The sequence below is a fragment of the Tachypleus tridentatus genome, chromosome 13 (genome assembly GCF_004210375.1).
Source record: "Tachypleus tridentatus isolate NWPU-2018 chromosome 13, ASM421037v1, whole genome shotgun sequence".
Taxonomy (NCBI): domain Eukaryota; kingdom Metazoa; phylum Arthropoda; class Merostomata; order Xiphosura; family Limulidae; genus Tachypleus; species Tachypleus tridentatus.
The window spans coordinates 203,902,914-204,014,439 of record NC_134837.1 but is presented as its reverse complement, the minus strand read 5'-3'; the positions used below and the strand labels follow the sequence as shown (position 1 = coordinate 204,014,439).

Here is a 111,526-nt window from a genome sequence, read left to right as displayed (position 1 = left end):
AAACAACACATTGTAACAATTGTAAGTAATGTAGTTTTGACACTTATATTTAATTACGTGTTCGTTACTAGGTGTATTTTGTAAGTTCTGATATATTTATGTAACTTTGATCAAAATTATTGTTGTTTGAATTGAACAACATATTATGTGATATTGTTGATAATACATAAAATAACAAAACACGTTAACCCAAAATGGCTTTTTGTTTTCTTTTTCTGAGAACAACACTCACCGACAGAAAGTGATAGAGTTTTGTTAAATAGTTTCAAATCAGATCGTTTATAAAAAAATGTTTGACACTTTTGTTTGTTTAATACAAAGCTATAGAAAGGACTGTCTGTACTCTGCTTATCACGGAAATCGAAACTCAGTTTCTAGCAGTATAAGTCTACAAAGCTATAGAAAGGACTGTCTGTACTCTGCTTATCACGGGAATCGAAACTCAGTTTCTAGCAGTATAAGTCTACAAACACACCACTATACAACTGGAAGGGTCACATTTTTGTCAAAAATCTTAACTTTTACTTGGAAAACCAAAACTAAGACTTCGGTTGTAAGACTTGACAGTTCAGTTTAACGACATGTGTCGATTATAATCATTTGTTTTGTTTTTGTTTTGAATTTCGGGCAAAGTTACACATGGGTTATCTGCGCTAGCTGTCCCTAATTTATCACTGTAAGACTAGAGGAAAGGCAACTAGTCATCACCACCCATCGCCAACTCTTAAGCTACTCTTTTACCAACGAATAGTGAGATTGACCGTCACATTATAACGTCCCCACGGCTGAAAGGGCGAGCATGTTTGGCGTGAAGGTTATAATGAACGAATAAAAGTCTTTCATTAAGCCTAAAAAGTTCCAAAGACTGCATCTTTAACTTTCTGTATTTTGTAATGAATTATGGGTATGTTACACCGCTACATATATAATTGTAAAGCTTTACTGTTGTGCAGTGGCGGGAGACATATCCCCTTTGAAAATATCTTTTTCCTTGTAGTTGTGTGGAATTTGACACATATTTTTACATCAGTAGTATATATTGTATCAACAAGAAAGGTACAGGGTAGTGAGTTCATATTCTATGGAAGAGGAACCTAAATCCAGACTGATATTTCGTAATTTATATATTATAATGAATTATGGTAATTATGAACGTATTTCTATTAAGTTCCTTAGCTGAGTTTACAAGAGTTTTAATTTTTGTTTTAACTTGATAATGTTATTCTAGTTTGTAACACTATATTAATTTCAGTACATACTTTCAGATGTTTATTATTTTAATTTGTAACACTATATTAATGTCAGCACACGCTGTCAGATGTTTATTATTCTAGTTTGTAACACTATATTAATGTTAGTACATACTGTTGCAACAGTTACTACTAAACTATCGATATTTATAAAATTTGTTTCAACAATTAACAATAAACTACTGATATTTCTAAATTTGTTGCGACAGTTGTTAATAAACTGTCGGTATTTGTTTTAATGCGTGGTGTAATTTTCTATTCATTACTTGTTATTTATCATACCGTATGTCGACTTTGCTTATTTTAAAAAGGATTTTATCACAGTCTTAAAGTCGTATGTAGAGGATGTTAACATTCAAGTGAAATGGATATAATCAGTTGTAGGGAGAAATAAATACACTATACTATGTGAAGAAAGGACAGAAAAAAACAATTATCTAGAATGTGTAAAAGCTGATGACTTCTGAATTGAAAGATGCTCTTCCTTTATAGATTGTATTATATTTTAAACCTAATTTTATTTATAAATGTTATATGGTCATCAAGGACGATATTATATCAGCAACAGTATGTATAGATGTATATATTAGGCCATCCCATAAGTAATGTCAGAAAATTTAACACAGAAAGTCTATAATCATTTCTGTCTTTGTAGAAGGCTTTAATACTAAAATATGTAGTAGGACGTGTATAAAAATGTTCAGACAAATAAAACAAACTAACCCAAATCCACTTTTTCATATAATTAATCAAGTAAACTCTTATAAAGATATATGTGTCTGAAGAGCACATTAGGTACAGAATGTTTTATGTTTTTAAAAAAGGCAAAAATGCAGCAGAAACTACATGAAACGTTCAAGGTGTTTATGGTGCGGAGTCTCTCAATGAAAGAAAATGTCGAAGGTGGTTTTAGAAGTTCAAATCAGGTCACTACAGCTTAAGTGATGCGTCACGTTTAGGTCGTCATGTTGAGTTTAATGATGACTTGCTGCTGGCTGCACTTGATGAAGATTGTGCTGTAACGGTTAAAGAAATAGCACAGAAACTTAATTCAACAGTTCACCGTCATCTGCAACAGCTTGGAAAGGTGTCAACACTTAGAAAATGAGTCCCCTATGACTTAAAAGAAGCCAACTTTAGAGCAAGAGTGGAAATTTGCACATCTTTGAAGTCTTGTGAACGTAACTCACCTTTTTTGGACAGATTAGTAACTGGAAATGAAAAATGGATATATTACAAAAATGTTAAGCGTCGCAGACGATGGTCAATGCAGGTAAACTGGCTAAAGCACAGGCCAAAATGGACTTCCACCCAAAGTCTTGTTAAGTGTTTGGTGGAGTATTGTTGGTGTGATCCACTTTGAGCTGCTGCCACTTAACGTAACGATTATATCAGACTTTTATTGCCAACAGTTAGAACGCTTGACTTTCGCACTGAAAGAAAAGAGGCCTGCTTTGATCAATCGTAAAGGTGTTGTGTTACACCAGGATAAAGCACGGTTCCATACAGCAAGGATCACATCTGTAAAGATTGAAGAGTTAGACTGGGAAAACTTCCACATTCTCCAGACCTTACCCCATCGGACTATCGTCTATTCCGAAGTTTTCAGAACTATCTTGATGGAAAAAGAGCTTGGAACAGATGAAGATGTCAAAACTATCCTCTTTACATTCTTTTCCTCCAAACCACAAGAATTTTATAAAAGTGACATTCAGAAGATTGTGAATCGTTGACTGGAAGTAAATAATTATAATGGAACATACATTATTGATTAAATAACATTAAAAGTATTTAAAATCCTTTCTTTTTCTCTGAACTTAAAATCGGACAGTACAAAAGGGAAGACCTAATACATCGTTTGTACTCATAAGACGGCTGTTGTGGATATTAAAACTTTAATTACAATATATATTGTCTGGGAAGAGCCTCAACGAAGATGTAATTACTTGGTTGTTAGTGAAGTCGTATAGTTGTTTAATATACCAGTCAGTTTGTTGTAATACTGTATCACACAGTGTTCTGAAGTTTGTTGTAATACTGTATTATACAGTATTACAACAAACATCAGAACACTGTATAATACAGTATTACAACAAACATCAGAACACTGTGTGATACAGTATTACAACAAACATCAGAACACTGTATAATACAGTATTACAACAAACATCAGAACACTGTGTGATACAGTATTACAACAAACATCAGAGGAGGGAACAACACAGTATTAGTCAATAATTACTAAACAAAGAGAAAGGAGCAACAAATTATTAGGTAATAATTACCAAACAAAGAGAAGGGAACAACACAGTATTAGTTAATAATTACTAAACAATGAGGAAGCAACAACTCAGTTATAGTTAATAATTACTAAATTAAGGGGAAGGGACAACACAGTATTAGTTAATAGTAACAAAAGTTGAAGACAATTAAAAATAAAATCAAAGTGTTTTCTTATAATCTTGTATGACATGTTTCTGTACAAGTTTATGTGAAATATGTTTTCTTAGAAGTTTGTATCTCTCTTCTTTCATTATAGGTTTACATGATTTGTAATTTCTTATAAGTTTGTACATCTTTCACATGGAGTATAATTACAGTACTGCTTTTATTGTGGATCCTGGATCATGATTTACAAAAATTCTGAAAAGATTTTAGCATGAAGAAAATCATGATAAAAAAACCTGGACTAGCTCTATTCACTACATTAATATAACACGAAGATTCAAGAAATCAATTTGATACAGATGCATCAGAACTTTAAGTATAGAGATCTACTGAAGTTGAAGTTGTGATAACAAGATAAAACCACACTTGTCAGCATCAGTCTTCAAAATATGAGTTTTATTTCATATGTAATGCAGCTTAACAACAAACAACTACATTGGATGCAATAATCTACAGTTTAGAAGATAGTTGAGACATATGATAACAAACGACTAAACTTATGCAGGAAGTTATTACTAAATGTAAAAGAAAACACTAAATTCTGCAAGCATTTGAGTGTATTTTGTGAATATTTTAATATGTACAATGTGTACAAAGTAAGTTATGTTCTTCTGTGTGTGTGAGAAGATTTAGGCTTAATATTTTACTATCAAACTATTGCATTAATAAACTCATACAATTCTATTTGGATTATATTTCTCTAAGTTTGGTTTCCAACTGAGTTGAACTCCCCTCTAAGAAAAAATTTAGTACTGGTTGGTGACTGTATTGATTACATTAAATTATTGCTTGCTGGAATATATATCAACCATTTCAAAATAACATCACGGAAAATATTTTTAAATTTACCAAACATTCCACACTTTGGTCACATGATTAAAAAAACTACAAAATTCATCCATGCAATTAAAAAATAACAATGAAAACTGATGTTCTGGTTTCTGAAGAAATCACGATAAAATCACTTGTTTCTGAAAGAAACACAAAATTCAAGAAACACCACAATTTGGTTCAAAGTCATACATCCAAGGCATATTTTTTAGGCACATACCCAAAGCATTAATTGGAAACACATCGAACCATGACAAAAGGGATGATCCATGTACACAGACAACGTTTATCCTTTAACTGATTGGAATTTATCATAGATGAAATTTTAAAGAAACTAATTATTGCATTGTTTCCTACAAATTCATAATATCACCTTCAGAGTTTATATCGGGCATATATACTGTTACCTGCAGTCTCCCCTACCCAAATATAGGAACACTTTTATAGAAATTGTGTGATGACAAAGAATACATGATGTAATATAGACATGCTTAAGTTACAGAAAATACAAATTTAAATGAATTCTTAAAGGTGAAACATTTGTGTTTTCACACAAGTTTTCTTAGAAGTAAAAAAAAAATCCTTCATCTATCATGAAAGAGCCTACACAACTTATTAATGGGGTTAATATGTGGATTAAGAAACACTATTATTGAAACTTCAGCAGTACTGCACAGTATTTTATGAAAAACACACTGAATGTTTGCTAGTTTTTCGTGAAGTTAACTTAATGTTAAATCTTCTCAGTTAAATGATGGTCATAAAATGGCTTTCTAAACAACAGGAATGAGAAACAGAATTATGAGTTTATTCTTAAATTATAAACAGAATTATGAGTTCATTCTTAAAGTAATCAACATTTGGACTAGACTATGGAAAGCAAATGTTTCTGATAATTATGTATGCTATAATACAGTTCATGGCACTAAGTCAATAAGCAAGTGTTAGGTAGAACTCTAATCATAAGTTAGTAACTCAGGCTGGTAGATAATACATACACTACTGTTTGTTAAAAGTACAGTTATAAACTGCTGACTATTTCATATAAATTACTCACACCACGTAGCTAATACTTTACCAACAACAACTTGTCAACAATTAGAACCACTTATGAGCAGCAACTGACCACCAAAATATTAAATGGTTGATTTTATTTAAATTTATAGAGCTCAACCAACAGCAGTAGCATCAACAAATCATTTTACTAAAAGCACTTTCTTCCTTCAAAAATACCAAAGAAAATATATCCAACATATCAAAACTGGATCATTATTACCACAGAGAAACTGAGACAAAACAGTTCATAACAGTTACTCAACAGATTATAACCAAGACTTGTTCCAATGGCAAAAAGGAAATAAAGTAACTCCACAAATAATTTAAAAATAAAACAAGAAGTTATTTTGAAGTAACAATCAAATGTATGGGAAACAACAACAAAAATATGTGAATGTGAAAATCAAATGTTGATCAGGTGACAATTGGAATAAAACATCTAACTTTATTTATAATCTCTACATTGATCAACATCATGAGGAAATGTTTCTCTTTTACTTGAGAGATAAACTTTATATTCTAGTCTATGATATATCAGTGAAATATCATTACTTCTTAAACTACAATCAAGATAATATGAAACTTTAAAATGAAGTCTAACTTTGTTCTCTCTCTCAAAACTCGCACCATGGATACACATTTGATGTAAAGTATCAGTAATACTAGAGAAAAATTTAAAATTAGACGAATTCAACATTTTGAAGAAAGTTTTAAAAGGAAAAACTCCCATCATGTTATATTTCAAGTTTGAGTTCAACATTCACAACTTTATTCTTTTACTTAATACAAATTTCACCTCATTCAACTCATCACAAAACATGAACTTGAAGTTTTAATACATCAAGAACATGAGGCTTTTGATATAATACTTGTAAAAAAAATATATTTCTATTATTTGCTTTCCCTTTTTACCCCTTCTTACATCCTTCACTTCATCAAATCTTCTGTCTTCTTGAATGTAATCATCTTGACTTGATGAGTTATTAACATGTGGCAGCTAAATAACATCTGTAAAACAAAACTGAAACCTAAATAATCAAATCCAATGTAGATGTTGTAAAAATCTCAACCATGTGTAATATATAATTACCCAAAAACCTTGTTTCTTTAACATGATTGTTACATTAAAATTAACACCAAACTGACAGAGCTACTACATACAGTACAGTTAATATCAAACTGTCGGAGCTACTACATACAGTACAGTTAACATCAAACTTTTGTAGTTAGTACATACATTACAGTTAATATGAAACTCAAGTTAACATAGTTTGAATTACTGTAGTGTTATAAAAATATTACAGTTAAGCTTCTACACAGCTGGTACTGATAGTATTAAGTGCATTAAAACATGGTTTGAGTTACTGTAATTTTATAAGAATACACAGTTAAGCTTCTACAGAGCTGGTACTGACAGTATTGAGAGCATTAAATCATGGTTTGAGTGACTGTAATATTACAAGAATATTACAGTTAAACTGCTACAGAGCTGGTACTGACAGTATTGAGAGCATTAAAACATGGTTTGAGTGACTGTAATATTACAAGAATATTACAGTTAAAGAGCTGGTACTGACAGTATTGAGAGCATTAAAACATGGTTTGAGTGACTGTAATATTACAAGAATATTACAGTTAAACTGCTACAGAGCTGGTACTGACAGTATTGAGAGCATTAAAACATGGTTTGAATTACTGTAATATTACAAGAATATTACAGTTAAACTGCTACAGAGCTGGTACTGACAGTATTGAGAGCATTAAAACATGGTTTGAATTACTGTAATATTACAAGAATATTACAGTTAAACTGCTACAGAGCTGGTACTGACAGTATTGAGAGCATTAAAACATGGTTTGAATTACTGTAATATTACAAGAATATTACAGTTAAACTGCTACAGAGCTGGTACTGACAGTATTGAGAGCATTAAAACATGGTTTGAATTACTGTAATTTTCACTTTTCACTTTTACACTTCTTCAGTACTTCCAGTTTAGTACTAACTATACTTACTCTGACAATACTTAGATTTCTCAGGATTTCTCATTCAGATTCCTGAAACATTGATGTTAACATTAGGTTTTCAAGTACACAATGTAATAAAGATTATAATAAATATCATTTTACGAGAACAAAACACATAATATTGGTAAAAACATAGAGAAAATCACACATTTTCTTACTGCAAAGTTCAATTAGGTAACCAACTGCTTGTTTGTATTTCTGTCCTAACTGATGAAAATTTATTCAATCTGATGAGTGTTTGTCATATGAAAACTACACAATGCAATCCTTTTCTATTTTCTCACTGTGGGAATCAAACCACATATTTTATCTTTATAAGTCCTCTGATAACATAAATATTATGAAACTGAGAATGAAGATTTAAATGTGATAAAACTAAAATCAGCTCACACTGAATAATGGTTTTATCTTAAACAAACAATATTACTCTGGTAATTTTTATGATTTATTCAGTTTTGCAATGTTCATGAAAATACTGTTCATCATTTATTCTTAAACACATATATTTTAAACCATGAAGTAACTTAACATAATAAAACATCATAATCAGAAATTATCTGGTGTTAACTCAACCTAACTTTATAATTCAAAAATAGTTTTTATCTTCATCCAAACAGTTAATATTTGTTATTGATTTTCAAAAAGCAATGGACACTTTGAAATAATATCCATATATTTAACTCAGTACCAAATTTGAAAGCATTCCCAGATGTTAAATTCAGTATAAAATTTGATATATGTTTACCTTAGTACCAGAATCTGAAAAAAATTTCTACATTTTTTATATAGTACGAAATTTTAAAAAATTCCCATATGTTTTTGGTTTTAATTTAATAAGTTTTGAGACCCACTACTTATACAGGTATGTATAAAGTAAGTATGAGCTACAGGGGTAAATATTGTTGAAAATAAACAACTGAAGGAAACAACACCTACTTAAACTGAGCACTCACACCTATTAAGAAAAAAATAGCTCCAGGAAACAGCACCTACTTAAACCGAGCGCTCACACCTGTTAAGAATAAACAACTCCAGGAAACAGCACCTACTTAAACTGAGGACTCAAACCTTTCTTGTGATGTCTTCCTCTTGTACCTTTCCATTAGAAGAAACAAACATTTGTTCTATTTCCTTAAGTAACCTCATACGATGTTCGTTCTATTTGTAAAAGGAAAAAAAATACACAATACGTTTTAACACACACACACACATATTATCCAACAGATCAGAATTAAGAATCTGTTTTTTCACATTAATCTATTTTTCTTATTATCAGAAGATCTCATGCATTACTTTAGTATTTTTCTACTTTAATTACATATGTAACAGTTTTATCAAAGATAATTTCATCATGTTGAAATATTAAATAAATTATGTGGAACTGGAACATAAGAATGGTAAAAAGAAAAACAAGTTTAAACTACTTAGTAAATTAACATTAACAATGAACATTAAAACAACTGAAGTTTAAACTACTTAGTAAGTAAATGTTAACACTGAACATTAAGACAAAACTTGTAGAACAGACCTCAGTTTTCATCTTTTCCATCAACTGTCGTTTCTCTGCTTTCAGTTTATCAACTTGCTCAGCAGCTTGAGCATTTTTAATTCCGGACACCTCAAGCCAAGCAAGATGTGCGTCTTTCTCACTGATTGCAGCCGATAAAGCTTCATGTCTTGGATGAAAAAACATATTATTATTACTGAAATCAAAGTTAGGTAAGAAACAACACAATGTTGCTGATGAAATCAAAGTTTTCTAATAAAAAACACACTGTTAGTGATGTAATCAAAGTCTTCTAATAAACAACACATTGTTACTGATGAAATCAAAGTTTTGTAGCAAACAACACATCATTACTGATGAAATCAAAGTTTTGTAGCAAACAACACATCATTTCTGATGAAATCAAAGTTTTGGAACAAATAACATACTATTACTGATGAAGTTAAAGTTTTGTAAGAAACAACACATTGTTACTGATGAAATCAAAGTTTTGGAACAAATAACATACTGTTACTGATGAAATCAAAGTTTTGGAACAAATAATATACTGTTACTAATGAAATCAAAGTTTTGTAATAAACAACATATTGTTACTGATGAAATCAAAGTTTTGTAATAAACAACATATTGTTACTGATGAAATCAAAGTTTTGTAAGAAACAAAACATTATTATTGCTGAGATGAAAAACTAGAAACCATTACCGATCATAATATCATCAAAAAAATGTACTGTTTTGCTCTAAGTGAAAAAAATCAAGTAACTATTTGGAGATAAAGAGCCATTTACACCGTGCATAAAATCCAAAACATTTTCAAGTTGCCTAATTATTGTGAAAGAAACAGCTTTAGCTAAAGTTATTTCAAAATAAATAGAAGAATGTTCTTAATGAAATAACAAAATAGAGATTTTATAACTTTGTAAAGAAATAAAGACACTTATGAGAACAATAAAGACATAACTGAATTACTTATAGATTAACCCTTTTCGACGCAGTTCGCGACCTCAGTTGACATGAAGGCTCAGCGAGGCAGACAACCTTCCTTTATTCCTGTTATTCTTATGTATTGAATTTAACATATATAGTGGGTACAATCACTGAATATTTCAGGGACTTTTGTTCAGTTATAGCCGAGATATCATACTTTTAGTACTCATACCGTAATTAGTTGAAGCATCAAACATATATATTCAGCACCATACCAAACATTACGAGTTGTTATTCAGTGCCGAAAGGGTTAAGTTGTATGATAAAATGTTATTTTTATATTTTAATACATATTAACCACCATATGTGGAGAAACACAGATTTCTTCAGTTAAAGTATGGATAATTTACCACCTTTACAATTAGAAAATGAAAATGCTAAACTACATTAAGTCCTTAAGTTAAAGAAACAAATATTACAACAGCTGAAAAATACAAAATAGTAATGAATGAAAAAAACTCATTCACATACCAGATAACAATGTGTTCAAAAAAGTAATAATCTTAAATACAATAAATCCAGTATATATATATATTGATTGTTTGGAAATTTCGCACAAAGCTACTCGAGGGCTATCTGTGCTAGCCGTCCCTAATTTAGCAGTGTAAGACTAGAGGGAAGGCAGCTAGTCATCACCACCCACCGCCAACTCTTGGGCTACTCTTTACCAACGAATAGTGGGATTGACCTTCACATTATACACCCCCATGGCTGGGAGGGCGAGCATGTTTAGCGCGATGCGGGCACGAACCCGCGACCCTCGGATTACGAGTCACACGCCTTACGCGCTAGGCCATGCCGGGCTGTATATATATATTGAAGAAGCATACAAAGATAATTTTTTAAACTGTATTCCCTTTTAGTAGGAAAGATGAGTAAGAAAATTAATCCTTTTAACCAAGGGGCATGAGTTAACTTAGCTTTCACGTATTCTGTTTTCTGATGGGAAGAATGTGTTATCTCATCTGTTATTTGACAATTTCTGAAATAGGAAGATAGTTTTATCTCATCTATCGTTTGACAGTTTCCAAAATGAAAAGACCATTTTATCTCATCTGTTATTTGATGGTTTCTGAAATGAGAAAACCATTTTATCTCACCTGAGCAATATTTTCGTATTTTATAGCTACTCTATTCTGTGTACTGAAAGTTTTGGTAATATGGTTATCTACTGATGGTGTAACTTACAGTTTTTTTACCGTTGAAATGTAATAGACATCATCAGCTACATCAATTTTAGCAAGTGATTTATTATTATCATCAGATTTTGAACTTGATGTCAAGTCAGAGTTTTAATATTTTCACATCACTAAACTATCAATGCCACCACCAGTACATAACCAAAACATCTGATAAACAACATAAAATAGCTATAAAATAAGAAATAACAGACCTCCCTATGTCAGAAATGGACAAACAACATCAGGATGAGTTAACTTATCTTCCCAGGAGAAACATAACATGCAGAAGCTGATTAATTATACTAAATTTTAGTGACAGTTTAACCACAGAGTATATCCCTTGTTAAGAGACTAAGAATGATGGAGCATGTAATATATGTGATACTAACAACTGACAATAGCTTCAACAGTTTTTAAAATAAACTATAATAATAAAGCAAATGGCAAATTTAAAAAAAGTACCATTTAAAACAGTTGATTTCTCTCATATTATTATATATTACACAGCAGCTGCTCCAAACTTACTTCATTTCAAACATTTCTTCCAGATGTTGTTTTCTTTCCGATGTCAATTTCTGTAATTTTGCTTCTTTATCCTTAAGAGTAACCTTAAAGTTTGGGCAGTTCGTGCACCGTGCATTGTGAGCATATTGTAGTGCTTTTACTTCGGCAACCAAATCACTGATCTGAAAAACATTGAATTAACAATAATAACAGTAATACTGTCTAGTTTACTTTAATACTATATGTAATGATGTTACCACCAGTAACACTGTCTAGTTTACTTTAATACTGTATGTAATGATGTTACCACCAGTAACACTGTCTAGTTTACTTTAATACTATATGTAATGATGTTACCACCAGTAACACTGTCTAGTTTACTTTAATACTGTACATTATGATGTTCCCACCAGTAACACTGTCTAGTTTACTTTAATACTGTATATTATGATGTTCCCACCAGTAACACTGTCTAGTTTACTTTAATACTGTATATTATGATGTTCCCACCAGTAACACTGTCTAGCTTACTTTAATACTGTATATTATGATGTTCCCACCAGTAACACTGTCTAGTTTACTTTAATACCGTATATTATGATGTTCCCACCAGTAACACTGTCTAGTTTACTTTAATACTGTATATTATGATGTTCCCACCAGTAACACTGTCTAGTTTACTTTAATACTGTATATTATGATGTTACCACCAGTAACACTGTCTAGTTTACTTTAATACTGTATATTATGATGTTCCCACCAGTAACACTGTCTAGTTTACTTTAATACTGTATATTATGATGTTCCAACCAGTAACACTGTCTAGTTTACTTTAATACTGTATATTATGATGTTCCCACCAGTAACACTGTCTAGTTTACTTTAATACTGTATATTATGATATTCCCACCAGTAACACTGTCTAGCTTACTTTAATACTGTATATTATGATGTTCCCACCAGTAACACTGTCTAGTTTACTTTAATACTATATGTAATGATGTTACCACCAGTAACACTGTCTAGTTTACTTTAATACTGTATATTATGATGTTCCCACCAGTAACACTGTCTAGTTTACTTTAATACTGTATATTATGATGTTCCCACCAGTAACATTGTCTAGTTTACTTTGATACTGTATACTATGATGTTCCCACCAGTAACACTGTCTAGTTTACTTTAATACTGTATATTATGATGTTCCCACCAGTAACACTGTCTAGTTTACTTTAATACTGTATATTATGATGTTCCCACCAGTAACACTGTCTAGTTTACTTTATTACTGTATATTATGATGTTCCAACCAGTAACACTGTCTAGTTTACTTTAATACTGTATATTATGATGTTCCCACCAGTAACACTGTCTAGTTTACTTTAATACTGTATATTATGATGTTCCCACCAGTAACACTGTCTAGTTTACTTTAATACTGTATATTATGATGTTACCACCAGTAACACTGTCTAGTTTACTTTAATACTGTATATTATGATGTTCCCACCAGTAACACTGTCTAGTTTACTTTGATACTGTATACTATGATGTTCCCACCAGTAACACTGTCTAGTTTACTTTAATACTGTATATTATGATGTTCCCACCAGTAACACTGTCTAGTTTACTTTAATACTGTATATTATGATGTTCCCACCAGTAACACTGTCTAGTTTACTTTAATACTGTATATTATGATGTTCCCACCAGTAACACTGTCTAGTTTACTTTAATACTGTATATTATGATGTTCCCACCAGTAACACTGTCTAGCTTACTTTAATACTGTATATTATGATGTTCCCACCAGTAACACTGTCTAGTTTACTTTAATACTGTATATTATGATGTTCCCACCAGTAACACTGTCTAGTTTACTTTAATACTGTATATTATGATGTTCCAACCAGTAACACTGTCTAGTTTACTTTAATACTGTATATTATGATGTTCCCACCAGTAACACTGTCTAGTTTACTTTAATACTGTATATTATGATGTTCCCACCAGTAACACTGTCTAGTTTACTTTAATACTGTATATTATGATGTTCCCACCAGTAACACTGTCTAGTTTACTTTAATACTGTATATTATGATGTTCCCACCAGTAACACTGTCTAGTTTACTTTAATTCAATTTTTCAGTCATATGAAGAATGAAATGGAACACTTTGTGTAAATTAATTTGAAATATACTTTCAACTACTGTACTTTTCAGAAACAAAACAGCATATATAAAAAACAACATGTTAGTCTCTTATGACAAACAAGAAGCAGAGCCCAAGAGGAATTATTCAACTTTTGATATACCCTACTGTTGGTACCACCATATTTTGGTGCCTATTACTTTACTGCCATGAGATTCTAATAAAGTAGTAAATGACAGCAAGTGTATGTTACTGATAGCATATAATCATGCTCTCCAGACAAAATATTTGCTAGAGAAATGAATTACATTATTCTCAACAGTTACAGTGAATTAATAAACTACCACAATAAACTTTATTACAACTAAAACTGAGGAATGAAGTAATGAAATAAGTTGCTCAGAATAAAGGTTATAAAAAATATTATTCACCATGTTTGCACAGGTACAAGTATTTTTAAATCATTTATTGGTGCCTAAATGAAATGGAATAAAATGTGATGGCAATCGGCAGTAGAATACCACAGAAACCCTACTCTTGATCTGTCTGTAATGAGAAATTAACTAAAATTTTACTTACCCTACTTTCAGCCTGTTTGTAAAGAGATTCCTTCTTGGCAAGTGTGACTTCCCTATCAGCAGTTATACGAACACTCTCTCGTAAAGCTTCCTCAAGTTCTTCAATTCTCTCTTTACTTTGATCCTTTTACACCAAAAACAGGGAGGAAGGAAGGCATGGAATGGGGGTGAAATGGGAGTATAATTGGGGAATGGATATAAATAAAACAAAAAACAGCAAATAATAAAGTGCTGGCTAAAATAAAATTAAAATGAAACCTTTTCTTATCAGTCTGAAAAAACAAAAAAAAAGAAGTCTGCATACATTCAATAATATTTAGCACCATAAAAATAGAATAAAAAAACAAATAACTAAGACACACTACCAATGGGTTGATTTTTGAGACTGGGAACAAAATTTAAATGATACTGAAAGACTGTGATAAGGACTAACTAGAACTATAATAAATGAAGGTTTAAAAGAAACTGGAAAAGAAGCTAGCAGCACCTGAAGATTGCTGTTCATGAAAGACAAAAATTTAAATAAACTTTATTACAATGAAGACATGTAGAAATAATTAATAAAAAATTTAAATCATTGTTTATGTCTAAGCACACATTTGTCATTTACCATGTAACTTTTCTAACTAGCATATTAGCAGGTATTCTTGTCAGTCTCAGTACATAACCAAGGAAATGGGGTTTTTAACTTTGAGAAATGAACCATCACGTTTTTGACAATTGCAGTTAATGTTTTAGGACCAATAGCTAACTCTAAAAGCAATTTCTATTAAATTAATACTCAGTAAAATAAAACTTATTTTACAATCAGAAATACTTGGAAGTAAACAAGTTAAGAAACACTACTAATTTACACACTAATTACAAAACCATTTTTCAATACCTCATTTTAAGCCTAACAGTGTTCCTTTTCTACAGCTGAGTAAGATTACATAACACTACATTCATTAGGACTTAAACTCAGAATAACAGTTATTTTATACACCAAACATAAGTTGAGGTTAAGTTTTGTTACTGGCTCAATAACTAAGTGGTAGAGAACTGAACCAGTTAGTTAAAAATTGTCAATGAAATACAGTGCTGAATCTAATATGCCTGTAAAAACACGTGTTTTGTTCATCTACATGAAAGTAAACTGTTTTCTACCATGATTTACTGCTACAGTTTCACTGTGGTTCATTTAATTAAAAACTGTGTTTGGAATATTCTACAAGTGAGAATAAAGAAAGAGTTCACCTGGGCTTTAGCATATTCCTTACTGTGCTCAGTTTCACGGTGTCGGGCCTCTTCCAACATCTGAGCACTTTTGGTTTTCTCTGCCTGCTGGCTTCGTTTAAGGTTGTTTAGCTTGGAATCTTTCTCTTTTAGAGAACTAAACAGACAATAAACATAACACAACACTAAGTATGTTACTCATAGTAGATATCAAAACACACATAACGCAACACTAAGTATGTTACTTATAGTAGATATCAAAACACACATAACACAACACTAAGTATGTTACTCATAGTAGATATCAAAACTCACATAACACAACACTAAGTATGTTACTTATGGTAGATATCAAAACACACATAATACAACATTAAGTACACTACTCAGTCACAACATTAAGTACACTTCTATTAGTGTAACATAGAATTAGTGTGATGGGTTTACTGTAACACATCAATATTATGATTGGTTTACTGTGATACATCATCAGTATGATAGGCTTACTCTAACATCAACATCATTGTTATAATGGGTTTACAACAACAAACCTTTAATAAAATGAGTTTACTGTAACACATAATTATTATGATGGGTTTACTGTAACATTACTGTTATATTGAGTTTACAATATCAAACCATTACCATAATGGGTTTACTGTAACATTACTGTTATATTGAGTTTACAATATCAAACCATTACCACAATGGATTTCTGTAACACACAATTATTATAATAGGTTTACTGTAACATTACTATTGTAATGGGTTTACAATAAGAAACCATCACTATAATGGGTTTATTGTAATACATAATTATTATTATTTACAACCTTATTTAAATTTGTGGCATAACACATATATATTAATATGGAATATGTTATAGATAAACCTGGACCTAAGAAATAAGTTAATATAGTTGATGTACAGCAAAACAATTTTACTATACAACACTGAGATTTTACTTTAAATACTGAAGGGTTTGTAATGATAAACACAAAACTTCATTCACTTATTTACCATGAAAATATTTACTTTACAATTACCATCCTGGCCAACTTTAGTTTTACTGGTTACTTACACTTATATCAAACTGTCCTGGTTTTAGAACTATGTAAATACCTGATATTTTATTGTCTTTTACAATTTCACAATCTTAAGATTCTAATAAACACAACCTACTATAGATTTACCTCTTTAAACCTTATATGTGTATATATACTGAAGTGGAAGAGTAAATAATTACTTATTGTTTACAGTTTTACCATGCTATGATTATAATAAATACAACCTACTACAGACTTAGGCCTGGCATGGCCAAGCACGTAAGGCGTGCAACTCGTAATCCGAGGGTTGTGGGTTTGAGCCCGCGTCGCACCAAACATGCTCACCCTCCCAGCCGTGGGGGCATTATAATGTGATGGTCAATCCCACTATTCGTTGGTAAAAGAGTAGCCCAAGAGTTGGCAGTGGGTGGTGATGACTAGCTGCCTTACCTCTAGTCTTACACTACTAAATTAGGGACAGCTCGGTGGAGTGGGCTAACAACCTACTCACTTAAATACCTGTTGAAGAATCCGCAAGCAATTGCGGCCCTATGTTCCTTGATGGAATCTAATGGGGATAACTAACTAACTACAGACTTACTTCTGTAAATCTTGTATTTGCTGATTTAGAGAATGTTTCTCCTCCTCAATGTTTGACATTATTTGTAACAGTCTTTCCAGTTCTACAGATGAGTGTTTAGCTTCTTCTTTGGTTTTTTCAAGTTCTTGTTTGTTTTCCATTCTGATTTTTTCCAATTCAGAAGTCTTCTGACGTAGTTCATCTATTTCTTTGGTCAAAGCTTCATTCTGGCTCATGTGGTTTTAAAATTTAAATATTATTTTATGTTAAATCTATATAAGTATGTTATTACCACAATGCACATAGCTACTGTACAACCACAATATATATATAACTCTTGTATGACCATAATATATACAACTACTGTATGACCACAATGTATATAACTACTGTATGACCACAATGTATATGAGTATTTTATGACTACAATTTAAGAAAGCTATGAGGTTTACAGGTTAGTAGGAGAGTGCACGTTTTGGTTACACTGAGTTTATCATGACCAGTTATTTCTTCAAATTTTTGTCAAAAAAATATTAGGTTGAGGAATAATTCGTGAGCTTTTTTAAATAATTTCATTCAAGCATTACATGCAAGACTATACAATACTTCAATGCATGAACACATTACACCCAAAACATTTATTATGATACTTTATTTCATGTAATACCTAGGTATATAGTATGCATTGTTTTGAACGAAATTGCAAGAAATTAAATGCGAAAAGCAGATGGTGTCGAAAATGCTTGATTTTGTCCACTTGACATTCCATTTAATGAGCTGAAAATGAAAGCAAAAATTAAAGACATGAAAATCAAACACACCATCTATTAGAGCAAAAATTTATCTACCAAATGACATGAAATATTTTGCGAAAGCGTTTCATTTATAAATATATTTTTTTAACTTGAAAAAACGCTCACGAATTACTCCTCAACCCAATATAAACAAACAGGTGTATATATCCTAATTTTCTCTTTCTATATATTGAAATACATCCTACAATCTTTGTGTCAAATGTTCTCTATTTCAATAAATTTGAGATATGTACTCAGTTTATAAAATAATTGTTGTTGTTTTAGTTCAAAACTATTAATTATCTACACTTCACACAATCAGCCTCTGAATTATTCATTAAGATAAAAATGTTTTAAACTGAATGCATTCATTACCCAAGTAACTATAAGTTATAACAGTTGAAATGAAATATTATGAAATTTATTCAGTTATGTTGTAAATTATTTAACAATTACTGCTTATTCTTATAAAACAGCTTCTTTTAACATACTTAAATTGAGATATTTTTGGGTAGAAAAATGCTTTTAGATTGTAGTGTAAATAAAGTTACTCTATTTAAAAACCAATAAATTTCTTATAAGTCCAGGTCTCATAACATGAAGTCCAGGTCTGATAACATGATAAATAAATAAATAAATGAACAAACATTAAATGATGCTGAAGTATTACACTAACAATTTGAATAAACCTGGATGATAATTCAGAGATAGACAACTAACAGTCGTTATGTAGTCTCATTATTTCAAACTTTCACCTTTTTTCTTTCTACCTCCATATGTCCTAATTTCTCCGTTTGTTCGTTCAGTTTCTTCTGTAAATCTTCAACATTTTTTTGCTCTTCCTGCAGTTGCTTTTGTAATGATATATTATCAGTATACTGCTGTAAGTCCTCTTCTTTGGAAATATCTTTCTGAGTTCGTAAGGCCTGAAGCTCAGTCTAAATGATAAAATACTGGAATATATATTTATAAACAAATGAATAGTTACTTATACCTATAAAGAATGACTGGAATTAGGTGAAGGGGTATAAAGATTAGAACTAAGTTAATTTGGAAATCTTTTGTTCCATTGTCTCCACTTCACTAGGGACATCACATAAATGTGTTTCTGTCAGTTTAAGTAAAAACTGTTGCTGAACTTATTAAAAAAGTGAGTTACGTGTACATATTTCATCTTAGAAACAATGAAAATGTTGCTATATATGACATATTATGTATGCTATGAAACAAAAAATCATATAAAGAATATTGGTTTAGTGTAGAAACGATTATTGTTTGCTCAACAAAAACGTCTTCAGCGTAATGAGATATGAAGAAAGGAATTGTTTAAACACTTTGAATGATACAATTGGTAATTGTATAAAACTTTGTAGAATGGATGGCAACTGCCTGTTGTGGAAACACAAGTGTAGAGGATGACGTTTTGAAAGTCTTCTGCCTTTTGTCTTCAGGTCAGTGTGTGTGTGTAGGTGTTGTCAGTCTTTTATAGTGTCCTGCTGGATTGTGAAGAGCATGTTATGATTGGTTGGATTATCACTGTTTCTGATTAGAGGAGAGATTTCCTGTAGATTCAACAATGGCAGCCACAGGTTACTCACCTCTAATGTGTATATTTAGAAGAATAATGATACTAAATGCCAGTTTGTGTTTTTGCTGTACAACACAGAGAATAAACAATGAACATATTGGTCTTAGTAAGTGATAATCAGAACAATATTTACTTGGATTAACTAAGTGTGAAGGGTAAAATGAGAAACTCTAAACTTCTAAGATTTCTATTTTACCACCAAATTCTTCAATATAAGGAGATTATGTTTTGCGAATAATTTTCTTTCAGATTACTTTCAAATATCATATTTGTTTAAAAAACCTGTGAAGTAGATATAATGTCAAGCCATTATTCTTGTGTTTCAATGTTACATAATAAATAACTATGAAAAATGGTGAAGTATTCTGAATAATTTACTCTAAATATAAAACGTAGAAGTAAATGTTTATTAATTGTAACAATATTTTGTCAGATCTAAACTTAATTTTTTGAAAATGGAAAGAATAAAAGTTGGAAATAAATTTGAAACAAAAACAAGAAAACAGAATTCAAACTGATAATAATCACAAACCATAACTGAAAACATTGCAAGTAAAACTCATCAACTTATTTTCCATAAAAAACTGTGGGCACCAAAACTTTAAAATATCAGATATGACTGTCATTCCTGAACCATGCTGCAGTGCAATATCAAAAATGAAAGAGAAAAAAAAATCCATGAACCACAGATCAAAAGAACCAAAGAAAAAACATAATTGAATATCAAAAACTAAAAACCTAGAAAACAAATTCAGGCCTTGTAAAATCAACCAATACTGAAACCATGATCTCCAAATGACCGAGCATTTCCCACTAACCTCCCTATTTTCTAGCTCTTGTACCAGTCGTTCTAACTGATTCTGAAATCTTTCTCTTTCAACTGTACTTTCTTCATGAGATATTACTAGTTCTTTCTTTATCTTTTCACACTCCTCTTGCAATTTCTTATATTCTGTTTTTAGTTTCTCCATTTCTTTATTTTCAAGTTTTGTTGACTGGTCCTTCTGATCTTGTCGAGCAGTTTGATTTGCTTCTAAATGCTCTTGAAGCTTAGTTATTTTTTTTCTATATTTTTTTATTTCTTCATTTGCTTTATTTGCTTCAGTTTTTTTTGTTTCAAGTTCTTTCTGCACAGAATGGAGCTCCAAATCTTTCTGCACCATCTGGGATTTATTTTCTTCTTGTATTTTAACCAACTGTTGTTGGTATTTTTGGATGTCTTCATTAGCTCTTTGAACCTCGGCCTTATGATTTTCAACTTCTAGCTTCATTCTCTCCATTTCTCTGTCAGCTTGTTGTTTTAAAACACTCTGGTTTCCAGCCTCTTCTTGCATTTTTGTAACTTGCATAAGATATCTTTCAGCTTCTTCCTTAGCTTTCCTTACTTCACTTTTATGTTTTTCGACATCCTGTTTTAAGATTTCTATCTGTTTCTCAGCTTCTCTTTTTCCTGCAGTCTGTTGTTTTACTTCCTCTTCAATCTTTGACATATGTTTCTGATAATCTTGAATTTCTTCATGAGCTCTTTGAATTTCAGACTTATAGTTTTCCTGCTCTCTTTGGAGTTTTTCTACTTCTTTTTGAGTTTGATGTTTATATATCTGGCTCTCTTCTTGAACTTTTGCCAGATGTTTCTTGTATCTTCGAACCTCCTCATTTAATTTTTCAATTTCTGCTTTACGACTATTCACTTCTTCTTGAAGCCTCTCTTCCATGTTTGTTTGGCTTTCAGACAGAAGCTCTTTTAATTTTTCATTTTCTTCTTTTGTGTTCTGGAGGTCTTCATTGGACTTTTGTGTCTGCTGTTGGAATGTAGTTATTGCCTGAAGAGCCATGTTTAATTTCTCTTGAAGCTCTTTGTTGACTGCTTCAAGTTTCTCAAACTTCTCTGATTTCCCTTGAAATTCACACTGTGACCTTTGTAGCTCTACTTTTGACTTTTCTAGAGCAGCCTGATTCTTTATTTCCTCCTCTCGATACTTTTGAAGTTCATTTTCATACATTAGAACCTTTTCATTTATTTTATTCATTTGTTGTAACTGTTCCAGAGACTTTTCAAGGTTGCTTTCAATCAAATTTTTTTCTTCCTGTAAGTGTTGTAATGTATTTTTATCACTTCTCTGGATTTCTGACAGTTTATCGATATATTTCCTGGCTTCTTCTACTTCCTGTCTTAGCCGATAAACCTCTTTCTGGAGAAGATTATTTTGAGAAACAGACTGTTGAAATTCTGTTTCATATTTTTGCACAAGTTGTTTGAGCTTTTCACTTTCACTGGTCGTTTCTTGCAGGTCTTCATGTGACTTCTGGTGGGTGGTATGAAGTCTTTCTAGCTGTGCCTGAGTACGATCTAAAGCTGTACGAAGATCTTGAAAGTCCTTCTGAAGTGAGTTTTTTTCCTTTTGTGTTTTCTCAAAATCTCCATGAAGTAAATTCAACTTTTCATGAAGATTTTTGTTTTCTGTTTCCAATCTTTCTTTCTCCTGTTTTAACTCTTGTTCTTTTGAAATATGCTTATCAAAATCTTTTGTCACTGTATTAAAATTTGTACGAAGACTCACTATGTTTTCTTCTAAGTGTTGGTTTAAAGCCTTTAAATTTTTAATTTCATTTTTATGTTCACTTTCATGAGATACATAATTCTTAATTTTCTCCTGAGCAGAACTTAATGCAACTTCTTTGTTTTCTAAGTCACTTCTAACTTTATTCAGTTCCACTTCAAGCTGTTCAACTCTTTTATGAAGTTTTTCATTATCATTAAGAATTGTTTCCATTTCTTGTTTCTTCCTGCCTTCCTCGCCAGTGACTTTCGCTATTTGATCCTTAAGAGAGTCTAGTTCTGTCTTTAATTTGCTTTTAGCTTCAAGTGTTTGATCTAATTCAGTACGAATTTCTTCTAAATTTGTTATAAACATTTCCTTTTCAGATGCAAGTTTTTTGAGCTCATGTTTCTGATTCTCATCAAGAGCCATATATTCATGGAGCTGTCCCTCTAACGACACAAGTGCTTTGTGCTTTCTCTCCACATCTTCTTCTAATGTTTCTAAATCAGTGTGAAGTTCATCCAAGTTTATTTTAAGACTTTCATTTTCTGATACTATTCTTTCTAACTCTTCTCTCTGTACATCATTGCTTAAAGCAAATTTATATAGTTTTTCTTGTAGTAACCCTAATTCTCTGTGTTTTTCATCTCTTTCCTTCTGTGTTTCTTTCAGTTCTAAAATCAGTTCATCTTGATCTAGTTTCAATTTTTTATTTTCATCTACAAGTTTCTGGATTTCTTTTGTTTGTTCTTCATTTGTTGACACATAACTATCTAGTTTCTCTTGAACTGTTATGAGTTCTTGTTGTTTTTTCTCCTTTTCTTTCATTACATTTTCTAAGTTACTGTGTACTTTATCCAAGTTTACTTTAAGACTTTCATTTTCTGATACTATTTGTTCAATTTGTTCTCTCTGTTCATCTTTGCTTAAAACAAATTTATTTAATTTTTCTTGTAGTGACCCTAATTCTCTGTGTTTTTCATCTCTTTCCCTTTTTGTTTTTTCCAATTTTAAGATCAACTCATCTTGATCTAATTTCAATTTTTTATTATCATCTACAAGTTTCTGGATTTCTTTTGTTTGTTTTTCACTTGTTGACACATAACTATCAAATTTCTCTTGAACTGTTATGAGTTCTCCTTGTTTTTCTCCATTTCCTTCATTACATTTTCTAAGTTACTGTGCAATTCATCCAAGTTTACTTTAAGACTTTCATTTTCTGACACTATTTGTTCAATTTGTTCTCTCTGTTCATCTTTGCTTAAAGCAAATTTATCCAGTTTTTCTTGTAGTGACTTTAATTCTCTGTGTTTTTCATCCTTTTCCTTTTTTGTTTTTTCCAATTTTAAAATCAGTTCATCTTGATCTAATTTCAATTTTTTATTATCATCTACAAGTTTCTGGATTTCTTTTGTTTGTTTTTCACTTGTTGACACATAACTATCAAATTTCTCTTGAACTGTTATGAGTTCTCCTTGTTTTTTCTCCATTTCCTTCATTACATTTTCTAAGTTACTGTGCAATTCATCCAAGTTTACTTTAAGACTTTCATTTTCTGACACTATTTGTTCAATTTGTTCTCTCTGTTCATCTTTGCTTAAAGCAAATTTATCCAGTTTTTCTTGTAGTGACTTTAATTCTCTGTGTTTTTCATCCTTTTCCTTTTTTGTTTTTTCCAATTTTAAAATCAGTTCATCTTGATCTAATTTCAATTTTTTATTATCATCTACAAGTTTCTGGATTTCTTTTGTTTGTTTTTCACTTGTTGACACATAACTATCAAATTTCTCTTGAACTGTTATGAGTTCTCCTTGTTTTTTCTCCATTTCCTTCATTACATTTTCTAAGTTACTGTGCAATTCATCCAAGTTTACTTTAAGACTTTCATTTTCTGACACTATTTGTTCAATTTGTTCTCTCTGTTCATCTTTGCTTAAAACAAATTTATCCAGTTTTTCTTGTAGTGACCCTAATTCTCTGTGTTTTTCATCCTTTTCCTTTTTTGTTTTTTCCAATTTTAAAATCAGTTCATCTTGATCTAATTTCAATTTTTTATTTTCATCTACAAGTTTCTGGATTTCTTTTGTTTGTTCTTCATTTGTTGACACATAACTATCTAGTTTCTCTTGAACTGTTATGAGTTCTTGTTGTTTTTTCTCCTTTTCTTTCATTACATTTTCTAAGTTACTGTGTAATTTATCCAAGTTTACTTTAAGACTTTCATTTTCTGATACTATTTGTTCAATTTGTTCTCTCTGTTCATCTTTGCTTAAAACAAATTTATTTAGTTTTTCTTGTAGTGACCCTAATTCTCTGTGTTTTTCATCACTTTCCTTCTGTGTGTTTTTCAGTTTTAAAATCAGTTCATCTTGATCTACTTTCAATTTTTTATTTTCATCTACAAGTTTCTGGATTTCTTTTGTTTGTTCTTCATTTGTTGACACATAACTATCTAGTTTCTCTTGAACTGTTATGAGTTCTTGTTGTTTTTTCTCCTTTTCTTTCATTACATTTTCAAAGTTACTGTGTAATTTATCCAAGTTTACTTTAAGACTTTCATTTTCTGATACTATTTGTTGAATTTGTTCTCTCTGTTCATCTTTGCTTAAAGCAAATTTATCTAGTTTTTCTTGTAGTGACTCTAATTCTCTGTTTTTCATCTCTTTCCTTCTGTGTGTTTTTCAGTTTTAAGATCAGTTCATCTTGATCTACTTTCAATTTTTTATTTTCATCTACAAGTTTCTGGATTTCTTTTGTTTGTTCTTCATTTGTTGACACATAACTATCTAGTTTCTCTTGAACTGTTATGAGTTCTTGTTGTTTTTTCTCCTTTTCTTTCATTACATTTTCAAAGTTACTGTGTAATTTATCCAAGTTTACTTTAAGACTTTCATTTTCTGATACTATTTGTTGAATTTGTTCTCTCTGTTCATCTTTGCTTAAAGCAAATTTATCTAGTTTTTCTTGTAGTGACTCTAATTCTCTCTGTTTTTCATCTCTTTCCTTCTGTGTGTTTTTCAGTTTTAAGATCAGCTCATCTTGATCTACTTTCACTTTTTTATTTTCATCTACAAGTTTCTGGATTTCTTTTGTTTGTTTTTCACTTGTTGACACATAACTATCAAATTTCTCTTGAACTGTTATGAGTTCTCTTTGTTTTTTCTCCTTTTCTTTCATTACATTTTCAAAGTTACTGTGTAATTTATCCAAGTTTACTTTAAGACTTTTATTTTCTGATACTATTTGTTCAATTTGTTCTCTCTGTTCATCTTTGCTTAAAGCAAATTTATCTAGTTTTTCTTGTAGTGACTCTAATTCTCTCTGTTTTTCATCTCTTTCCTTCTGTGTGTTTTTCAGTTTTAAGATCAGTTCATCTTGATCTACTTTCACTTTTGTATTTTCATCTACAAGTTTCTGGATTTCTTTTGTTTGTTTTTCACTTGTTGACACATAACTATCAAATTTCTCTTGAACTGTTATGAGTTCTCTTTGTTTTTTCTCCATTTCTTTCATTATATTTTCTAAGTTACTGTGCAATTCATCCAAGTTTACTTTAAGACTTTCATTTTCTGACACTATTTGCTCAATTTGTTCTCTCTGTTCATCTTTGCTTAAAGCAAATTTATTTAGTTTTTCTTGTAGTGACCCTAATTCTCTGTGTTTTTCTTCTCTTTCCTTTTGTGTTTTTTCCAGTTTTAAAAGTAGTTCATCTTGATCTAGTTTCAATTTTTTATTTTCATATACAAGTTTTTGGATTTCCTTTGTTTGTTCTTCATTTGTTGACAAGTAACTATTAAGTTGTTCTTCAATTGTTATGAGTTCTCTTTGTTTCTTATCTCTTTCTCTTGTTACTTTTTCCACAACAACATGCAGTTCATCTAAAGCTATTTTCAGTCTTTGGTTTTCAGACACAACTTTCTCAGTTTCTTTTTTCTGGTCATTTTTACTCAAGCTACAGGTGTCAAGCTTTTCTTGAATTGATTCAAACTCCCTTTGTTTTCTGTCTCTTTCTCTTTGCAATTTTTCAATTTCAAAATTAATATCATCTAAATTGATTTTAAGTTTTTTATTTTCTTTGCTTATTCTGTCCACTTCCTGCTTCTGTTCTTTGTCCCTTGTAATGTAGTTGCTTAGCAATTCTTTAACAGATTCAAGCTCTCTATGTTTTTTGTCATTTTCTCTTTCTTTTTTCTCCAGTTCTATGTACAGTTCATCTAAATTCACTTTTAACTTTTGATTTTCAGTCATGACCTTTTCAATTTCTTCCTTCTGATCATCTCTGTTTAGAGCATAATTGTCAAGTCTTTCTTGAAATGAATCCAATTCTCTTTGTTTCCTGTCTCTCTCTCTTCGTAATTTTTCCATTTCAGTTTGAATATCATCAAAATTCATTTTAAGTCTTTTGTTTTCAACATTAATTCTATCAATTTCAAGTTGTTGCTGTTTGTCTTTGGAAATATAATTGTTTAGTTTTTCTTGAATAGATTCGACTTCCAGTTGTTTTCTGTCTCGGTCTTGCTGTACTTTCTCCAGTTCTGTCTGTAGTTTGTCAGCCTTGTCTGTAAGATGTTCATTATTTTCATCAATTTTTCAATTTCTTGCTTGAAGTTAGTGTCTCGTGCGATGTACTTATCAAATCTTGTCTGTAGTAGCTCAAGATCAACATGTATTCTGTCTCTATCCTTTCTCGCTCTTTCAACTTCTTTTTGTCCATGATCAACACTCTCTTGGAGTGTATCATTTTCTGTTGCTAATCTTTCAATTTGAAGTTTGAATTTTTTTTCACGTGATGCTTGCAATTCAAGTTTTTCTTGAGACATTTCAATTTCTGATCTAAGTCTGTCTCGTTCTCTTCTTATTCTTTCTAATTCTATTTCAAGTTGTTCAACACTTTCTTTCAATTTTTGATTATCTGATAGTAATTTCTCTTGTTTTTTGTTTTCATCATAAGATTTATGAACTTTTTCTTGAACAGTGGAAAGTTCTTTCTGCAACCTCTCAATTTCTTTTTCATATTTTTGTTTTTGATTTTCCAGTTCCCACATATCGGTCTCCCTGTCTTGATTCTGTTGTTTCAGTTTCTCTAATTCATAACTTAGTCTATCATAGTCTTGATGTTGTTTGCTTTTTTCCATTTCTAATTTTTCCTCATGCATTTTGTCAATTTCATCTTGCAAGTGTTGGATTTCTAAGACAAGTTTATTTTTTTCCTCATAAACACGATCCAAGTCCATCAAAGCATTATCATACTTATTTTTAAACTTTTCTATTTCAGCATAACTGGCATCCAATTCAGATTGATATTTTTCATGAGCAGCTTGATATTTTGTAAGCTGTGTTTGATATCTTTCCATTTCATTTTCCATATTCTCTTTCAGTGATTCTAGTCGATCTTTCTCACTCTGAGATCTTCGAAGATCAGTTTGGAACCTGTCTAACTTTTCATACATTTTATCTAAATCATTTTGTAATCTGGATACTTCCTCTTCATGTGAGTTTAGAGATTTTCCTGCCTGAGATTTTGTCTTCTCGAGTTCTATGGACATACGATCAACATCGGTTTGCAAGCTTTCCCTTTCGTATTGCACCTTCCGAAGGTCAGCCTGAGATTTGTCATACCTATCTTGCAAGACCTCGAGGTCGAGTTGACAACGGTCAAGTTTAGTTTTCAGTTTTTCCTCTAATTCTTTAACTCTGTTGAGCTGAGAACTTGCAATGCTGTACTGTTCTTGAAGTGCTTCAAATTCTTCTTGCAATTGTTTGTGGTCATCTTTGGTTCTTGTCGCAGTCATTTGTGTCTTTTCTAGCTCTAAAGTTAGTCTTTCTACTTCAGCTTGTGCTTGTTCTAGGCTTGATTCTAGCTTGTATACTTCACACTGACTTTTATCTAACTTTTCTTGGAGCTTGTGATTCTCTGCACGACAGAGATCTCGACTAGTTTGTACCCTTTCTAACTGTTCTTTAAGATCATCATGTTTTTCTCTCAACGTTTTTAAGTCATTATCAAAACCTTCAAATGCTGATTTATTTCTGTCCAATTGATCTTTTGCTCTTTCAAATCTCTCTCGAACAACCTCATACTCAGCTTGAAGGTTTTCCTTGTCTTTCTGAGTTTTACTTAACTGGGCTTGAAGAAGATCAGACTTGTTTTGTAATTCTTCTACTTCTCTGTGGCACGAGTCTTTTTTCATGTTGCAAACGTTGATAATGAGCTTGAGCTTTTTCGTACTTCTCTCGAATCTTCTCAACTTCCCGTTCAGTTAGATCCTTTTCTTTCAGAAGCTTTTCTACTTGATTTTCCATCTGTCGCATTTCTAAGTTCATGCTATCCAGCTCACTCTGGTTGTTTTCCCTCTCTGATTTAAGCATTTTTTACTTCACTGTTGACTTTATCCAGTTCTTCTTGGAACTTATCAGACTCTATCAATGACTTATCTAAAGCAGTCTGAGTTTTCTCATGAAGTTCCTCCAGCTTACTAAGAGCTGTTTGAACCCTTTCTAGTTCCATTCTGATTTTGTCAGATTCTGTCAAGGCACTGTCTCTCTCAGCCTGAGCACGAGCAATACAGCCTTGAATTCTGTCATATTCTTCCTGAATACTCTCTCTTTCTGACTGAGCATTTTCTAGCTTGGCTTTTAGTCTGTAAATCTCTCCCTGAGATCGTTCAATTCTCTCTTGAAGCTGTTCAACCTCCCCCCTTGATCTATCTTGCTCAGCTTGGTTCATTCGAAGCTCAGCTTGAGCCCTCCTCAGCTCACTTTGAACTTTATCTAATTTTTCTTGTAGCATTTCCACCTCATTCGACTGATGTCGTTGAGATTTTAGACCAAATGTTTCTTGTGATCTGTTTAATTCAGCCTTTAATCTATCAAGCTGTTCACGCAAATGTTCATTCTCCAAAGCCAAGCGTGAACTTTCACCTTTTCCCCTCTCCCAACTAGACTGAGTCCGATTCATTTCAAACTGAAGCTTATCAAGTTCAGCCCTAGCCTGCCCAAGTTCTGACTGAGAATTTTCAAGTCTAACTTCAAGCCTGTCTTTCTCAGAAGCTGTTTTTTCTAACCTCACCTGTAATTTCTCCATCTCACTCTCTAATCCATGCATCTTCATCTTGTACTCAGCTATCTCTCGCTCGTGAAGCTCCCTTTCTTCATTTATTTCTTGTTCTGCTCTGTCTCTTTGGTCCCGAAGTTGGTTGATTTGTTTCTCCTTATCACTGATGGCTTCTTCCAAGCTGGAAACTGCTCCTTCAGATGAGGAGTGATGAGCCTGCATAGCTGTTAATCTAGCCCTTGCCATGTCGACTTGGTTATCCTTTTCTCTCAGCAAGTCCTCAAGGTTTTCAATCTAGAAAAAACAAAACAAATGAATATATAATAAAATATTTCACTTGAAACATTGAAGATTTTAATGTTCTTTCTGTTTATTAACAATTGTCAAAGAAACATGATACACTATATTACAATTATTTTTTAATGTTAAAGTAGTGACACTAAGGAATTGTCCAAAACATTACATGGCTTACTAATTTCTCTTTTACAAAACTATAGGATGATTTTAAATCAAACCTGCAAGAAAATAAAATGTTTTTTTTTTTTATAAAAGGTAAAAGACAATAAATAATTTAAAGAAACTTAGAAAAAACAAAATATTGTAAATGAAACTTATTTTTCATTAGCAGTGAATTATTTTGGTGTATCTGAAATATTTGCTAAATTTTCCAATTACATACAAATACCACAAGAAAACTTTATTAAAATTATTTGAATTTATCTGAAGTTCCACCTTTCTTTGTAAAACATTGATTTTCCTATCTTTGATCTCCATGTGATCTCTGAGCTCCTGAATTTCATGTGATAACTTGTTTTTCTCCTGAGTGCTTGAGCTGGTCTGTTGGGTTTTCTTTTCTATTATTTGGTTTTTCTCTTCTAGCTTCATCCTGAGCTCTTCCACCTATAAAACGATAGAAAATACCATAAAGGTTGACTCTTTTACTCATACACTAACATTATATTTATTTAGGAATCTCACAATTTGATGAAACTAATAATATCGTTATGAATTACAGTCAGATAAACTGTTTCTAATATTAAAACAAAACTGTAGCCCAATTTCTGATTCATTTTGCTACCCGTCACTGTGTTATACCAATTTTAGAGAACTTCAACCATTGTTTGTAACCTTGGATAGACTGGACATTCTGATTATATGTATACTATTAAACTTGTGATCATGTAACTTAAACAACGACATCCTGATACAAAGAGTGGTTTAGCAAAAAAGATAGCTATAATCTTTTTAGTATAACATAAACATTGACTATAACCTAAAAATACAGAGAGGGGTATAACACTAACCTTGGTTATAATATAAAAATACAGAGTGGTATAACACAAACATTAGCTATAACCTAAAAATACGAAGTGGTATAACACAAACACTAGCTATAACCTAAAATTACATAAAGTGGTATAACACAAACCTTGGCTACAACCTAAAAATACAGAGAGTGGTAGGACACAAACCTTGGCTATAATCTAAGAATACAGAGAGTGGTATAACACAAACCTTGGCTACAACCTAAAAATACAGAGAGTGGTAGGACACAAACCTTGGCTATAATCTAAGAATACAGAGAGTGGTATAACACAAACCTTTACTAGAACTAAAAGATAAAGTGAGTGATCAAGTATAGAAATCTTTAATAATGAATGAGAACTGTACTTGCCAATACAGTTGAATATAAAAATACAGTAATATTATAAACAATTTTCACTTTGATACTGTTGTTTTTATCTTACATCAGACTGAAGCATATTGTAATGTTCTTCTTTGGCACATAGGGATTCTTTGAGCACAGCAATGTGTCGCTGGTAGTCCTGGTGCTGTTCTTCCAATGTTCTCATTTTGGCTCCCATCCCCAGGATTTCTTGTTCTCTACGGTTCAGCTCTATTCTCAGTTCTTCTACCTGCAGGAACTCACATTTACTCACATACAAAATAACAGCTACTCTAAAAAATTAACAATTCTTCACCAAATGAAACACAACATAGAAATGATGTTATAATTTTTAGACTACAAGAACCATGTATGACCAATACACTCAACAATTGGAAATGTGCTGCTGATTTCATAACATATCAATGATATAACATACACTTAGTAGTGTCTTCATGATATAACTTATAGTTATTAGTGCATTAATGATATAACACATAGTTAGTAGTGAATCAATGATATAACTTATAGTTACTAGAGTATTAATGAAAAAATTTGTACTTACTAGAGTCTTTAATGATAGAATTTATAGTTACTAATGTTTTCAATGATACAATTGATAGTTACTAATGTCTCAATGAAATAACATATAATTACTAGTATTCAATGTTATAACTTATAGTTACTAATGCTTTCAGTGATATAACTTACAGTTACTTGTGTCTTCAATGATATAACTTATAGTTACTAGTGTGTACAGTTACATAACTTATAGTTCCTAGGATATTAATGATATAACTTATAGTTACTAGTGTCCTCAGTGATATAACTTATCCTTACTGGTGTCTTCAGAAACACAATTTATAGTCACCAGCATCTTCGTGATATAACTCATAGTTACCACTTTCTTCATCATGCAACTTATAGTTACTAGTGTATTTATGGTGTAACTTATTATTACTAGTGTATTAATGATATAACTTATAATTAGTAGTGCATTAATGGCATAACTTATAGTTAGTAGTGTATTAATGATATAACTAATAGTAAATAGTGCATTAATGATATAACTTACTAGTGTATTAATTATATAACTTATAGTTACTAGAGTATTGATGGTATAACTTATAGTTACCATTGCATCTATGATATAACATATTTACTAGTGTCTTCAGTTATATACCTTAGAGTTACTAGTGTCTTCATGATATAACTTATAGTTAATAATGTCTTCAATGATAGAACTTAACTTATCAGTGTCTTTAGTGACACAAATTACATTCACTTGTGTCTTCAGTGACACAACTATAGTTACCAGTATCTTCAGTTATATACCTGAATTATATATTTATAGTTACTAGTTTATAAATGATATAACTTATAGTTACTAGTGTCTTAATGAAATAACTTATGGTTACTAGTGTATTCATGATATAATTTAAAGTTACTAGCTTTTTCAGTTATGTACTTTATAGTTACTAATGTCTTCATGATACAACTTATACTTGCTAATGACTTCAGTGATATAACTTATAGTTACATAGTATATAACTTTTAGTTACTAATGTCTTCAATGATATAATTTATACTTACTGGTGTTTTCTGTGACACAACTTACAGTTATTTGTGTCGAGAGTGACACAATTTATAGTTACTACTGTCTTCAGTTATATAACTTATAGTTACTAGCATCTTCATAATATAACATATACAGTCATATGAAAAAGTTGGGACACCCTATGAAAGCCTGTGTATTTTTGTAACATTTTTGGATATATAGATATTTAATCTCAATTTCAACAATACTGAGAGATTATAGGAATATAACTAAACAATTAAAACTGAAGAAAAGACTTTTCAAGATCTTCTGTAAATGTAATTCTATAAAAATGCATATTATAACTGAGGAAAAATTTAGGGCACTCTACCCCCGAATAGCTAGTGTTACCTCCTTTGGTTGAAATAACTGCAGCGAGATGCTCCTTGTAGCCATCTACCAGTCTCTGACATCAGTCTGAAGAAAGTTTGCCCCACTCCTCAATGGAGAATTCTTTCAGCTGTGAGATGTTTGAGGGATTTCTTGCATGTACAGCCTGTTTCAAGTCACCCCACAGCATCTCAATGGAATTAAGATCTGGGCTTTGACTCAGCCATTTCAGGACTCTCCATTTCTTAGTTTTCAGCCAGTCCTTGGTGGATTTACTGGTATATTTTGGGTCATTGTTGTGTTGCAGGGTCCAGTTCTGCTTCAGCTTTAATTTTCGTACAGATGGTCTCACATGATCCTCAAGCACTCTCTGATACACAGTAGAATTCATGGTGGATTCTATGATTGTGAGCTATCCAGGTTTTGTTGCAGCAAAACAGCCCCAAACCATGACACTTCTACCTCCATACTTCACAGTTGGTATGATGTTCTTTTCCTGGAATGCTGTATTTGGTTTACGCCAAACATGTCCTCTGTTCTGGTGTCCAAATAATTCAATGTTGGACTCATCTGTCCATAGAACATTATTCCAGAAGTCCTGGACTTTGTCTACATTCTCTCTGGCAAACTTCAGTCTGGCCTTGATGTTTCTCTTAGAGAACAAAGGTTTCATCCTTGCACACCTCCCATGCAAGTTAAACTTGTGCAGTCTCTTTCTGATTGTAGAGGCATGCACTTTCACATCAACAGTAGCCAGAGTCTGCTGTAGGTCCGTGATGACATGTTAGGGTGTTTGGAGACCTCTTTTAGCATCTTGTGCTTTCCAGGTGAACTTGCTTGGACAACCAGAACTGAGCATGTTGGCAGTTGTTTTGAAAGCCCTCCACTTGTTGACTATTTTCCGGACAGTGGAATGGCTGTTTTCAAAATCTTTTGGGATCTTTTTTAAATCCCTTACCAGACTCATAAACTGCTACAATTTTCTTTCTGAAGAATTCAGACAGCTCTTTTGCTCTCACCATGGTGCTCACTCTCACTTCAACAGTTAGGAGCACACCAAACTAAATGTCTGAGGTTTAAATAGGGCAAGCCTCATTCAAAATGCTGAGTAACGATCTTCTAATCATGTGCATCTGGTGTGATACACCTGTGTGTGAGTTGAGCCATTTTAAGTGGGAATAAATGTGGGGGTGTCCTAACATTTTCCTGAGTTAGAATATGCATTTTTGTTGAATTGCATTTACAGAAGATCTTAAAAAGTCTTTTCTTCAGTTTTACTTGTTTAGTTATATTCCTATAATCTCTTAGTATTGTTAAAATTGAGATTAAATATCTATATATCCAAAAACGTTACAAAAATACACAGGTTTTCATAGGGTGCACTAACTTTTTCACATGACTGTAGTTACTTGTGTCTTCAATGACATAACTTATAGTTAATAATGTATTTATGATATAACTTATATTTACTAGTGTATTAATAAAGTTTTATAACTTAGAGTTACTCGTGTCGTCAATGATATAACTAATATATAGTTATATCACTTACAGTTACTAATGTTATCAATGATATAACTTATAGTTACTTGTGTCCTCAATCAATACTTACAGTTATTAGTGTCTTCAATGACACAGCTTATAGTTACTAGTGTGTTCAGTTACAGAACCTACAGTTACTAGTGTATTACTGATTTAATTTATAGTTAGTAGTGTCATCACAGTTATAACTGATACTTACTAGTGTGTTCAGTGACACAACTTATAGTCACTAATTTCTTCAGTGACACAACTTATAGCTACTTGTGTCTTCAGTGACACAGCTTATAGCCACTAGTGTCTTCAGTGACACAACTTATAGTTACTAGTGTCTTAATGATATAACTTATATTTACTAGTGTATTAATGATATAAATTGTAGTTACTACTGTATTAGTGAATTAAATTGTAGTTACTAGTGTACTAATGATATAACTTATAGTTAGTAGTGTATGAATGATGTAATTTATACTTACTAATGTCTTAAATGTTATAACTCATAGTTACTAGTCTTCAGTTATATCACTTTTAGTTACTTATGTCTTCAATGATATATCTTATTATTAGGAATGTATTCAATGATACAACTTATAGTTAGTAGTGTATTAATGATATGAATTGTAGTTACTACTGCATTAATGATGTCACTTATAGTTAGTAGTGTATTAATAATATAACATACTTACTAGCATCTTCAGTGACACAACTTATAGTTACTAGTGTTTTCAATGGTATAATTTATATTTACTAATATCTTCAGTGATATAACTTATAGTTACTAGTATCTTCAGTGACACAACTTATAGTTACTAGTATCTTCAGTTATATACTTTATAGTTACTAATGTCTTCATGATACAACTTATAGTTACTAGTGTCTTCATGATACACCTTATAGTTGCTGATGACTTCAGTGATATATCTTATAGTTACTAGTCTATAATTATATAACCTTTAGTTACTAATATCTTCAATGATATAACTTATAGTTACCAGTGTGTTCTATAATATAACATATAGTTACTAGTATCTTCAGTGACATAACTTATAGTTACTAGTGTGTTCTATGATATAACATATAGTTACTAGTGTCTTCAGTGACACAACTTATAGTTACTTGTGTCTTGAATGACATAACTTATTGTTATTAGTGTCTTGATGATATAACTTATAATCACTAATGTCTTCCATGATATAACTTACAGTTACTAATGTCTTCAGTGATATAACTTATAGTTACTAGTGTCTTCAGTGTACAAATTATAGTTACTAGTGTCCTCAGTAGCATAAGTTATAGTTACTAGTGTTTTAAGTGACACAAATTATAGTTACTACTGTCTTACATTAATATGTTTTACCAATCATAAAAGACATTACTAATGCAAAATGTTGATGTTTCATACTCTACCAAACATTATCAAAATATAGTATAAATATTTTCATAAAATACTTGATACACTGGTAATAAAAACTGTTAGATAATTTAGTTTTGATAAGATTATATTAAACTGTTTATAAAAATAACCTTGGCATCTATCTGATAATGATGAAAAATATTAAACTATATACCTGAAGTGTATAGACTAAGTAAGTGAGGCTATAATATTTTTCAGAAAGACATTAGAGGCTTTTTGGTGTTTTTACAATAGTTACTATTTTATCACTAAATTTTTTGAAAACAAAGATCTATAACTGTATTTCAGTGTCTGTGTTTACTTTATTTCATACACAGTTGCCATATATTTGATTTTATATTCTCACAAAACTTATAATTCTAATAGAGAACCTTCATTCAGCGACAAACATTTCATTTCATTCTAGCTTATAAATCATAACTTCTGTGAAATAATTCTCTTTTATTTTTTCACAGAAGAAATATTTTTATTATACTCTAACTAAGTTATCTGCCTTAATTATTGTAGGGCTTTCTTACCTTCATAACTACTATTTTTGTTTTAATAACTTGCTAGAAACTCACTTTCTCTCTTAGTTCTTTTCAGATTGACGAAGAACTTCAACATTTTCCTGGAGGCCTGTTGACTTCATACTGTCACTTGCCAGGCCAACTTTTTTCATGTTAGCTAGTTCTTGTTCAAGAACTTCAATCTCCCCTTCTAATGCAATTATTCTGGCATCCTAATTACATGTACACACTTCATTTGTAAAGTTTAAACTTACCCACTGACATCTTGGTTATATATACACACTTCATTTGTAAAGGTTAAACTTACCCACTGATGTCTTGTTTATATGCACATGCTTACATTTCTAAAGGTTAAACTTACTCACTGATATCCTAATTATACATACACATTTGCATGTGTAAAAGCTAAACTTACCTACTAACATCCTGATTATATGTACACACTTATATATGTAAACAGTAACATACCTATCAGAAGTATAAACCGAGAGTAAGTGCTCATTACTGTAGTTTTAAAATACAGAAAAGAAAGCCAATGAAAACCAAAATCTATCCAATGCAGTGCTGACAAACTGATGTTCTGTAAATTCTGCCAACAAAATAATCTGATGTTCTGTAAATTGTGATGTTTCTGCATTGTTTATTATTGTTTGGTCCATGCATTGTTGTAATAACTGATCAATTATATTTGTCTTTTAAATTAATATGTATCATGTTACAAACTACATTAGCTACAGTGTGTCACATTACTTGTTTTTTTATTTATTGTGTTAGGTTGTTTTATTAGCTAATATGTGTCACATTATTTGTTTTATTGGCTTGTGTATGTTATGTTACTTGTTTTATTAAATACTGTGTGTAATGTTACTTGTTTTATTAACTGTTATGTTTTGTTACTTGTTATATTAGTTACCATGTGTTATGTTTCTTGTTTTATTAGCTGTTATGTGTTATGCTTCTTGTTGTATTAGCTTTTATATGTTTATGTTATTTGTTTTATTAGCTGTTATGTGTTACGTTTCCTGTTTCATTAGCTGTTATGATACTTGTTTTATTAGCTGTTATGTTACTGGTTTTATTAACTGTTACGTGTTATGTTACTTATTTTACCAGGTGTTATGTCTTATGTTTCTTGTTTTATAAGCTGTTACGTGATATATTTCTTGTTTTATTAGCTGTTATGTGTTGTTTCTTGTTGTATTAGCTGTTATTTGTTATGTTACTTGTCTTATTAGCTGTTATATGTTATGTTTCTTGTTGTATTAGCAGTTATGTGTTATGGTACTTGTTTTATTAACTGTTATGTGTTTTCTTACTTGTTAGTTTAGTTGCCATATGTCATGTTACTTTTGTTATTAGCTGTTATGTGTTATTTTTCTTGTTTTATTAGCTTTATGTTTTGTTACTTGTGTTATTAGCTGTTATCTGTATGTTACTTGTTTTATTAGTTATGTTTCTTGTTTTATTAGCTGTTATGTGTTGTTTCCTGTTGTATCAGCTGCTATTTATGTTACTTGTCTTATTAGCTGTTATATGTTATGTTTCTTGTTGTATTAGCAGTTATGTGTTATGTTTCTTGTTTTTTAGCTTTATGTGTTGTTACTTGTGTTATTAGCTGTTATCTGTATGTTACTTGTTTTATAAGTTGTTTCTTGTTTTATTAGTTTTATATGTTATGTTACTTGTGTTATTAGCTGTTATGTTATTTGTTTTATCAGCTGTTATGTTTTGTGTTATCAAATGCCATGTGTTATGTTTCTTGTTGTTTTAGCTTTTATACCTTATGTTTTTGTTTTATTAGCTGTTATGTTTCCTGTTTCATTAGCTGTTGTGTTACTTGTTTTAATAGCTGTTATATCTTATGTTATTTGTTTTATTAGCTGTTACGTTTCCTGTATAATTAGCTGTTACATTTCTTATATTATTATCTGTATTATTAGCTGTTATATGTTATGTTTCTTGTTTTATTGGCTGATATGTGATATGTTTCTTGTTTTATTAGCTGTTATGTGTTATGTTACTTGTTTTATTAGCTTTTATATCTCATGTTTTCGTTTTATTAGCTGTTATATTTCCTGTTTCATTAGCTGTTGTGTTATATTTCTTGTTTTATTAGCTGATATGTGATATGTTATGTTTTATTAGTTATTATATCTTATGTTTCTTGTTTTATCAGCTGTTATGCTTTATGTTTCTTGTTTTATTAGCTGTCAGGTGTTATATTTTGTGTTATTAGCTGTTGTGTTATATTTCTTGTGTTATTAGATGTTATGTTACTTGTTGTATTAGCTGTTATACATTATGTTTCTTGTGTTATTAGCTGTTATGTTTCTTGTTTTATTAGCTGTTATGTGTTGTTTCTTGTTGTATTAGCTGTTATTTGTGATGTTACTCATCTTATTAGCTGTTATATGTTATGTTTCTTGTTGTATTAGCAGTTATGTGTTATATTACTTGTTTTATTAACTGTTACTTGTTATTTTAGTTTCCATATGTTTTCACTTTTGTTATTAGCTGTTATGTTTCTTGTTTTTTAGCTGTTACATGTTATATTTCTTGTGTTATTAGATGTTGTGTTACTTGTTGTATTAGTTGTTGTGTTGTTACTTTTGTTATTAGCTGTTATGTTATGTTACTTGTTTTATTAGCTATTATGTGTTATATTTTGTGTTATTAGCTGCTAAGTGTTATGTTTCTTGTTTTTTAGCTGTTATGCATTGTGTTTTTTGTTTCATTAGCTGTTATGTGTCATATTACTTGTTTTATTACCTGTTACATGTCATGTTACTTGTTTTTTAGCTGTTATGCATTGTGTTTTTTATTAGCTGTTAAATGTCATATTACTTGTTTTATTACCTGTTAGGTGTTATGTTACTTGTTTTATTTGCTATTATGTGCTACTTGTTTTATTCGCTATTATGTGTTACTTGTTTTATTAGCTATAATGTGTTATGTTTCTTATTGTATTAGCTGTTATGTGTTGTGTTACTTGTTTTATTAGCTATAATGTGTTATGTTTCTTATTGTATTAGCTGTTTGTGTTGTTTTACTTGTTGTATTAGTTACCATGTGTTATGTTTCTTGTTGTATTAGCTGTTATGTGTTATGTTTTGTTACTTATTGTATTATTTACCATGTGTTATGTTACTTTTTTATTAGCTGTTATGTGCTATCTTCTCCTTGATGTGGATTCCAGTACGTGGTGAGGTGTCACTGCAGTGACCTTATCTGTCACTGTAGTGCATCCCTTCGTAGGGTTCCATGGTGGGTGGGGTTAGTGGGCACTGAAATATTCGTTTTTATTATGGATACCTATCAAAAAAATAAACAAGCATGACAACATAGACAAAAATCTGACTACTGGCAAAAGACCATACATTGATGACTCTGTGCGGGCAAACTCACAACTTTAATTTATCCCGTGATTTTTAATTATACATTCTTTAACTGAAAAACCCTTAGGGCACATGTCTCCATTTTCTATTCAGAAGGGTTTGGAAAGTATTGCTGGCTCTCCTAAAGTGGTAAAAAAAGTTAGTCTGGGGCATTTTAGTGGAAACATCTTCATCACAAAATTCCAAAGTTCTCTTGAAGTCAAAGGCCATGGGGAATACCCGTTGAGGTTACTCCTCATTCTACAGGATGTTTGGAAAGTCACTGTGCAGTTTTGTTTGTTAATAAATATATAAGTGCACAGTGACTTTCCAAACATCCTATACTTTTAATTCTTCCAGAGGAGTTATAGTTAAGAGGGATTTAAAGACCATTCCTAAGTCAGAGATCTTCACAGGTTTCACCAGCTAAGGTGTTATAGTTGTGAGCCAAATTTTTACTCCCAGAGACAGGGTTATGGAGCTGATAAATGTTCTAATATTAACATTTACAACATCAAGTCCTCCTACCACAATCAAGGCAGGATATCTGAATTGTAAGGTGTGGCCTTATATTCCTAACCTTGTTAGATGTTTTCATTGTCAATGATTTGGTCATTTGAAAACATCTTGCTATGGTTCCTTGACATGTTCCCATTATGCTGGTAAAGACCATGATGGTTTTGAATGCCAACTGTAACCACATTGTGTTAATTGTAATGGTCCACATCCTTGCTTTTTTACTCCTTGCCCTGAATGGGTAGAAGACAAAGAAGTACAATGTCTAAAGACAGTTCACAATGTTATTTACCCAGAGGCTAGAAAATTACCATTCCCTATTCCATCTCAGACTTATGCTGCTGTAATATATTCCACATCTACACTAGGAGTCCAGACAGACCTTTCTGTGCCTCCTACAGAATCGTTAACAGTGCATCTTAATCTAGTGCCCTCCAAAATCAACAAAGCTAATGAATCAATATCTACTTCTATCTCTGTCCCTACCACATCTTCCAGTCATTGCCCAACTTCACCTTGTTCAAGCCCAGGTGTTTCCATGGAGTGTTCCTCTCTTGATAACCAAAAAATTAAACAAACTATTTGTTCACACCCTCAATCACTGGAACATATGCTTACAAACACTGACCTGCCTACTCGATCCAAAGCAGGGTCAATAGAGGGTAACAGACCTGCATCCAGTAAAGAAAAGAAATGCGGTCGCAAGTAGAAGGTCTCCATGCCATATTCCCCTCCAAAATAAAGACAAATGGCCACACTAATCCAATGGAACTGTCAAGGTTTTCAATCAAATGTGAATGACATCAAGAATTTTATTGACTTTTATCATCCCAAATGTCTTTCTTTACAGGAAACATTTTTAAACTAACTAATGCAGTCACAATTCGACAATCCTCCTTATACTGAAATGACAGGTCATGTGCAGGACAAGGACATGTGGTAGTAGTACTGCTGGTTGATCAACATGTGCTCACCCAGTCCTTGTCATTGAATACTCCCTTGGAGGCTGTAGCCACCCATATCTCCTCGGGTCGTACCATCACTGTTTGCTCTGTACCTTACCCCTGGAAAAAGTTACAATCAATCAGACCTTGATGCCCTCATTGAGCAACTGCCAACCCTCTTTTAATTTAATTTTGGATGATCTTAATGGGCATAATCCCCTCTGGTGTGGTTCTAGTATTGATGTGATGGGTCATGCTATAGAGCATATGCTCCTGAATCACAATATATCTCTCTTCAATACTGGCTCTTACACTTATTTCTATGCATCCAGTCAGTCATTTACTGCTATAGATCTTTCAATTTGCTCCCCTCTGCTTTTCACTTGTTCTGGAGGTTGACATCAATCCATGGGGTAGTAATCATTTTCTTATCATATTAAGGAAATTGGCTGTGGACAGTGCCACCTGACCTGTGTGCTTCAGTGGAAGTTGGACCAGACCAACTGGTCCTCTGTCACTGCTTTCTTGGAATTTAATCTTGCCATCTTATGTAAATCATCAATAGATAATTGTGTAACAGCAGTAACTAAGTGTATTGTCCAAGCAGCTGCTCAGTGCATCCCCAAAACCTCAACATCTTTCCCACGGCATAATCGCCCATGGTGGAATTCTGCTTGATATATGACACTAAAAGCTCAGAAATGTGCTTGGGATAAATTTTATGCATTTCAGCAAGCCCATGCACATGCTCAGTGAGTTAGATGTCTAAGCCAGAAGGAATCTTGGATTAAATATATCCCCAGCATTGCTTCAACCACCAGTTCAAAGGTCATATGGGACAAGATCCGGTAGGTGAGTGGACGGTATACTTCTGCCCCTCTCTCTATCTTAATATTAAATGTCCATGAAGTTCCTGATGCTCAGAGCATTGCCAATACTTTTGGTGAATGTTTCTCTCATGTATCTAGCTCTTCAAACTCAACCCCTTCCTTCTTAGCTATTAAAACACGAATTGAAGATCTGCCTCTTTCCTTTTCAACTAATCATCCATATGACTGCAACCGCCCTTTTGCAATGGTGAAACTCAAACTTACACTTCATCGGTTTGGCAATACATCAGTTGGACCTGATGATATACATTATGAGATGCTATGCCACCTTTCTCCTGCCTCTCTTACTATTCTCCTGGCTGTCTTTAACCAGATATGGCAGGAGAATGTCTTTCCTGATGCTTGGTGCCAGGCTATTGTACTTCCTATTTTTAAACCTGGGAAGGATCTAAAGGTTCCTTCCAATTACCATCCAATTGCTTTGACAAGTTGTCTAAATAAGACCTTAGGGAGAATGATTAATGCTCGTCTTGTTTGGTTTCTTGAATCAAACAGCCTTCTCTCACCTACTGAGTGTGGATTCCAAAGACAACACTCCCAAAAGAACACTTAATTCGTCTTTTTGAATCAACAACATCTTGTTTCTATATTTTTATTTTCAGAAAGCTTATGATACAACATAGGCACTTGCATCTTGCAAGACCTTCACTCATATGGATTGCATGGCAACTTGCTACTTTTTATTTAGCATTTTTTAATGAACCACTGATTTCAGGTCCGTGTTGGCTCAACATTTTTACCATAAGAATGTGGAGTCCCTCAGGGCTGTGTTCTGAGTATCACACTTCATTCTAAAGATTAATGCCATCAGTGAACAACCAATCCCTACAATTGCAAATGGTCTTTTTGATGATGACTTTCACATCTCATGTCAGTCATCAAACATGAGGTTTATTGAGCAACAGCTACAAACTGCAATCAATCATATAATTAAGTATACCACAGCAAATGGTTTTCAACTTTCTCTCTCTAAAACTGTTTGTGTACATTTCTGCCACCAGATCCAGAACTTCGTATTGATGATGCTGCACTTCCTTTCTTCCCTGAGGTAAAGTTCTTAAGTCTTTTATTTGACTGTAAATTAAACTTATTTCCCATATAAAGCAACTTCATGTCAAATGTATAAGAGCACTGAACATCCTCCATGTCCTTTCTTCCACCTCTTGGGGAGCAGATTGATACTCCATGCTTAAAACTTATTGTGCCCTTATCTGATCCAAACTTGACTATGGGTCTATGGTTTATGGTTCTGCCAGGACCTCAGCACTGAAAATGCTGGATCCTATTCACCATCAGGGGCTTCAGCTTTGCACTGGGGCCTTTTGTACTTCTCCAGTCCAAAGTTTGTATGTGAAGTCCCATGAACCCCCTCTGTATATCTGCTGTTTGCAACTGTCTCTCATGTATGCTTCCAAACTTTGATCTTTACCACAGCATCCTATTTGGGGTTGTGTTTTCCATCCTCAGTGGGCCACACTTGTCTATGATAGAAAATCTGCCATTATTCCTTTTAGCCTTCATATTCAGGCATAATCAGCAAAATTGGATATATTTTTGAATAGTATAGCAGTATCCACAGATCAGCCTCTTTCCCCATGGCTAATTACTATCCCCAGCTGTGACCTGTCTTTGAGTCATCTCAGGAAGGCAAATACTCCTGATTGGAAATATCACTTTTTATTTGCTGAACATCTTTCAAACGATCCACCCATTCCCAAATATACAAATGGTTCAAAATCAGGTGACTCTGTAGGTTCTGCTGTGGTTTGTTACAGTTAAGTTGTAGCACACAGAATCCCTTCTACAGTTTCTGTGTTCACTGCTAAATTGTATTCCATTTTTCTTGCCCTGAATCATACCAAAACTATGTAATATATGAATTGTATGATCTATACTGATTCAATCAACTGTCTACTGGCCCTACATCATTCCATGTTAGTTACTACCATATTCTTATCAATATCCAAAACAAACTGGCCCATCTCTCTATTATTTATCTCTGTCCAGTTTTTTTGTACACCAGGTCACATTGGTATTTGATGGAATGAGCTAGCTGACAGAGTGGCAAAGTACGTCTGCTCTGGCTCTATCACCACCGTACCTGTTCCATACATGGACTATGGTCTAGTTATCAAAACCCGACTTTACACTAGTTGGAAGTCGACTTGGAGTGAGCAACGAAATAATAAGCCTTTTCAAATTAAGCCTTCTTTAGCTCTTTAACCACCATGTTTCTGCAAATATCGATGGGAGGAAGTTGTTTTGGCTAGGCTACACATTGGTCACAGTTTTTTAATAAACCACTTCCTTTTATCTGGTATTGATGCACCAATGTGTGGTCAGTGTGGCACTCAGGTCCCAATCGTACATATTTTATTATCATGCCATTGTTACAACCAAGAACGACGACACCATTTTAAACATATTTTTAAGGTAAGTTTGCCCTTGACATTAGCCAATGTCATAGGTGATACTGCCCACTTCACTCATGTTTTAATATTTTTAAGAGCCATTGGTCTTTTTAATTTAATTTAAGATTTCTATTGGACTATTTATGGTTTTAGCATGATTTCTTTTACAGCTCTTTATTTTTATTTTGACCTGAACCCAGGACTGGAAAAGCCAACTTCAGGTGACTAACAGCAAGTTTGAACTTAATGCTTCAGTCTTCCTGACAGGTCTTAATTTTACATATTTTAACCTTAATTTCCATATACTCTTATAATATACTACATCTTGTTTGGCACAGATAGCCTAGTAGCTTTGTACCAATGAACATGAAATACCTACCTACCTATGCGTTATGTTTCTTGTTTTATTAGCTGTTATTAGTTATGTTACTTGTTGTAGTAGTTACCATGTGTTATGTTACTTTTTTATATTATCTACCAGCTGTAACTAACATTACTTTTCAATTATTGTATGATGTGTTTAGGTGATAAAAATGCCAAGAAGAATCTTTGAAGTGATTGGGAAGATGTAAGTTGAAAGGTAAGTAAAACAATGAGAAAACACAGAAAATAAACAGAATATGTAAATTACTGCAACAGAACAAGCAAGCCACTAAGTATTGTCAGCAATGAACAAGAATTGAGTTGAATTAACATAAGAAGTAAGAGAAATATCTTAAGAACAATGATTTGTTTTCATTCTTATGCAGAATATGTAACTGCAAATTATATTAAAAATATAAACAATCTGACAAACTAAAGATATAAAAATCATGTTAATAATGTTATATTAGTCCTTCTTATAAAACCAGAATATTCTAGAAATAATTTTTGAAGGAAAAACAACTGTTTATTTAAGATCATGCATTATAGTCCTTTTTTTCTGAGCAATTTCTACAATAAAGTACATAAAAGCACAGATCTGATTAAAGGACAGAGATTAACATATTTCCTGATGGATTACTGAAATTATTTAACTGAGAAATCCCTTTGAACTTTTACAGTTTGTATTGTGGATAACTGAAAAAAGAATTAAAAAGTAAAAGAGAGATTATTTACCTAAAATTTACATCTTTATTCCCAGAATCATGTGAACCTGTATTACTGAAGTAAAATGAATGTCTTTAAACTTACAACAATGAGTTAGAGTGAACCAAGTTTATTTAATTAGAATGTATGTCCTTACACTTAAACTGTGAGTTAGAGTGAACCAACTTTATTTACTTAGAATGTACGTCCTTACACATAAACTATGAATTAGAGTGATGGAAGTAATAAACAAAGTCATTTAGAACTATGTTAGGAAACTGAAATATTAACATACATGAACATTTCTTCATTAGTTTAGAAAGTGAACTCTGATTTAAACAGTGGTGGTGACAAACAATCTATTTTCATAAATTTTAGACATTTAGTTTTTCATGTTTTCTGTATTCTTCTGTGACTACTGATAGAGGTTGAATGCATTGGTAATAAAATGTCATCTTTAACATCTGTTCTTCTTGTCTTAATTTAGATATTTTTAGTCCCTAAAGTAATAAACATAAAACATTAAATCATTGTAGATGTTTTTAGCCACAAATTATACCTTTGTCTCTATGATGGCTTCCATTGTAGAGATACAGTTGTTTTGACTAATGTAATTCGTAGCTTCCATGGAACTTGTTTTTTGTTGGTACTCACTAAACTTTGGACTATACTTTTCTTGATCCTGTACATTATGGTGAGAATTTAAAAACTGAAGAAGTTTTTCAAAGTACATCAGTAGAAAGAAATAATTAAATAAGTTAAATGATGAAATAATTTTCAGAAAACATTACAAACTCAAGAAGAAACAGAAATTTGTTTAATTCAAATATTTATCTTTTTTTCTAATCCCAAAATTTACTCTTTGTGTTCAATTTTTAATTATTAATGTTTCATTTTATATTTTATGTTAAAACTTAAACGTAAAAAGTACAAAATAAAGTAAATAAAACTGAGTAACAATTTTCTAAAAAACGACAATAAAAGAAAAAAAAATTAAAATTAAACATAAGATTAATGAAAGAAATCCTAATTTATAAAATGAGAAAAACGTTTTTTTCTCTGTACAAATTTAATGAAAGTTTTAAAAACTTAGGTAGTTTATTAAAATTTTACTTTTCTAATAAACAAAATTATTGGATACAGATCAAATTAAACAAATTTCTGTTCATTACATGAGCATGATGTACATAATGTTCAATGTAAGGTGCTAAACATTCTCAAACTGACGGTGGCGATTAATTCCATAAGTTAACTCCTGTGTCTTCCAGCTCTCATTCTTCCTACATGTATGTGGACTAACCTACTTAACTCTTCACTTACCTTTTGTCTTCTGTGTACTTTCCTGTTATTTTTTAACATTCTATTTATCATTCATCTCTTTAAAACCAAACTATTTGTTCCTTTTTCTTGATAATAACAGTTATTTCCTCTCCTTACCTTGAACTACCAGCTCAAAAACCATATTTGTACTTAGACAGGATGTATGTAAGTAAACTATTTTTCCTTCTTACCTTGGCCCAGTGTGGCCAGGTGTGTTAAGGCATTCAACTTGTAATTTGAGGGTTGTGGGTTTGAATCCCCACCAAACCAAACATACTCTGCCCTTTTAGTCTTGGGGGTAAGATAATATTATGGTCAATCCCACTATTTGTTGGTAAAAAAGAAGCCCAAGAGTTGGTGGTGGGTGGTGATGACTAGCTGCCTTCCCTCTGGTCTTACACTGCTAAATTAGGGACTGCTAGTGCAAATAGCCCTTGTGTAGCTTTGTGTTTAAATTAAAAACAAACAAACAAACCTTCTTACCTTTCCTACCTCTCGGTCTTTGCTTTCTAGCAAATTTTGTAAGTGGCTGGATTTAGTTTGCTCTTCTGCAAGTTTTGTTTTCAGTCTCTCCATCTCTATTCTTTCTTCATCTAGCATTTTACCTGTTGAAGACATATAGATAGAATCATAATAGACTTTAATAGCTTAATCCTTAAACTTCATCTTTGAGACATCTGTGTAGTCATGGCTACAAGTATTATTTTAAATAATAATTGCTTGCTTTTCAGTAGAAATACCTATTCATCACTGGAAATTACATTATTTTTAAATATTTCTAAAATTTGTATTAAAGTAATTAAAAAGTAAATATTCCTATTTGATTTTCTAGGTTAAACCATTTTTATGCTATCTTTTTGGTTCAGCTGTATTTTCTTTTACCTGAAGTGTAGATAAATTACATCCTGTTGTATATTATGTATTATGATTTTGACTTTAAGACATGAACACCAGGATCCCCTTAGTAGTATACATATATATATATAGATACTAAGTTTGTCATTAATAATATAAAACAAATGTCAAGTAGTTAGTCTAATGAAATGTTAAACAGATAAATGAGAGAGGTCTTAGATTAGGAATTTGATAAACCACAACGTGCAAGATATTACTGAAAGTACTTGTTTCATTTGTATTTATGATTCCATTTAATATTATTTCTTTATCTAAAATTATTATTATGAATAACTTCATGCATTAGGTTTTCCTTCTTCTGGTTTCTAATTAATATTTTATGTGTTAGTTTCATTTTGTATTTGAACTTTATATTTTTACATGTCCCTTGTTAGAAAAGTCATAAACCTATGGATTTGCAATGCTAAATCATAGATTTAATGGACACAGTAGACAGTTTGAGGTGGCTCTGCTATGAGAAGAACACACACATGCACATGTTCACTTACATATTCCTGACCAGACATTACTTTATTATTAATTGATTATATTTTTTAAAATATTAAATGACTATTATTAAATCTCTAATTTTCTTTTACACTGGTAATAACCTCATTATTTGATATGTCCCAACACAACTACTGTCCAGGTTAACCACCTGCTCAACTCACAATCTTAGAGTCATGGGTTTGAATCCTCATCCCAGCAAACATGCTTGACTTTTCAGCTGTAGAAGTATTATAATGTGATGGTTAATCATATTATTCACCAGTAAAAGAGTACCCCAAGAGTTGAAGATGACCAACTGCCTTCATCTGATCTTTTGGTTAGTGCAGACAAGCCTCATGTAGCTTTGTATGAAGTTCATATCATACCAAACAAACCACGATTGTTACACTTCATACCAAACAAACCACGATTGTTACACTTCATACCAAACAAACCACGATTGTTACACTTTTTTATTTCATCGTTATTTATACCCCTCTTAATGTTTCCCTGTTTGTAACAGTACTTTAAGAAAGTAGAATGTTATACAGAGAATGAAGTTGCACACAGAACAATCCTGTTCCAAATGTTAGTTGATGACAGTAGATTAGTCACACAAGCTGAGAAAATCTTAAACAAGATCACTTAAAGAGCTAATTCATGAAATGATGAAATACAAATCAACCGTTTCTCAAAACATCAGGTGTTTAATGATAAATACATTTTCTTACCTTAACCTTATGTTTATGTACCTTACTTACCAACACCTTTGTTTTGTAACATTTCCATAAGTTTCTTTATACTCTCATCTCGTGCCTGAAGTGTTTGTTTCTGTGTTTCTATTCTCATTTCAAGCTCCTGTTTAAACACAACAAAGAGTATAAGTACAACTTCATTAAATTAAAATAAAATTTTAAAATCTACACAAGTTATACATCTACAACCACAACCTATTGCAGATTAAAATTTCATTCATTAAGAGCACTGAGCCAAAATGTAACAGAAATATTTATTGTTATCAGCTGAACTGTGGGTAGAAACAAACTTTGTTTACTGACATCGTTCTTCTGTAACTTAATAATTCAAACAAACTTCAATCATGTAGATAAAGAGGAATATGAACTAATCCAGCAAAATTAACATCTGAATCAGAGACATCTTTGGAGACATTGTGTTAACAGCAACTAAATTCTTATTACCTACAGTTTGGGAAAAAATTATTTAAAGTTAGATTTATCTAAAAGAGGGTTACCTTTACAGTACAATTTGTTGAACAACAAAAGCAAGTTTAATCTGGAAACTCCCACAGAGGGTGGGCTGTTTTGGAGGTATCTTTTAGATACAAGTTTTTCTTTGTTAACTTAAAATTGTTAAGTGAAATACAGCATCATCAGGTCTCCCTATTAGCTAGTACTCAGGTCTACCTTTGGCAACCTTCCATACTTCTGCTATCAACATTTTATGTTTAACTTTCAACTGAGATACGAACACTTTCACCTGTGATTTGGTAAGGAAGATTGAAGCATCACTATTGTCAGCAGTAGGATAAGCAGACTGCCATGCAATGAAAGCAGGTACAGGTATAATATTGTACTCAGGTTGCTGCACAGTATCAACTACCAAAGTGGTACTAAGCAGTTCCTGAATACTAAATGTTAGTTGGAGAATTCTGTGCTTCTTGTGATTGGTCATTAAGCTCAAGATTTCTTGATGGATTTCAGTCACCTTACCACTTTAAATCACTTTTCACAGTCCAAATAGTAAGATGTAAAATAAAAAAAAAATGTTCAAAACGTTTTTAGTTCACATCAAGAAAAACCAGACTGAGTAGGCTTTGTTTGTTTATTTTTTAATAAAAATGCCCCCCATTTGCTCGTGAGAAGCCTGTTAAAACAACACATACAATGTTCTTGCAACCACTTGGTGGAGAAAGAAATCATTTCTGTCTCTATTCTAATACAATTCCTGCAACCTTATTACTCAAAGGAAATATGGTGTTATGTGACTATGTGGAGATTTACAGTATCAAAATCACATATTTAAACATTTGTCTAGAAATCATCAATTACATTTCATACAGTATAACACCCATCAAAAACAATGTAGAACAAGTACTAATAAACAATCATGGACATTAATAACTACTTTTTAGGAGGTAATATAAATACTTTTAGGGTTAGTTACGAGTCTAACATAAAACTAGCAGGTATAAAGAAGAAGTCAACTACAGCTGAAATCACATTTAAAATATTTCATTCTGTTTACAAAACCAAACTTAATTTACCAAGTTGAAAACAACATAAACTGAAACCTGTGTTATTTGTGAACAGTATCATAGCTACAATGAGTGATGCTACCCAGGTTTTGTTCTGCCTCTCCAGCACTTCTGTGCCATGTGTCTTCTGTTCCAAGCAGGCTCTAACTAAATATCACTATGTATACTCTTCCAGTAGACTCTAACTAAATATCAGTGTTTACTATTCCCAGCAGGCTCTTACTACACATCACTGGGTCTACTGTTCCCAGCAGGCTATAACTAAATATCACGGAGAAAAAGTTCACCATAAAAATAGTTTTTGTTGATGTCACAATGGGATTTACTTCACACTTAGTAGATTAGAAACGACATTTTGTCATGAGAAGTTACTAATCTTTGTGTAAAACTACTTTACAAGATAAGTCCACAGGAGAAAAATCATGTGAAACTGAACATATGATCTACACCAAACTAATTCCCTCATACTTAACATGTTATGTCTGATGATATCATTGACAGTGGATACCATACAAAGCTTATCCTTCCCGTAAAAATTTATGTGATAAAAATATTTTCAAAATTTTGTGGATACTTAAAATATAAAGGTATATCAATATGTTCTTTCAATAAAAACTTTTCAACTCTCTTTACGACTAATCTGTATCAATTATCTGCTGTTAAAGATCAATCAGTGAAAAAATAAAACTGATTGTGGTGTAAAGTTCTTCTCTGCCCTTATTTATTTCAGGCTTGTCATTTACATTATAACAGGTGTTTACCTAGTGAGTGCTTCTGTGGAGTGTTTTATCAGATTTCAGGAAAAAACTACAAACTTTCAATGTTATTAAAATTTTCACACATTAAAATTATGAACATCAAAATAATAATAATTTGTGTCTACCTGGGAGAGGGTATGTGATTAAGGTGACAACTGTAGGCAAGTGTACGTGTGGACTAACTTGGTTTTGACCAGCTACTGTTCAACTCATCCTAATTCGGTTTGTGAGTTCCTGTATTTCACTCACAAAGATACCTAGGTAACTATCATACCCAAATATACATGGAATAATATTCCACCAGGGTATTTTTATGCCCTGAATCCAAATCCAAATACTGCTTTTCTAGATATGGTTTCTTTCAAAAAGAGATAACTCCATAAAGCTGAGAACTTTCAACAGTAATATATATATATATATACACACACACACACACATATATATATATATATATATATATATGAAAATCACAATCCATCTTTCAAAAAAGCTGACCACCATGACTGTAAAAAGAAACAAGTTCAATGTTCTAATCCAGGCAACTTTTCAAAGTACAAAACTGCTTAATTACATGAAACAAAGTAATTAAATAATTAATGAAATTTCTAAAACTTGTATTTTGCTTAATACACTTATCTTAGGTTAACATTAATATGTTTTCTTTGTTATGTCAGAAACATTTATAGACACTATGTACTATGTATAAAAACAATGTTTCTTCATTTCAGTATGGCAATAAAAGATTATCAAATTCACTAAGATGAGAGCTTCATCTAACTTATGTTTGTTTTAACTAATTCATTAAGATGCCAGCTTCATCTAACTTATGTTTGTTTTAACTAATTCATTAAGATGAGAGCTTCATCTAACTTATGTTTGTTTCAACTGATTCATTAAGATGAGAGCTTCATCCAACTTTTGTTTGTTTTAACTAGTTCATTAAGATGCCAGCTTCATCTAACTTATGTTTGTTTTAACTAATTCATTAAGATGAGAGCTTCATCTAACTTATGTTTGTTTTAACTGATTCATTAAGATGAGAGCTTCATCTAACTTATGTTTGTTTCAACTGATTCATTAAAATGAGAGCTTCATCCAACTTATGTTTGTTTTAACTGATTCATTAAGATGAGAGCTTCATCTAACTTTTGTTTGTTTTATCTAATTCACTAAAGTGACAGCTTCATCTCCCTTCTGTTTGCTTTATTTAATAATAATACTGTTTTTCCTTACTTTTATTGTTTCTCGAAGAAGAAAATTTTCTTTCTTCATGTGATCTTTTTCACTGTAGAGAGCTTCCATGTGCTGTTGGACTTCTGCCTCTGGGTTCCTCATGTGAGAAGTCCTGAGTTCTTCCTCCAGTTGTTTGATTAAATGATTTAGCTTCTGAAGAGGATGAAACAGAAATATTTGTGAAAAAGAACAACTACAACTGAAGTTCCACTTTGTCACTTTCCATTAATATGAAAATTATTTAATTATATTTCTTCCACGTTATGAAATTTGGTTTTATCTTTGTCTCTACATCAAATTATTTATCTGTTTCTCATCCACATATGTATTTACTGGTCACTCCCACCCTACATGTGTGGCTGGCTGGCTTAGTACTTAGTTTGTCTGCCACCGATTACAAAAGTTCATGAATAAGATATTAAAATCTCCTTGTAACTCAGAGTAGCCCAAGGATTGGTGCTGTTGTCTAGCAGTGTTCCCTCTAGTTCTCCAGTTGGAAGTTAGGGACAGCTGGCACAGATAGCCTTTCTATAGTTTTGTGGAAATATTTGCCATGGACAAACAAACCAACATGACCAACGTGAATATCAAAATTCTGTTCTCAATCTGTTAAGTTTTTCATATTCAAACTTCTAACTGTTATTTTTAATCTACTTATGTTTGAAACCACATGAAAAACATTTATTTCATATGCCCATAAACCTTGGTCTATCACAGAGAGAGAAAACATAGAAACATGTCTTCTCCTTAAAACACGATGGCACATTAATAATCAATGTCTCTAACACACATAGTTACATATGGAAACACAAAACATTTGATGAACAGAGATAGTTTCAACTCAATTATAGGAAACACACACTCAAATTCTTGTTCATACCTGTGCTTTACATTTTACACTATAACAGACATTTTAGCAAACAGACATGGATGTGAAGAACACCCATACCGAAAGAGATTACATGTTTAAAAAAAAATTCACTCTCGCAACCCAAAAATATATAAACTGATGTTTAATAAACATTTACACTAGCAACCCAACAATAATTAAACTGATGTTTAATAAATATTCACACTAACAACCCAACATCACATAACCTGATGTTTAATAAATATTCACACTAACAGTCCAACAATACATAGACTGATATTTAATAAACATTTACACAAGCAACCCAACAATACACAGACTGATGTTTAAAAAATATTCACACTAACAACCCAATAATATGCAAACAAATGTTTAATTAACATTTACACAAGCAACCCAACAACACATAGACTGATGTTTAATAAATATTCACATTAGCAACCTAACAACACACAGATTGATGTTTTATAAATATTCACACAAACAACCCAACAATACATATATTGATGTTTAATAAACATTTACACAAGCAACCCAACAATACATAGACTGATGTTTAATAAATATTCACACTAGCAACCCAAGACATAAACTGATGTTTAATAAATATTCACACTAGCAATCCAAAAATATATAAACTTATGTTTAATAAACATTTACACTAGCAACCCAACAACACACAGATTTATGTTTTATAAATATTCACACAAACAACCCAACAATACATACTGATGTTCAATAAATATTGACACAAGCAACCCAACAACACATAGAGTAATGTTTAATAAATATTCACACTAACAATACAAGAATACAGACTGATATTTAATAAATATTCACACTAGCAACCCAACAATACATAGACTGAAGTTTGATAAGTATTCACACTAGGAAACCAACAAAACCTAAACCGATATGTAATAAAGATTCACACTAAAAACCCAACAATACATAAACTGATGTTTAATAAATATTCCAACTAACAACCCATACTAATACGAAAAGGTTCAAACCTACAGATATATCCATTGGAATCAGATGTGACACAGATAATTCTGAAGGTCGTCTATAATGTGGGAAGAAAAGACACAGTTTTGAATGTAAATATAACGCTAATGAAACTTGACATAAATTAAAAGAACAAACTGATGGCTTTAAACGTAAGTCTAACGATAAAGAAACGTGACATAAAACAAACATAGAACAAACTGAACTGCTAGGGTTAAATTTAAGTCTAACTCTATAGAGAAACGTCACATAAAACAAACACAGAATAAACTATTACGTTTAAAAGTAAGTCTAACTATAACGAAACGAGACATCGAAAAATTGTGGGATTTTATGTAAGTCTAAGTTTAAAATGAAACGTCACATGAAACAAACTGCTAAGTTCAAATATTAGTCTAACTCTATAATAAAACGTGAAATGAAACAAACAAAGAACAACTTGTTAGGTTAAAATGTTAGTCTAACTCTATGATAAAACGTGAAATAAAATAAAAAAGAATACACTGCTAGGTTTAAATGTAAACCTAAAGTTGTAATGAAACGTGACATAAAACAAAAAAAGAACAAATTGTTAGGCTTATATATAAGTCTAACTCTACAACGAAACGTGACAGACAACAAATTGTGGGACTTAAATGTAAGTCTAACTCTACAACGAAACGTGACAGACAACAAATTGTGGGACTTAAATGTAAGTCTAACTCTAAAATGAAACGTGACATAAAAAACACAAACTGTTAGGATTAAATGTAAGTCTAATTCTCCAAAAAAGTGACATAAAACAAAGAACAAACTGTAAGGTTGAAATGTAAGTCTAACTTTAAAATGAAACTTGACACAAGAAAAAGAAAATAAACTGCTAAGTTTAAATGTAAATCTAACTCTATAAAGAAACGCTACAGAAAACAAACTTAGGTTTAAATGTTAGGCTAACTCTATAATAAAGACTGAAATAAAACAAACAAAGAACAAACTGTTAGGTTTAAATGTACGTCTACCTCTATAATGAAACGTCACATAAAACAAATTTTAGGTTTAAACGTAAATCTAAGTTTAAAATGAAACGTGACATTAAACAAACACAGAACAAACTTTTACGTTTAAATTTAAGTATAACTCTGTAATGAAACGTGACATAAGATAAAGAAAGAACTGCTAGACTTAAATGTGAGTCTAACTTTAAAATGAAACGTGACATAAAACAAACATAGAACAAACTGCTAGGTGTAAATGTAAATCTAAATATAAAGACACGTGACAAAAACAAACAAAGAACAAACTATTAGGTTTAAAGGTAAGTCTAACTCTATAAAGAAACGTGATATAAAACAAACAAAGAAGAAACTGTTAGGTTTAAATGTATGTCTACCTCTACATCTACAATCAAACGTGACATAAAATAAACTGTGGGATTTAAATGTAAGTCTAACTTTATAATGAAACGTGATTTAAAACAAACAAAGAACAAATCGTTAGGTTTAAAAGTTAGTTCAACTCTATAACGAAATGTGAAATAAATAAAACACAGAACAAACTCTTAGATTACAATGTAAGTCTAACTCTATAAAGAAACGCGACATAAAAACAAAGACCAAATTGTTGGGGTAAATGTAAACCTAACTTTAAAAAGAAACGTGACGTAAAACAAACAAATACAAACTGCTAGGTGTAAATGTAAATCTAACTCTATAAAGACACGTGACATAAAACAAAGTAAGAACAAACTATTAGGTATAAATATAAGTCAAACACTATAAAGAAACAAGACGTAAAACAAATAAAGAACAAACTGTTAGGTTTAGAGATAAGTCTAACTCTACAATGAAACGTGACATAAAAGAAATTGTGGGAATTATATGTTAGTCTATCTTTATAATGAAAGGTGACATAAAAATAAGAAAGAACAAACTTTTAGGTTTAAATGTAAGTCTAACTACAAAATGAAACGTGAAATAAAACAAAGAACAATGTTTTAGGTTAAAATATAAGTCAAACTCTATAAAGAAACGTGACATAAAACAAACTAAGAACAAACTGTAAGGTTTAAATGTAAATGTAGCTCTATAATGAAACGTAACACAAAACAAACAAAGAAAAAAGTGTTAGATTTAAAGTTACGTCTAACTCCATAATGAAACGTGACATAAAACAAACTGTTAGGTTCAAACATAAGTCTAACTTTATACTGACACTGGACATTAAACAAAGAAACAACAAACTACTAAGTTTAAATGTAAATCTAGCTGTACCAAGAAACGTGACATAAAACATACATAGCATAAACTATTAGGTTTAAATATAAGTATAACTATATAAAGAAACGTGACATAAAACAAACAATGAAATAGTGTTCCATCCACCCCCTAGTCCACATTCATCTGTCCAAATAACAAACATTAGGTTGCTACTTGGTTCGATTTTCAATTGTTTTTTTTTTAATTATTTTAATGAATATCTGGAGACATGAAGGTCTTGGAACTTGCTAAAGTAAGCACCCTCAGTTATTTTTTTACTTCGTGGTTTGCACTGTATAAACCTTATTCCAAAGAAAAGTTTGGAGAGACTTGGATAGGTAAGCGAAACAACCTTTAGTATAAATATACAAGTAACTTACAGAGTAATGTCAAGCAGGCGTCGTTAGACATAAAATAGAAGAAGCTATATTAACTGAACAATACAGTTCCACCCTGAACAAGATACCTTTATAAACCGTTCTCTTTACGTGACCGCTATGTTCCATACTGTGTTTGGATTCCTGTCAGCTAGCGGAATTTGATAGTAACGTCGAAACGTTGAACATTTATAATAACATTTTCTTCATTACACTTTCAAGCTTTCTACAAACTTTTACCTACAAACAAACTGTATTGTTTTTACGTTTCAAATACCACAAAAATGACTGAAAATTTGAAAACAGTATAAAATATATATTTATTTCCACACCTCCATTAAAGTCAAGTAAAAAAATTTGTCTGTGTACAACTGTTTGTGTATTTATTAAAATATAAATATAAAGGTAAATTTGTTCATCTCTGTCTATTAGTCTAAGAAAAGTACATTTGTTGTTGGTTTTCTTACCATAATACGTTATATGGCAGAAAAGAGGTTTGCGCAGGCGCCTATTAAAAGACGAGAAAAATCATCCAAATTTTTATCAAGTGGAAATATTTTACGATGTGAAATATTATACATAATGGAAATACTGTATATATTGTGAAAGTATCATACATAGTGGAAATACTGTATATATTGTGAAAATATTATACATAGTGGAAATAATGTATATATTGTGAAATACTATACATAATGGAAATACTGTATATATTGTGAAAATATTATACATAGTGGAAATACTGTATATATTGTGAAAATATCATACATAGTGGAAATACTGTATATATTATGAAAATATCATACATAGCGGAAATACTGTATATATTGTGAAAATATTATACATAGTGGAAATACTGTATATATTGTGAAAATATTATACATAGTGGAAATACTGTATATATTGTGAAAATATTATACATAGGGAAAATACTGTATATACTGTGAAAATATTATACATAGGGAAAATACTGTATATACTGTGAAAATATCATACATAACAGAAATAGTGTATATATTGTGAGAATATTATACATAGTGAAAATATTGTATATATTGTGAAAATATCATACATAGTGGAAATAGTGTATATATTGTGAAAATATCATACATAGTGGAAATATCGTTTGTCATTGAAATATTATACAGTGGAAATATTATACATTATTTAAATATTGTATATATAGTGAAAATATCGTAGGTTACCGAAGTAGTATTATACAGATTGGAAATAAAAACATGCAGTAGTGTGTTACGTGGCTAAATACAGAACACACTGTGATACTTTAACCATGATTCCTCTTCTGGATGTTGGACTGTGTTAATCAAAACTGTCACGTATTTTGAGTAAATGTTCTATACTGGACCCTTACTTCACATGTAGGTTTCAAGAAATACATGATATATATATAAAATTTCCGATTGTAATTAAATATTAGTCCTTTTTTTCTTTTTTTCACCAAAATTACTGAAACATTATTTGAGAAAAAACATACTTAATTTTTATGAATTCTTTAAACATTTTGGTACATCCATGTAAGTATACAACCTACAATTAGGTATACATTTCATCTAAATAAAAGCCACAGATGTAAAGTTATTCAACAAAAATTGCTAGAAATCACGTAAGCTATCGGTCTAATATTTTACTGCGGCTTTACTTTAGAGTAAAATTGGACCGTTTTCAGTCATTCATAAAAAAGACCACTGATTTAGACGAGCAGAACTATAGGGTGAAAAACATGCAGTTACGTAAGTGCTGGTTAAGACAAGCAAACTAGATGAGCAGCTTCTAGCTCAACCTTTCAAAAGAATCATACGGGTAGAAAGTTATTATTCATAATTCATTGCCACCTGTTCAACACATAAGTATTTCTGTACCACTCCAAATACCAGAACTTAAACATAAGTATCTTTGTGTCACTCCAAATACCAGAAGATAAGCATAACTATCTCTGTACCACTCCAAACTCTGGAAGATAAACATACCTCTGTACCACTCCAAATACCAGAAGAGAAGCATAACTATTTCTGTGCTACTCCAAATACCAGAACTTAAACATAAGTATCTTTGTGTCACTCCAAATACCAGAAGATAAGCATAACTATCTCTGTACCACTCCAAACTCTGGAAGATAAACATACCTCTGTACCACTCCAAATACCAGAAGAGAAGCATAACTATCTCTGTACCACTCCAAACTCTGGAAGATAAACATACCTCTGTACCACTCCAAATACCAGAAGAGAAGCATAACTATTTCTGTGCTACTCCAAATACCAGAAGATAAACATAAGTATATTTGTACCACTCCAAACACCAGAAGATGAACTTACCGGTCCATGAATCCAGCGACCTGTGTTTCACATTCAATTCCTGCTAAATCGCGTTCGGCACTCTGGAACCTCGTGTATGTTACAAAAGTTACTCTCAAACCTCAGATTTTGACTGGATAAAAAGAAATATTTCCCGTGGATGCTGCCTTTTCTCTATTCTAATAATTTAAATTTAGGGACAGCTACCACAAACAGCCCTGGTTGAGCTTAGTGTGAATATCCGAAAAAAAAATTATAATGCGACAAACTGTTTAATAAAAGTGCGATTCAATAGCAGTAAATAATCTTGGCTAATTAAAACATAAAAACACACCACCTTTCACGTAATTAAACATAACTTATTACAAATAAACAGTATGCATAACTTTGAAATATTATACAGAGAGAAATATCGTATAATGTCGAAACATTACTGAAATAGAAAATATTGTTTATTATTGTTCATTTTTGAATTTTGCGCAAAGACATTCTAGCGTTATCTGCGCTAGCCGTCCCTAATTTAGAAGTGTAAAGCGAGAGGGAAAGGAGCTAGTCATCATCACCCACCGCCAACTCTTGGGCTACTCTTTTACCAACGAATAGTGAGACTGACCGTCACATTATAACACCCTCACTGCTGAAAGGGCAGTCATGTTTGGTGCGAGGGAGATTCGAATTCACGACCCTCAGATTACGAGTCGAGCACCTTAACCAGCTCGCCAAACTGGGCCGAAAAAATACTGTATATCGTCGAAATATTATAGAAAGTGAAAATATTGTATATTCTTGAAATAATGAACAGACTGAAAATATTCTGTATTGTTGAAATATTAAACAGACTGAATATATTGTATATTGTTGAAATATTGAACAAACTAAATATACTGTATATCGTCGAAATATTATAGAAAGTGAAAATATTGTATATTCTTGAAATAATGAACAGACTGAAAATATTCTGTATTGTTGAAATATTAAACAGACTGAATATATTGTATATTGTTGAAATATTAAACAGACTAAAAATGCTCTACATCAGTGATTCTCAACCTGTGTGCCACGGCACACCAGTGTGCCGCGGTGTTTTTGAAACACATTCAACTTTCTTGGGAATTTACAAGCAAGTCGAACACATCAGTTAATAAAAGTGACTATAGAGACACCCTGAAACCTTCCAAAACATTCGATGGTTTTCATGGAACTCGAGCTCTAAAGAGTTCATACTTAAATTTCATTCTCGACTGCAACAGTTCGACTGTTAGTTTAATTGTGGCACAACAAGCACTCCGTACGTCATAAATGATGCATCAAACAATCAAACTGCTTTCTAGAAGATGCTTTCACTCTGCAGTTTGGCCCGCATGGCCAAGTGTTTTAAGGCGTTTGACTCGTAATCCGAGAGTTGTGAGTTCGAATCCCGGTCGCACCAAACATTCTCGCCCTTTCAGCCGTGGGGGTGTTATAATGTTACGGTCAATCCCTCTATTCGTTGGAAAAAAAAAACTCGAGAGTAGACGGTGGGTGGTGATGACTAGCTGCCTTCCCTCTAGTCTTACACTGCTAAATTAGGGACGGCTCGCACAGATAGGTAGCTTTGTGCGAAATTCAAAACAAACAAACAAACAAACAAACATTCTGCGGTGAGCTACAGCTAATACGCTGTAGGTAGGAATTTTATATCAACTGCAGAAATTCGTGCTTATCGTGTATGAATTAGCTTTATCATTTATCCACAGAAAAATATTTAAGTAAGTCTGGTGCTGCAAAGGAGAATGTGTTTAATCAAAAGCAAGAAATCAAATGAAAGTACAAAAACGAATACGGTTTTATTGCTTTGGAATCGGAACATTCTCAATTACCATTCTGCCTACTCTGCAATGCAGCTTTATCGAACGAGGCGCTTGTTCCTAGCTAACTGAAGAGACACTTGGAAACAAAACATTCAGCTGTAAAGAAAAAAACAAAACAATACTTCGAGAATCTCGCGGCTCAACAACATGAACAATCAAGGAAGCTTTGTGAACTACATGAAGCTGCCCGAAAAAGGATTGATTGCAAGTTACAAGGTTGCACAATTGTTGGCAAAACGCAAGAAAGCGCATACGGAGGCCGAATCAGTCATTGCGCCAGCGTTAGCAATCATCGTTGAAACTATGCTTGGAACGGATACCGCCAAAAAGGTTAAGCAAGTTCCACTGTCCAATGACACAATTTCGCGCAGAATTGTAGACTTGTCGTCGGATTTGAAGGATCAAGTTTGTGAACATCTCAAAGCACCTGAAGATGAATTGTCTCTGCTATGGTCTCTTGAAGTTGATGAATCTACTGACGTTAGTGGAAAAGCTCAAGTTTTGGCTTTTGTTCGATTCATAAAAGATGGGAAAATCGTAAACGAATACTTATTTTGCAAAGATTTAAAAAGTACAGGAAAGGCCAAGACATTTTCGAGTTGGTGAATGAAAACATTTTGCTCTTCAAATTACATTGGAATAACTATCAACGTTTGCACTGATAGCTGTCCTTCAATGCAAAGAAAAAAGAAGGGATTCGTTACTCTGGTGCGCCAACAAAATCCAAACATTAGGATTGTTCACTGCATGATTCACAGAGAGGCGCTCGCCTCCAAATCTTTGCCGAAAGATTTGCAGTCTGTTATAAATCAAGTTATTCAAATGGTGAATTTCATCAAGTCTCGCCACTTCAATCTCGAATTTTCTCTCTTCTCTGTGAGGCGATGGATTCAGACTACAAAAAGCTACTGTATCACCTGAAGTTCGATGGCTTTTGAAAGGAAAGGTGTTAAAGGGTCTTGTCCAACTAAAAACTGAAGTAATTTCTTTCTTGGAGGTTGAGGAAGCAGGTTTTGAATTTTCTTTTCATGATGGCTGGTGGCTGAAGGTTCAATTTCTCTCCGACTTGTTTGACAAACTAAATTCTCTGAACTTAAGTCTCAAAGAACCATCTGAAAACATTATTACTGCAACGTCCAAACTGAAGGCCTTCAATCTAAAGGTGACGCTGTGGAAGAATAAGATCTCGAAAGGAGTCCTTGATTGTTTTCCTTCTGTTAACGAATGTCTGTCAAAGAAAATTGTCCCTCAAATTTTGAACACATTAAGCGACCTACAGTCCGTACTAAAACATTGCTTCCCATCACTTGCTGTCGACGAATATAACTGGGTGACCTATCGATTAGGAATCAACAAGACAATAAATCTTACAACTGAGGAGGAAGAAGAGCTCATTGATTTACGAAACGACAGATTTTATCAGTCATTGTTTCCCGAAAAGAGCTTGGATGAGTTTTGGATCTCCACTAAAAATTCATATCCTGCAATCAGTTCAAAAGCAGTTGAAGTTCTGCTTTCATTTGCATCTTCGTGGTTTTGCGAAATTGGATTTTAAGCATTGACTGAAGTTAAAGCTAGAAAGAGAGAGAGGCTTCTTACAGTCGATGATGAAATGCGAGCTTTTTTGTCTACGTTAGAATTTGTACAGCTTCTGAATTGCCACAAAGAACTTTGCTACAGCCTGGACGTTGTGCACACAATCAAGTAGCACAAGGTTGAGCCTGTGTGCATAGCAGTGGACATTCACAGCCTGAGACACCTCTCTTCTGAACCTCTCCTGTACACCACTGATGTGCACTGACATGACTGCAGCTCCGTCATAGCACTGGGCAATGCATGCATTACGGTCAATACCACATTTAGCCAGAGTCTCCATGATTTTCTTGAGCAATGAATCTGCATCCAGACCCTCAGCAGCTGTGAAGTCCAGGAACTCCTCGTAAAGGCTCTGTTGGTAGAGGTACCTTACCACAACGGACAGCTGTTCTTGTTTGCTCACATCATTTGTTTCATCCACCATTAGAGCAAAATGCTCAACTTTCATGACCTCTTTGCTGATATCCTTCCTGATCATTCCAGCTATGATGTCAAGCAGTTCGTTTTGGATATCATGGTGCATGTACTTGGCATTGCCAGGACCACTCAGCTTCTTCTTCACGATTTCATCATACCTGGAAATCATGACAAGAAGTTCCAGGAAATTGCCCCTGTTATCTGACTGACTACCTTCCCTGTGACCTCTCTGAGCTTCATTCTGACAGGCTGTGTAGAGCAGTGCATTTATCACAGCTCTTATGTAATGTCGGTTTTTCTCCACGGTTGAAGCATGGCTTGCATCGAGAGCATGTTGGATCCTTGCACCCTTTGTTTTCTGCAATTTAAACTCTGCCCAAGCTTGCATGTCAAACTTGTGTCCTGCAGAGTTATCATGGGACTTCAGTAATGTGGTAGCCTTCTTCCAGTTCCAGAAGCCTTTATGGATGAAGGACTTCTCAGTTTTACTGAAGTGTGTGTGACTGAAAAGACGACATGCAAAGCAGAATGCAGCACCTTGAGTCACAGAGTACTCCAACCACGTGTACTGATCACGCCAATTCTTGTTGAATGACCTTGACTGACTGCTGTATTCTGTGGTTTGGCATCTCTTCAAGTCTGGACAGGTAGGACCACTATCTAGAAGCTGGCTCAGGACCTTGGGTCCTGGTGGTAGTTTTTCACCCTGTATGTGAGTGGTGCCCTCTTGCGGCTGAGGTCCCGCACTAGTCGTGTCCGCATTCTCATCATCACGATCACCACTGTCCTCCTCACTTGCACCACATGTGTTTGTAGGACTATTTACTCGCTGTCTCTTCGTAGGTAGCAGGGAGTATTGCATAGTCAACCCTATGTGTGGTATGATCAGTTTATGTTTTGGTGGGTGATGTCTGACTCTTGTCTTGGTTTGTTGGTGTTGTTGTTTGAAAACGAGTCGCTGATTTTGATTTCCTTTTATTAACCTAAACTGAGTGTGTGTTCCAGTGTGAGGCCGAGTACCAGAGAGAGCGAGAGCCGCGTAAACAAACATAACTCCCTTTTATACAGAGCACACGAACGTCAAACTGACCCCCGAGCCGGCTGACTGCTAGTACCACTTCTTACTTCCAAGTTGCGTTAATTTATATGAAACGAATGGAGCTTTCTCTCCTTATATTGGCATTAGGGCTTAAAAAGGATATTCATTTTAAATATCAAAATCTAAGTAAAAGATATAACATACATACTATTGGGTCATTTCATGAATAAGGAACAAATAACAACTAAGCATAGTTCAACATTACGAACAACTGCTCTGCGGCATTGAAATCACCAAATTATATTAATAGCACATAAAAATCCAGAGTATATCCGTGAAATACTGCAAGAGAAAGTGTGTATATTTAACCATATAGCACAAGTACTTAATTAGAGGGTAGTGATAATGTAAAATTACAGGGCTAATTAGGAAACACAAACACAGCTTTGATAGGGCATGTTGTAAAACTGTGGGCAGCTAATGGGAGTGAGCGGGGGAAGTGGCGTGCGGCTGGCATCTAGATCTCGATCGGCTGAGCCGATCGTTAGCCATACGCAGAGCGTACACCATGGTCAGTGGCTCGGTGATCATACGCTTAAAGCGTTCGAGGCGGGAATCGCGCGCTCGAACAAAGCAAACCCGCGGCCTGGATATTGAATGGTCATTGTAGCACCAAAACAAAATGTCTAAATTGCAGTTGACCTTCACAGAAAGGCTGGTTTCTTCATAAGTTCACATTATTCACACAGGCTAAACTGTGGTTGTGATATTGTTTTTATTATCATAAGTGTGACAAGCACCTGTTACAATAATGTAACTCCTACATTACATTAAATTAGGCACTACTAAATAGCCCGATGACAATTTCAAAATTCATTCTAGAATTGTTTAGAAATATTATTTGGTCAGTTAACATATAAGGTTATTATTTAATCACAAGTATAACATTAATTGAATTGTAAGTCACAATTTTAAGTGTATGCCACAATCATCAGTACAATTTTAGATGGCTGATACACAATGCAAAATGATCTCACAGAAGACACAACACTGGCTAAATGCTTCATACACAATATACACAATACCTATACACAATATACTTATATATGCATGCTATGTTTTACTTTTCAATAAAAGATAAATGAAATTAATGGGTAAATACCTATGAAACCTTTGGCTTATCAAGTAAAATCTCTGATGATCTGTTGTAATTTGAAATCAACGTGGTTGTCTAATCTTCGTCAAAGTTCAAGATAGAATGGCATTACACATGGAGCGGCAATACAACGCATGAGTTTTAGTACATTCAGTACGTTGCTATGGGACGCATGACACATACTTCCGTCTTGATGAAGACATTGAGTTCTACAGATCTATGTCTCTTTGATGTTAATTGTTAAGCAACAACGACGATTGTGTTTTACATATTTTATGAATATATGTAGGTAATAATATTGGGGGGATGAGGGGGACTCAAGCCCCCAAGCCCCCTTTGCGCCGCCACTGAATATTAAATATTATAGAGAGTGGAAATGTGTATGCAAATTGTATAAAAGTGAGGATTTCTGTGAACTGATAAAGAAGTACATTTAAACCTAAACGGAATGGAACAACGTTTTTATTGAGATTATGGTATGATTAGCTCTAGTGCCTTTGTCTTGCTACATTGTTAACATACATGATTAGAAAAACAAATGGCACATGATACTGAGCATCAGAAGATAAACATGTAAAAGAAGTGAAAATACCCACCGCCTTCATACGTTTTGTACAACAACAGAAGTGTACACAGGCAGAAGTTACTTAAACGTTCTGCTATCTAGAAAGATATTCTACCCAGTAAGTGTAAATTTTCGGATCACTGTTCTCGCTAAATCCGTTATCTTGCTCTAAAGTGGGTGACTGAGTTCTTTGTCTCGTATCTACGTACACCTTCTGACAAGTACTTAGTTTCTTCGTGTTCAAAGCTGTTAGGAATATCAAATATTGCCAACAGTTAATGAATTTTAATGATAAAAGGAAAAAGAAAAAATATAAACTTCATGCGGGATTTCAAAAGAGAAAAAAGGTACAGAACAAAAGACGTTACATGATCAACGAAAGTTTTTATTATACAGACAGGAGACGTCCAAAGCTTGTTATCACGAAATATTCATCTAGTTTTGACAGTTCTTGTTAACAGGAGTTAACGTGAAAACCAGAGAAAAAAATAAGTAAAGAAAAGAATAGAGAGTTGAACTTTTCAATTGTTGGTTTCACTTGATATATCCAACAAACCACGTTGTCAAAATGTTAGAATCATCCAGAACTGAACAACATTTACTTCACAACTATGGGATATATCCAACAAACCACGTTGTCGAAATGTTTGAATCATCCAGAACTGAACAACATTCACTTCACAACTGTGGGATATATCCAACAAACCATGTGTACTAAATGTTAGAATCATCCAGAACTGAACAACATTCACTTCACAACTGTGGGATATATCCAACAAACCATGTGTACTAAATGTTAGAATCATCCAGGACTGAACAACATTCACTTCACAACTGTGCGATATATCCAACAAACCACGTGTACTAAATGTTATAATCACCCAGGGCTGAACAACATTCACTTCACAACTGTGAGATATATCCAACAAACCACGTGTACTAAATGTTAGAATCATCCAGGTCTGAACAACATTCAGTTCACAACTGTGTGATATATCCAACAAACCATATGTACGAAATGTTGGAATCATCCAGGACTGAACAACATTCACTTCACAACTGTGTGATATATTATTGTATATTTATTTTAATGTCGTTATATATCGTTAGTTTGCTACAGTTAATATATCATAAACTTCAGAAGATATAAGTGTGATAAGCGCTTATTAATCGGTAAACTACAGATAGTCGACCAAGAACGTTTATAAATTTTGAATATTACAAATCGTTTAACTTAGTAGATTAATATTAATATCGGAAGTTAGTATTTGTACGAAGACATTATATAACTTCAAGAGTGAAAATCTCGCGAGTGATCAGCGAATTACTTGCTAGCTTCTCGTTAAGTGAATTGTGCCGGATCAGACATAAGACTCAATATTGTCGGTAAATTTATAAAACTTTTCTATATATATTATTATTTGTGGTAACCGTTATTATAAATTGTATATTGAAATATATTTGTGTTATAAATTTGACACATATACACAATAATTAACTTCTAAATCCAAATTACAATTTAAATCAGTTTCAAGCTACTTCAAATTGTAATACGAAGCATAACAAATTGGAAACTTGTCCACGACAAATTATAATACGGAACATGGTTCAGCAGTAAGAGGTATTATAAAGCATTAATTCTAGGTTCGATAGACACAGAACAAACAGTACCCGTTTCCATTTTGATAGACGAGGCTTAGCAATGTGAGACGTTTTATCAAAACGACGCAAGTCTCTTTAAGTGTTAATTTCATGTACGATAAAAACGTACATTTTTAACCGTTACGTTAGTTAGGTAGTTACTTTTATAAACTATTACTGATTGTTTATTGTTCCTTGTAGAAGAGCTACTTTTGGTAACTTTAATATAAAGTCAAACAAACAAAGAAAGACCAACCAAAAGGAAAATCGATGTTCACTCTATCTCTTGGTTCTTGTTATCTTGCCTCTAACTATACTGTCAGTTGCAGCACATGCTACATAATTAGTAATACAAAGGAAACATTTCAATATTTTACCGTAGGATGATTTACTGATTAACCAGTCGATTTGAACTTTAAACACAAACAACAGAATCTATCTAATCCTTCCAAGTTTCAATATGCACACTGAAGTGGTGGAGATATTTTCTATAGAATGTTCCCGACTTAGACATGTTGGCTGTATACCACACTGAAGTGGTAGAGATATCATTTTCTATAGAATGTTCCAGCCTTAGACATGTTGGCTGTATACCACACTGAAGTGGTAGAGATATCGCCTCTATATCATACTCGAGATGTAGATATATTGCCCGTAAGTCAACTTTCACACAGTATAAAGGTCATGTCTGTCTGTCTGAACGGTTCTGTGTTTAACCATTTAATAAGGTAACGCTCCAATTTGTTTTAAATCGAAATCAATCATACAGTTGGAATATTTATTTACATGCACGCCAAGCGCGTCTCAGAACGACAAACAAGTATACTGAGGTGACGAATTTTGTCAAAATATTGTTTAAGGTTTTCAGTGTTAAATACCAGATCAAAGTTTGTTATATCCGGAATACAGAAAATACGCTTGGATGAATCGTCATTAAGTTCGGTTCCTTCACGTTATCTAAAAATAGAAACGTTCAAGACCAGAGAGGTCTCTCCTTATGAAATAAAACATAAATTAACACAATGATCAGCCATAATTTACTCTCAGCAAAAGCAAAAAGGTGTATTTCCGAATCGTAAAAAATTCAAACTGAGCCAAACAAGTAAAATCTAAGTAAACCTAACCTTAGTCTCGTTCTCAGCGAAAAGTAACTGTTTATACACGTGTTCCAGTAGACATTTAAACAAATCTCTAGTGCAGTCACGAGGTCTTATACACCACGTGTATGTTTTACCAAATTAAACAAAGAACACCATTAATAGCCAGCTCTGAAGATATCTGTTTATAGTAACTCTTAGTGACAATAGCTAGCTCTGAAGACATGTTTATAACAACCCTTATTAACAATAGCCAGCTCTGAGGATATGTTAATAACAACCCTTATTGACAATAGCCAGCTCTAAAGATATGTTTACAACAACCCTTATTAACAATAACCAGCTCTAAAGATATGTTAATAACAACCCTTATTGACAATAGCCAGCTCTGAGGATATGTTAATAACAACCCTTATTGACAATAGCCAGCTCTAAAGATATGTTTATAACAACCCTTGATGAATCTACTTGTAAATAAAATAAACATCTTAAGCTATATATGCTCTACATATAAATGTTCGTTGTTTCTCTAAATATTTCTTTGTCTATCTGACTTTCCTACATGTTCATCTGTCTATTCACCTAGCTGTGGATGTTTCTTCTTACTTTTCTTGCTTATTTTACTGGTCAGTAGAAATTGTTAATAAAGGTTAAATAAAGTTTAAGAGTTTGTTAATGTCTTATGAAGGAACAGAATATCGGTAATACAATAGGTTTTACTTTTATGTTGGTTTTACTATCGGTATTGGTTAAAAAGTATAATAATAATATATTAATTATTATACTACATATATATATATATTTGACGTTGGTTTTGTTAATATGAGTTAAACTGTGTAATAATATATGTATGTTTATCAAATCTTTATCCATCTAAGGTGTTGTTGTTTATTGTTTATCAACTTTATACCCATCTAAGCTGTTGCTTATAGTTTATGAACTCTTTAACCATCTAAGCTGTTGTTTTTTATAGCTTATCAACTATTTAACCATCTAAGCTGTTGTTGTTTATGGTTTCACAATTGCGTGTTTTGTACATCTTTTATTTATCTATTTAGTGTTGATGTTTTTAAATAGTCTCTAAGGTCAGAATTTTCACTGCATCATTCTTTCTCCACATATCGTTTTTGGTTTAGAGCATTGAATACCACAGAACTAATGGGAAGTAGATCTAATCTACATGTTACAAAGAATTTGTTTTCGAACTGGTTCATTATGTGGATGCAAGCATAGTAAGTTCATTTCTGGTATGAAGTTAATTTAGACAAAGCATTTGTTACTGAATTGGAAACAGATAGAGCTACAACGTATTAGACTACAAAATTGTCTCGAACGAGTTTTTATTGCCGCCAGCTGGTCTGTTGCTGACACCCACCCACCCGCATGCAGTGGTATTAAAAGCACAACGTGATTCGTCGACATGGATTTACGTCATCATAGTAAGTAACGTTACGTTTCTTAACTGAACTTTAACCTTTAGCAGAGTCCAGTTAATAAATTGGAAGAGACGTTTTTCGCAAAGTTTCATGAATGTGTTCAAATGTCACACAATCCATTTACAAAACAGATAACTATATGGATCAAGAGATGTTGTTATCTTTGTATTGACAGATCGAATCCTAGCACTGAAAGTGCTCCCTTTCAGCCGTGGGATGTTCTAATTATGACCAATTCCACTATTTATTGATAAAACGAGAAGCCAAAGAGTAGGTGGGCTATGTAGATTATCTGCCTTCCCTCTTTTCTATTACTTCTAAAGTAGATAGTCCTCCAGTAGCTTTGAACGAAATTCACTAAACAAACAATCCTACGAATTTCTAGAGTCATGAGTCGTGATTAATTAAAATTAAAAGAAATATTAGAACTGAAAAAGACATCTGGTAAAAACTTGTTTCTGTTAAGACGTGGATCAAATAGTTTCGTTTGTGCTCTTATTTGTAACTGCTAATTTCCAAAGCGAAATTTATGACAAACTTAATCTAAAATAAGAAACATTAAAACCCATCACAAACAAGGGAACACTCAAGTTTTGCCAAATCAGACACAAAGAAAGACTCAAGTTTTACCAAGTCAGATACTTGGAAAACTCAAGTTGTACCAAATCAGATACAAAGAAGACTCAACTTGTACCAAATCAGATACAAGTGAAGACTCAACCTGTACGAAATCAGATACAAGGGAAAACTCAAGTTGTACCCAATCAGATACAAGGAAAGACTTGATTTTTATAGAATAAGATACAAGGGAAGACTTAATCTTTACAAAATTAAATATAAGGAAAGACTCATGTTTAAGCAAATCAGATAAAACATCAGTAAAAGGATAAGTCCATTTTTATGAAATCAGACACTATGTAAGGTTCATTTTAAGCAATTCATACTCATGAGAAGACTCAGTTCTGCCAAATCAGATATAGGATAGTAGGCATGAGTAATGTGTCATGCAACAAATATAACTAGCATGTCATATCTTAAATTATTATCAATGATAACAAAGAGTGAGCCGAGTTTTCTCGTATCTCAAAACAGATTTTTAAAAATTCCTTCAATTAATTACTCAAATGACTTATTACAATACTGTTACGGAAAAGTAAGTTTACTTTACAGGAACAATAATAATAATAATACAGCGGGTATGCCGCATCAGATGGGCGACGTGACGCCACGCGCGAAATTTTCAGCATTGGTATATTTGGTTCACCGCGAGTTTACGATGATTGGACAATACAATGTTGCGAAAATTAATCTATGGCTGGACATAACTGAAGATATTGTGTATTGAGGTTATTGTGTTTAGGAGAAGCTACGAAAGAGTATTTTTTGACCTAAATAGTATAAAGACCATTTGTAAACTGTCATGTAGCTTTATCTGCACATTATCTGTCGATATTAATGCTAAAACAAGTTAAAGTAAACCAGTAAGTCAGTGCAACCTGTGGCACCCCTGAGAGGATCCGGCCCGAAGGTTCAAATTAAATAATTAATAGTAGATTATGTAAATACAGTTGACTGATTTACAAAGGTTTTTTCGGGGCCCGGCATGGCCAAGCGCGTTATCTGGGACTCGTAATCTGAGGGTCGCTGGTTCGCATCCCTATCGCGTCAAACGCCCCTTCAGCCGTGAGGAGTTATAAAGTAACGGTCAATCCCCCTATTCGTTGGTAAAAGTGAGTAACCCAAGAGTTGGCGGTGGGTGGTGATGATTAGCTCTTGTCTGACATTGCTAAATTAGGGACGGCTAGCAAAGATAGCCCTCGAGTAGCTTTGTGCGAAATTCAAAAACAACCAAAGGTTTTTCCGTTTTCGTTTTGTAGTTATGCCATTGTAAATACGTCGATATTTTGTGCCGAGCGTGGCCCAGTGGTCTGAGAGCTGAGCTGTGAGCCTAACTTTTGAGCCAGGATACTGCGCCCTCAAAAAAAAAAATAAAAAAATCGCACTTCACAGTTTTGACCATTGGTGTGTTGTAAGTTTGAAGGTCAAATCCAATTATTTGACTATAGTAGCCCAAGAGTTAGCGGTATGTAATGTTCACTAGTTGTCTTCTCTCTATCCCATTACTCCAAAATTAGAGGCACCTCACGCACACAGCCATTGACTAGCTTTGCGCAGAATTCATCATACACCATTTAAAGGGTTTCTGGAACAATGTTTTATTTGAAATAATGCCAAACAACACAGACACGACTTGAAATGAACACAAACTCGAGCTAACGGTTGACAGTGATTGCTACGCTAATAGAAATGCAAGCGCGGTCACATCAATCAACAATAAAGTAGTAAAGGAAAACCTGACACCATGTACAGAAAAACGAAAAAACCGTCAGTTTCACGTATTGATCACCACTACTGTATACCACTTTTGTGATTGAAGTTGACTTAGGTAAAACACATCTGTCTGTTTCACGTACATTTGTAATACAATCACAACGGCGTGATAACAAAAGACTAAATCACGCTACACCATCGAATTCGGAGTGTAAGAACATACATAATCGTAAGATTTGACAGTGATTTTTTAAAACGAATTTTAATTCATACTCCATTATGTCAGAAATAACTAAACAATGTTACCAAATGTACCACTTCAGGAATAAACTTGTTACATGTGTTATTGGACTGCCAAAGTGCCAAGTTAAGATAACGTTCAAATAGATTTGGTGTAAATATTGGCTTCTAGTATCAACCACTAGATCAAGTGCAGGTTGGTCGTTTTTAAGCACAGAGCTACACAATGGACTATCTGTACTATAACAGCAAAGGATATCGAAATCAGTTTTTAGCGTTGCAAGCCTATACATTTACCCCTGAGCCCCAGGGGAATGGACAACAATTTGATCCTCTTAAGCACGAACGTACACAATGAGCTACTTTTGCTCTGACCACCACGGGTATCGAAACTGTATTTTTGGCGGCGGCGTGAGTTTAAATACACATTTATCGCTGAAAAATGTAGTTAAATAATACATTCGTGTTTAATAATATATGAGAGTAACATCTTTATCATATGCTCACAACTGTCAGCTCGCCCTCTGTTGTCATTCTTATAAACAACATGTGATGTAAGATGCACTTGACCGTCTATTCTACTTCGGTTTATACGTTTTTGTTATAAAAGTATTTTGAACAATCACAAGAAGAAAACTCATAAAAAATAATAAACCATTGTGTCTGATTTCTTGTCATATGAAAACCAACATAATTATAATAAAATTTTACCATAATTTACTATACGTAAATAACAGTATAGAACTTTGTTAAATTTCTACCTAAAGTAGCCATACTACAGACTTAGTGTTAGGTAGCTGGACTTACGACAGATTTTATTGTTGGGATAACTAGCCTAAATGTTTCGTAACTTTTACATGCGTTATTAGTACTTGTTTACTAATGACGTCACTACATCACTGACGTTCTGTTAAGCCTACGGTGTTTGTTCATTTAGCTAAACTTTCAGGTTTTAAGTTACATCCACTTTCGTTTTTGATGCAGTTAATGGCTGCTTAATGTGTGTGCTTGAGAGACATCTACAATACGAAAAATTAAAAAGGTATTAAAAATTTATAATTAAAACATCGTTCCTTAATTAGTTAAAAGAATGTCTATTTGAAAATATAGATTTAACTACACACTAACGGTTTCTAGGTATTAATAGTTTCAAACTTTATTTCGTAAATATATACATTTTAAACCTAACGCATACTGCATAAAGTTTAGTTGCTTATATTCAAAATGTAACTGAAAATACACTTTTTTATTTCGGTGAAAGACCCTATTTTAACATGAAATTACCCCATGTGACTAAGCTGAAAATCGGGTTTCAATACTATAGGTGGACACAACAATGAAGTATATTAAATACTGTGAACGAAGAACAAAGGTCATATCTTGACCTGTGCCATGACTTTGGTTACGCTGTTATCAATTGTACGTGATGTATGGTATATTATCACTCAACACTTGATGTCTCACTCAGTTGAAATCTCTTCACGGCTGCGTCTAGAAAGATTAAGGGCGTACCTGTTTCTGAGCATGCGCAACGAGTCTGAACTATTAGAGCTGATTAATAACTAATATTTTTATTGTTATAAACGAAACAAATTAGAACGAAATAATAAATTACGTTTCTTAAACTATTTGGGCTTTTAAACTTCTCTTGTTTTTCCAGCTATTCTTTAATACCGATTGTATATTTCTTTGTCGGACTGCTGCTCTATTAACTTGTTAAAGTTTTATTAGATCTGGTCACTGCTGCTATATTACCTTACTGCCGCTCTATTAACGTATTATAATTTTATCAGATTTGGTCACTGCTGCTCTATTAACTTAGTACAGTTTTATCAGATCAGATCACTGCTGCTCTATTAACTTACTACAGTTTTATCAGATCAGGTCACTGCTGCTCTGTTAACTTATTACAATTTTCTCAGATCTGGTCACTGCTGCTCTGTTAACTTATTACAATTTTATCAGACCTAGTCACTGCTGCTCTATTAACTTATTACAGTTTTATTAGATCTGGTCACTGCTACTCTTTTAACTTATTACAATTTTCTCAGATCTGGTCACTACTGCTCTAATAACTTATAATTTCACCTACAACAACTTCAGTTACTGATGTACAGCTGGAGCAAAAGTATTAGATATGGGTTTAAACAGTTAATCGGATAACATTATAGGGTCTGAGATGGTGTTCGACTCAGAATTCGAGTCGATAGTTTGAGTCTTCGTTGCAGAACGTGCTTGTCTTATATGGCCCCCTGGAGGTAAATTATCGACTTACAAAAATCACTTCCGACCTCCAACCTAGTTGGAAAAACAGAATCATATATCTCAATACATTTTGATTGTTATTGTATTCAAATAACTGATCTAACGTGAATTTGGCTAGGCACGATAGAACGATAACTATGGAAACAGTAACGATATAACTTTTAGAGAAGTTTAATAATTTCGCATAAAATCAAATTAACCTGTATGACACTCGTGAAAGAAATAGAAAACGTAACGAAGTTTACCAATTTAGTCTTATTTAAAAAATAAATACGTGAAAAATAAAAATAAATAAATACGTGGGCAAATTGAACCAATAACGCGCTCGAGTTGACGTTGTCGCAGCGGCGGTCTTGACTCGTCTTCCCAAATGAAGCATTGAACACCTGGCCCGCACGCAGGAAGCACGTGCCTGTTTAAGTGAAGAACGAGACCTGAGCACACTCAAACACCTGGCGGTTTTTTTTTTCTTTGCGTTAGAAGAGGAGACAGATGGTTCTTTGGTGCACATGGAACACATAATAGGTTTTTCAAAGACAGCAGCCCTATCGATACAATGAACTTGGACGAATTGTGAAATAGCTCTGGCGTTATCAATTACCACCCGAACAATGTAATATATTAGTTCCAAACTACATAATATTAAATACGTTGTTCGCTATTCATAATCAAATAAACTTAACATGAGACTCAGATTTCTCATGCAACTCTGAGTTAACATTACCTATATACATCATTATTCTTTGCATGTTGTTAAACACGAAGCTATACTATGGGCTGCTTGTGCTATGCCTACAACGAGGATTATATGAAAGTCCAACTTAAAGATAACATGTTCTCTGCACGAACACAACAATATCGACAAGAACTTAACCACCATAAAGACCTCCGTTAGGTTATAAATTATAACAATTTTTATATTTATGACAAAACAGTGTGTTAGTCCTATTATATTTTGAACTACAATTCCTAACCTATTACAAGGATTTTGAAGAATTGTGGTTGGTGTACAAATATAATATACTCTTCTTCTGTTCTAATTCTCAAAAATTCCTAAGGGACCGGATTAATAATTTAGTGTTAAAAATAATACGCCTAACACAGTGTTTTAATGAAGCAGTTAATTACATAATAATTTTTCGCTACACGTTCATATTATAATAATAATTACACTAGTTTTTATGTGATTTAACATAAACAACAGCAACATTAAGTTGCATCTTTTTTTTTAGTATATTACTTTAAAATAGGATAATAATTGCAAATACAGGCATGTAAATAGCTATATATATTCATATCCAAGGTTAATGCTTTCCTTATACCCTGGAGAATTCTCCTAAGAATACTACGAAAGATAAACCAGTATGCTATAAGTAAAACATAATATTAGTGACATACTAGTGTGTTCATCTTACCTGATTTTCAGATCTGAGAATCTTTAATTGGTCGTTAATTAAGGTGAACTTAGCCGCCTCTTCTTTCCTTAGCGCACGTTCTTTCTTCAGTTCAGGACTCCAAAATGTTTTAATACTGTGCATACTGGACCCGAGTTTTTGGGTGGTGACGTCCAGTTCTCGTTTCACATTATCATAATGACTCTGTAAATCATTCAGTCGAGCTTGGATTTCCATAATAAAATTATCTCTAGAATAATTGGGCCTCTCATTGTTTGGAGCGTAAGAGCTATGCGTAGCTCGTGGGACGTGGTGTCCACTGTCTCTATATACGTCTCCGTCTATGGCAGTTTCTCGATAATATGTATCACGCTCCATTTCTCTGTCTCTGTACCCTGAACGCTCCAGAGACCGTTCTCGACTTCGGGGATGTCTACTTGTGTCTCCGCGGTCAAGTGATCTCTCTCGCGGTTCTCGGATTGGGACGAATTCCCTTTCCTGAACTCGATCCAACGAGTGGTAATTTCGTGAAGCGTCCCGGGTGGTTGAGCCACTTCGGTGGCCTGTGTTTGGGGCGGAACTACTAGTTCGGACGTCCATAACGGGACTACCAGGGTTGTCACTATAGTAACCTTGGCTAGCGTGAAAACCACTGCCACTGAAAGAGTGGGGACTGTAACTGTCTTGGGGTAGGTTTAAAGGGCTGTTATTACTTGATCTGCTTACGCCGTACTGGCGACTTTTCCGGACCTGTGACGGCGAAGAATGCACCCGTGGTGTAACTGGACTGCCTCGTCCAGATGGAGGTTGTGATATTGATGTGTAACTTTTAGAAGACAACCCGTGTCCTAGGGTCGCCATCTCTTGTCTGCGAGACATTCTCGGCGAGCGCTGCGGCACTCCAGTGTACAAATCTCGTGACATCTTTGATAACTAGTCGTCTTATCGCATTAAACATAAAGTGTCTTGGACTTTGTACTTTCTGTTGCGTCTTCATACGGTACGTCCGCTCAGCAAAATTACGGTACGTTCAAAATCGTAATATTTCTACGATTAAATGCACACCTAATCATACACAAACTGTAATGTTAATGGCCATACTCTCTTCTTCATCCGTTCATCTTGATCTATTGTACAATACCCTCGAGCCAATCATGAAAGCGACCGAGATATCGCTTTTGAACTTTGCTTACACTAAAACGTGAAACAAGTGTAACAAGTATTTTAGTATTTATTTTAAAATTGTCTACGATAATTTTCAATTAAAGACTCATATACAGATGAATGTATTTTATCAATTTTCAATGTAATTAATGAATTTATTTCTACAGTAAATATATGCTTTGTCATAAAAATCTCCACACGTCACATTCACTCATTCACCATTTTGTAAAATCTATTATTGAAGTGTTGGATAGATTTTTTGGATAAAATGACGGTCATGAGAGATCAATAAAATAGAAAACAAACTTGTAAGTTGTATGACAATTTGTGAAGATAAATTTAAATGAAAAAAAAGTAAAATACAAAACTACTGATTTAAAAGCATGTTTATACCAGCTTTTAATTGTTTTCTAACTGCATCGAGATAATGCTTTGCAGCAGTACTTATTACTACTAGTAATGGTAGTAAGTAAACTGTAAAGTAGTGTTTATTGTAGCTTGTAATTTTGTATTATAAGTTTTTATTCTTAGTGTTAAACTTTAGGCCAACATAGGTATGTCAACTAAAACTACTAGTAATATTAGAGTATAAAGTTGTGGTTAAACCTTTTTAGCCTTAACAAGGGTAATTTGGATGATTTTTGCTAACCTAAGGTAATGTGTATAGTTTTATTGTTAATAAGTATAAATGAGAAGGTATTTTCATTTTATTTATTGCTAACACGTTCACTGTAATTTCTAAATAAATAATTTTTACTGATGTCACTAATGTCAACATTACTGTAAGATGATGGATATTTGGTAACTTAAGTAATCCTAAGTTAAACTATAATTGGAAATTGTAAATATAATGAGGTAGCACATGCTGTCACAAAGTCTTTTCATCTGTTAAATCTTGCATTTATGCAAGTTTAACGTTGTATTACATTGTGACTTCTTGTTTAATGTATAATTTGTAAGTGTTTAATTTGTTGACACCATTAGTAAGTGTAATGTGCATTTTTCAAAACTTAAATAAATTACTGGACAGTAAATTTCAGTTGACCATTAGTTATAACTAAGTTGGCCATGGTTTTCTCCTCAAGAACTAAACATAAATTAAGGTTTGTTCAGGAGAATACTGATAGTAAAGTAAGTATGAAAACAGCAAAATCAAACAAATTTTGTAATTTATTATTAGAAAAATTCTATTAAAAATGTATTTCATTTATGTAGACACTGGTCAAACCATAAGAATAGTGGTCAAGAACCACAGACCATTTTGGGTGGAAATAAAACCTATTCATACTTTCTTATAAGTCTAATGTAACACAAGAACACTTGCCTATAAATTTGTGTAACTGAAATATTTAAAAGTAATATTTCAGATTTTTTTAAAATAAAAATAAGTTTGTTTTTCCCACTTTCAGAGGAAATTATATATTTAAAAATGGTTGGTATGGGTAGAGAAAGCACCAGTAGATCAGTGAACAATGTTTTGACCTTCTTTGGTCATTGTCAGGTTCACAAGGGTGCTTTCTCTTCCCATACCAGCTGTTTTTAAATATATAACTTTGTTTTTTTGTTACCTATCACTAGCCTAACAACAGCATTACATTAGGTTTGGTGTTAATGTAGACAATTGTTATAATTATAAAAGACACTTGATGTGATGACATGGTGGTCAGGACACTTGACTCATAGCTTGTGGGTTTTGGGTTTGAATCCTGTCATTAAACATGCTCTTTCAGTCGTGGGGTCTTATTCCACTTGTGGTGGGTAAAGTGTGTCTAAGGATTGACTATCCAATTCCTGGTTTATCACTTGTGCATTAGGGACTGTCAGTAGTATCACATGTGGACCAACCTGGTGTGTGATTTTTATAGTATTTTTCAATAAAATTAATCTGTAAAGTATCATAATTTAAAATGTGACTTCATGAAATTTATTACAGACTAGTTGCAGTGAACCTATATTTATGTTGGTCTTTAAAAACTATGTGGCTCCAGTTTGATTTTTCTGGACTATTTAGCAGACAAATAGTTTAAAATAGGTAAATATTAAGTCTAAGATGTGTAATTCATTCAAAACCAGTACAATCTAGTGACAAGTGATGGATCACTGATTAGGCTGCATTTTTATCTTTGGTGATTACAGGTTTCTTTGTTGTATTAACCTATAATATTAATGCACATTTATGAGTTGTTTTTCAGTCTAAAGTCAATTTAAATATGAAGATTGTATTAAACACAATTTAGAGAAGTGCATTATGTGCAAACATATTTATGGACAAGAAGTGATCTATTGGTCCATATACATTGTTCCATTCTCCAAGCTAAATGAAAATTATTAAATAAAAGAACCCTTCACACTTTATCATTGATATATTTATCAAATATACTTTTAAATTTATTGCCTATACAACATCTAATAGGCTACCAACCTGTTAGAAAAATAAAATAATCTTAGCTGAAGATGACTCATACTATGCCAAAACATATACTTGTGTCTTCTGGTCCTCACTTTTAAATATGAAATAATTTGATGTATCAACACACTCAATTCCCTTTATAATCTTAAACATGTCTGTCAGATTCCCAATATTTTCTTTTTTTAAAGATAAAACATCTTGAGAGATTCCATCTTCTTATATGGCAACCCCTTCATCACAGGCACCATTCTAATAACTTGAACGGCCCATCATGGCCAGGTGGGTTAAGGCGTTCGACTCAAAATCTGAAGGTCGCAGGTTCAAATCCCCGTTGCACCAAACATGCTTGCCCTTTCAGATGTGAGGGCATTATAATGTGATGGTCAGTCCCACTATTCATTGGTAAAAGAGTAGCCCAAGAGTTGGTGGTGGGTGGTGATGACTAGCTGCCTTCCCTTTGGTCTTACACTGCTAAATTAGGGACAGCTAGTTCAGATATCCCTTGTGTAGCTTTGTGTAAAATTAAAAAAAAAATAAAACAAACTTTTCTGAACCATTTTCAACAATTAAATGACTTTCCTAAGGTAAGTAGCCCTTTTAAACTTATATTCAGTGTTTCTGTAGATACAACCTGAAATCCTGTTTGCCTAACCATTAACAACATCACACTGCTTGGATGACTGGAGACTGATCAACCATTACACTAAGATCACTTTCTTTCATGACCCTGTTAAGGTCATTAGCATCCACACTTTACTTATAATTCAAATTATGATAACCAATATGTGTTACATTTATTATAATTAAAACTCATCTGTCACTTATGTATCCAACTCACTAAATGGTCTAAATCCTTTCATAAATCAGCAGCATCCTCTTCACAGCTAGCAACACCCACAACCTTGTTATCATTAGCAAATATAAGTAACTTATTAACCATTCCTTCATCTGTGTCACTGATGTAAATCAAAATGAGTAAAGGTCCTAAAACCATCTGTCACTTATTTTTCCAACTCATAACATGAGTGAGTAAATCCTCTGAAAGTCAGCAGGTAGTAACACACAAGACCTGGAGGAACAATAAAATACTTATGAAAAGCATAGTACAAACACAAACAATTGTATCTATATATGGTATTCATTATAATAAAACTATGTACAACATGTTACTTACATATACACAGAAACTTCATAAACATAAATCTAACAAGGTCTAAAGAACAAGATATTGTTAAGTATTATTATTTAATATAAAAAGACAACAGTCTCTTAATCCATAATTTAGTACCACATTTGTGACTTGGGTCATATTTTCATGCAGAATTTTTGTGTCAGGTATTTACTCTGTTAGCAGGGTCAGCATGGTAAAAACTTTAATTACTAAGTGTAGGTTTGTAAATACATGTCTTTAAATATTTAACCCCTTCAAAAACTGGACCACAATGTTAAAGTGTCACAACCCTGGCAACAGGTGTGAAATTGGTGTTTTTTTTATTATCAGGTGTGAATATTTTCAGCAAGTTGTTATGTAAAATGGCAGCTGGTAAAATATTTTTTTTATAATTTTAACATAAGAAACAAAGATATAATATTTGTGATAATTATATGAAAAGTCTTCTTTCTCTGCTGTTTGTTTTAAAGATAATTTACTGATGAGTTGACCAAGAAAGAGCTGTTACAGGGCTTAAAATTGTATCACTGCTGGTTCATTTCTTAAATTAAAATTGTTTGAATTGTACTTTTGAAGTGTTTTCATTTAAACATACCCACTTGTTAGTTCAGCATACCCTCATTGTCAGCTTGTTAGCTAGAAGTTCTTAGTTTTGCTATGGAATATGTTACAATCTTTTATCTGTGCCTATATTATAAAAGTCACAGTTAATCCCATTTCTTAATTCCATGAGCCAGGCAGAGCCCTTTCAATGGCTTGCTACCTGCCCTATGATAAGTAGTTCAAAACTATGCATGGTTGTAATGTCTGATGACATGGTTGTAATGTATATTTGTTCAAATTGTTTAAGCAGTTAGTGATGAAATGTTGCATACCCTGTTACATTTCCAAGAATTTATGTTGTACTTTACAAAAGTGTAGTGATTTTTAAAAATATTTAAAAATAATTATTATTTAAAAAATATGTTGTACATACATTCTTGTGGAATAAATGACTAATATAGTACTTCAACCGAGTACTAATATAGTACTTCTACCGAGTACTCATATAGTACTAATTCTTACATATGGAACTGGTGTGTTTTACAATCAAAATATCTGTTACAGTTCTTACAAGTTAAAGTATCTACTGTTTGTGATGAAAGAGAACAGAGAATCGGCAGTTTCATGTTAGAAGCACATGTCAGAACATTTTCTTAGGGGTGTTCATGATTTATAACAAGAATATTTCTTTTTTCTGTTTGAAAGTATTTTCAGTATAAATTAAATAAACAGTTGATATTCAGTGAGTTTAGTTATTGACAAGTCCGGTTTTTAAATTTCATGTAAACAATATTTTTACTCATTTTCAGATATTTGTATTGGGATTTATGAGCTATATATATATATTTCTAGTAGGTCGTTCTTAAAGGTCATGTGAAATTTATGTATTATTTTATATTTCATAGTTTAGAAAATAAGTTATAAAGATATAAGCTAAGAGATACGTTAATTTATATAAGTATTGTGCTGCCATCTAGAGGCTAGCAAATAAACTTAATTATTTTTGTGTGATCGCAATAAAAGTATTACACAACTTGTATAAATAGTTGTTATTATACCCAAATATGAATTGAAGAACCCATGAGTCGTGTCCCATTATCATTAAAAACGAGTTTCTCACTCTTGGCATTATAACAGTGGCAATCAAATCCCATTTGTTGCTTAGAATAGTTTGAGAGTTGATGGTAGATACTGTCTAATAATCCCTCCCATCTGATCCTGCAGTTTAAAACTGGGATAGCTTGCGTAATAACATAAACATTCTAAATTATTGAAGACAGTTTAAGTCTCCAGGGTATATGGCCTTATCTCTTGATCTGCATGTTGTGTAAGGTAGAAAATACGACCCATCGGCCCTAGTTTATGTACTTATTAATATACAAATACAGATTTAACTCTTCAGTGCCGTGAAACATTAACCTCAACCTTTCTGAAAATAAAACTGAACCGATGAAACTTTAGTTGACGACAACTGCCATTTTGGAAGTCTTTGTCTTCAGGTCTGTGTGTGTGACTTTGTCAGTGTTCCTAGTATACTGGTGGACTGTGCTGAGTATGAACCAAGCACCATATCCACAGTCCACCAGTATACTACAAACCCCATGCTCTCACTTGTCGGACTTTCTCTCAACGTCTATTCCCAGGATGCTGCTTATCTCTTACTCAGGTACAAGCCCCAGATCTTTCCCTGGTTTATCAGAAAACTGCACAAAGTTGATGTCTTCCTCCAACAAACCTGCCAACTCGAGCCAAGATACGATTTCTTATGAAACGTCCATCACAATCGACGAAATCCCTCTAAATATTGAAGATACTTTAAGATACACGCCGGCCACTGCATAACTTTTAAAACGTTTGGATTTCCAACTCGCTTCATGAAGATAATAAAAACATCTCCCACAGGGTACATCTTATATCGCGGCTGCTTTCTACACTGTTATCATTTTAAAGCAGAAAGACTACATCATAAGTCCTGCCCAACCCCTTGCAACCAACACTCTACACAAACCAGAAAACGCACACTGCCTTTAACATAAAACAGCAACCTACTTCAAGGAACCAATGCCCAGACAGCACTAACCATCATTTAGGACAAGTCAACCCAAACTTTCCCACCACCAGGTAACCAATACTGAACAGTTACTACCATCGATCAGTCTACACAAACAACAACCAGAACTTTCTCCTGCCATCACCAGGTAACCAACACTGAACAGCTACCACCATCGATCAGTCTACACAAACAACAACCAGACCCTCCCTCCTCCACCACCGGGTAACCAACACTGAACAGCTACCACCATCGATCAGTCTACACAAACAACAACCAGACCCTCCCTCCTCCACCACCGGGTAACCAACACTAAACAGTTACCACCATTGATCAGTCTATACAAATAACAACCAGACCCTCCCTCCTCCACCACCGGGTAACCAACACTAAACAGTTACCACCATTGATCAGTCTATACAAATAACAATCAAACCCTCCTCCTGCCACCACCAGGTAACCAATACTGAACAGTTACTACCATCGATCAGTCTACACAAACAACAACCAGAACTTTCTCCTGCCATCACCAGGTAACCAACACTGAACAGTTACCACCATCGATCAGTCTACACAAACAACAACCAGACCCTCCCTCCTTCACCACCGGGTAACCAACACTGAACAGTTACCACCATTGATCAGTCTATACAAACAACAATCAAACCCTCCTCCTGCCACCACCAGGTAACCAACACTGAACAGCTACCACCATCGATCAGTCTACAGAAACAACAACCAGAACTTCCTCCTGCCACCACCAGGTAACCAATACTGAACAGTTACCGCCATCGATCAAACTACACAAACAACAACCAGAACTTCCTCCTGCCACCACCAGGTAACCAACACTGAACAGCTACCACCATTGAACTGTCTATACAAACAATAATCACACCCTTCTCCTGCCACCTCCAGGTAACCAATACTGAACAGTTACCACTATCGATCAATCTACACAAACAACAACCAGACCTTCCTTCCTGCATCCTCGTCAAAGTTACCGTACACCCCCAGATAATTCTTCCACTCTTCCGTATCGATGATACTCGCCTACACTCCTTTTTCAGTTATCGCTCTCCTATCAGCAACCCACAGGATTCAACATCTTCCGACTCTGAGATTCCTCATTACAACTAACAGCCTTTCCTGCTTACTTGTTCTGGTTAACTTAGCACTGGTAACAGATTGATGCCTTATCAGTGAAAGTGGGTTTTATCAGGACACTCCAGGTGCCCCCCCCCACAATAAATTTTTGACATAAAATTTATAGATCCATGCTGCCCCGAATGTCCATAAGTCAGAGATCTGTTATTTATTTAGTAATCATTATTTAGTAGCCAGCCCTGTACACACCCTGAAGATCCATATATCAGAGATCTGTCATTTATTTAGTATTCAGTGCTTAAGTACACACCCTGAAGCTCCATAAGTCAGATCTCTGTCGTTTATTTAGTATTCATTGTTTAAGTACACAGGTCTAAAAGGAATTTGCAAACTCTCTGTTAACCTGAAGATGACCTAAGAAGGTCAAAACCTGACTGCACGTCGAGGTCGGATTCCTGCATCTCGTAGACGGTTGCGTACGGTCTGATCGGAAATCCTACGCAGCCCTGGTATGGTTGAGGCAGTAGAGATCGCAGTGGTGGTCCTATCCCGAAGGTGACGTAACCGGATGTAGCGATCTTGTGCAGGCGTGGTCACACGAGGTCTGCCAGATCGTGGACGGTCACGAGTTGATCCATGTTGTTGGTGACGATTCCATAGTCTTGTGATGATGCTTGGGTGGACATTCACAGCTCTGGCAACATCTGATCGAGATTCGCCTGCTTCCAAGCGACCAATGGCGTTGTTGCATTGTGCTTCAGTCAGTCTTGGCGTAACTGTATTGCGTGTCGGTGGCTTAACACTGAGCTATGGAAACCGAGAACCCGTCACTTTTATAGGGATTTTGCACATGTTGCACTTGCAGAACATGCAGATCTCTCAAACAAATTTATTGGACACGAATGCGTTTTGGCGAAAGATCCGATGTTTTCCTCCGTTTTCAAAGTGCACAACTTTTATTGTCATTTTGGTCTGACAATCAGTGCCTTAACACGTGTAACATCACATACTCTGAGCTTGTAACGTTATTACATTTATTTCTCTTTAAAATAAAAAAAAATATCCCTTTTGCGTTTCTTTTTTTGAAGAGTATATTTTACCAGTACAAAAACAGCCATTTCAAATAAAATTTGTGTCATAAAAAAGTAATATTATGATTATTTTCTTTTACTACTTAATACACGGTATAAGGTTTGGCTCCATAAACACACCGATTGTATAGTGTATAAAGCATTGAGTAGCAAGAGGTAGCTCCATCTATTGCTGTTTGTTTGCTATAAAACTAATCATCCTCTAACAATCCCGAGCGAGACAATAACTACAAATCTAACTGATAAATGTTTTGCTGGAAATATTCTGCCATTTTGTTTTTGACAGGGTTATTTATTCAAGTGTGAAATTCCAAAATTACAGTAAGAATATTTATAGTGCCATCTCAAGTTATCCATGATGACTTGTAGAGAAAATTATATATTTAAAAACAGCTGGTATGGATAGAGAAAGCACGAGTACAGGAGCGAACAACGTCACATTCACAAAGAAAGAAAGAGGTAACTGACCGATAGCTGACCACATATTTGAAGGGGGTCGTGTATATGAGTGTAGGAATGTAGAGGGCGTGCTTAGATGTTGGATTATATTTATTAATATAGGGTATAAAGGTGTTCCTTTGTATTGATCTATTTTGGGCTTGAGTTGTTGTATAAGTAAGTCCTCTTTAATTTTACGTTTGTTTATGTTTGTTTCTTTATTTAGTATTTGGTTATTTTCAATGGTTATGTTGTGCTTATTTGATTTGCAGTATTCGAAAATGTGTGAAGGTGAGCTTTTGTGTTTTTTGAATGTTTCCATTTTTCTATTTGTTTCTCCAATATAGAAGACGTAGCAGTTATCACACTGTATTTTATAAATAATGTTGGTGTTGTGTTTGCCAGTGTACTTTTTACATAGTATAGAACTTAGTTTTGTACCTGGTTTTTGAATAAATTTGGTATTAACTGGAATGTCATATTTTGTTGCTAGTTTTTGCCAAATGTTGGTTATTTTTTTGCTGATGTCGGGAATATATGGTATGCAGCAGTATATGGTTTTGTGATTTTTTTTTAAATAGTGGGGTATATTTACTTTTATTAGTTCATTTTTCTTTTTGTCTAGGTGTGTGCGTATAATGTTTTCTATGGTTTGTGGAGGAAACTTGTTGATATTGATGAAGTATTGTTTTATTTTGTCTAATTCGTAGTTAATTTTATCTGGTGAGCATAGTTTTATAGCTGTGTTTATTTTATTTTTCAGTATGTTGAATTTTTGTTTTGTTTCATGTGCTGAGCCCCAAGGAATGTATAGTCTAGTATGGTTGATTTTTCGGTGGATTTCTGTTTAAAATTGTGTATCAGTTCTTGTAATTTTGAGGTTAAGAAATGATATTTTATTGCTTTCTTCCTGTTCACATGTGAAATTAATGTTGGGATTTATAGAGTTAATGTAATTGAAAAAATTAAATGTGTATTTGTAGATGTGAACCCCACAATCGTGTCGTCTACATATCTGTACCAGTATAATGGTGGATGTAATGCTGTGTTTCAACTTGTGCCATAAAAATATTGGCTAGAACTGGTAATACTGGATTGCCTATGCTTAGGGCATTTGTTTGTATATAATTGTGGTTGTTGAACATGAAGTTTGTCTTCATCGTGATGAATTCTATGAGGGTTACTAATTACATGCTGGGAATGTCTACTGATGAGTTAGGGTCTCGGATATAGAGTTCTAAGGCTATCTTGCAGGCTTCAGTCTATACTATGTAAAAACTACACTGACAAACACAACACCAATATTATTTATAAAATACAATGTGATAACTGCCACGTCTTCTATATTGGAGAAATAAGTAGAAAAATGGAGACCACATTCAAAGAACACAGAAACTCACCTTCACACATTTCGAACACTGCAAATTAAATAAACAACATAACCATAGAAAACACCCAAATACTAAATAAAGAAACAAACGCAAAATTAAAGAAGCCTTATACAACAATTCAAGCCAAAAATAAACCAATACAAAAGAACACCTTTTTGCCTATATTAATAAATATATCCAACATCAAAGCACGCCCTCTACATTCCTACACTCAGTTACACAACTGCCTTCAAGCATGTGGTCAGTTAAAAATGGAAGAGTGCGAAAATAAGAAAAATAGATAATTTTTCTTAGTTTTCTGTACTTTACAAAATTTTGATTAATTTTCATTTCACAGTACAGAAATCAGAATTTTTAGAAATATATATAAACAAAGATTAGTTTTTAGAAAATGGAATTTCGTTTAATGTGGCTAAAACGTGTCTCTAGTTTGTCCATATAATCCAACGTTAGAAGCCGGATCTTGAACCCTTAGTGAGAAGATCACAAATAGCCCAATGTCAAGCTTTGTGCTCAACTTCAACCAAACAAATAAATTATAGTAATTTCACAAGTAATTTTCAGAATTCCATGTCGTATACTTGTTTTCGAGTTAAACCTGGTGTTGGGTTGTCACAAATGGGTTAAACTTTATGCCCCCTCAAAATTTATCGTCGTCCTCTTTATTCGTTCTTGCATATGTACATGTATATATTTTACCCTTTATATATTAAAATTATTACTTATTAATAAGTTATAAATAACGGTTGTTTTTTATTGTTTGGTTATTGTTAAGCACAGACCAGATGGTTAGGGCGGTCGACTCATAATCTGAAGGTTGCGTTTTCGAATCCCTGTGACACCAAACATACTCTCTATATCAGCTGTGAGGGCTTTATAATGTGAGCATTAATCCACTTATTCGTTGCTAAAAGAGTAGCCTGACAGTGTGCTGTGGGTAGTGATGACTAGCTGCCTTCCATCTAGTATTATACTGCTAAATTAGGGACTGCTAGAGCAGATAGCTCTCGTGTAACTGTGCGAGAAATTATAAAATAGACAAACAAATTGTTAAGTATAAAGGTTACACAGTGGACTATTCATTCTTTACCCATAATAGGTATCGAAACCATAATTTTAGGACAATAATAATTCAGACTTACTGATGAATTAACAGGGAAAGGGTCTTACCTAAAAATAAAACTGTTATTAACAGTTTTGAAGAGTAGGCGGGTTTGTCATAGAAGTCAGATGACCGATAGTTTGTTCCATCAACGTCGAGGTGAAAAATGACAAATAATTACGACGTTTTACGTACAAGATGGCTGCGTTGAATGTAATACTAAGTCATACAACGTCACATGTAAGGCCTCTATAGTTGTTATTTATACCTAGTCATACAAAGTCACATGTAAGGCTTCTATAGTTGTTATTTATACCTAGTCATACAAGGTCACATGTAAGGCCTTTATAGTTGTTATTTATACCTAGTCATACAAGGTCACATGTAAGGCCTTTATAGTTGTTATTTATACCTAGTCATACAAGGTCACATGTAAGGCCTCTATAGTTGTTATTTAAATGACGTTTTCCTTGGTAAAATTATATTCCTAGTTAGGCCTTATGGATACTTTAATATTAATATAGAACTCTTTGTTTATTAAATATTTGATATACATTATTAAAGAAAAAAAATGTTTAAGAGAATAGTTAATTTGAATTTAAAGAGAAGCAAAACATAATTAATATTAATTTCCAAACATAGCAAGTTACCTACTTAGATCAAAGTTAAAAATTAACCTTGTGCTAAATTCATGGTGTCAGAAGAAACGTAGGTTCAACATATCTTGATACAAAATGATAAAAACCATATAACCCGACAGATGAACCTTTTGAAAGCTTTATAGGTTTTTATCCTTTTGAACCTGGTAATGAATATAGCTAAGTCTACTGTGTAGAAAGCAGACATTCAAACAAAAAATGTATCACTGTTTTGGACACGTGATTAGAACGAATGAGTTTCAAATAACTGATAGAAGGCAAGGTGGAAGGTTGTAAAAAGAGGTATCGAACCTGGAGGAAATGAGTCACGGATTTCTGTTTAGAATTTCACGCAAAGCTACACGAGGGCTTTTTGCGCTAGCTGCCCATAATTTAGCAGTGTAAGAGCAGAGGGACAGTAGCTAGTCATCACCATCTACCGTCAACTCTTGGGCTACTATTTTACCAACCAAACGTGGAATTGATCGTAACATTATAACGCCTCCGTGGCTGAAAAGACGAGCATTTTTGGTGTGACAAGGATTCGAACCTGCGATCCTCAGATTACGAGTCAAGCGCACTAACCACCTGGCTATGTTGGGCTTACAAACGTCACGGGGTGATTACAGTATAGCTACAGTGTTTGTGTGAGCAGCTAGAAGCAGATGATGACGAAGATGGATTGCTTGGATTTTAACGATAAAAACCTGGATGAACCAATTTAAAGATTTAAGAGGTGACATAACTTTACACGTTAATTAAACACTAAAATTCATGTAACCATTCGTCTAATTTGTTGTTCACAGTTTCAACGAAAAGATCGATTTTTAGGTAAAAGTAATTTTATATTTTTGTATTAACAGTTGCTTAAATTATCGACATCGCTCATCTAAGGTATTAAAATAGTTAATTGACATAAATTACTACTAGATGACTTATGATACCTGAACCTACATTAATAATTCTGTACTTATCATACAAACGGATTGTTTTAAAATTCATATATTGAAATTAAATCGTTAAATAATAATCCAGCGTCATTTCTTAGCACGTTTTAAATCTATAAAAGTTGAACCTAAAAATGTTAATAAAGCAAAAGGCATAAACTCTCCCAGTGGTTAAGTTACCAACTCTGAATCAAGAAATGTTCATTAGCATGTCGTTATTTCAGAGAAAAAGGAAATTGAAATCCGAACTTTGGGGTTATGGGAACTTTACTAGAAAGAGAGACTGACAGTCAAATTGTCTATTTCGTCAGACAAGAGATGGCGGTGGGTGCTGTTCACTAATTGCTTTTCTTCTATCCTAAGCATATTAGATCCAAATTAGGGACATCTGGTGCAGACAGACAAGTTGTTTTTCTCGAATAACTGAAAAGAAAGATAATATATTAACTACGATGTGAATGCATTTCTTAAGCTAGCAAAGCATAATAATAATCAATCATACTCATTTATTTATTAACTGACGGATTTCAAGAAGAACAGTAATAATATTATATTAACCATTCTATGTCCACCAAATTCGTTATAAACCACGTTTTCGCTTCTAACCAGAACTCATCAGACCAGCTGGAAAACAACAAACATAATAGTGGTTCTAACACCTTTCATATAGGTCTTTGGAAAAAATCCTACTGGACTGAATAAACAACGTAGTGTATAACAGGCGTAATATTTAATGTTTCATGACAATCATAATAATAATTAAAACTGTTATATTGTAGCGCCATCTCTTGACAATACATAAACTTGTAAAAATTTTAATATATTTTTATAAAGATACTGTTACCTGGTAATGTTTTGTAGCTATTAGGCTGTTTAACGTGAAGTTAATACGCATTTAAGATATAAAGAACAACAACAAAGAACAACTTGACGAGTAAATGCTTCTTCAAGGTCTTATCAAGTATCAGGAACTGAAGTAAATTTAATATTACTGTTCATGCCAGTTAAACCAGTTACGATGAAAATAAGCCTGGCAAGTAAAATTTAACAAAAAGCCAAGAAATCGTTTTCTATCGGTTGTCTACAAAGGGTTTTACTGTTTTGGTAATGGAAAATACTGTTACTAGATGGTACCGTAATCGAACTTGATAGTTATCTTCTGGTCTTTGTTGTTGAAGCCCAAAACCACACAATCTGTGCTGCAACCACCAAGGGTATGGAAACTCACTGTTTAGCTGAGCCAGTGAGGACTACCTACCTCTTGGTATTAAACTCAGTAGTTAAAAATAAGTTATCGCTAATATTTTTTATATCGCGTTTTTTATTGGAGAATAAATTAGATTAGGCTAGAACAATGCTGAAGGATTTGCAAATTTCCTCTGTACAATATTCTTTATCAGACAAAATATAATTATATATGGCCGAGTACGACTACCGTGTTCAATAACCTTTGACATCGTCTATAGCCATGCAATGTACAAAACGTGAAAGGTTTTAATGTCTTCCAAATATATCACAGTAGTTACAATATTTGTTTCGTAGATAATCAGTGATTACAGGTATATTATCGAACTTAGAAGCTCTAATAAAAAAATACAAATAATTTATTTACCTATATTTTAAAGATGGTCCTCATTTTAATTTATACACCAGGGGCAAGGAGTAAATGAGAAAAATATGCCCCTTTTTAATTGCAGGGACAAAGAAATAAATACAAATACGTTAGTTCACACCTTGTTCTCGCCGATATTCAAACCCGACTGGCCTATTTCTCTTTTACGTCTATTTATATCCAGTTTTCCTGGATACCACACCACATTGGTATTCGCGGGAACGAGTTAGCCGACACCGCAACTAAATCTAGATGTAAAGACTGGGTTTATGCTATTTATTTAGTTATTTTTAACTTTGATTTATTTTACCTTAATTTTCTTTTATGAATTTTACTGAATTTGCTTTTACCTTTTACCAGATGTTTGGCGCAGATAGCCTAGCTGTTTTGTGCCATAAAACACTAAATCAACCAACCAACTTTTCTTTATCGTTGTTGAACCAAATATTTAAAATACCGAACTGGTTTTAGGGGTAATCTCTAATACGACACAATTTCTAGCTGTTCAGACGATGTTACAAATTCAGTTTGATATACATCTTTCAAAAAATCTGTTATTATTTAGATTTGTAACATAGTCTGTATCCTAGCACCCACTGGACTACAACTCATACGAAAGATTCCATTACAAACATACTAATACTGATAGTTACTCACGTAAGTCGACAGTCCTACATATAACTTAATGGTAAAACACACGCAGTTCATTCGTCACATACATAACTCGATATTTACACACATCACTGTTACTTACATATACAATGTAATAGCTACATACACATCTTAGTTGTTACACATATAATTAAGTAACTACATACATAACCAAAGAGTCACACACATATAATTATATACTTACATACATAATCCAGTAGTTACACATACAATTAAACAGTCATGTACATAACCTAATACATACGTATATAATTAAACACTTATATACATAACCTAATACATACGTATATAACTAAACACTTATATACATAACCTAATATGTACGTATATAATTAAAGTTACATACATAGCCCAATAGTTACACATATAATTAAGATAGTTATATACATAGCCCAATATTTACATATTTAATTAAATAGATACATACATAACCCAGTAGTTACATATGTAATTAAATCGCCATATACATAACGCAACAGTTACACATATGATTAAAAAGTTACATAAATAACCCAACAATTATACATGTAACTAAATAGTTACCTACATAACCCAACAGTTGCACTTATAATTAAATAGTTACATGGATGACCCAATAGTAACACTTATTATTAAAAGTTTCATATATAACCCATGACTTACACAAATAATTAAATGCTACATACATAACCCACTAGTTTCACATATAATTAAATAGTTACATACATAATGGAATACTTATACATATAATTAAAGAGTTTCATATATTACCCGATAGTTACATATACAATTAAGTTGTTACATACATAATTCTATTGTTACACATATTATTAAACTGTTGCGTATACAACCCAACACGAATTTATAACACGTATTATAAAATACTTTTATTATAAAATATAATAAAATATTTATCTACGAATACTGTATAATTGCGTTGTTTGTATCCATCCTTAAAGAGTATTGCTCATTTCTATTCACCAAAGAAAATCTTTTTAATCATGTAGATTGTCTCCATTCTTCAAGAGAGTTGTTCAGTTCTATTCACCATACAAAAGCTGTTTTATTCTCTTGTTTGTGTCAATTCTTCAAATGCATTATTCAATTATAATCACCAAAAATAAAACTGTTTCATTATGTTCTTTGTCTCCATTCTTCAAGAGTACTGTTCAGTATATTCACAAAAAATAACATTTTTTGTGGTTTGTCTCCATTTTTCAAGAATATTGTTCAGTTCCATTTACCAAAGAAAAGCTTTTTATTAACTTGTTTGTCTTCATTCTTCAAGAATATTTTTCAGTTCTATTCACAAAACAGAAGCTGTTTCATCGTGTTTTTTGTCTTTATTCTTCATTAGTATTGTACAGTGCTATTCACCAAACAAAAGCTGATTCATAGTCTTATTTGTTTCCATTCTTCAAGATTATTGTTCAGTTTTATTCACTAAACCAAAGTTGTTGAATTGTATTGTTTTAGTGTTGTATCAGTTATGAAAATTTAACTTTTACTGTCATGACAGTTACTAAACCATAGCGTTTAGTGTTACAACACTTTGGGAAATGCACCAATTAGTGTCGTGAAAGTTAGTTTCATATTGTTTTTCTACTTTTTAATGTTGGTTTTTTCTAGTGTACTCCAAAATCACAGTCATTTGTTAATTTTTCCCAAAGGTTAAAGTTTTATCTTGTATGGCGTTGTCGTAACTGACCAAACAGTGGATAAATAATATATTTTTATCTTCTTATCAAATATCAGTAAGTGTATTAGGTAACTGACATGTAGTAACGTTATAAGTGAAATAGATACCTGATCTGAACTAATGTTACGAGTGAACTACATAACTGACCTGTTGTAACGTTAGAAGTAAATTAAATAACTGACCTGGAGTAATGTTACGAGTGAACTAGACAGCTGACCTTTAGTAACGTTAGAAGTGATACAGAGAACTGACCTGGAGTAATGTTGCGACTGAACTAGATAACTGACCTGTTGTAACGTTAGAAGTGATAGAGATAACTGACCTGGAGTAATGTTACGAGTGAACTAGACAGCTGGCCTTTAGTAACGTTACAAGTGATATGGATAACTGACCTGGAGTAATGTTACGAGTGAATTAGACAGCTGAACTTTAGTAACGTTAGAAGTGATATAAAGAACTGACCTGTAGTAATGTTACGATTTGGAATTTTGCGTGAACAATCACTATTTTATTTCAAACTTGAGTAATGGGTGGTATATACCTACACCGTTCAACAGTGATAACAACATGGTATTGTTTAAAAACGGTAGTAATAACCATTCGGGCCAGATATGGTCTCAGAACTGTAGTAGTAACCATATGGGTCAGATTTGGTTTAAAGATAAGTCTTCCCGGACTGTTCACGCCCTGTTACCGCAAAATTGTGCCACACGTGTTTTGAGATGTGTGTTCGCTATACGAGTAACAGTAAAATTTCAGTATTCTATCAGATAAGATAAGTCAAGAATTTTAAGGAGGTTAAGATTTTCTAGTTTGTCGTTAGGTACGAACACGGGTACCTAAGTCTTGTGTAGCTTTACACAGAAATTCTAACAGGCCATCTCTTTTGTGTTTTCTCTGCCACACTCTTGCTGTAGGGGGGAAGGAGAGAATCACAAATAAATGTGAGTTTTGTATACTTCTCTTTTTACCACATTTCTCTACCTGGTATGAATACAGAGTGCAAGTAATAAAGTTAGGTTTCTATGATTGCATAGCTCCCACCTGTTTTTTATTACCATTACAAGAACAATAAAAAATGTACGAAGTTTGAAGATGAAAAACAAAAGGCAAAATTATTTCATAAAGGATGTTTTAAAACATTACAGAATACAATATATCAACAAATCAACAAAATATTTAAAAATAATTACAACATTACAATAATTAACGATTTGTGAGGACACAAAGCCTCTTAGCTGAAACCATGAATGTTTCAACATCTGATCACGTAATCTCAGATAACCCAAACCACGCTCATTTTCGGAACCTATACTGTAATGTCTGGGTATTTGAGAAACCTATAATGAAATAAATGAGTATTTTAGGGACAAATAATAAAATGTTTGGGTATTTTATAGAGCAATAATGAAATGTATGGGTATTTAAGGGACTATTATAACTGTATTATATACTAGTAACAAGTACCAATTAACTACATACACTACAGTCAAGCCAAGAAGTTAAATTAAATATTTTTAGGTTACGGGTGGTCTCTAACTTAATATGTTTTGTTTCCAAATCTATTGTTATTGTAACAGTATTTCACTTTTTGGTTATTATACATATTTAATAGTACAGATACAAGAACCAGTATTTATCTTCTCTGTTTATATATGTAAGTTTCTTAGGTAGAAACGATTCTTTCTTAAACCCATTTTTAGGTAAGCTAGCTTTAAGGAATCAAACATTGTACAAGTAACAATGTCAAATTATCTTTCTATTCCTTGTACAAATAACAATGTTAGATTATCTTTCTCTTCCTTGTATAAATAACAATGTTAGATTGTGTTCCCCTATAATGTATAAATAGCAATGTTAGATTATGTTTCCCATCCTTGTATAAATAACAATGTTAAATTAGGTTTCCCTTCTTTCTACAAATAACAATGATAGATTATGTTTCCATTCATTGTATAAATAATAATGTTAGATTGTTTTTCTTTCTTGCACAAATAACAATGTTAGATTATGCTCCCTTCCTTTAACAAACAACAGTGTTAGATTATATTTCTCTTCCTTTCATTTATAACAATGTTAGATTATGTTTAGTTTCTCTTCTTTGTACAAATAACAATGCTAAATTATGCTTTTTTTTCTATTCCTTGTACAAATAACAATGTTTAATTATGTTCCCTTTCTTGTATCAATAACAATGTTACATTATGTTTCTCTTCCTTGTACAAAAATAATGTTAGATTATATTTCTCTTCCGGTCTAAATTACAATGTTAGATTATATTTGTTTCTCTCTCTTGTATAAATAACAATGTTAGGTTATGTTCTGATTCCCCGCTGGTACCGCGGTAAGTCTGTGGATTTACAACTAAATTTACCACTAAAATTAGTGGTGTGATTCCTGTCGGTGGATTCAGCAGATAGCCCGACGTGGCTTTGCTATAAGAAAAACACACACATAGATTATATTCCCCTCCATGTATAAATACCAATCTAAGATTATGTTTCTCTTTCTTGTATATAAATAAAAATGTTAGATTATGTTTTGTTTCTCTTTCTTGTATAAATAACAATGTTAGATTGTTTCTCTTCCTTACGAAATAACAATGTTACGTTATGTTTCCCTTCCTTCTTTTAATAACAAATCTAGATTATGTTCCTCTTCACTGTACAAATACCAATGTCAGATTATGTTCCTCTTCCTTTTATCATTTGTTATTAAACCTTTAACCTTCTGTTTGAAAGTGTTTTCAGCTTGTTTTTATTTCCATTCTAAAACGTCGAACGTTTATCATACAATATAATATGGAGATCAAGTCATCCAACTTCCAAGTGGATCTTTGGTGCTAACACACATAATCGAATATTTAGAAACACCAATGTTTTATATACATATATAACAAAACTGACGTTACCCATATACACACATAACATTAAAATAAGATATATTCACTTTTTTCAAAAAAAACGTACATAATCTATATAGTAATTAGTAGTTCTATATAAAGGTACCTCGTACCTTTGATCTGAATTTGATGTCTTTGGTCAGTAAACTGTGTCCATGAACAAGTATACAGTTTTTTGTGACTCGTATTTTCTAAAAGGTCTTGTTGGCCTAAAGGCTGTTGTTATTTTGTGTTACCTTCACGTACTGGATGTCTTCTGTCAACAACATGTGTTTCATCATGGGCCATAGCTTGCCTGTACTAGATATTGTAGAACTTATATGCACGGCGTCAGTTATAATCATACCATTCTTTCTGATTTACTTTACTCAGCAAGAGGTTTAAATTAGCTGTGTTCTCGAGTACACGTTGGTGTTGACTCACTGACAGCATACGAATTAAATACACAAATAATGAAAGACATGTTGAACAATGGACACATAACTTTAGCACACGTTAACGACTGGCCAACAAATAATTATACTCCGTTTCAGAGCCACGAAAGTACTAAAGAGTAAACTAGTCTATAACTGTAAACATAATTTAAAGGAAGTCAGATACTTGAAATACTTATGCTAGAATCATGATTTTATAACCGAAACTCGTTGGGAGGATCAAACATATTTATTAGGCTTGAAACAACAACTTTGTATTCTACTGAAAACATATGAAAACAAGTACGTCCCGTTGTTGTATCATACACCATATGTCACTCACGCCCATATTCGTAAGCTATTTGTTTTTTTTTAATTCAAACCTGCTGGTGCGCATGTGATAATCACAAAACAAAGTCATTCCATCCTTTTCATTTTAACTCAAAGATATGTTATGCGCATTACATCATCTCGCGTTACCAGACGTCACCTTGATGGTCTTCACAGAATTGCAGAAGAAACTAAACATTAAGAATCGTTAAACTAGCTAGTGACCAAAGTTCTGACAATCAGCGATTATTAACATAGAAAGACTATTATATATAATATATGAAATAAAATAATAATAAACAACAAAGCGATATGTAAAGTTTCATTTGAACATTTTTAAACAACTACAAATATCATACGATTAGTTTCTCTCCCGATGATTCAGCAGTAAGTACGAAAGCTTATAACGCAATAATCAAGTTTCGATACCCTCTGAAGGACTACTACAGATAACCAATTTTGTGGCTTTGTGCTGAACAATAAACAGATAATATTTCCAACTATAAAACAAAAACGCTTTGTTTAATGAATATTCTCCGTATGGATAGAATTTACAGAAGGTTGAGGAATGTTTACACTAGTTTATGGATGTGGTCAAAAAAAAAAATTATGGTCAAATACAAATATCTAACATTAGTTCATGGTGTGTGCAATACTGGTGTCAACATGTAAAGTATTATATACTACAACCCTAACTAAAGTACAATTGTCTAGCATTAGTCAATGGTGAGTACAATACTAGTGTCAACATCTATAGTACTGTATCCTACAATATTTAAGGTATGTAAACTACACGTTGGTTGGTGGGTTGATTTGGTGCTTTATGGTACAACAGAGACGAATGGGAGAGTGTCGAACCCTCACAAAACTCGGGATCTCCTGTCTACTAAAATGTTTAATAAAAATGGGCAAATGGCCACGTAACCCATATATATGGAAGTCTTGCAAAATGCCATACCTCCATGTTGTATCATAAGCCTTCTCAATGTCAAAGAATATTGATACAAGATGTTGTCGTTTGAGAAAGGCTTCTTTGATTGACGTTTCAAGTCGAATCAGCTGGTCCATGGTGGAGCACTGTCGTCGAAACCCACGCTGAGTGGGCAGAAGGAGATTGTTTGATTCGAGGAACCAAACAAGACGGACATTAACCATCCTCTCAAAGGTCTTACAGAGACAGCTTGTCAAAGCAATTGGACGGTAGTTTGAAGGAATCTTGGGATTCTTCCCAGGCTTGGAGAAAGGTAGGACAATAGCCTGGCGCCAGATACCGGGAAAAACATTCTCCTGCCAGATCCAGTTAAAAAACAATAAGAAGAATAGCAAGACAAGCAGGAGATAGATGGCACAGCATCTCATAGTGTACATGATCAGGTCTAACTGATGTATTGCCAGACTGATGAAGGGCCAGTTTGAGTTCCACCAGTGTAAAGGAATGATTATAGTAACAGAGACAATCAGCTCAGAAGGAAAGAGGTGATCGCTCTGCCCGAGTATTGATGGCTAAGAAGGTGGAAGAAGAGGCAGAAGCGCTAGATACACGGCAAAAGCTTTCACCTAGAGTATCTGCGATGCTCTGGGTATCAGTTATTTTCTGGCCATCAAAGAGCAAGATCGAGAGGGGGACAGATTGATATTGCCCACTGATCTTTCGAATTTTGTCCCAACTGACTTTGAAACTGGTGGTAGAGGATATGCTGGTTGTAAACTTAATCCAAGATTTCTTCTGGCTTTGACATCTTACCCATCGAGCATGTGCACGGGCCCGCTGGAAAGTGATGCAGTTCGAGAGTGTGAGATATCTATGGAAAGTATCCCAGGCTCATTTTTGAGCCTTCCATGTAATGTGGCAGACAGGATTCCACCATGGACGAGGATATAGTGGAAAACGTGTCGAGGTTTTAGGAATACATTGAGCAACTGCTTGTATAATACAATCAGCTACTACTGTCACACAGTCGTCTACTGATGGCTTACAGACGATAGCAGGATCAAGTTCTGCGAAAGCAGTGAAAGAGTGCCAGTTTGTGTGATCCAGCTTTCACTGTGGCACGCGGGTCGTGTGGTATCGATCACGGTCAGCCTCTCTCATGATTATAAGAAAATGATCACTGTTTCATGGATTATTGTCAACTCTCCATGAAAAGTGGGAGAATAATGAAGGGGAGCAAATTCAGAGATGAATAGCAGTAAAGAACTGACTAGGTGCATGGAAATAAGTAGAAGAACCAGAATTGAAAAGAGAAAGGTTGTGATCAGAGAGCATACACTACACAGAGCGACCACTTCTATCAATATCAGCACTTCCCCAAAGAGTGTTATGTACAAAGTCCTTCAGCATGAAAAAGGGAGACGCAAACTGTTAAATGAGAGCATCAAGGTCTGATTGATTATATGTCTCTCCAGGCGACAGGTAGAGAGAACAAACAGTGATGGTATTACCTGAGGAAACAAGGATGATTATGGCCTCCAAGGGTGTTTTGAGTGCGAAAGACAGGGTGAGCACATGCTGATCAATCAACAGTGCCTGCCACCTCTCCATGCACTCGTCCATCACACAACCTATCATTCTTGTAGAAAGAAAACCGCGGAAAAGTGACTGTATAGGCAGGTTTCAGAAATGTTTCCTGTAAGGAGACACAAACAGGATGGTAGGAATCAGTGTTTTGATGTCATCCAGATTAGAACGTAAACATCGACAGTCAAGTTATTACGACATGACGTCTTCGAGTGACCGAAACGTTGACACTGGAAACACCAGAGAGGGTTTGGAATGTATGGCTGTACTCTGCAATTAAGATAACCTGTCTTTATGGTGGCAGTCGGACGTGGTGACGTAAATGTCAGAATGAGGACATTGGTCGGCACCATAATTCCATCTTTGCGAGTGGAAATACGCCTCACTGCAGAAACTTTTTGGATGGAGAAACCAGCGAGAACCTCCGACTCTGGGATGTTCGTCAAATCCCTCTCGACAATAACTCCTCGTGATGAATTCAAAGTAGCAAGAGGTGTAACCTCTACAGGTATATCCCCAATTGCCTTTGAATGCAACAGGAGTTCACTGTCATGAGATGTGGATGTTTCCACTAATATGTCACCAAATTATAGCTTTTTTACTGACTTTGAACAACCAGCAAGTCCCTCTAGTCCCTTTTGAATGGAAAAGGGAGTCATTTACCCTAAAGGTTTGTCTTAAAGTGAGTGCAATATAAGAAAATGAGGTACAACAGATGGTACGGATGGTGAGGATTGCTGCTCAGAATCTTCAAGACGTGGTTGTTTTCCTACAATATTTTTTTCATTATTTTATTAAGATTTTTAATTGAATTATCCATAATAAAGAAAGAGAAATTTCGGTGCCCACTGACCCTTCCCACCATGGAGCCCTACGAGGGGACGCGCTACAATGTCAAAAAAGGACACTGCAGCAACGCCAAAGTTTCGTGAGCACTATAGCCAAACATCAGCATCACATATAATGTCCACATCACCTGTTGAGAACATCAACACTGGTACTTGGTTTACTCTAGCTCGAGTGGACCAGCCAATTGACCCAAGGTGGGCCACCCAAAGGCCGCCCGTCTACAGGAATTCAAGGCCAAAGTGGTGTATTAGGCTTGGACCCCTTAACCACCAGGATTCTCTTTTCCCTTTCACGGGTTGACACGCACGGCAAACACGTAGGTGGATATTTAGATCCCAGAGGAGGTAACCTGAAAGAACATAACCTTCCCTGGGAGGTCCTCTCACCACTTACAAGAATCCACACCGAGGGGATAAATAAAAGAAAAGAGTTAAACTGAGATATTTTCCTCCCTAAATTATCTGTAATTTTAAAGATGGAGCTACAAGAACAAGAACTGACATATTTTTCACCACACAGATCAGTACTTGTCTTTGTCGGTACAACGAACACCCAAGCATTAAAGGTTTCTATGCATACCTTCTATGTATACGTAATGAGGAGTTGAGAAACAATCATCTAACACGGCGTAAAGCTGATGTATCGCTTCCCTGTTGTTTACTTAATTTGTAATTAAGAAAAACAATGAAAACAAAACCGTCTTCATTCAACCCTATCTTCAATTTTATTTTCTGTGATTCTTGTGTCCAGTAGTCATCAAAGAGTGCTTTCTGTAAGTCAGCTGTAGACCAGAGTAACGTGAATCAAACAATAGTTATTATAAGACAATTGTACGTCAGGGTAACGTGAATCAAACAATGGTTTCTGTACGGCAATTTTAGGTCAGGGTAACGTGAATCAAACAATGGTTTTTTGTAAGGCAATTGTAGGTCAGGGTAACGTGAATCAAACAATGGTTTATATAAAACAATTTTAGAGTAGGATAACTTGAGACAAACAATGGTTTCTGTAAGTCAATTGTTGATGTTAATCATCGGCACTTTTCGACATCTGACATCTTCAACCAACTGTCTAATAAAGACTAAACAGGCAGCTAGTTTTGGATCGTGTATGCATTAAAATGTCTGGTTATGGTAATAGAGCTAGAGGAAATATTGCTTGGGTATTCTGAATATTTAATAGATAATGTCACAAAGGTCCCTGGGTTTATCCAAACCTTCTCTAAAGTAACGTTACTTCATTGTATTATCGACACAATCAATAGAAAACTTTTGGTATTTCCCGGGCAACTACATCTGTGTGAGACTGCAGGGGAAGAAAATCCGTGAATTCCATACAAAAAGGTATATAACGCCACAGGTGAAAAGGCTAACTAATGAGAGAGTGTTGTTTTTACTATTACTAGAATCTACTTGACCAACCTTAATGAATGAATTGTGCTTACTTCATGGGATTGAACGAAGGTGGCTTTACGAATTACGTAATGGAATATTTACACATTAAAAAAATGTTTTTATTGTTAGCTTGATTTAAAAAATTTATAGTCCTTTAATCACCACTAATAACTTAAAATAAGAAACTGGCGTAGAGGCCTAATCTATTTTTCATTCGTTAATTCTAAGCAGCAGCCTAGTTTAGCCGAATTCACGGTTCATAAAATTAGATTCTTACTCCGGATGTAACGAATCAAATCTTTGAGGAAAAGAAATCCAAAAGTAAATAGATATATTTTTATGATATCCGTCATATATCACAGGGATGCTGTATGACAAGAATCATTTTCTTTAAACATGTGTCACAAACGATTCATAGACAGTAAGAATCTGGTTAGACAGAGTCTAAACCTTTTATTTACGATGTTTCAGTTGACATTGACAAACATGCCGGTTCTTTCCACGTGCTAAATTATCATATTGTATACGTTTATAACTGAATGTCTTTAACGTTAATGATTTTCTAGGCTTACGTCAAATAAAGGCTCATAGTAAATAATAAATTATATATTGTTGTCTCAGCTGGACTGATTTGTGGAAAAACTAAAAAATACCCAACAATCACCCTAAATCCGCCATTTTTAATAGTAACACATATTCAGCAACTCAATCTAATTGGTGTTCATGTAGTTTGATGATATAAATATTGTCTCAACCATTACTGTACTACACAAGGCCTTGTCAATCCTGTATGTAACAGATATAGTATGGTTGACACATTCTTCACTTTCACTGGTAACAATTAATAACGGATCAATTTTATTACTCACCAATCTTCGTTTAGGCTTAACTGGCAGTCTGTTCTATTTATTCATATTCATTTTTTGGTACAGTCCTGATGTATTATATAAGTATTGTTCGGTTTTGTTTCGTCTCCATAAGGGTGTTGAGGTGGAACAACGATTGACGCAATTTCTTTCTTCTGTAAACAGATGCACAAAAACAATTACAACAGTTTAACACACTTTATTAATTCTGTAAACACATATACCAAAACAATTACCACAGATAAACAAACTTTATTTATTCTGAAAACCGATATATCAAAACAATTACCACAGCTGAACACATTTTATTCATTTTCTAAACAGATCTATCAAGCAATTACTACAGTTGAACACACTTTATTCGTTCTCTAAACAGATCTATCAAGCAATTACTACATTTGAAACCACTTTATTCATTCTCTAAACAGATATATCAAGCGATTACCACAGTTGAACATACTATTTTCCAGTAAGAGTATATCAGTTCTGTTTCTGAGGAAGACTGAACACAACCAATTTGAAGCTCTAATTTTCTACAAGAAACTGCATCAGTTATGAGTTGGAATCAATATTCTTGGTCGTTTACTTAAACATTCAAACAAAATCATTTTATTGTTAATATAATTGGGAATCTTGATAGATGTTTGTATATTTCAAAAATATGAAAAAAAAATAATTTATAGAAACGCTTTCCTCCCATTATTAAAGAAAAGAACACGCGGTGTTTACATATTGTCGCATCATGGTTGAGGAAATGTAAAAATTACTTGAAGAAATTATTAAGTTACCTTTTGGATATTTAGTGTGAGGATGAAAATGTTATATTAAATGATATTCGGACCACACTACGACTTGTAATGTTCTATGTGACGACAACGCATCTTGACAGTAATCCTTGAACATGAAGAAAATGCTCCGTCGTAAAGTTTTCATGTCCAAAGCACAGCAAATCTCCATGCAAATGTTTCGCAACGTATCCAGTACACAAGGACTATGGTTTTCCAGCACCTGATGATACAGAAGTCTGTTGATTTGGTATTCATATTGAATAGCATGTATACCCGTTTCATCTTTTAGCTCTTTGAAATCCGTGATGGCCGAAAGGAAATACACACATGACTGGTTTTCATACAAGTTTCGTCTTGATTACTTTGTATTATACTGCCTGGAGACGTGGATGGCTTCACCAGTAATATTTGCGTTCGAGATTTTTCACTTGTTACAAACATTGCACTTTACTTTTCCCAACTGGGACAAGACTAGTCTCAGGTTCTTTCTGATGGTTCTGCTACAACAAGACAAATATCATTCCTTTGTTTTTCCAATGGCTTTAAGTACAAGTGTTCCTCTTGTAAATTTAGTTCGTGACATTAATACGTGTTGTAATCCGAGTGTATGAATATTATGCCCCAGAAATGGCTGTTACTTACCTTTCCCAAAAGCTATAATTTTCGATAGCATCTTGATATTTACATAACAACAAAAAATGCCAACAAGTAGTTTTGATAAATGAATTTCATCTATATTGTGTGTGGTTGTTATGTGACACGGTGATTTGCATATTCAAATTCATTGTAATATAAAGTGAACCCTCATTCTCCATATCTTCTCTGTTGATATTTGTAAACGTTGTAGGTGCACTCAGTCTCTGACCCATTGTTAATGTATGTATTGTAGTTTTCCTAGTCTCTGACCCATTGTATCACTTTATGTATTGTAGCTACACCCAGTCTCTGACCCATTGTTAATGTATGTATTGTAGCTACACCCAATCTATGACCCATTATTAATGTATGTATTGTAGCTACATCCAGTCTCTGACGGTTTTTTTTATGATATAACAACTTAAACAACAATTTACACCAGTTAACATCAGTCAATGTTTTAGGTTTTACTAGGCAAAAATGAGGAAATCAATAACGGAAAAGGCTTAACGTATCATGCTATGTTTCAATTAAATACGTATGAATATTACAGAAAATATGGAAATACATAACAGCTTTAGTGACATCTATTCTGTGTAATATTCTCGTTCTATATTATATGAAATCTTGGACAAAATCATATTCATGTTTCAGTGTTTTTTATGTAATAAGAGAGATCACGTGCGCTACGTGTGTCGAACAATTCATGTGATAGTGTTAGTATTTAATAGTGTAATATCAATGCATTACGTCAGTATGAACCACCTGGGGGATTGGAATTCATAAAAGTAGTACATTTTAGATCCTGCCATCTGCTATAATAAGGAACCGCTCTTTATGTCCACTCAATTTTATCTGGGATTTGTGGGTGGTTATTTTAGTATGCCGATTTTAAAAAAAGTGACAGTAAAAATGGCATAATAAGTCGGTCACTATCAACAACTACAATCTTTCTGAAAGAAACACAGCTGACCTACACTCGCTTCTTATATTTCCATATCTCTTAGTAATTAGAATTAAAAGAACAGGTTTTCTGTCAGCTGAGGTCTTGTGCTTACCAATTAAATCTCTTTATTTCACGTGTCTGATTTTGTTTAAAGTGAGTGTAATTACAGAAGTGAACAAAATTAGTATTCTGAAAAATTCTTGAGGCACAACAACCTAAAAGCTGTCCTATACGTTTCAGATCTAAGCACAAAGGTTGTAAAAAGATAAATATTAATGGCCAATATCAATTATTTAATGGATGTATCAGATAATTTAGATTTAATTTTACTGAATGATAAAACAGGTAATATAACGGGGAAATCGGACATAATAGGTATTATTATCACAGCTAAGAAATATAATACACACACAGAATGTTTTCCATGTTGGTGAGGACATTGAAAGTGATCATTTAGCAATAGTTATTTATATTAAATTATATAGAGAAGAAAATTAATTAAATAGAAATATGAATTATAATTATAAAAAAGGATTTGGATAAATTCAGTTGCAATTTAGCACCGGCATGGCCAGGTGGTTAAGGCACTCGACTTGTAATCTGAGGTTCGCGGGCTCGAATCCCCATCACACCAAACATGTTTGCTCTTTCAGCCGTGGGGGCGTTATAATGTGACGGTTGTTCCCTCTATTCGTTGGTAAAAGAGTAGCCCAAGAGTGAGCGGTGGGTGGTAATGACTAGTTGCCTTCCCTCTAGTCTTACACTACTAAATTAGGAACGGCCAGAGGAGATAGCCCTTTAGTATCTTTGCGAAAAATCCAAAACAAACAAACAGTTGTAATTTAATTTAAAATTCAAAGGATTCCATTTTTCATACCTCGTAAAATAGGGAAGAAATAGATCAATATATTCATGTTATAAATTCGAGTTTTAATAACGCCGTGAGAGGAAGTATCCTTAAATGTATTCCATAACATAACAAGGAAATTAAATATGCTTTATAATTAAAACGAAGTTAAGGAAATTATATATCGAAAAAAAGTTAGTTATTTTAAAATAATAAAACAATTAAAGATCAAAATAATAAAGAATTTGCTGAGTTTTCTGGAGAATGAGAAAATGAAAAAAATCCATCTAATTATTGAAACAAAGATTAAACATTTTGTAAATAAAGGTAATAATAGTAATCATATATTTAGCTATCCAGTTTTAAGTTCTAATGATGAAGTAGCCATAACGGATGAAACCTGTAGGTGATTATAGATTCAATGACGAGTATTACTAAAGAAATATTTTAACCCTAAATGGTACAAGTATATAAATGACAGGATTATAAATGAAGTAAAATTAAAAGAAAAAATTATGTTTATGTTAAGAATATTTCTGATAATTGTAATAATCCACGGAATTTTAATTATAAATATATTAATATTGATGACCTGATTAAAGCACAAATAACTGTAAAACAACAAAAACAACAACACAGATCCTAGTTTTGAAGGAATGTGGTATAACGTGATAAAAATGTAATAAAGTGGTAGTTTATTTGTGATTTAAGTAAGGATATATTATCATAAATTCGAAAAGAAGTCAAATAACCATGATTACAAAATCTAATAGGATTAAAGCGATCCATCTAATTAGAGATCCATAAATCTGACAAGTTATTTATTTAAAATATTTGAAAAAAAATAAATAACAGATTAGTGAAATTTTTAATAAATGACTACATGTTAAGTATACATCGGTCATCACCACAAGGCCTAGTGAGGCTTACAGAATGTGTGGTAGAGCTATCTTACCGGTTGCAGAAAAAACATTTGATAACATTTGACTGAATAGACTAATTTGTAAGTTAATTTATAGTTTCATATCAACTTATGTTCTAATTAAATGGATAAATAATTAAAAAATAGGTTAAATAACATTAAAATAAAAGTCATGGAATCGGAAGTTATTATTCATAAAGTAAGAGATACTGTCCATTATTATTGTGATGATATCACATAGTGGGTAACGAGTCACACTTCTCCAATTAAAATTGAAAATTAAGAAATAGCTGTAGTGAATTTGGAAATATGATGTAACTCGTTAAGAGAAAAAGTTCATAAAGTTAAAAATTTAGGTGAATTATATGATAAAACATTAAACTGGAGTAGCCATAGTGAATAATTAGTCAAAAAATATTAGGTTAGGTTAAATGTGCTTAACAAAATTGTTGAAAACAGGTGCACAAGTCATACAAGAGGAAAATTTTATAAAGTTTATATTAGATTATCAGTATAGATAACTATATAATATACTACTAGTATGTTTTTATAGATACAACATTTCAGTATCTATCAGAATATAATACTAGTATACTTATAGATACAACATACCAGCATTTATAAGTATATAATATAATACTAATATATTTATAGATACAACATACCAGTATCTGTTAGTATATAATATAATACTAATATATTTATAGATACAACATACCAGGCTCAGAGTGACATCATTGAGGATTATTTCTACCACTATCTTCATATTTGAGTAACATATTCATAGACTATTTCTAAGGAAGGCTCTAAGAGAAAGCCTGTAATTAATCGAGAAAAATATTAAGACAGCTCATTAATTATATGTTAAGAAGAGTAAATTTAATATGATAATAAACATTTCTATCAAAATTCTTATAACATATTGAAATCTACATTACTTTAATTTTAATGAGAAAACTGAATAAAATGAAGCTACTTTCTATTGATGTTATAATAAACATTCAATATCACGTGTAATGGACTGAATTCCATATTTGGGTTCACCCTAAGATGATTCTGTATTGAGTCAAGTTCAAACTCAAACACGAGTAGTTATAAGTCTAAAACATATAGTGAGAGAGTCAGATTTACAGTGGTACCTCGGTTCTCGAACGACTACCTTCTTGAACAATTCGGTTTTCGAACATACTGTTTGAGGAAAAAAGGCTCGGTTGTCGAACCCCAGAAATAACCCGACTAATGACCTGAAAGACCCTTCGACTATTTTCGGCCCACGTCAAGCTTGCCCAAACATTTTACACGCACCTGTCGCTCAGTCCACACCCCTGTTAAAATCTTATTTGAACGTTATCGTTTTTCTTTTGTTGTTTCTCTTAATATTCTGATTAAATAAGCCACCATGGGGTCGAAGAAGGACAATGAAAGCAGCAAACCAAAAAGAAAAGTTGCTAGAGCACACAATACGAGTGAAAAAAGATCTCGTAGCGAAGTATGAGAATGGTGTTTACATGCCTGACCTTGCTACACAGTTTGGTATGGCGAAGTCTACAGTCTGCACCATACTGAAAAATATAGAGGTCATCAAAGGAGCTGATGTTGCAAAAGGAGAAACAGTGCTTACGAAACAAAGATCACAAACAATGAAAGAGGTAGAAAAACTGTTGTTGATTTGGGTAAACGAAAACCAGTTACTTGGTGATAGCATTTCTGTGACCATCATTTGTGAGAAAGCAAAGGAGATGCATGCTGACCTCCTGGAAAACACCCCTGAAACGTGTGCTGATACAAGTGATGCCTTTAAAGCTAGTAGGGGTGGTTTGAAAAATTTAGGAAGAGAAGTGGCATACATGGTGTGATGAGACATGGGGAGGGTGCCAGTTCTAACAAAGATAACAAAGATGCTGCTGATAAATTTGTTAGGGAATTTAAAGACTATGTAGAAGCTGAGGGTTTTATTCCCCAACAAGTGTTCAACTGTGATGAGACAGGCGTCTCTTGAAAGAAAATGCTAAAGGGGACCTACATCACCAAGGAGGAGAAGTCACTGCTAGAACAGAAGCCAATGAAGGACAGGCTAACTCTATTCTTATGTAGTAATGCAAATAGGAACTTAAAACTTAAGCCTTTACTTGTGTTTAATTCTGAGAACCCGAGGGTTTTTTAAAAAATAATGTTCTGAAAAGTAAACTAAATGTCATGTGGAGAGCTAATAGTAAAGCATGGATAACCAGGCAATTTTTTATGGAGAGGGTTCATCAAGTGTTTGCGTCAAGTGTAAATAGTTACCTCACGGAAAAACAGTTGTCATTCAAGGCCCTTCTTGTGATAAACAATGTACCTGCTCACCCGCCAATCTTGGAGAACGGGTTGGTGGTGGAGTACAGTTTCATTACGGTGAAGCTCTTGCCCCCTAACACGACTCCTCTCATTCAGCCCATAGACCAGCAGGTCATATCGAACTTTAAGAAACTCTACACCAAAGCACTATTTCAAAGGTGATTTGAAGTGACCTCTGACACAGAGTTAAACCTCAGAGAGTTCTGGAACAGTCACTTTAATATTCTCCATTGCTTGAGAATCATTGATGAAGCAGCCTGGATGGAAGTGTCTTTGAGGACCATGAACTCAGCCAGGAAGATATTGTGGCCAGACTCAAGAGCAGATAGAGACTTTGAAGGCTTTGAGGCTGAGCCTGTTATCGAGGATATTGTCTCACTAGGCAAGTGTATGGGCTTCAATGTGAGTGGTGATGATGTGGAGAAGTTGGTGGAAGACCACAACACTGAGCTCACCACGGAAGAACTCCAAGACCTTCAGAAGGAGCAGCAACAGAAGGCAACTGAGGAAGTGTCTTCAGATGAGGAGGAGGGAAGGAAGGATGTTCCTTGTTCACTAATTAAGGAAATGTGTGGAAAATGGGGAGGGTTACAAAGTTTTGTGGAAAAATTTCACCCTGTCAAAGCTGTAGTAAACCGCAACATAAACCTTTTCAATGACAATGTCGTGTCTTACTTGAGAAATATTTTAAAATTCAGGCAGAAACAAACCTCATTCGACAAGTTTTTAGTGAGAAATAGGTCCAGTGAGTCTCAAGCAGATTGTAGCGGTGCAAAGAGACAGAAAAGAGAAAGAACCCCAGAAGGAGAGTTACCTGACGTCTTTATGGTAGATGACTCCTCTTTCAAATAATAATAATCCTCCTACTCTCCACGACCCTCACCACCTTTCATTTACGCCATAAGCTCTCCTCAGCACAGGTAAAGTGCAGTTAAATTTTCATTTATTGTTTGTTATTGTGTTTATAGTTTTTGTGGTTGACTTTATGCATGTAAGTATCATTATACAGGTATAAATAAGCAATATTTTTTACTTAAAATGCTTCATAATGCATAATTTTTGGAAGTCTGTAACAGATTAATTTAATTTACAGTATTTCTTATCGGAAAAATTGATTCGGCTTTCGAACAACCTTCTGGAATGGATTAAGTTCGAGAACCGAGGTACCACTGTATTGGTCTGAATGGAGATTCGATCAACTAAACTATCACGTTTCGGTTTATTAACGTTGTTAGTGTAAATTTCTTGCTAAAACATATTTATTTTCTTAATATACTAAACAGCGACACAACCGATGACTTAAAATGGATAATTTAGCCATGTGTAACAGGAGACTTAATCTTTGTAGAAACACAGCTTAAAATGGT

The 111,526-nt window shown here is 33.1% G+C and overlaps 2 protein-coding genes across 2 annotated transcripts; both read right to left on the bottom strand.

Moving 5' to 3' along the window:
* Positions 1–4,073: 4,073 nt before the first annotated feature.
* LOC143236441 (uncharacterized) lies at positions 4,074–77,560 on the bottom strand. Its single transcript, XM_076474700.1, has 22 exons — positions 76,419–77,560; positions 52,566–52,718; positions 49,061–49,157; positions 47,400–47,521; positions 46,156–46,278; positions 36,459–36,605; positions 31,090–31,257; positions 30,074–30,241; positions 29,253–29,635; positions 26,758–28,548; positions 25,000–26,707; positions 23,498–24,878; positions 20,563–23,444; positions 18,912–19,094; positions 17,384–17,589; positions 15,758–15,893; positions 14,523–14,645; positions 11,814–11,974; positions 9,142–9,289; positions 8,682–8,771; positions 7,602–7,643; positions 4,074–6,593 (listed from the first exon to the last, which is right to left on the bottom strand). The coding sequence occupies exons 1-21, from the start codon at positions 77,319–77,321 to the stop codon at positions 7,632–7,634; spliced, it is 11,085 nt and encodes a 3,694-aa protein (XP_076330815.1). The 5' UTR covers positions 77,322–77,560; the 3' UTR covers positions 4,074–6,593; positions 7,602–7,631.
* Positions 28,507–29,349, bottom strand: LOC143240765 (uncharacterized). The gene has a single exon (XM_076483760.1). It carries the CDS (start codon positions 29,243–29,245, stop codon positions 28,649–28,651), a length of 597 nt encoding a protein of 198 aa, XP_076339875.1. The 5' UTR covers positions 29,246–29,349; the 3' UTR covers positions 28,507–28,648.
* Positions 77,561–111,526: the final 33,966 nt, after the last annotated feature.

Coding starts and splice junctions, on each gene's coding strand:
- LOC143240765 (XM_076483760.1), bottom strand. CDS start 29,245: ATGAATCGGACTCAGTCTAGTTGGGAGAGGGGAAAAGGTGAAAGTTCA.
- LOC143236441 (XM_076474700.1), bottom strand. CDS start 77,321: ATGTCACGAGATTTGTACACTGGAGTGCCGCAGCGCTCGCCGAGAATG. Junction 30,242..31,089: donor ACAATATGCTTCAGTCTGAT/GTAAGATAAAAA, acceptor ATCGTTTTATAG/GTGGAAGAGCTCAGGATGAA. Junction 8,772..9,141: donor TGGAAAAGATGAAAACTGAG/GTCTGTTCTACA, acceptor TTTTACAAATAG/AACGAACATCGTATGAGGTT.